This window comes from Dermacentor silvarum, chromosome 11 (genome assembly GCF_013339745.2).
Source record: "Dermacentor silvarum isolate Dsil-2018 chromosome 11, BIME_Dsil_1.4, whole genome shotgun sequence".
NCBI classification, from domain to species: Eukaryota; Metazoa; Arthropoda; class Arachnida; order Ixodida; family Ixodidae; genus Dermacentor; species Dermacentor silvarum.
Window position 1 is genome coordinate 61,022,921 of NC_051164.1, and position 144,179 is coordinate 61,167,099.

The 144,179-nt window shown below is 46.4% G+C and overlaps 3 protein-coding genes across 4 annotated transcripts in view; 2 read left to right on the top strand and 1 right to left on the bottom strand.

Annotated features, from left to right (window-relative positions):
* Positions 1-12,360: 12,360 nt before the first annotated feature.
* On the bottom strand, positions 12,361-50,594 carry LOC119433562 (serine palmitoyltransferase 1-like). 2 transcript variants are annotated; one of them, XR_007464210.1, is made up of 13 exons: positions 50,262-50,594; positions 49,740-49,850; positions 42,482-42,576; positions 41,322-41,488; positions 33,485-33,617; positions 28,412-28,552; positions 26,621-26,807; positions 24,564-24,659; positions 22,885-22,981; positions 22,352-22,406; positions 20,011-20,125; positions 15,639-19,145; positions 12,361-15,575 (listed from the first exon to the last, which is right to left on the bottom strand). XR_007464210.1 is itself a non-coding variant. In XM_037700814.2 (12 exons), the coding sequence occupies exons 1-12, from the start codon at positions 50,316-50,318 to the stop codon at positions 18,978-18,980; spliced, it is 1,422 nt and encodes a 473-aa protein (XP_037556742.1). In that variant the 5' UTR covers positions 50,319-50,594; the 3' UTR covers positions 12,361-18,977. The 2 variants fall into 2 exon arrangements, 1 of the variants encoding a protein (XP_037556742.1); XM_037700814.2 differs by having other exon boundaries at positions 12,361-19,145.
* An 813-nt stretch (positions 50,595-51,407) lies between these two features.
* On the top strand, positions 51,408-85,424 carry LOC119433804 (NSFL1 cofactor p47). The gene is made up of 9 exons (XM_037701065.2): positions 51,408-51,564; positions 60,672-60,811; positions 64,887-64,973; positions 65,796-65,876; positions 71,050-71,319; positions 78,795-78,935; positions 80,354-80,491; positions 81,119-81,178; positions 85,055-85,424. Exons 1-9 carry the CDS (start codon positions 51,454-51,456, stop codon positions 85,185-85,187), a joined length of 1,161 nt encoding a protein of 386 aa, XP_037556993.1. The 5' UTR covers positions 51,408-51,453; the 3' UTR covers positions 85,188-85,424.
* Positions 85,425-122,984: 37,560 nt separating this feature from the next.
* LOC119433404 (ceramide glucosyltransferase-like) overlaps positions 122,985-144,179 on the top strand; it is a 69,536-nt gene continuing 48,341 nt past the window's right edge. Inside the window, exon 1 of the mRNA XM_037700594.2 lies at positions 122,985-123,940. Within this exon, the coding sequence (XP_037556522.1) occupies positions 123,057-123,940 (884 nt within the window). The 5' untranslated portion in view covers positions 122,985-123,056. The remainder of the gene's footprint in view (positions 123,941-144,179) is intronic.

A 144,179-nucleotide genomic window follows, 5' to 3' on the forward strand; every position in this document is an offset into this window, starting at 1 on the left:
TTGCAAGACCCGCTCTCTCTGTAGTTGTAAATGAAGTTTACATCTCAGTTTTTCATAACCTTTAACTGAAAGAGAGCAGTCTAAATTACAGCTATATAATAGCATGCGCTATTGCCTCCTCTGAAGCATGAAACTCGTACACAATAAAATAAATTCCGCCGTAATAGGGGTGTGCGAATATCCGAATATGAATCAAATTTGCTATTCCATCCGAGAATTCACTACTCTACATATATTTTTAGGAATTACGGAATATGTTTACTATACTAGCGGACAACCTTCTGCGGCAATGAAAGGAAAGCTACTGGGGTGGAGCTTCTGCACGTACGTGTTACCGCACCAAGTAGTCCGGCAGTGTTTGACAGCTCTTTTCGTTTCTCTGATCAGACGCGCTCTATCGACGCTGCTTCCACGTGCCACGGTTTCGCGTTTGCCCAGACGCGGAAGGGAAAAAGCTGCAAAATAGGTCAAGTTCATGCACTCGGTGGTGTGTTTTGTCTTACTTTGGTGTTGTAGATAAGGTGTTTATGTCAACGCGCCTCAAAATGTATGACTTTTTTTCATAAGCGAGCTCTCATTTGTGCGCGATTTACCTCCGTAGCTTTCCCTTCATTGCCAGAGAAAACTGCCCGCAAGCATATGTTGTCCGCGAGCACGGTTTTGCTTACTTTGGGAAAGGACACAGACGCTGCTCGACGCCGTCAGCAACTCAGAATCTGATTGGCGTGGCAACAGCAGCGAGCGAATTGACCTTCATGCTGCGTCTCGCTTCAACGCGAACTAAGCGTTGAAAGCACAGCGCATACGAAGCTACTAGCACTCGACGCACTTTGTACACATCGCAGATCGCTTTCAAGATATGGGCGCCCACGCGGCGTACGCATCAGCCACCGGTAGTGGCAGGATAAGTCCCATTTTGACCTTGGCTGAGCTTGAAGGTTAGGTTTGCGGAACCAAGCGTTTTTTGGGTTTGTAACTGGAGTAGTAGAGCCATCGCTCTATATGTTTACACCCTTTGGGGCGTATCTTGTCTCCAAACGATAATAACCTCATCTGTCTTGTTTGCGTTTCCTTTCTTGAAAACTGTGCGCTCGCTACTTTCTATAGTGAAGAATGCTCTCACACTGATAACCCGCATGTCGTTCGTGGCCTGGAAGATACCGGGTGCACACCGTTACAGAAAGGCACGTAAAATTGGCGATTATTGGAGAGGGACAAAAATAGGCCTTAAATGGTGAAACCTTTCTTACTGCTATGCAACAGACAACACCTATTGGATTCTCGAGCAGGGGCGGATCCAGGTTTTTTCTGAGGGGGGGGTCAGCTTCTGTCGATGATGATGATGATGATGATGATGATGATGATGATGATAGTAGCCTTTATCATTTACCGAAATTCACCGTTTCTGCTCACGATAAACCCGCGTTTTATACGGCTAGAGCAGCACCTGTAGCCTACAAGGCTTGAGAGGGCAAATCACTTTTTTTTCTTCTTTTTTTGTATTTATTGCCAAGAAGTTCGCGCTGTTTTTATTCCCCGGCCGCCACTGTCATCATGAAAACGAGTGTTACCTCGCGCCATCTAGCCCGCCGTGGTGGCTCAGTCAGTTCAGGCATTGCGCTGCTGAGCACGAGATCGCGCGATCGCATCCTGGCCGCGGCGGCCGCATTTCTATGTAGGCGAAATGCAAAAACGCCCGTGTGCTTGCGTTGTAGTGCGCGTTAAAGAACCCCAGGTGGTCAAAATTAATCCGGGGCCCTCCACTACGGCGTGTCTCATAATCAGAACTGGTTTTGGCACGTAAAACCCCAGAAAGAGGAAGAAGACCTGTAGCGAAGCCAGGTACGGTTTCTCCGTGCTTATAGGAAAAGGACGTTACCCAATACAGCCATGTGCTTGGCGGCTGTGCCTGATCATGCAGGTTGTTCAAAACTAAGCTTTATGGTTTTCTTAAAATTAGGCACTGGGAGGCACGCGAAGATCACCTGTGCAAATAAGTTATGTGGCCAGGGGGGCACAAAGTGAGATGATAATTATCGCTGTGAGCAGCCCAATTAACTAAAATTGAACAATTATTTTTGTCGACTGCAGTAAGTGGGTATGTTTGTATTGTGAGACGTTGACCAATGCGATGCCTTTATTTCCGAGCAGTCGCCCGAGTCAGAGACGAAGCACCGCACGAGACAAAAGATGATGATGAGTCGTATGTATACAGATGACGACGACGATTTGCACAAATAGCGCTCACACAAGATGATGAGTCGTTTGTACAGATGACGACGACGATATGCGCAAAATGCGCTCACAGTATTGAAAACCTAGAGGCAGTCGTGTTTCTACACAGTATCAGTCGGAAGAATTATTCTAGCGTGTTCGTGCTCCGAGATATCCGACTCCAAATTTCAATTGCACTGCGCAGAGTTATCGACTCGACGCGAGAGCGGTTTATGCTTTGCGTTGCTGTGGAAGGGAGGCATTTTGGACATTTTTAGGGCATTGACATCTTGATGGGTGAAGTGTTGTCATGAGATTTGTGCATGACAACACCAAAGTTAAAGCGGCAGTATGAAATATTCGTTAGCATAGCTAAAAAGGTTTCTGCTGTTGATGGTGCAGTTGTTGCTTTTGATTTCAATAAAGCTTACAATACTTGTAAATCAGCAGTCACTTTATTTGCGTAGCCCAAACAAGGACCATGCCCGGTCGTCTAGTCACCATTACGCACGCGCACTGGCCTCCGGCTTCTCCGCTCGCGCCATTATCTCGGCATGGCAGCTGCCGCCATCTTTACAGGCTGCGCGGTCGCGTGTTACGACAGCGGTTACGGGTTCTTCGGTTTTTTTTTTTCGCCAGCCGTGAGGGGAAGGGGGGCAGTTATTATCTTTGCCAATGCCTCCGCCGCGTTGTCAGACTAAACGCTGCACCCAACAGCCGCGTCACATCAGGGAGGAGCTTTGCGCTGATCCTCACTCTCTTGCATGCGTAATCATGCGAACGACAATAAAACGGTTCTACTGGGGAGTGATGAGTTGTGGGTTCGCACGCCTCATGCGTGATACGTGCCACGCCCTTTTTTTTAAATTTGGAGTTGGATATATCGGAGCATAGACATGCTAGACGAATTCTTCCAAGTGAAACTGTGCAGAAACACGACTGCCTCTAACTTTTGAATACAAACATACACACTTACTGCAGTCAATAAAAAGTTAATTATTCAATTTTAGTTAATTCGGTTGCTGACAGCGATAATTATCTCACTTTGTGTCCCCCTGGCCACACAACTTATTTGCGCAGGTGGTCTTCACGTGCCTCCCAGTGCCTAATTTTAAGAAAACCATAAAGCTTAATTTTGAACACCCGGTATATCAGCCTGTATTGTTTCTTAAAATAAAATTTGGGATGGTCTGTCGCAGGTTCGTTATAAATGCGTAAGCACGGGTCCGGCTTTGGAGTTCTGTTGGGACACCTTGATTTCCTTAAGAAGATTCTTTGTGTTCGGCTGAGACACCTTCGTTTCAACGCGGCAACCACTACGCTAGTTGTTTACGATATGCGAATCACCGCGTGTGAAGACTCACGACGCCACCTACAAGAAGAACGATGTAGCGTAGTAGCCGTGAGCGCGAGCCAGCGTCTTCATGTTTTGTTTCCCACGCGACGTCATCCTTTTACACAAGGCGCGCATCTGCTCCCATTTCTCTAACCACGCGACGCCATCCTAGGCCCGCGCGCTGGCGTTGGCCGCTGACGTCACGCTCCCCCATTTCGCAGCCCATGCTCGAGGCTTCGCCCCGCTCCGCGAGAACGCCCACTCAGATAAACGGATCCGGTGGGCTTGAGCCTCCTATGCTTAATGTACGACAATAAAAAATGTCACCGTTTCGCCCTAAGGGCGAAGCAATGAATGCGATAGCAACACAGCAATGTCATACGAAGTAAGGTGAGCGGCTTTGGTAGCAATATGAATTGTAGTAAACATGAGCTGATTAAGTAAGCAGGTGTGCTGCGGCGTAAGTAGACCGACATGAAGAGAGACTCGATGACCACGAGAAGGCGCGTGTGAAACGGTGGTGTTCATGAGAAGCGCTTCCCGTGGGCAGCGCGCGTGCGAAGGGACACACCTGTAGCGCTGCACTGCCGATCCGGGCAGCATTGCGTGTGTAGCGTGCGTTGGAAAATGTGGCCCGACTATTACGAACTGAATGAACAAGCGTGGTGTGAGCGCGCACAAACACGAAGAGATCACACTGAATGACAGCAGACGACTGTCAAAACGCTGGCAGCAAGCATACGCCGCAGCGGTAGAAGGTACGAGCGGTCTATCGCTTCAACGGAAACTGAGCGGCGAATGCACTTAAAGGTCAGAGCCGTGTGGAGATAAGAGACGGTGCGAGCGAGCGACGAGCGCGGTTGTTGGCAGAGAAGTGCGCCCCCCCCCCCCCCCCCTGCTCCCTCCGGCGCTGGCTTCCTGCTTCCTTGCTTGCGCGTGGGAGATTGAGTGCGTTCGCTCTCCGTGATAGCGCGCGTCTCCGCACGCTTCCTCTCGGGCATACGGCGCGCGGCGAAGATTTTATCTATAGGGAACCTCACGGCGACGGCGACGGCGACGCCGACGGCAGAAATCCGGTTCAAGTGTCCATATAATTGCTATCGCAATAAAACTGCGAAGTTACAATGAAAAACTTGTAGCGTACGAACGGTACTGTGCTCGTACTGGATATTGTCAACGTGTAACTGTGATCACAATGAGTGCTACAGTTAAAAAAAAAGTTGTCTATGCGTAGTTCTTAGTTAGGCTGTTAGTTGTTATATATATATATGAACACTTCAGCGAGAGATCTCTTTCATTAAGCAGGTTGGTCGCGGAACCGATGACAGCAAATGAGGCAACCGATGACACCCCAATGGGGAACTAAGTTGATCAGGCGCGAAGGCGCTCGCGCGGACATCGGCGTGCTTGGCAAAAGGGACGTCCCCTCGTTCATTCGACGCCACCGACGGGACGAGTAAGGCACGGCCGGCGCCAGGAGGTCCAAGGTGTTCATGAGAAACAATAACTACGGCAACTTCGCGACACCACACCCCTACGGAATATAACTAAGCTTGTGAGCGAGCTAGCTTTACTTCTACATGGCTGCTACCACTGGTATTCGCGAAAAATACTTTTGAAAAATGCTGGTGGCCATATTTTTTTGCGACAGGGCCGTCCCCGTGTCAGCAGGGGGGGGGGGGGGGGCGATGCAGAAATCTGAGGGGGGGGTCAGGACATCCGGACATCCCCCCTGGATCCGCGCCTGTTCTCGAGGGATGAGAGGCCGATGCCAGTGAGGACTGTTCCGAACCAGTCTGGTGCAGGAAAGTCTCGCGGTTGTTGCGCTTAGGCAGCAGTGCCTGAGCGAAGGCACGGGGCTGATAACTTCTGCTCGATAATCTCCAGCCACTTAACAAGAATGCCTCGCTTTCCTACGAATTTCTTCACTCGATTTAGGCTAAGGCTTTATATATTTGGCCACCATGCATGTTCGCTTCCCTTTAAAACAATTGATGTGCTACGCTGTAGCATTAGTTATATCCTTCAATGAACACACCTACATATAGTTTCCTTATTTCGTTACTGCTTCATTTTATTCCGATGTCAATTACATGGACACTCCAGGCGAATTTCCGCCGTCGACGTCGCCGTGAGGTTCCGCAAAGATCGCAGCCGCGCGCTGCAGAGGTAGGGAAAACATGCTAGAGTGAGCCGAGAAGAATGGTGGCTTGATGCCCAAGTGTCTTCTCGCGTGCGAGATTGGGGGGGGGGGGGGGGGGGGACGAGGCAGCTAAATAAGCGCGCATCTCCTTTCTACTCTGGCCGCGACCGCCAGCGCGCGGCTGAGCGCGTCCGCACGCTCCCTTTCTTGGGTGCAAAGGCTATGCACTCGAAAAGCTTCGGCTTCGTGTGCGCTGTATTCTTGCGCGCCTATAGTCCGCGTTGAAGCCCGAGGCAGCACGTAGGGAAATTTGCTCGCCGCTGCTGCCGCTCTTCGTCACGCGCCAGCCTTCTGACAGCGAGTGTCCGCGGTGATCGAGAGGGATGCATATATAGGTTTGCCTGTGCGCGCGTGATAACATGCTTGCACAAAAACGAGTAAAACCAAACCACGTATGCTTGCAGGTGCGTTTTGCGTTTGCCGCGCCTCGCGAGGAATGGCGGTTTGAACACGCAGGACGCGCGCCCACTTAGCTCACTATTTTCGCTTAAACATCGTTTCGTATTTTTGCGAGGCAGCCGGAGCACCTATTTTTGTCTAGAGAAGATACCTGCGCTCGCGCCGCGCTTCGACGCATACGATCTGCCCGCACCATCTGCACATGCGCATAGGCGCGCGCCGGCAAGCTTACGTGTAGTTTGGCATTTACTAGTTTTAAAGCGCAGCTCTCAGGCGCCCGTTCCTGCGTTGAGCGTCGGCGTAACCGAGCGAAAGAGCACAGCGAAGGATGAAAGAGCGAACGCGGAGCGCAATGGGGGATGAAAGACGGCGAGAGTGAAGAGAGCGCGAGGAGGAAAGTGGAGCGGAAGTGGAGAAGAAAGTGGAGCGTGCAGCGGAAGCATGAGGAGGAAGGCGGAGTATGGCAAAAGGTTGTGAGGAGGAAAGTGGAGTGCCGCACGAGACGTGTCCATGGCGGTGACCAAGCGTGCGGCGAGCGCGTCCAAACAAAGCGCTGGCGTAGGCTTCGGACCAACTGCGCGTGCGCTACTTCGCTTATGCCGCTGCAGCTAGAGAATTGCGCTCCGCTCGAGCCACGCGCTTCCATTGACCGAACTCACAGTCAAATCAGTATGGCCGAATACTGCCGTACCGCCAACCGCCCATGTGCAGGTGTTCGGCGAATACGAAATGTCTGGAACGCCTATCGTATTATAAAGGGCGGACAGACATAGTCGGCAATGCAAGCAAAGGTACAAAGCCACGTGCTGCAGTGCTGAACTGCGCAGGAAAATTAACTAGATTATTTCCGTCATACACATGACGAAGGACTCAACTCGGTCCCTGCACGTTAGTCAGTTCTGCGTCCGCCTGTCAGAAACAATGAGTGAAAGTTAGTAATCCGAGTACAGACGCTTTGGAGTTCTTTTTTTTTTTGCGTGTGTGTGCTCTTGCCTCGGGTAGCGCGCACAGTTGACGAGCGAGAATTGTCCAAAGACGTGAACAGGTGCGATATATCGCGTTAAAAAAAAAAAAAAAAAAAAAAAAAACGGGCGACAACTTCTGCCAAATGCTTCGTGCATTGCCTTAAATGCGATACATTCTTACAGCGAAGCTTTCTTGCCGAGTTCCAGGCACTTTTTCGTGCGTTTATAGTGTTGCTATGTGACACACATTACATAACGCACATAACACATATTAAGTAAATGCTGGACGTTTTCATTCAAGGTGGGCTGCCTTAAAGCTGCGCTATACTCATTTTCCTTTGTAACACGACTTGAAAAGTATCTTTATTAAGTCTTGAGCTAGACCAAAGTTTCTGTGGTTCTAGCAGAAATTTATACCACCCTCCCCCCCCCCCCCCCCAGGAGGATCCCGACACCCCCCTTCAAAAAAAAATTATTCCAGACAAACACCCCCCCTCCCCTCTTACAGACAGCCACTCATACTGGAAAAAAATTACATTAATCCCAAGTATCCCCAATATTAGCAATGCAACAAAGAAAAGGAGGATTATTTGCGGTTTGTGGACCGAGCCAACATGATGTGGGCCCAGAAATCACGTCGGATATTGTAAATACCTGCGAGGTGACACGGTACAACTATATGACACGGTATAGTTTGTGTAGTCCCAGTTTTTATAATTGATATTTCGTGAATGTGGCAGCCACAATGGGCCTAGTAGTTTTTTGGATATTGTATGTGCCGGATTGTAGCGTACATGATGCCCATATATACTTTTTGCTCTTAGTTATATTTTAATTGTGTTGTTTAGGGTATATGGCTGTTCCGCGTCTATTGTGCTAGTTTTTTTTCTCGCGCAAAATGATATTGTACTTCGTTTTGAAAACGTCTGCATTTTTTATCAAGACTTGCAGATTAAGAACTTGTTTCACTTTATCCTGCATAGAAAAAAATCACCGCCCCTTCCACTTCATCGAACAGCGAAGCTGTGAACGGCGCCCCTTGCCGGGGATGGGACTCGTCGGCGCCCACAGACGACGGCGTTCCTTATGCTTTTTCTACGACGTTCCCAGACAGAGTCCTTGACCAAAGCTCTATATAAACAACCAGCGCTAACGCGAACTCCTCTCACACCCCACTACTCCGGTGACCTACTTTTTTCCTACACCGCCATTGGTTGGCGCGCCTCACGCTCTCCCACTCCAACGCGAGTATTGGGCGGCACGACTTACGTCAACCCCCTCCCCGTTCTCATTTTCTACTGTACCCTCTCACAGAATTGAGCTCCTTTTCCTCTCCCGCTAGGTCACGTGGTTTTTTAGCGAACCGACAACGACGGCACAGCAGAAACAGCTTCGCTGTAATAAACTTCGTGTAATCAAATGAAAACTCTAAACGCTGATACTTATGTCGCAATTTTCAAACGCGCCAGAATGGCATGGGTGCTTAAATATAGTATTGAATTTATAATCCCACAAAACGAGGTGCATATTTTGGCCTTCTATACAGCGTTCGTTCGTGTCCGCCTGTCTCCACCTTCGTTGTTTTTGCGCAACATCCGCTCGACATGCACCAACAAGGATGAACTCCCTTGTAACATATGGTTTAATATGCTTGCTTAAAAGGTTAATTAGTGTACTTCAGCTAATTAGCAGCTTTTCCATATGCAACCATATGTCAGCGTTGGAAAAGAAGCATTCAGCGTTAATTAAATAAAACAACGTGGTAAAAAGAGCGCTACAGTAGGATACAACTTAAAAAAGAAAACAGCAGTTGGCAACAAAGGCACACGGACCGTGCGAGGTTGTGTTATTCCGCCAGCCAATAACAGAAGCAAACAAAATCGTCGTCATGCGAGCTTTTCAAAATGGCGTCGTACTTGATACGACTGTACTAACCACCAGGGGCTCCGGAAGTATATCTGATGTGTGGGGGCGACGTCTGGGGGTTCATGTCTGACATGTCGCATCGTGTAGTTCAACCCTCTCTCTCTCTCTCTATATATATATATATATATGTGTGTGTGTGTGTGTGTGTGTGTGTGTGTGTGTGTGTGTGTGTGTGTGTGTGTGTGTGTGTGTGTGTGTGTGTGTGTGTAGCAACGACCACTGACGCAGCGCAGAGAAATGGAGGCTGCAGTCTGATAGAATCTTCCAAGATTTATTAGTGAGAACGCACATATTGGACATCTAAAGTTCGCAATTAAAATTAAATTAAATTATGGGGTTTTACGAGCCAAAACCAGTACTGATTATGAGGCACGCCGTAGTGGGGGACTCCGGAAATTTGGACCACCTGGGGTTCTTTAACGTGCACCTAAATCTAAGTACACGGGTGTTTTCGCATTTCGCCCCCATCGAAATGCGGCCGCCGTGGCCAGGATTCGATCCAACCCAACACCATAGCCACTGAGCAACCACGGCGGGTCTAAAGTTCGCAAGGCGCAGTACACATGATTAAACCGCTGAACGCGTTCTGCATGAATCATTTTATTGCGATAGCAATTATATGGACACTCAAAAGCAGATTTCTGCCGTCGCCGTGAGGTTCCGTATGACGTCAATGGAGATGAAATCGTCGCCGCGCGCCGAACGCTGTATGTGCGAGTGAAAGGGCGCGAGGGGCGCGCGCTTTCACGGGGAGTGAACGCACGACGGAGAACAAACGCGCGTTCTGCGCCGTGCTCCCAGCTGCAGAAGTAGGCGTCTCTGTCTCTTTCCTCCTTTACAATCACCATATATGTAGAGCAAACGCGCCTTCTTCTGATGCGCGAGAGGCCGTGGGGGAGGGGCGGAGGAGGGGGAGGAAAGGGAGGCGACGTTTAGCTGCGGCACCAAGTGCCTATTTATATCAGAGGCTCCGGCAACAGTCACCAACGCCGCACTGAGCGAACGCGAGCAAAACGCCGACGGCGTCGACAACAGTTCTGCGTGTTGCCGGTGCTGCTGCATGTCCAAGTTTATACAGCTGATAAAGCTAATATCATTACTCCGTATAGCTCTCTACCAATTTGCTATCGCAATTGATGCTTCGCCTTTCAGGTGAAACTGCGACTTTTTATATCCGGCCGGAATTACTCTTCTCACATAGCTGTGATCATTTGTCGTTTTGCACTGCCTTTGAGTGTGGGGGCGACTACTCCCACTGCCCCCCCCCCCCCCCCGGTTCCGGAGCCCCTGCTAACCACCCTACCTGTACTTGCACGTTCCACTATAATAGACGAGTGAAACCGTACAAAATTACGCGCTTATAATTTAATTTTTATAGTTACCTCCTTATTTAAGTAACAGGGAAAGTACGAACTACTTGCAACCTCGCGGAGTAACAGCGGCTGGCGGTTGAGGGTGTGGGCGGGGCTTCACTGCAGACAATTAAGCTGTATCCGACTATAGCCCCTTGAACCCCGCCCCCCGCCTTTCGCTCAAATAAAATATATCCAATAACTTCGTATCCACCCCCCCCCTTAAAAAAGTCGAAATTCTGGGTAAACCCCTGGGCACGCGCCGTATTCCCCTGCGCGCTATCACGGAGAGCGAACGCACGGCGGAAAGCAAACGCGACCGTCGCGCGAATTGCCGTGGGGGTATGGGAAGGAGGGAGGCCGCTGTGCTGCGGCACGAAATGCTTATCTTGCAACCGGGCGCAAGGGGAACTGGCCACTCAATCTCCCCCGCGAAAGCAAGAAAGAGGGAAGGCTGCGCGGGGGGGGGGGGGGGCGCAGCTTCTACTCTGCTACAACTGTGCTCGTACTTTGACCGCGGCTATGGCGGTCGCCCGCACCGTCTATTATCTGCACACGGCTCTGACCTTTGTATGCGCTGTGCATTCGCCGCTCAGTTTCCGCTGAAGCGATAGACCGCACGAGCCTTCGCCCGCTGCAGCGGCTGCGCTTGCTGCCAGCGTTTTGACAGTCGTCTGCGGTCATTCAGTGTGATCTATTCATATTTGCTTGTGCGCGCTGACACCACGCTTGTTAATTCAGTTAGTAAGCGAATGTGTCCAAGTTTATGCAGCCGATAAAACTACTATCCCTACTCCGAATAGCTCTCTACTAATTTGCTATCGCAATTGATGCTTCGCCTTTCGGGCGAAACTGCGACTTTTTTTGTGTGACATATATTGCTCCGTTTTCGTTTCTAGTGATCGCAGCGCAGCACCCGACGTCAAGTCCACCCCACAGTAAACTTAACGAAACACCAGACGCCCTGTGCTACTATGAATTCAATAGTGCCGGGCGCAAGGGCTCTCCGAGGCCATAGTGTTGCCGCTCCCGTATTGTACTGCGCCACTCCTACGTTATCTGCTACGAGATCCGTATTTGATTCTTTTATTAATGCGATTAGCATTCATCGGCAAATTCACCCATATTAATGTATGTATGTCTGTCCATATGTATTCGGTAGGTGTGCGAACGCGCACACACCGGCGCACTACGCATCTCGGAGGCCACAGAGGACTTCACAGCGGCGGCGCTAAAAGCACACCGTAAAGGGCTTTAACCGTATCCAGAGGGAAGTGCGAGAGGCGCCAAGCTGCAGTACACGCCTCGTACACGTGTTTCATTGTTTTAACACTAATCGCATTAACATTGACATTCGCCGTGAGATACGTTCTGCCAGAATTTTTCTAGCTCGCTGAAGTTCTGGCAAAGGCACTGCTAAGCCTTCTCACGTTAGAAAAAAATCCCATATATTTCAGATAAAAACGTAAGATTTCGTGCTTACCAATTGTTTCACTTCGTTCTAATTTCTCAGCAAGACAGCTTTTTATGGTCTGCCTTACTTGGTAATGTTACTAGCCTGGTATATGTGGTAAAAAGATGCAAAGTTGCATTCGTCTCAACTCCCCGCCATTAGTAGGGTTCAAAATATGCCAATGTCACCTGGTCACTTCCGGCATATGCTGTAGGACAAAGTGTGGCCTTCAGGGTCTGTTTCTCTAAGTAAAAGGATGGAAGAGGGACTGCGATGTGGAATATTGAGGGGCAGATGAAGGCAAATTCATGTTTCTTTCTTTAGAAATGAGCCAAGTAACAGTGCCAAGTGTTGCTGAACGATTGGGACGATAATATCCGACGTTGTTACAAAATTTGACAAAACAAACCAACTGTAAGCGCAAAATCTTCTTTTAGAAATGTTTAGAAGAAAAGCCAGGTCTCTGCACACATGAGAACAAACAAATGGCTCAGGTATTCACGACAGCACAGTCCAGGAAATAAACAGCTTCATTTACCATGCTCAAATAGTGTTTCAAGGCCCCTGTGTAGGCACAAATACAAATAGGCTTGATCTGGGAGTAAGAAAGACATTTCACATTCCTAGTCAAACTGACCAACTCAATATAAAATATGCACGCACACAATAAATCACACTGCAAATATTACTGACTTTACTCTAAAAAAAATTGTATAAAGCTCCAGCAGTAACACAAACTGTGAAGCTTTCAACACTATAAGTAAACAACCCTGGGCTGCGATTCTGTAGCGATGCCTTAAGACTTATTCTACTCTAGTCTTATCATCCACCGCTCATGGCCGCCTGATCCCGTTGATAATGCGAGCGGATCGTCGCTCCAACCACTGGCAAAGCGCGATAAGCGCGAAAAGGCATTATTACAGGAAAGGCAACGCTACAAAATCCCGGCCCTGTTTGCAAAAGTAATCCTAATGTCACATGACCAAATCAATGTTGAAGAAGAGAACATCTTGTCCTGTGATCTTGCACAATGAACAATTCGGTGTTATTTCTACATAATATATATATATATGGCATTACAGCGCACAAAGCAGAACACCCTTAGATCTTGAGTTTTGGAAGCAAACAACTTTGCACACAATCACGAAAGAAAGTTTTATCAAAGATATAAAAATAAAGTGTGGTCCCTTGATGATACGCACTTGAGACTTATACAAGTGCAAACATTTTTGGACAAATGTGCCAGAAATGATCCCACATACAAGCAACTCAACCATGCAAGAGGCCTTGGTAACGATGTTGCATAAACAGCACAATTCTTCAGTTAATGTAGCTAAAAGAAAATGTTTTACTCAAACATGTGCAGCACATGTGAATACACATCAGTATAAGCCAGCATTGCAGAGCAGACTCCCATTCAACAACTTTCGTGCAGAACTAAGTCCAGGTAGTCAAGCGAAGTCTGGTAAATCAGCCAACCTGCTGAGAATGTGACCAACAACAAATAGAAACATCCACTCCCAAATGCCTTCAACAAGGACAAGCAAGTTTTGTCTAGTAGCTGTAAAACTTTCACATGTTCAATCTGAACTCTTTGTCTCAAAGACAACCAGTTAACACTTTCAGAAAAGAAAAAGCAAGAAAAAGGACACAAACAAAACATAGCCTGCTTTTAATGGGACAACCACTTCTTGACCACTTCTTTGATAGAAGTTATTCCAGTCTGACATTATATATTTTTTTGTACAATGAAATGTGACCACCATGAATTAGAACGGCGTGTTAGATAACCGAAATGCTGAAAAATAATAAAAAAAACATAAATAGGCACAACTGTACTATAATTCTTCCTGTTTACAACACAATTAACACTGCTAGCCCACAAAGAAACCTTTCAATGCGAGAAATCAAACAGCACTACAATGTCTTAAAAGGTGCTTCATGCTTATCTTGCAATGTGCCCAACACTACTTTGCTTGCCTATGGCAAATCTACAATAAAGTGACAGCATACACATCTTGCAGGCGTCATTCAAGATGCAAGTGGGATGTTCACAACCGCTCTGCTTACTTGCACCAAGGAGATATCTTACCTCAATCTAGATTAGTATCGTCCACTGTTATAATTGCAAGTAGGTTGGCCTCACTCCAAGCAAAAAAGATATGGAAATGGCCACCTTGAAATTCTCACACATTGCCATCTGGCTGAGGATGGTTGTTAGTTAACAAAAATGAAACAGATTGTACTTAATTCGATAAGTGAAAACCCAGCCTCTTGTGAGCTTCTACCTGCACAACAACATTGCCCACAAACAAATAAAAATGAAGGTAAAATTCGTTATGAACCCTGGTGTCACGAGTGCTGAAGTTTAGGCCTGAAATTAAAAATAGTAAGACGTTTCGTTTTTTTTTCTTTAATAATAATACAAGCACAGTTTCTTTGTTGCGGGGACACACTTTGCCATGCAATATTTGACAGTGCGAAAAAAAAAAGGGGGGGGGGGGGTCCATATTTGCAATATTTCTACAGCACAAAAGCATTCTTTTCCGACTGTGCAACGTTCAGGTAACCACCACTTATGGTAATGATTTGCATTATAGTAAGATGATCCCTGCCGAAGAGGCCAATAGCGGATGGCTTTTACAAAAGAGAAGTGTCGAGAACATGGGACCACGTCTTTTAAAAGCTGCGACGTTTCCCAAAGCCAATGCATTTCACGTAAAAGCACTTTGTAGCCGACACTAGACTGTGAAGTCAATAAGTTTAAAGGCGCACTAAAGAGAAACTAAATTCCTTGACTGATAAAGTATTCTTTCAAACATCTTATTTTAGCTCGTTTGGCTGTAATAGATTCATTACTAAGAAGTTCATAGTTAAATCTTTAGACTTTCATGCCACGACTCATATGCCAGTACAATGGTGTGACGCCATGAAGTAATTTTTTGTATGTGGGTAGTTGTGACTCGGTAGTTCTCAAAACTTGCTAGTCTTTTGCTACTTTAGATTAGATTCTAGAGAATCTCTATCAACAAAAAAAGTTAACTAGGCCCTAGCAGATTCCGTCAAAATACGGGATGCCACAGCAAGCTGGTGCGGGAACTTCAAAGCGGTGGTGCCACTTGTCTTCGGTTTATGCATCTCTTCTGAGTTACACAGCCTCTTTCCACGGCAAGAGTGACTTTCTTGCATTACAGAAGGCTAAGTTACTAGTATATCTCAATTAATATTTTTATCTACAGTGTCCCTTTAAAACTGCAGTGCCCCTCAGTCAATGTACACATACTTCCCTTATTGTGGACCCGTAAAACATTTTTGGTCAAAGCAAAATACTGCTGCTGCTGCTAATGAGACAAGCTCAAGTCAAGCCCATTATTAACAGTGCTTGCAATTAACATGCATCAACATGCCTGGCAGTGATGCTCAAAAACAAGTGAAACAAATCAATGTTAAACACTACAGGACCCCCTCACTACATAGCTATGAATGTTTACCATGCTTTCCCAGATAAAACACAACTACAATAATGCGAGGAGAGACTCGATGACCCAGAGATTGTATGGGTGTCTTTTCTTTTCATATTACCTGAACAATATTTTCAAATATTGCATGTGGCACACAGCATAATTCTACTCTTTGAGCTGGATCACTCCACAAGGGGTGAAATTTACCTGCACGAGAAATTGAAATGCATAATTGAATAACCAATAAAACCTCATAAAGCATTTAACTACATTGCGGCAAATATCGCAATTTAAAAATTGTATCCAGTGAGCTTGCAAGAAGTATCCACTAAATATGAATGTTGAGGATGAGGCCCGTTTCAAGATAATCATTTCCAAAGTGTGCCACAAAATACATTGGTGTTTCACTTTTGTGCTTCAATGCATAAAATGCCGTTTGTAGAAAAAAAATCAAGTGGAACAGCAGTGCACTTTCACTAAAAATTTCACAATGTATAGCTCAAAGCCACTGCTATCCTCAGAATTCATTCCAAGCAGATATGCCAAGCAAATTCACCGGCTACAAATCATAAATTGCAATATGCGCCGAAAGCAAACAGTAAAGTATAGTTAATTGTGCATTTCAATTTACCTATTGAGCAAGTAATGTAGGCAAGTAGGTAATTCAGTTGAAGGATTAGAATTGTCTGCCTGTGAAATTTGTCCAGTAAATGACAAATAAATTAAATAAATAAGAACATAACCTGGTATATAGTACTGTATATTACAATTCCAATGAATTCCAATGTGAACCATAAGCCGTCGTACATTTTGACAGAGCATAACCCACTACAGAGATGCATCAATCCATCCATAGCTTACAATGTGATGAGCAAAGACTTCCCTAGCAGGTACACTCCCTTCTATGTATCCCTGTCCACGTTTAGCACACGGCACCAAGGCCGCCTTCTCTGCACAGCTCAGTCGTACGACAGTCGAACTCGCCATTTTTTTAAGGGTGAAAAAGAAATAGAAAATGAAATATTGCATTATATTCGGACCATCGTTCCTACTCACTCACTGACTCTCTCACACACACACACACACACACACACACACACACACACACATATGGAAAAGCATACAATCTTGCCCCATGTTTTTGCAAAACACAGTATAGTGTACTTTTACACTAAACAATGACTGACATGGGCTTGCCTTCCAGCCAGTAGGCGCTTCATTACATGCATTCACTCAGTTCCCACACTGACTAAATCAAAACATGTTTGAGAAATGAATGCAAAATCTAGTCGAGTAAAGCACCACCCATCCCTGGAACTCCTTGTATGAACTGAATGATAAACGTTTCCCCAAAAGAAATAAGATAGAGCGCAGTAAGAAATGATAGAAAACAAGTACACATGGACCACAGTGCCTGAATACTCAAGTAAGTCAGCAAAATAAGCAAGAAGAATTAGGCATTAAATTGCACAAGCCATCACAGAGACTCACTCGCATTTGGTTCATTGCAAGAACAAGCTGAAACAAAGAAGAGCTGGCTACCTCTGGACAAACTGAAATCTACGACTTCCAAGAATGAACTGCATTCTGAATTGGCTGCAAATTCAATGGGAGGCAAATTGAAACAGACCGACAGCAAAAAAACACATATGAAGGTGAAAGTCGGGCCCTAGACTCAAATACTTTTTTTTGTAATCTTTATTCTGCGAGTTATGGTGCTGAAAAACTATAAATACATCGTGATAGCACCTTGTATTAATTAAGTCGCATTTGATGCAAAAATATGTATATTGAATATTCATTATGCCTATATCGACAAGAATCAATTAAGGTTGCAACCAGCAACACTTTTTTTTCTTGACCTAAAACTAAAGCTCCTGACTATGCAATATCTGCTTCTATCTACCTATGAGAACCTATCATAACATGATGATAACATATGGAACCACAACAATCTTTCCATGGTTACTGAACAGATAATATTCTCTCTATGCTCGCTGGATTTAACTTCCGAAAAGCCAGCAGCAATGCCAAGTTTGCCCATCCCTGGCTGATGGCTACTATCGTGCTGTGCGGAACGTGGGACATTCATAGAACAATTTCTAGAGGTCGGTTCGGAGTTGTGACAGCAGCTACAAGTGTGGTAAGAAGCACATCTATCTTAGGTGGCCTGACAAAACAATAATTTTATCACTCATTTTGCGATGGCTCTGCTTGTGCTTAAGTTACGAGTGTTGCGCATAAGTTGGCAAATGCCGATATGATTTACACAGTTATGATCACAATGGCCACGCTAAGTATTCCCAAAGATTTGTGTCCTTGGGTCTGCAGTCCCGTCAGAGGTAAAAATTAACTAATTACTTCAGGCACAGAGTACCTGACGATGACTCATTCACGTTATGAGGGTTAAAGTTTGAGGTCACATTTACATTAGAGGCCAGCTCCAACACGAGCTCTTGTCCCTCCAACCATTTCAGTGCTGGTTCAACCATAACGCCGGCACTGACACTAATGAATCAGCCATCGTTCGAAATTGCCACGAAAGAATGAGAACTGTCTATATAAAGTGGATGCCTTTTGCATTGGACATGAGGCGGTCATGCATTTTCGCGCTCATATTCAGAGATGCAAAAACTATAATGCCCCATCAGAAAGCACTTAGGTTGACAGGAAGCGAGATCTCTCGGACAGAAAACAACAAGAAAAGAGAATGCACAGGCTGCCTAACGCAGGATTTCTTGTGTACAAAGGGATAACAAGAAACATCCTATGTGAAATATATCGTGGTGCACTGGCTTATCCTCAAGGTGCTGTCAGAGCTAAAGGCCCAACAAAAAGTGCAACTGAGGAACGGTAGCATCACTCCGCACACCAGGCACATGTTTGTGCTGAAAAAGCAACGTCAGCCATGTTGGTTGTACCAACAGAGACCCAAATTGAATGCCACTTGCCCAATGATGGCTACACACAGGACATCAAAGATGTCGAAACTTGATTTATAGAGGCTATGTTTCTGAACAAGATATCAAAAGGAAAGAAAAACAATCCATCTACTGCAACAATACAGCACTCCAACGACAATATTAGATAATGTCTAATCTTGCACTTTTTTTGCAAGCTTAAGCTTCCTAGTGGCAATGGCATAGTACGAAAGGTTTCTGAACGTTTTGAGAACATTACTATTCTTTGTTCCAATTTGTCGATTTGACAACACAACAGCACAGCAGTTGCAAGGCAAGAGTACTCTACCACTTCACCTCACATGATCGCAGCCTTACAGCGAAGCTCTGCTGACATAACGTGATCTAGGACTACCACAAGCACCTCCACGAGGTCCCGCAAAAAACTATGTGGCTGGCCGCCTGACTAAAGAAAAATGAGCAGTCATGCAACTGCCCTCGAAACAGCAGAATCTTGCGCAATGTCCACGTGACAGACTGGCGGCCATTAAGCCCCAGAATCCTGCATGTAAAATGTCGTCGCCAGAAGTGCTTGGGGTTCGTCATTGCTGGACTCCCACATGGGTCGAGTAGCATGGACAATGAGGTGCAGCAGTTACTGGAAGCCGGCCAGTCTGATGCGTGCGCAACTGGGACACAATAACCACGAAGAAAATTAAAAAAAAACAGAACAAACAAACAACAAAAAGCTTCTGCCCCTTTTCATCATCAAACCAGCACGGCTTCAGCCACTTGTCGGATGACACTGTAGGCACGCTCAATGTCCTCTTCGGTCAGAGAGGCCGAAACAGCGATGCGAATGCTCGCCTCTTTGGGACTGTGCTCCCGGTCTTCGAGGTACCGGGCACGGGTCAGCGCTACGCCTGCCTCCCACGCCTGCAGGTAGAGAGAACAGAAGTGACAGAACGATTTGAAGACCAATTGCAACGAAATTTCACTTTTGCTAAATTGGTTAGAAATGAGTAACAATAACATGAAAGCAATCTTCGCAAAACTGTAGCGTGGGTGAATTGTCACATCTTTTTTATTAGCAGCCTTTGAGTAGCACGTAAGAGGATGATGCATGCACCTGGTTCTTCATGACTGCAACATTTCAGTAAGGATTTCAACCACTCCATTATGATTCATAACACTTTATTCTCACTGCCACTCTATTTGCTTTCTAGTTTTGTTTTTGTTGGCTAGCTTTTAAAAATTTTATTCCAACGAAGGCTTGCCAGAAGACCGTATTTTACTACACACGTTCTGTCAGGCCTGCATAGTTTTCAATTCAGGGAGGTCTTGCGGCATCTGCTATCGTGTGTTCAATGTTGCACTGGTAGATGAAATATGTTTGCTCAATGAATCTCATGACTGCTAGTAAACAATTGCAGAAAAACATCAAAGTGTAATTAATTATTTACTAAAGATATAAGGATGTAAATCTTTGCATGTAACAAACTACTTGCGACTTGTTACCATCTAAGTATCTGAAAAAAGACTCGGAGACCTTGGGCCGGTATATCTTAAAACTATTCCAATCTGTTTAACGATAGGTCAGAATGGCCTAACCCTCCGCGATAGGTCAAAATGTCTCGGGCCCAGCCGGGATTGGCTGGCCCCCAAGACATTTTGACCTATCGCAGGAGGGCTAATGGTGGATGCGGGATAAAAACATATTGGAGTAGTTTTATTTTATACCGGCCTTGAACACAAAAGGTCATCAGACACTGACCAGAACAGGGCGACTCTCAGCATTCACCTTATGAACAATATTGTCGAGAAGTTGCGCACACTCGTCCTTCGGGCGGCTGCCAGCGACGTACAGGTGCTTGACAGGTGATTCAGCATTGCCACCTAGGCGCAACTGTGCAATACTGTTTGTAAAAAAAGCAAACAAAACAGACAAAGTCAAAATGCAGAGGCAAGAGTTCCAGAACTCAATACGATGGATGAATGCCACCACCACAGATTGGTGGCGATGCCACTCATGGTCTCAATTGCACAGTATTGTGAATTGGCATTAATGTAATACATTGTAGACTGCTTATAACGTAAGTCGCCAGAGTCGCGAATATCCGCAATATAAGCAGCACCGCACTATAACCAAAGCAACAATTTTCAAGAACCGCACATATGCAAAACATGTGCACCGAGCCGCCTTGCGTATGCGACAGTCGAGGAATGCGGCTACAACGTTTGCATTCAATTTACATTCGAATCTTGTCGATTCGAACCAAATCACGCGGCGGCGCCTCCGAGCGGCATTGCTCCGGCACCGCCATAGAGTAAAAGCTTAGGAGAGACCCCTCAATGTCGCGCGCGAACAAAAAAAAAAAAAAAAAAAAAAAAAAAACAGTGGCGGAAATTTCACCCTCTCTCAAATGGCAAGGTCGCCGATTACGCGTTGCGCCAGAACATGCGTGTACGTGTCGACGTCTCAGCCACGCGTAGAAAATGGCAGTGAACCCTTCTTTCTCCTTTATGCTTCCTCTACTTTCTAGTCATGTGTTGACCTTGCACGCTGCGGCTACGGCGCAGAGGGAAGCAGCGACGCTGTTCCAGGCAGGCCAACGAAACTGCCCACGCTGGCAAACGCCCGCTTCCCGATAACGGCAGAAAACGAAACTTCGAGGAGCTGGCGCCGGGCCGGCTGGAGTGGCGGCGCCTGCACGGCGGCGGGCGCGCACGGTGACAGTGGAAAGTGAGGGAGCTACGAGAGAGGTCGAGGGGAGCCACCGAAGCGGCAGAGTTGCCGAGGCGAAATCCGCTTCCCTGCCGTCCTCCTCCCTCACATTCCACGTTCTCCGCATGCGCCCTTCGCCGTGCCTTGCCGGCGCCGCCAGCTCGCTGAAGTTTCGTTTACTGCCGTTATAGTGAAGCGAGCGTTGGCCGGCGCTGGCAGTTTCTTGGCCCTCGCTCGCTATGCGCGCTTGTGATATTTCACGACTCGCACTCAAGATTCTGGTTTCAGCCTCACTGGCTGTTCGTTCGCACCACGTGCCCTTCTCCTCCACTTCGTCTCTCTTTCTTTCTCGAGCACCCCTTGGGGCACCCGTTTGAGGGGATCGTTCGCCGTCTCTGCCGACTTCCATACTCCCAGACAGCCGCACCCTAAGCGGTATTTTGTTTCCCACAACTGCACTATAAGCGATACGTGTATACATGGAGTGCTATGGGAAAATTAACGGGAGTCTGAAAAGACCGCACTATATCCGGTCCTGCACTATAAGCGTTTACGTTATAAGTGGTCTATACTGTATACTGCAGTTTGGTAGTGTAAACGTAGCCTCAACTATTTTCTCACACAAGGAAAAGCTGATTTTAAGGACTGAACCAATGGCATCTAACTTTATATGACAGTTTATCCCACTGGCCTTGTGTCCTGGTACTGCGCTTGGATGAGGGTGTAAAACTCGCTAAGCATGTTTCTCCATTTAAAGAATTGACAGCATATGAAATTAGAAAACTTGTGTAAGTTTGCAGATCTTATAGACTTTAAAGTTTTAACGAATACACTTGAACATCATTATATGAAGTCGGACCAGATATGAAAATACCTTCATTATATCCGATATCCCTTACAAGCAAATATTTGATACCCACTGATACAGGCGAGGAACAATTTATATTTAGTTTGTCATATCCGATAATGTGTTACAGTCAAACCTCGACATAACGAAGTTGTACTTGCAGTGAAAAACTTTGCCATATCGCGAATTTCGTTAATTCAATGGAACTAAGATCGGGAAATAAAAATAGTTCGTTACATCGCGAATTTCGTTAAATTGAGGTTCGTTATATCGAGGTTCGACAGCATATCTATGTTCATTATATCGAGGTTTGACTTGTTTATTAAAGTTTCCACCAGTCATGCAACTGGAATGGGCACTGCCTCAAGATGTCGCTGCCGACATGACATGAAGGTACATCCTCAAAAAAGAACAAGGCATCGTGGAAACCCCTTTTCGCAGCATGTGTGAAGCACACACACTTGTCTGGACGATTCTCTACACAAGAAATGCAAGTAGGAAACGGTAGCACCACGGATGACCAACATTGGTAAATGCACAAGTAGCACAGCGCCTAACGTGAGCACTCACCCAGCCAACTTTTCGTGAACTCGCAGGCAGTTCTGCCTCAGCCGGCTCAGTAACTCTGCAAGGCGCAAAACAAAGAAAGGCACAGTGCTCAGTGAGTGGACAACTTTAGCAGCCATGTAAATTTTTCCAAAATATTGGTAATATGCTGGAAATTCTAAGGCGTTATACCGCAAGAATTTTACAATTCTTCGGCCGTTGTGGTTCAGTAAAAGTTTGTGACACTTGCTAAGCTCAGCCTTTGGCTTTTTTAGAGTACAATGTAGTCCACCTTCACTGGTGAAAAGTTAATTAGGTCTGTGGAGATGCTGTCAAGATCCATGACGTCACAGCGAGCTAGGGTGGGAACTTTAATTTTTGTGTCTTTTCTGACGTACTGAACCTCATCTCCCTATAAAAATGTTTATGCTATTGTATGAGTATAATGTGCAAATACAGCTCAAGTTATTTTTCGGTTTCGTGTCCAATTAATGCTACATTACGCTGCAGAATATACTGCATAAACAAAAAAAAAAGTTTCCCACTAAGGCTCTCACCTGGATGAGATGCCAGGTGATTGATGGCCTGTAGGGAGACGGATGCCTGCAGGGGTGGCAGGGATGCTGAGAAACAGTATCCAAGGCCAGACAGACGCTATGGCACGAACAGGGAGAGAAGAAATAATATAAAAGGGTAACTTAAGAACGAGGTCCTTCAGCACTTTGTAATAAAGGTTTACTGGTCAGCAACAGAAGATGATGAAGGTAGAAAAAAAAAAAAAGAGAGAGAGAGCTGAGAACTGCTTGACATAGTGGCAGGCAGTTTTTTCTTTGCCCTATGTTAAGGATGAGGAGGCAGGCAGACCACAACGGCAAGATGATTCACCATCTTCACTCTGTGAAGATGGCTAACCAGTAAACTGAAACGTGTGGCCCCGGCGTTTATCACTGGGTCAATCCCGAGGGTTCATTAAAGTACTTCTCAATTATGAGGTTACACACACGTTCAGCTGCGACGGAGAGAACGACGGCACTGAGGTATGCCCGCAGTCCGCCGTTGTCGCTTGCATTCGATGCCTCGAGTTTGCTCGGCAGCGTGGTTAGCAGCACTCGGCCGCCATTGCCGCTTGCGATTCTTCGAAAGTAAATGCTTCGAAATTAAATCTGTCCGTTACAACGTAAGACATTAGATGGCTCATACCCCCTTAAGCAATGGCTCATACCCCCGTAAACGCGGCCTCCACAATATGACGACAAAAGACAAGTGAAATTATACGCTGGAATGATCAGTGGCAACACAGCCAGCTGTGGAAGAAGACAACGACGACGAACGCGGGAGCAGTGGCACGAGCGCAACCCGAGGGGCACCAATGAGTCAGCTGCGGAAGACGACGACGATTGAGCCAATGCTGATGATGACAATTTTCTGCACACAGGCGATTTCGCCTAGCCAAATACGATTTCGCCTAAGCATATAAAGCTTCGCTTTAAAAATAAGTCAAGCAGAGCTGGTTTAACTAAGCGGACGTCGGCTTACACAGCTGAAAACCTTGACTTGCTGCAAGAACAACCTACAAAAACCAGCAGACTTCAGTGATTTCTCCAGCTTTGGAGTCACTGAATGCAATAGATAACTGCCAATGCCCTCAACTTTGTGCAATACTCCTGCTATCATACAATGAGGACAACACAATAACAACAACAGCCTGACAATGCTTCAATGCCCAAAACCTCTTGGCTGGTTAATCATGAAAAGCAAACAAAAAACGATGAACAGGACACGAAATAGATTCTTTGAATAGCCTAATTATTTTTATTGAACATTTATATCACCAGTACCAGCCCATGTACTGCCATCACAAATTCGGCTAGCATGCATTAGTGTATGAAAGGTGCAATAAATGCCCTTTTGGTTGTTTGCATTACTGTGTTGGCGTTCCTTTGTCCCAAGAGCACATGTGAGACCCCACAGCATTGGTCTGCGGCCATAAAGGCAGCCTCTATATTACCATTTTGCCGATGTTAAGATATCGCCGACAAGGCATGAAACATCAACACGGCATTTTTCGTTGCCAATTCTCAAATTCAACAAAATAAAAAATTTTTTCTTATCCAAATTCCCCCCCCCCGATTTCTCAGCCCATAAACGCACACAGCGCAGCCAGAATCCATATATTGTAGGCTAATCTGGGAGATTCTGCTGGTGTGCTGATAGCAGATCTTGGCAAACAGCTCACCTGATGGTCGACAACAAAGCTAGTGCCGCAGCAGAAGCCACCGTAGGAGCCCACGGCGTGCTCCAGAGTGGCACACATCAGGTCAATCTCGTTGTTCTGCAACCAGCCAAAGAAAACGGCGTGTCAACATCAACCGTAGACAGTACTACCTTAACCACTTAAGGGCTTATTTTTTATTTATTTATTCAATCAATTAATTTGTAGAAATAGTGCAAGCCACAATGCCCAAGCAGAAGGGGCAATACAAAGCCCCACGATAAGAATAAGCAACAATTATGAAAACAATGATAATGACAACAGAAGTCAAAATGAGAAATTGCAACAAGAGCCAAAAACCAATGCAACAGGAAAAGAATACATGTCATTGGAACTACCTGCAAGTGGAAATATATAAACAATGTATGCACCAAAATAATTTAGTGAAATTGAATACAGAAATGAACTAATTAACAAAAAAATTTAAAAGAAGAAAGAAAGCTAAAAAAAAAAACAGTAGAAAGTAATTTAAGCAGTAGCATTCAAGTGTCCAACAGACAACAGGCACTCAGGTGACAGATTATTCCAGTCACTAATAGTTTGCGGAAAGAATGATAATTTAAGTATTCTTGCAAAATAAGGAGTTATAGAAAGCGGGTGTGTATGACGAGTGCAGTGAGACACAAGTTGGGATAATTATGATGTAGGGTGGAGCCTGAGCCTTATGATTAAAGAATACAAATAAAAACTTTAAACACTCAACCTTCAGTCGGAAGTGTAATGAAGTAACCTGGTTAGATTGCATAACTGACAAAACAGAAAAGTGCCAACCATATATAAAGAAAATAAATTGCATAGCCCTTCTTTGACTTCTTTCAAATGAATTCCGTATAATGCAAGCGTACTCAAGTTAAGGCCTGTTAAAATACTCATCGGCAACCGGCTTTACTTGTAGGAGTGCAATTGCAAGTTTGTGACAAAAAACAAAAACAAAACAGAGTTAGCGAAGAGCGGGAATGTATTAGCAATGTGGCTGTTTCAGTTAGTTGCTTGTCAAACCCCTAGGTACTTCTACTCACCGACCTCAGTGAGTGGTACAGTCAATGATATAAGAAAACTTTTGACATGACTTACGTTAATTACATGGTTAGAACAGAGAAATATGTCAGTAAATATCACAGGAAATCTAATTCAATAAATTTGCCAATGATACAATGCATACCCCCATATACGTTGTGAAGAGGGCTTGACCACTAAGTTAACTAAAAAGTGACAATTACTCAAGACGAGCTAAGGTTTTCAAGATCCCTTACAAGGACACTAAGGAGAAAAATAATTAGAGCGGTATTAATAGACAGATTATTAATAATAGTAAAGGCCCTCTTACTGTGATAGGAGGCTCGTTAAGCCAGAAAAGACACAAAAACAAAAGACGGGTAGCAACGCCAAGTTGAAATTTCCGCACCAGCCTGCCGTGATGTCATGGATTCTAATGTTGTTTTGATAAAGATAGACTGCAACATACTCTAAAAGAAACAAAGACTGAACCCCCCTTGGCAAGTTTCAAAATATTTTCACTGAGCTGCAGCGGCTCAAATACGGAAAAATACTTCGAAATCTGTGACATTACTTTGAAAATTAGGTTGTGTAAGGTGTGTCCTTTTCTTTTCTTCCCACCGCATTCCTTTTACGCTTCACATTGTCACATTGTAGTGACAGTGAAGAAACCAAGCACAGTCGAACGTTGAGCAACAAATCAATATCAGTGACAACCAGGCAAAAAATGGTCAAATGAATGGTCACCGTCAAAAAGCAAAAGAATGTACAAGTGATACGAGTATGAATAAGTATGTTTGGCTACCTGCTTGGTTTTTAAATGTACTGCAAAATTTGTAAATACAATTTCTAAGTTTCTTCCGTATCCTCCTAGTTTTAGCCCCATAGGTTAGCACTGGCAGAATGCACTGGTTACATACTTTCCTTTTCAAGGTTAGCGGCAACCTGCCATTCACGTCCTGGGAATTCCTGTCACCTGTAAACCACCAGCAACAGCAAAACACTGTGCAGAGTCGCATACTCACGGGGACGTCGAAGTGCTCGCGCACGCCACGCCCCGTACGGCCCAGCACGGCAAACGAGCAGGTCTCGTCGAGGAAGAGCCGCAGCTCGAAGCGCCGGCGCAGCTTCACCAGCTCCGGCAGAGGGCAGATGTCGCCCGTGCTGGCGTAGATGCCTTCGACGACGAGGAAGCGGCGTGTCACACTCGCCCTGGCCAAAACGAGCATGCCTCAGATGAGAGATTCACTTTATGTCTCTACGACTCTACGTGCAAGAAAATTGGGGAACTGACTTGAGACATGCAATGACATGGGGACAAAATTAAGTTACACTATAGTTAAGGTTTTGAGTTTTCCCCTAAAATTCAACACAAATGTTTTGGTTTACATTTACACCCGAGCTCTGTGGCATCTGATGGTTTAGATGGTATTGATGGAGAGCTTAGGAAGGGCAGCCCTCCTTTTCTCGCACCACCCTCCAACACTGAGGTGGCAGCGGAAGAAAGGCTCCGGCGAGAGAGAGGGATGGCAGTCGTGCGTATGATAAACTGGCTTACATGGAGGGGTGTGCGAATATTCGAAATTTCGAATACGAATAGAATACCGTCCTTATTCGAAGCATATTCAATTCAAGAAATGCAGAAATGCATGTGCGAAAATTCCCAAATATTCGGGGAAGGCCAAATAACGGTAGAAATGGCGAACATTCGAGCAAGCAACGAATTATATGCTTGCGCCGCATTCTCCTAAGAATATGTTTATTCATTGAAAAGTTCGCATGATGCGCTCATTATCCGTCTGCCCTGTTTCAGTCTATCTGCATTACGCCCGTGAGAGAGAATCAGTTTCGGGTTTCTTTTGTACCAAGCTTTATTCTGTGGCTCTTTCATATTAATATATGATTTACAGTATATACCTGTCTGAGAGCACCATCTGAGTGCATTACCTGTAATTAGTGACTCTTTAACCTGCAGCAGCCTTGTAAAATGCAGTGCCTACATTTTTTTAAAGGGTAATAAAAGCTATTTTTACCTCTGGTTTTGCAACATTTTAATAGTACACACTTATTCGATTCAATATTCGAAGACAGTTTTTTGCCTTATTCGTATTCGATTCGTGTTCAAAAATTTCAATATTCGTACACTCCTACTTACATGTATTGCCACTTATGCAACCAGATGTGATGGGCTGGTCAGCTATTCTATTCTCTACATAAATACAACAAGGATCACCTTAATAACAAACGCATCATTCCTTAAGTAAGAAAAATAGCTTTCTAGAAGCATTCAGCTATTTGCTTACATCGACAATCATCGTAAATGTAGTATTTTTTCCTAAAAATGTTCTCTACATACAGTGTGTACACTTGTGTATACACACTGTATGCTGTAATATCCAATCACACATCCTCTGCACATGTGTGATTGAATAGATGATGGCATAAAGTATGTGTGTGCGTACATATATTTATCTATGTAGCACCCTTTTTATTGCAAGTACAGCGCTGTGTTGTCCAACTCCTTCTCTCTTTCCGCACCTCCTCATTCCCTTCCTTGCCTGCTCTAGACTATTTCTGTGATGAAAAGCAGAAGCTGGCTAGGGTCTCTGTTTGTAAACAACAAAAGTGGTCTATTATGGCCACGTGCCAGAGTTCTCTACTGCACATATATCCAGAGGGCAGACGTTCCGCAATCTCCGAGAGCCACGAAAAAGGTTTGAGAGCCGCTGCGTTAACGTCCAGCGGTTGCGCAAAACCTGCGCTTGAGACAGGGCAGGCCAAGAGCTACTCGGCAAAGCGTGTCAAGCCTCACTCACTTCTTGGGGTCGGCCACGTCCCGCTCCTGCTGCTCCAGAAGCAGACGTTCGAGGTCGCCCACATCGTTGTGGCGGAAGTAGTAGATCGTGCTGCGCGACGCCAGCAGGCCCATCTGGATGGCGTAGTTCACCTCTTCGTCCCTGCGGCAGGCATCGCTCATATTCATGCATCCATAGTGCTTCTCACAATTAATCTAGAAGGAAAAGTGGCCTTGCGGTGCTGTAATATGCTTGGCAATTGCCGGGGAACATGGGTACAGTGTACTAGAATTGGGCAATGGAACGACCGTGCTCCTTGGGCGACTATCGCGGCGGCGCTGTGATCGGCGACTACGGGGACGCGCGCATCGAAGCCTACGCGGCATGTGGACTCTAAAGGCTACTTCCGCAACTTCTTTCATTCAGTTGCACCCAGTATGCGTCCGTTAAGTGAAATGAAATTTTCTAGCCTTTGAAATTTACTCTTTCTCTATTTTAGCCAAAACCACGATGCAAAGATGCTTTCTTGCACCTATTGGAAATGACGGTGCATGCCGTGTGCAGTGTTTACTGGTATGAATAGATGAGACGAAATACATTAAAAAAAACTGTAACAGATAATGATTACCTTCAAAGTTTTATTGCACGCTGCCGTGGTATAAGGATGCCAAGAATTCACATACTATTAGAATGCACAACACAAATATACAAGATGTTCCAGGTCAAGAAAATGCAGAAGTCATTAACATACGCAAATGTACAACTGATTTAGAAACACATTAAAAGGTTTTCCATGGTATGACAAAATTGAGAACCTAATACAGAAATGCACAAAAGAAATAACTATGTTTAGCAATGCCATGGTTAAATAACGCAAAAATGACTTCACACGAAAAGCACCAGAGCTATCTTCTGTGCAAAATACGGCGCTTTAGACACTCACTTCACCTGTGACGGCGTCAAAGGTGCACGAAGTTAAACAAATTCCTTCCGCGTCTTGCATCTCATGCAGAACCCAGCGCTTATTAGGCGGGGTTACATTCTTAAGCGCGGCGACACTCAAGGCAGAATTTACATCGCCACTTTCATGCTCGTACACACAAACTGCCTCACAAACATCAGTAGGCTCATCTACAGTCTGAAGCTCTTCAGCACTCGAAAACAGTACCTTTTTAGCTGGTCTGTTGATCTCTTCAGCCTTGCGTTCTATCGCGTTCCTTCTCGGCACCACGCACTTGCCGCGGCGTTTGGTAAGATTGTTGGCAAGGCGTCTGAGGAAAGCGTACGCTTTCCTCGCGGTAGACGAACTTATTCGCCGTTGATTACGTCCACATAGTCCCTCACAACACAGTGCGGCTCAAGTGTAGTTCGCAAACTGCACACTCCTCCGTAAGTGGTTTATCCGCTCTGTGCAAGCTGCCATAGGCTCCGTCGTTCAGTGTCCTGCGTGCCTTGAAAAGCGAGGGCTTCTTTGTAGCGTCCGCTCGAGTGTATCCAGTGCTACATCCAGGGGCGTAGCAATGGTTCAAGTGTTGCTTACCCATTGCTAAAGCAAGGAGTCACCGTTCATACACAAACTGTGTCGTAAAACACCCACTAAATAAAGGAGCACGTAGCTGAAACAGCGTGCCCACGCCAAATCTGGCACACGTGTTGTCAATGGGAACAGCGTAGTCGGCGACTGGAGTGCCACCGCTACGTTTGCCACCTACCGTGACAGCTCTGTCAAGGCGCAGCCCCCGACGGTCGCTTCACTGCCCTATTCTAGTACGCTGTAACATGGGGGTAGGGGTCTTTGAATTTTATCTTCCTCAAAAAGCCAGGTCGCCTTGAAAAATCATCCGGCAACCGATGTTCCGTCTGTCATGCTTAGCCTGTACTAAAGTAACACCATGGCTGTGAGTGGCTCTGGCTAACGCTCCCGGGGTTACATCTACGCCTGGTGACAATTTTCTGTGGCAGCAGAGCCTAAGCTGCGGAGCTGAAGCGCATTTTAAATACTATGCACTTGAATCCAGTTTGCCAAAGTAATAAATAATAAATTATGGCGTATTACGTGCCAAAACCACGATCTGATTATGAGGCACACTGTAGTGGGGAAGGGGACTCCGGAATAATTTAAACCACCTGGGGTTAACGTGCAACTAAATCTAAGTACACAGATTTTTCGCATTTCGTCCCCCATCGAAATGCGGCCACCGTGGCCGGGATTTGATCCCGCGACCTCGTGCTTGGCAGCCCAACTAGTCCCTAAGCTACCACGGCGGGTGCCAATGTAAACAAGTGCAGACTTCGTAGTGTACAACAAAACATATCAATTATAGTTTTTTTTTTTTCTTAAAGGTTTCCTTTTTGTAATCAATAAAAAATCTTGCTGCAAAGTGGATTTTCTTTTCTTGCTGTTTCTCATCTGCCACCTGTCTAGTGTCCACATCTGGTTTTCCTGTCCCTGTAAACAAAGCTGGCGTCGCTGAATTGCAGCAAGCATGAGCGACTGTTCATAAGCTGATCTCAATTCATCTATCAGCAGAAAATCAAAACAGCGGTGTGTTGCGAAATGTTTCATTGCCAGCATACGATTATGCAGAAAGGTGCTGTGTACCCTGTATCTGAAACCACCAAAACAAGTGCATGTGCGACTGGTTCCAACAGGAAGATGGTTCTGAAACCCAACACAATAGTCTGCCTGGCTTTCAATGGAGGCGAAGTGCAAAAACGCCCGAGTGCTTGCGTTGTAGTGCACGTTAAAGAACCCCAGGTGGTCAAAATTAATCCGGAGCTCTCCACTACGACGTGCCTCATAATCAGAACTGGTTTTGGCACGTAAAACCCCAGAAAGAAGAAAGCTTGTTGGCCACGTATGAGGATCAGTCGTTTTAACTCTTTCTGTACCGCACCCATTGGGAATCGTTAGCCTGCTATCGATGGTTTGAAACGCCACTTTCGAAACCTCCTGCGCTGCTCACGGACACACGGTGCCACGGACACACCCGCTTACAGAGAAAAATATATTGTAAACGGGGATCTAAGAAAAAGTTGTCACCTTTGTTACGCGATAGCATTAATTATAATCGCTGGACGAATCTAGCCTGGGGAATGTGCACGCTACCCACCGTAGGAGCAAGGAAGCAAAGGGTTACGCTGAGCCGACTAACATGCAGAGGCGAGCTACGTCACGGTGGAAGTAATCCATTCTAATGAAAAATTATGCGAAGGTCAGTACTGCAGCATAAGACTACGTAATTTTGTTTTGCTCACTTATTTTGTGCGCCCTTGTATTGGGCATTCCAGGCTACATTTTGCTGCAACGCCTCTAGAGCAATGCATCGCAGTGACTACCTAGTTTCTTGAGAATGGCACCAAACGTCTTTCACGATATGCTCAACGCATTGGGCAGCAACAAAATGGGAATGTATGCAGCAAACGAAGTGGGCGAACGAACGCGTAGCACGCGTTGAACAAACACACTATTACAGCACAGACACCGTAGCTGAAGGCCAATTCCCGCATTTCATTGTAAAAAAATGGCCAACAAATCATTATGAGTGCGCCATGAAAACGGAACAGCAGTGGTGAGAAGCCAACAACGTACACGCACGTATACACACGGAGACTAGCAAACGACGCCAGGAGCAATCCACACCCGAGCGTGGTGACGACTGCTTGGCTTGATTTTCCAGGGAATCATGCCCTGGAACATTCCGTACATAGTGATAGAAAAACTTGCAGACTCGCTTTTCAAAAACTCGAGCAGAGCAGGACTGCCGACTGCTTCAAGTTGCCTTCACGTAGCCAGCGCGCGCACGGCAGCGGAGCCCCTCCATTGACGTCACACGCGAGATGGCGTCATTCAAAGATCTCGAAGGGAAGAGACGCTGTTGTTCTCGCCAATGTGACGTAGTGTGTGCAGACAAGTGCGCACGCTTACGCTACACTGGACTATAACTGCGCCTTAAGAGGCAACCGATGACACCCCCGAGGGAGAACTCAGTTAATCACGCGCAACGGTGCTCGCGCGGATGTCAGCATACTTGACAAAAGGGACATCTCCTCGTTCGCAAGATGCCGCCAACGGAACGAGTAAGGCATGGCCGGTGCCAGGAGGTCCAAGGTGTTCATGAGGAAAAATAACTATGCCAACTTCGAGACACCACACCCCTACGGAAAACAGCTAGGCTTGTGAATGAGCTAGCTTTACTTCAACATGGTTGCTACCACTGGTACTCGCAAATTTTAAGACTGTTGTTGGCCAAATTTTTGCGACAGGGCCATCACCCTGTTGGCGAGGGGGGATGCAGAAATCTGAGGGGGGGGAGTCAGGACATCAGGACATCCCCCTTGGATCCGCGCCTGCCTTCCACACTCATTTTACAGACACGAGACAGAGTAGACAGTGAGTAACAAGAAGTGTGATTGGTCATGAGTATGAAGGAGTGAGTGCTGGTTAACGTTAAAATCAGCGACAGTGAGTGTAAGTGGATGCAAGTACAATATAGCCTCAAAAAATATTGGTACGTGAGTTCAAATGAGCATCCACTTGTTACGCTGACCTATGCTAATGACGAAAGGGAACCTGATGTACAGTCGCAAACAAAAATTTGGAGACCATGGCATCAGCCAAAAATTTAAATATATTCAAGCGCAGCTCCATGGCTTCGAATTGGCTTAATACGTTGTATTGGTCAAACACGGGCACGTAGGCGTGCACTCTTGATTTCAGCCCGAATGCCCAGGCTGCGAAGAAAATAAATATGAGGCACGCCGTAGTGGGGGACTCCGGAAATTTGGACCACCTGGGGTTCTTTAACGTGCACCGAAATCTAAGTACACGGGTGTTTTCGCATTTCGCCCCCATCGAAAAGCGGCCGCCGTGGCCGGGATTTGATCCCGCGACCTCGTGCTCAGCAGCCCAAAGAAAAAAAAAGGCTTCTCAGCCTTTTGGCTAAGATCAAATGTCGAAAAAAAATAAAATCGTGGCACCTTTGGACCACAAACTTTTGCTCACGACTGTACATCATGAAACGAGCATGCACTGACAGTCAAGCGGTAACACGAAAAAGTGCAAGCGTGCTATTTCAACCAACTGAGACTCACGCAAATATGATGTCTCCCTGCTTGGCGTAGGACGGGATGGCGCTCGAGATGGTCGAAAAGCCGTACGAGTAGAGGCACGCTTCCTCGACACCCATGAATTCGGCCAGGCGGCTCTCCAGCTCCAGGTGAATGTCTGCGCAGCAGAGACAAAGCCTTGGTCAAGCACAGCCAGATCAAGCAGATTCCATGTTTACCCAATTAGAACACGCACCTAACTTTTAAAGGGACAACAAAGAGAATACTAAAGTAAGCTGTACCTTGTAAGTTATCCTTCAACAATGCCAAGGAAGCCCCTTTTGATGTGACAGGAGGATCGGTGAGCCATAAAAGGTGCAAACATGAAAGACTGGTGCAGCCTTGAAATTCCCACACCAGCCACCAGGTCACCGTTATATCGTTAGTGTTTCCCTTCAGTGCCTCATCAAAGATGCAAATAAAGGGTGTCAGTATCAGCCATGTCTTGTTACCATACAATAAATCCTGCCTTCCAGAGAAACAGAGCAGGCACACGGCAGAAGGTGACTGGGTTACCATATGGCTGGCATGAAAATGCAGAAGAGCTACAACTCCTTTGATCATGTGGGCACAAATCTGATACTAACTGAATCCATCAGGGGGGGAAAAAAAAGAAGTGACATGCCCTCAATTTGGACTACGACAAATATAATTTAAATGTGCATAATTTGCATTCACAAAATGGAAATTTTTCAAACTTAAAGGGGCACTATAAAGCAACATAAAATCAAATTCAACTTGTAAGGTATCCTTTAAAACTCCCTTTTCACTCATTTATTAAGAGGGGAAAGAAGAGTTGGTTACCATTTAGGAAACTGAAGGCCGAAATGCCTTCTGCCCGAATTTCACACCAAAATCTCAGAGCTGGTATGTAAGTATGATGACCGGGATTTCAAAGCATTTCTCATATTTGGAATGTTATACCACAGCAACAAAAATTTCCTAATTTAGTCTCTCACTTCTTTAGAATTGAATGTGATCCTTCCTTCACAAAGTCAGCTGTCCAACCAGCTACAGTCCAACCTCAAAATAACAAAGTTGCTCCCGACACAAAAATAGCTTTGTTATATCCGATATTCATTATAAACATGTATCGGTTACACTGTAATAGCAATGATGATGATGATGAAATAAACTTTATTCAAAAGATAGAGCCAGTGATCTCTTGTATGTTGCCGTCAGGTGAGTGACTTCCTTAGTCCAGGATGTCATGGTCCTCGGCAGTCCACTTTGCTCAGCAGGTCAGCAAGTCCACCCACAGCTCTAACAGCAGTGAGAATTCTTTTTGTATACTTCGTTATATTCGATAATTTATTATATCGAGATTTGACTGTATGGTTTGAAGTATCCATTAAAAAAACGTAATGAAGGTGTTTTCAAACAATCAAATAGGGAATTTCTTTTTAATGAGGTTAGCAATCTTTGGGAACTTCACCCAGTTTGCGGTATGTATCTAACCTCTTTCGCACAGCCCTTGACCCAAGTTGCCTACTAGCTTAGGCCACTAGGCATGCGGTGGTTGCTGTCTTGCCAAGCTGACAACATGGGCCACCTGGGCAGGTGCCCGAATAGAAAAAAGTTGTCGCAGTTTCACCTGAAAGGCGAAGCATCAATTGCGATAGCAAATTTATAGAGAGCTATACGGAGTAATGATAGTAGCTTTATCAGGTGTATACCCTTGGACATGCAGCAGCACCGGCAACACGCAGAACTGTTGTCGACACCGTCGGCGTTTTGCCCGCTGTCACATGTAAGAGGCCGCCTGTGGCGCGAAAAAGAAGAGGAGCACGCGATGCCCGGTGTTCGGAGCGGCGCGAGCGCGCGGGGCGCGTGAGCCGAGGCATAATTGAGGGATGAACGGCGCTGTCCGTGGAGTTTCAACGTGGTACCGGGTCAGGAAGGTCGCATCTCCAGCTATGTTCTGGCGACGGGAGACTTGGGGGTCTGGCTGAGTCCGCGACGCTGGCCGTCCAAGGTGTGGCCGTCGACCTCGGCAAGTTCGGGCGAGGCTCCTGGACGGGCTGCAACTTCTCACGGCAGAACCAGGCACCCCAGAGAGGATCCCCCTTCTGCGGCAGACCGGCACGTTTGATTCTCCTCGGGACGCCACGTCGGCACTCCTGAAGAAGTTGCGACGCATCCCGACGCTAGGCCTAGGCAGGTGGGCCTAAGCTACGGCGAACGCCATAGCTGACGGGCTGACGAGCTCATCACCAACGAAGTACCGACGAGCTCACCACCGACAAAAGAGAACGCGAGTCGTCGGCATTTACGGCAGCATCGACACCCGAAGGAATACGACTTGGACCCGACGTAAGGAACTTCAAGTCAGCGGTCCGTAAGAGCCTACGTTTTTGATTGCGACGCAGTTAGGCCGGGGCCAGGGTGGTCAGACTTGGACGAGTCAGGGATAGGACTGACTTAGAGACATTAAGGCGGAGTTAGGCTCCGAGATAGATTATTTTCTGGGAGTTTTGGTATTCAGTCAGAGTTTTGTATTTTGTATTGAGTAAGCATTTTCGTTGAGTTATGTCTTTAGTTTTGAGTGCCTTTAGTTTTGACTTTCGGTTTTAGTGTTGTGTGTCGCGTGTGTTCACCGTCCCTGTACATATTAAATCCTTGTTTGCCGTGCCGCCAGTCGTCTCTCTCTTCCATCGAGAGTAGCGCATGCTCGCAGCTCTCCACACTCCCAAGTAAAGGTGACAAATATTGGCGAGCCTGCCAAGATATCCATTCCAGGATAGATACGGCCCAGTCACCGATACTCGGGAGTAGCAAAGATGGAGTGGGAACGTTTGGCGGCGGTAGCGAAGGATTTAAATATGTCAAAGGAGGAGACGATGGCGTTTTTTGAATACACGCAACAAGAGAAGGAAAAACATCAGAAAAGCGAAAAAGAAATTTTGGAACTTAAGTTAAAACTAGCGGAGATGGGCGCGGGCTCTCGTGACGGCGCGAGTTCGACGGGGTCAGCGTCATCCAACTCTACTTCGCCCAGGCCAAAGCAGATTTGCCCCAGGAAGTTAATGGCTCCATTTGACGAGCGTAGGGACGATTTAGATGCGTATTTGCATCGCTTTGAAAGAATAGCGGTCGGGCAAGGCCGGGCAAAGAATGAGTGGGCTAGCGCCTTAAGCCTGTGTCTAGTTGGTGAGGCTTTGAGTGTGTTCGGACGGATGCCCGCCGAAGAGAGCCTAGACTACGACAAAGTAAAAAACACTTTATTGCAAAGATTTCGGCTAACCGCTGAGGGTTTCCGCGAAAAGTTCAGGTCATGCAAGCCAGAAGACGCGGAAACTGGAAAACAGTTTGCATGTAGATTGACAAACTACTTTGAAAGATGGATGGAGTTGTCAGAGGCGAACAAGACATATTGAGGGGTGCGGGACAAGGTCGTAGGAGAACAATTCCTCGCCAGGTGCAGCGACAGTCTGGCGATATTCCTCAAGGAGAGGAAATTAAAAACAGTAGAGGAAATGGCAGCGCATTCAGATCAGTTCGTAGAGGCGCAGGGTCTAAGAAATTTACGAAAGAGTGGCAAGGACGAGCCGATGGCAGCTGCAGGTGAGACGAGGAATCGGGGTCCAATGAACAGGCAAGGGACGCCCCAAAGATGTTTTCTTTGTAACCGGCTGGGACATATAGCAGTGAACTGTCGGGCGAAGGATAGTAGACGTGGTCCGCCAGTGGTTTGCCATCTATGTCAAAAGAGAGGGCATGGAGCGCTCGAATGCAGATCAGGATACGTGGACAAAGCTGCATGTATGATGAAAGGTAAAGAGGATGGGCCGAAAGAAAAGAACATGCCCGTGGTAGAGGGAAAAGTTCAAGGACGCAGGGTCACAGTATTGAGAGACACGGGGGCGAACACAGTCTTAGTCAGGGAGAGTCTGGTACCGTCAGAGAACATGACCGGCTATTTCAAACCAGTCATGTTGGCGGACAGGGCTGTTAAGTATTTACCAGAGGCGCGAGTTCAAGTATCAACACCATATTTCACAGGAGTAATCACAGCTAGGTGTGTAGAAGATCCTCTGTTTGACTTGATTTTGGGAAATGTACAAGGGGTGAGAAGGGCCGAAGACCCAGACCCTAACTGGAGGAGGACAGAGGATTTAGAGGAGAGGAATAAGCCAGAAGCGCCAGAAGAGGAGACAACTGAAGTAGAGGTAGCGGCGGAAGTACAAACGCGAACTATGAGTAAGAGTACTAAACCCTTAACACCATTACCGGTCACGAACATTAAGGGGTTGAGCATAACGGCGGCTGAATTAAAGGAATTACAGGAGAAAGACGAGTCGTTGCAGAAGTGCGTACAGAAGATAGGAGAAGTAGTACAAAGGAAAAGGAGTCGGACAGTAGCAGAGTTTATAAAGAATAATAATTTATTGTACCGGAGATGTATATTTAGTTCAGGTAGGGAAGTATTACAGTTGATGGTCCCGAAGGAACTGAGGAATAAAGTACTGAAGTTAGGGCATGATAGTGTAACGGCAGGTCACCAGGGAATCAAAGACACGTTACAAAAAATAACAGAAAAGTTCTTTTGGCTGGGAGTGCAGAGCGACGTGAAACGATATGTAAAATCATGTGACGTATGCCAAAAGACGATGGCTAAGGGGAAAAACGAGAAGAAGACTGGTGTTTGTTTGGCGATGGCCGATGACAAGGACATAGGGTTGACGATAAAGCCAACCAAGTGTGAGATAGGCTACAAGGCCAGGGCATTTGTGGTGCACAAATTGGGAACGGGACGAGTCGAGCCCGAGGAGGATACACGGGATAAGATGCAAACAGTGGGCAGGCCCCAGGCAGAGAAACAAGGTCGAGGAAGGATTTTCAGACCTACCCGAGCAAATAGAAGTTGGGCGGAGAGAGATGCAGTGTTTAACAGAGGAGCCCGTGCATATAAAGCTAAGCCGACGTATAACAGATATAATGAAAGGGAGCCTTACTTTCCACATAGAGTACATTAAGGGACGACAGAATGTGGGAGCGGACTTCATGAGTAGGGCGATTGACAATTGAGACTGTGAAATATAACGCGGACGGGACTAAGGTGAATACATAGGTGAAATGTGCACAAAGTGAACTCTTAAACGTGGTGAACAGTGCAACTGGTGAATTGTGCGGTGAAGTGTGTGGTGGTGTTGTGTAGTGTATCGAGTCTTCACACGAACCAGCGTCAATGTCACTACGAGGAGTCACAGTCATCACCTGAAGGCCAAGAGTGAGCAGTTTTTTTAGAAAAAACTCTTGAAGAGGGGGCCCATGTCACATGTAAGAGGCCGCCTGTGGCGCGAAAAAGAAGAGGAGCACGCGATGCCCGGTGTTCGGAGAGGCGCGAGCGCGCGAGGCGCGTGAGCCGAGGCATAATCGAGGGATGAACGGCGCTGTCCGTGGAATTTCAACGTGGTACCGGGTCAGGAAGGTCGCATCTCCAGCTATGTTCTGGCGACGGGAGACTTGGGGGTCTGGCTGAGTCCGCGACGCTGGCCGTCCAAGGTGTGGCCGTCGACCTCGGCAAGTTCGGGCGAGGCTCCTGGACGGGCTGCAACTTCTCCCGGCAGGACCAGGCACCCCAGAGAGGATCCCCCTTCTGCGGCAGACCGGCACGTTTGATTCTCCTCGGGACGCCACGTCGGCACTCCTGAAGAAGTTGCGACGCATCCCGACGCTAGGCCTAGGCAGGTGGGCCTAAGCTACGGCGAACGCCATAGCTGACGGGCTGACGAGCTCATCACCAACGAAGTACCGACGAGCTCACCACCGACAAAAGAGAACGCGAGTCGTCGGCATTTACGGCAGCATCGACACCCGAAGGAATACGACTTGGACCCGACGTAAGGAACTTCAAGTCAGCGGTCCGTAAGAGCCTACGTTTTTGATTGCGACGCAGTTAGGCCGGGGCCAGGGTGGTCAGACTTGGACGAGTCAGGGATAGGACTGACTTAGAGACATTAAGGCGGAGTTAGGCTCCGAGATAGATTATTTTCTGGGAGTTTTGGTATTTAGTCAGAGTTTTGTATTTTGTATTGAGTAAGCATTTTCGTTGAGTTATGTCTTTAGTTTTGAGTGCCTTTAGTTTTGACTTTCGGTTTTAGTGTTGTGTGTCGCGTGTGTTCACCGTCCCTGTACATATTAAATCCTCGTTTGCCGTGCCGCCAGTCGTCTCTCTCCTCCATCGAGAGTAGCGCATGCTCGCAGCTCTCCACACTCCTAAGTAAAGGTGACACCCGCGTTCGTACAAAATGCGTACGGCGTTGGTGACTGTTGCCGGAGCCTGTGATATAAATAGGCACTTGATGCCGCAGCTAAACATCGCCTCCCGTCCCCCCCCCTCCCCGCCACGGCCTTTCGCGCGTCGGAAGAAGGAGCGTTTGTTCTACATATATGGTGATTGTAAAGGAGGAAAGAGACGCCTACTTCTGCAGCCCTTAAGGGAGCACGGCCCAGAACGCGAGTTTTTTCTTCGCCGTGCGTTCACTCCCCATGAAAGCGCGCGTCCCTCGCGCCCTTTCACTCGCACATACAGCGTTCGGCGCGCTGCGACGATTTCATCTCCACTGACGTCATACGGAACCTCACGGCAACGGCGACGCCGACGGCAGAAATCTGCTTTGGAGTGTTTATATAATTGCTATCGCAATAAAACGTACTGCTGTCTGGGCTAGTAGAACACTTGCAAAACCACTGCAGATAACCACTGCAGCCTGGATACCAGGGATAGTGGGGGTTGCCACAGACTTTCAGCTGGGATGCAGTGGTTACAACCGGATATGCTGTGCCATGGTATGGTTCAGCAATGTGGCTGGCAGCAAGATGACCATTTTGTGTGTGCGCTGATGTGACCATAAGGTTCTGTGAATCCCAAATGGCAAGGGGATCCGCCATGACGATACAATAATCGTCATAACATATAAATCATATCAATCGCCAATTACACACACATATATCATAAGATTTCTAATCGCATAACGTTGTCAATCATCTCCAAAAAATGGATGCGCTGCCAATTTTTTGCCCAAGTTAGCAGAAATCAGCCTTAAGAGGGTAGCAGTGCTGCTACCTGCACCAGAACTGACACCAGCACTGTTCCATGTCATTGCAGGGTGTCTACTACGTTGGCACTTCCAAATTCTTTGATGTTTCCCGAGTTTTGCCTGACTGTTTTAATGAAAATTCCAAACTTGAGGTTCGGCACGAGAAAAAAAGTGGAGGTTTATAGCTAGCCAAGTCCCTATGCCAGCCCATAATTTTCAACTGCTACCAGCAAGCTGAAAATCAGGAACGGTGCACTATCAGATTTAGCAAATCATGTGCTTCACTATATTCCAACCACCCGGCCAGGCTCACACTTTCAAAATCATTAAGGCACTATTATCTGCGGACTGCATAGTCATAGCTGAAAAAAATTTTTTACCTTCTTGCACACCAGCAGGTTTCCCACAAACACTTTAGGTACCAATTTCCCAGATTCAACGCATCTGGGTGGCAATTCTCCGTTTTATCCCTGAATTTCCCAGAACTTACGAGTTCCCTGAAAATACCAGGGGAGGTATTCTGTAAGAGTCCACCTAGTGGACATGTCCGTTTCGTCTGCTGTTGAAGTTCTGACTGGCTGGGCTGGGGAGTGCTTCAGCAGGAGCCAGGTGCCACAGCCAATCAGCGCTTCAGCAGCAGACGAAATGGAGATGTTCACTAGGTGGACTCCGTTACAGAATACCTCCCCAGGTTTTCCCTGATGGTGAACGCCCCGACGAAGTTATGGCCCACAACGTTATGGTGGGAACATTGCTTCATAAAACAGTTGTCTTCTCACCAACAGTGCCAAAGAACCCTCGGGGTCCGCACGAGCCAACGCCGTATCGCCTCAGGCCGCCAATGGCAGCCTCCTGGGTGCCCTCCAGCTCGGTTAGGCCCAGGTAGTTGTGACTGGCCAGGTTGAGGCACGACCGACCGTCCACCACCACCGTCCGGCCAACTTTGCTGCAACATGCCGGGTGAAACGCGGTAAAACGCTGCCCAGACGTCGTTTAACAACTTCCAGTGTATAACGAAAATTTGTTATGGGGCCTGGTGAGGGGCCCTTTAAACCTCACGTTATAGAACTTCTGCCATATACATAAAAGCTTAATTTGAAATGTTTGATAATTAGAAGTAGCTGCCGCAAGTCCATCCAACAATGTATTGAAAGCAATGTGTAACGTATCCCGCTAATTCACCAATTTCGAGCACTTGCCGTCTTCTTTTCTCCGGAAAATCTTAAAAAAAGATGCCTTGGAGCAGGCTCAAAGCAAATTAGGCAATTTTTGCCCAAATGTAGCAGGATGTAGCAGCTTTCACCTCTTGGTGCAGTATGGCGCAATTGACGACGCAATCATATCATTTAGTTGTCACTGATCACAGTTAGATGCAGCACTTGCAACACTGAGGTCTAAACGTAACATCTGATGATGATGATGACAGTAATAATTAGTGAATTACCCTCTCCAACGGGTTAGTGGCACATGCCACCATTTAAGTTCATATCCAACTTTATTGCCATTAAAAACACTTTAATTTCCACTCCTTTTTGTTTACTATAATAAGCGCATTATTACACAAACCTGCAGCAATACAAGAAAATTTATTCATTATTACGGTTCTCTCTCCCCATTATACACTACCATGAAACTTCCAAAAGTCTTTGCTTATCTCCACTATGTCCATGTTTACCCTCTTATTATTACTGCCTTTAAACCCAAGGGCTTCATGGAGACTTGACCACATTTTTATCAAATTTGGGATGTATGTTAAGGCATCCTAACAAAATGTGTAAGATTGTTGTCGCAGCGTTTTTGCAAGCTACGCACAGGCCGTATTCTTGGGCAATCCTCCTCTTATAACTTTGCATTTCTAGGCGGCCTGGCATTACGAAAGTGGCCCTCATTAAAACGACTGCACTATCGCCATTTCTTAACAGTTTACTGCTGGGCTTACCTGGTGATTATCCTTGGGTTAAGCACATAATCAGTAGGTGGGGTGCTGGATACCAGGGGCTCTGGCTGCCATTCAGCAATGAGCTCCTCCTTTTCCTGTTAGGACAACACAGAACGAAAGCTCAATTTCCTACTTGAACAGATGTGCCCCAAATCCATCATCTGTTCAGAAAGAGAAGTGTTAATTCTTGCTTAGTGGTGTACTGGCATGACATTTTCGACTTTTGCTTTAAATGAGGGTCTTCGACCTCGAGACTCTAGAAAAAATGCTGACGAGCGTCGGAGCCACCTAAATAATTTACTGTAACAGTGTTTCTACGGCAGTTGGGGTTTCGTTCCCATAATGTGTATGTGTCATGACGCAAGCACATGACGAGACATGGTAGTTGCCCTGGCTTGCTCAGTCGTCTGTTATGCTGCTACTTCTGGTATGGCCCAATGTAGCAGCATAAGATGACCGAGCAAGCTGGAGCTAACACCAGAACGGCACAATGTTCTGCTCCCATAAGACCACCTTCTGCGTCATGACATCACGACACATTATTGGAAACAATACTGAAACCGGGCGAAACTGGGTGTACAACTGTTGTAGTAAATTATTTAGGACACTTTGAGGGTTGCCAGTACTTTTTTTCTAGAGTTTCAAAGGTCAAGGACCTTCATTTAAAGCACAAAAATAAGAAGTTGGAAATTTCATGCCAGTATTCCTATAAAGGACAACTGCACTAAAATTTTAGACACATAAAAAGCCTAGTACTAGGTCAGATAGGGTAAATATATAACATCAACCATGCAAAATTTTACGTTTGCAATATGAAAAGACATGTCATGAAAAGCTACAAAAATAGGACTTTCTCATACTGAAACTGAAAAGAAAAAAAGAGTGACATTACCACCCACTAGAAATGACGCAGAACCAAAAACATCGAAAAGCAGCACGGCTCCTCCACACGACCATTGCGATTCCATGGTGTGCCGAAGGTCTCGGAGGTGACGTGCCGAGAGTCGTGCCATATCTGCTAAATTTTGTCCGCTTAGGCTATTAATAAAAAAATTAGACACCTCTTCAGCAGCTTTGCCAAGATTGATTCGATAAACACATTCGAGTGAGTGCAGTGCCTTTCAATCAATACATATACTGAAAATTAATCTTTTTTAAGGTTACCTACCGTAAGATACCGCAGAAGTGCCCACCCGACTTTCACTGTAAATTGGGTTAATCTAGGTATGAGCGCTTGTCCAGTCGAAGCAATAAAAACCACGGTGGTGGCCAATGAAAAGCGGCTAGCATCTCGTTCCGTTAGAAGGTAATCAAAGAGGGCGTCGTCCAACTCTTCATTGAAGACGGGCCCCGCTATCCATGACTTGGCGCTTCATCTTCTGCTTGCCGTAGATGAGGTGCTTTAGGGTGTCATACTTGTGGAGTCCTACTCGCGGATTCTTTTCCTGTCTATCTTGAAATGCCAAGAGGTGCAGCTCACATTCTTTCCCGACGCACCGGTGCCACTCGACGACTTCGATCTTCCTGGCGACGGTGTAGGAGTGCATCGTGCAGCTAGCGGATTGCACGAGAAGTGTGGAAACAGCAGCTGCGTGCACGCTTTATCAAGATGTGTCTCACAAAAGCCTTGCAACCACTGGGATTTCTTTCAAGGACTGTTCATTGTCACTCTGCATTATCTTCACCCCCATCGGTCTTTCCCTTTCCACTGCAAGGAATCTAATATCTCCGTCATCGCCCCTAGCAGTCTCATAACGACCACAGTGGGGTGAATAGTTTGGCTGATGCTGGCGCTTAACATAAATTTCCAGAATTCTGAAGTTTTGGAAATGTTAATGCCGGGCGCTTGTGCAAAACTGGGCACTTCCGCAGTATTTTACGGTAATAATAATAGAGATATAATTTGCGCAATGTTTACTTTCCCCTTTCCGGCTCAATGCATTTCCTTATGGCTGGGGTAGCGCCGATAGTAATGCCCTGCCTGTAGCTTACCTTTTCATCTTTCCACTGCACACTTATGGTAACGTTTAAAAGTTAGCGTCTGACAAAGGTGCCCAAGAGCGAGAAAGAAGTGACGACAGGGCGAGTGGGACCCCTTCCCCGTTTGCTGATTGGAAGGGTGTGCACGCATGCACAATCTTTCGCTCAGGGGAAACCGCCAAATGGCTGGCATCTAGCTACGGTGTCACTGATGGCGGCAAGAGAGAGGTAGCCAAGAAAGCTGCAGAAGAAAGCAAACAACCTCGTGGCAATTCACTGTCGCTATCACTGCCACATAGATTTGCTGAAGCACTCGCCATGTCACCATTTTGTACGGCGAGGCACCACTTCTACGCCTGCGCACGACGTCGGCCTCGATGGGCGTCTTGCACTGGAGTTTGAGGTATAGTAGCGGCGCCTGGTGGCGGCGAAAAACGTCATCTGGGTAGTACCAGCTTGGATAGTATTGAGCCCTGGCTGTGGCGAAGCACGTTTCTAGCCCGCGTTTTGCGTCGATTCGCACTTTTTTCTGCCCTGTTTCGAGTGCGAAAAGGCTCGTCACTTCTCACAGACCATGGCGACCAGGCTGCGAGCTGGCCGCAGCCTATAGTTTTACAAAAACGGACTCTCCGTGTGCCGTGGGACGTAATGCTGGAAGCAGAAGACATCGGCGACGCCGATCCGGAGAGACCTAGCTCAGCCTCGAAAAAGCGTCACCGTCGTTATTGCTGCGTCGTGGGCTGCCATGAACAAGACGGCCTGAATCCCAACATCAGATTCTACCGTTTTCCTTCAAGGCCTCACGCTGCGGAGCGTCGGGCGCGCTGGATATATCTGCTGTTCGTCGCGCTGGGTAAGCGAAATGGGAGACCGACATAGCAGCAGGCATGGCTGGTGATTCACGATCCGAGACCCGGCCACAGGGACAATTAACAATTCGACCGGTGTGAAGTGGTTTAAGTGACCAAGTGTGTGCAAATGACCACAAATGGTCGGGCTGATTCGGTGACAATTCACTACCACAGGTTAGAGAGTTGAATGTGCTCATCCTTGACCTCAAGCCAGCATGTTGAGGCAGCACAGCAAGGTAGTATTGATTACAGCACATCGATGTTCGAGCGCTGTCATTAAAAGCTACATCAAGCGAGCAGTGCACGAGCGCGCGCTGCAGCGCGATCCGCACGTACGTACGTTAGTGCGAGCTTATATGCATTGCATCAGTTATTTATCAATTGCTAGACAGATGGCCACTACTACAGCGCAGGCATAACTATACTTGTCTAGCGGCAAGCAGTCAACAAAGATTGCAGGAGACCTGCCGTTTCGCGGCATGTCGAAAGACCGCTGCCGTCGCGGCGCGTACGATCGTGCGCTCGAGCAGTTCGTACACCGTGGCATGCTGAAAGACCGCTGCCGTCGCGGCGCGTACCGTCGTGCGCTTGAGCAGTTCCGTACACATGTCTGCTTATCGCTGCTGTGAATTCATTTATAGAAAGCATTTCCTCGCGTTTGTGCGCCTGAATCTAGCAGCGTGCAAACCTTACCTGAAGTTCAACTTTCGCAGGAGGGTGACTCGCTTCACTTGCGATTGACACCGCGCGAAAACTTCGCCGCTTATTTCTTGAACGGCGTACACGTATTCGGGTTGCATAATTTCTTGCCTTTACGCAGCATGCCACCCATGGAAAAATCTTCGGCGCCCGATATTCGCTGCAAGCCGTGGTACAACACAACCGAAAGTGGCGGATCCATATTGTAAACGTGCTTGCCGAAGCAGACGACCCGAGCTTGGTACTACCCAGTTTCGGATTGAGGGCGCTTTTTAGCACCATTTTTGCAGCGCCCCCTGGGCAACGCAAGAGCCCCATAATAGTGACCAATAGAGGACTTTCCCAGTGCTTCTTCATCAGCGTGGAACACACATATAAGAGGGCTGCGTGCCCCCATGAAGCATTGCTTGCCATACGAACCACTAGGTCTACGATCGCGACTGCACTCATTTGCGTAATGTAATTTCAATTGAATTAAACTTTAATTTCCCACGCAATGTTTGGATTCAGTACCCTATCATGCTTGAATCCTACAATCTTTTATGTGAGACTATGGGATCCTGCATGCAGTGGAATAATATTTGTCTCGCATATTCATGACAGCGTTGCCTACATATCCCAAACGTTTTCATATTATGTTCAAAAAGTGTTGCACCACCCTTTTAAACGAACATGCTTTTACCGATTCTTTGTCCCTCAGAGAAATAAGCTTCAATTGCTACTTCGACAGGCATTCTGTCAATGTATTTAAACAATCCTAAGGCACCCTTGATTGTAAAAAGTGCCACGCCCTCAAATGTAACTTGTGTGCACAGGCTAATCTAGAGACTTATTTTGCCATGATCCACCTTAGCGATACCATCATCTTGGCCATCAGGCACGAGCCAATTGGCTGGTTAAGCAATATCGGATAAGCTGATTGAGCATTACGTCATCCGATTTTGCTCAACCAGTCAATCAGCGCACGCCTGACGGCGATACATCACCGAGGCGACTCTGTCGCCGAAAGTGATCATCACAGAATACATCCCCTGGATGCCGTCGAATTCTGTCACGTTGGTGTGTCGAGCCAATCAGAGATGACATGATGGTGAATCTGACAACATTGTGGCGTTTCTGACAGTGTTCAGAACAGCACCCCTGCTAGGCCACCCTGTCCTCGCAGCGATGGATGGACTGAATCATAAATATTTAATGCCAAAGATGATAGCTTGTTTTCGTTTCGTAAACGAATCGACACACATGTTGAAAAAACAACCAACGTGTTAAATTAATTTGATTTAATTAAGTAAACTAGGTAACATTTAAAGTAATTACAAATTTATTGGGTAAACATTTCAAGAAAAAATCACGTTAGAATCAAGCAAATACAATACTCATTTGTATGTTGAAGAAGGAAGCTGTAAAACAAAGGAGTCTTCGCAGTAGAAGGGCAGGAAAGGGGAAGTTTATTGCCTGAAGGACAGTAGCAACACGCCCACACTGGCCGTTCGAATCAGTCCAAAAGCGCGAGATCTGGAGCGAGCCGCTTGCGCTGAGCGCACTAGTCCCCGTCGTCGTCCTCTTCCTTTAATATTTAACAGAAGCCTCAATTCCTGCTTTTACAGACACGATGTTACCAAGACAAGTTTGTTTAGGGTGCACTGATATAAATGCAAAACTAATTACAGTGCATGACTGTCTCACTGGTCAATAAATCGCAGCAGGTGCACAAGTCACAGTGAGGCATGCCACATTGCCTGCGCAAGAACTAATTAGGCGAATCAAAAGTTGCATCATTTGCTGCCATCACTGCTCAACTTTTGAAATTGTTCATATCATCTTATGTAGCTTTACATAAAATTTCATGCACCACACCTTTCATAATGTGCACTCATCCATGAAAGCCAATAGCACACCAAATTTACGAAAAAAGTTGGGACTGTCGCGAGCCCTGGGCTCATAGCCTCTAATTGCTCAAAGTTTCAATATATAGTCGTTCATGCGAACTAAAGAGTGATACATTATATTACAAGTCCTATGCCTTAACAGGGCCCTTACCAATTATCGTAACACCAGTGTCCGGTAAACTTCTGTGACTGACTGTGTCTCATGCACTCATGCTAAAGCATGGTTAATGTGTTATTACACTTATTGTGCTCATATACTCACTAATATATCAGCATCCGCTGCACATCACAGATGTTTACAATATGAAACCTGCATTTTGTGTACTACAAATTCATGTCTATCGGTTCGCTATACCATGTGTTTCTGTTCAGTACGAATACATTTTTGAAAAATTGCACAGCGCATATAGAAAAAGAGATTTTCCCGGAAAGATGGAGATATGAAGTGATCAATAGTGGTAGAGCAAAGAATGTCAATGGAGGCCAACGTTTCGACAAGGCCTTCATCAGGGCAGCAACTATAAATCAATTCGGCCTGTTGAAGTGGATGCCTGAAGAGGTAGACATTCCTTGGGCAATAAATTACGGTGTCGAGGTGACTAATTAAAAAGATTAACGAATGAAATTTTTAAGTTACTTGTGTATAGATGCAGTACAGATTACGAGTCTTCAATTCTGCAGCGGACTCTCGTAAAGTTTGCAGAATGTGTAGACTCCCTCCGATAACTGTTGACAGGAATGTCAGATATAAGAACGCCAGCCATATAATGTCTAGCATATCAGAAGAGCATTTATCTAGCCACTTGAAAAATATGCCTGGTGTAAAACATTGCGAAAAACAATGAAAGATGTGAATCCACTACATGATGACATACTCAGACCGAGAACAAACACTCTGCCGTCTACTATATACATACATTAATCAAATTTTCCTCGCAGGTCCAATCAAAAGTGCTACAAGATGTATCTTTAAATGTCATTACTTTTATCGGTAGTATTGCTTTTGAAGAACTATCTTGATGTGCACAATAGTGCCCACAGCATCTACGAAGGGGATAACATGTCAAAAATGAGAAGTCAGTAGACATTTAAGAAAATAAGTTGCGCAGAAATCTGCAAGGTGATTGAAGTTTCATAACAGAAAGGTTTGGCATCCATCTGAATGTAGCACGAACCTACAAAGAAAACCCACATATAAGTTCCTCAGAAATTTTCGCAGTTCAAAAAACTAAATTTGTGTCGACGTACAGATTATAACCAGCACAACAAATTTCGATCTACCTTCCATTTGTATGCTAGCTTTGCCTTGCTGAAGATTGATAACCAAGTACTTCCCATGTTTTCAGCTTGTTAGACTGTTATACAAGTCACACTTTCAACGTTTCAGTGTACACCCACAATATGGGCGAAAGAAGTCTCGACATCCCAGAGTAGAATCTGTTCTCCACAAACCTAATTTGCTCGGTCACTTTTGTCAGTGACAAGTGGCAGATCTGGGCCGCCAACACACTTTACAATCTGGACCGACCGTCGCGCGCATTTGAAAGCAATGACCTTTCACTTGTCGCGTTACGCCGCGAAACAAAACAAACAAAATCGGGTCACGCACGAACTGCGTTGGCGAGCCGGCCACGGTTGCACGTCCAATCGATGTAGGTGCAGCTTACGAAAACATTGTCGAGCTCCTATGTAGTTGCTCAACTCTCTGAACCCAGCACAAAGGACAGCCGACGGGGTGACAAAGTATGTTATCAGACGATCCACGTTAAAGGAGGCGACACGATAAACCACGTCTTTTCGTGTCGCGCGGATCTTTTTTAGCACGCTGCACGTACTTACCTTCTCAGTGAGCCTCGACTTCCCGGCATCAGCGGGCGTGCTCTTACGCAGCAGCAACCAGAGGACCCACACGAACAAGAGGGCTTCCAGGGCCAAATGATATGCGGGGGCCTGCGACAAGAAACCGCGCAAAGTTTCAATCACACACAGTGTCGACTCTCGCACACAGCAGTTCACTAATGATATCAACGGGAAAAAAGTTCAGATGCCGTGTCATAATTGAGTGACGATGTCAACTTCCGATCCTCTAATGTCAGAAAACCCACAGCTTTTGCTTCCGCTGATCACGCGCATCGTCTACATCCGATCGGCATGTGAATGCTAAAGGCGCACGCGTTTTTAAAAACGAGCGCCGATTCATTTCTTTTCATTTTTTCCCTCACCACCGACGACAACGCGATTGCACATGAGACGTCAGAGATCGCGAATCACACGAGACGAAGCACGTTTCGCCGACGCGGGCAAGTCGACAACCGACACAGCGCACGAACACCGGCGCAGGGGCGGCGACGCTACACTTACCCGGAGGAACGCTTCAAACATTTCGTAAAGTTCCCAAGATACTGCTGCCACGGCCATTCTTTTCTTCTCTTTTTAACGCCCGCTTCGCCGAGTGGGAAGGTTCTCCTTTGACGATAGGTTGACGGCCGGTCGAGAGCTACAACGGGGTGATCCAGGCGTTAACCGTCACGATTGTTGGGACGGTGCGCGCCACAAATGCACAGCGTAGTTACGGCAGTAACGGCAAGCGATCTCAGTTACGACCTTCCGTGCTAAATCGTGTTCTAGAGGACCGCGTGCCGCGCAGCACAACGCCCGCCAACCCGACGACGTCGTCGGCCGGCGAATGAGTGACGAGTGGGCGAGGAGGAAACGGCGTGGTGGAAAGGGGTGAGCGAAGAAGGGTGTACGATACGAATGCGATTGGAGCGCGCTTCACTTGATCCGAGGATATCGTATGGCCAGATTCTTTTGCAGGGATACGAGCACAAGAACTCAAGCACTGAGAAAGCTTTTGCGTCATAAAGGAGCGCGCCTAAAATGTGTTATTTCGGGGCATTTGGAGGAAGTTAATAGCCACTGTCGGCACGAGTTCCTTGCGGGCCAATGTAGTGACACAGTGGCTAGAATTCTATCCACTGTAGTAGTGATTCGATATCGAATGAAGTCATTTCATAAAATTTGGACAGTCTCCTCGAGGGAACAGCAGGAACCCAGCAGGAAAAGTGGCTAATGGGCATGGAGGCTAATGGGCATAGAGTTTATTACAGTGATTGTTGAAACTTTATAGTCATGGTTATGCGTGCCCTTCGAGTTGAGCCGCCCGATCCGAGTGCAACAGGCAGCAAAATAATACACAGGTGCTATTAGTTTATTAGTATCATTTTATCCTTTAAGTTTGCCAAAGATTCTTGCAGTAGCTACCGCGTCATGCTGCGGCCTTGGCCAGATGCAAAAAGTGTAATTCTCTGTGACATTCATTGCAGTTTTTGTATCACTAAGCTAAATAAATTGTGTGCACGTCGCGAAAAAAAAGGCATATCTCTAAATGTTTATTTTTACTTCATTAACACCAATTACCATAGCACATGCCATAGCATCTCTAGCGATGCGAGCGCTTAATTTGCACACCGCGTGAAAATGTTTCGTACATAAATTTCCGTTTCGTTGCAGTTCCGTTGGTTGCGTATCCTCTAAGGCAGAATCGGGCAGCATGGCGGACAGCAATGAGCATTCAGATTTGATCGCTCAATTTTGCGGTGTCACCGGCGCTGAGAGCTCCCGGGCCAAGCTATGTCTCGAGTCCGCGTCGTGGAATCTCCAGGTGAGAATACTGTTCCATAGAAAGTAAAGTCGAAAGGGAGCGACTTTGTCGCCCGCGAAGTCTGTTTTGCCGCCCGCGCTCCTAGGTTTCGAGTCGCGCTGGTACGCCGGTGCGCCCAGCTCAGTTTCCTTGCAGTTTTGAACAATTTGAATTAATCGCGCACTGACCACAGGTAGAGAGCAAAGCCTCGCCTAAATGTATTCTAGTTTCGAGGAATGTGTTGGTCGTTGCCGTCGGCGCGCTACGTTCAGGAAGAAAAACATTGCATTGTTGACACGACGGGAGCATTTTGCTTACAGGTAGGCCGCTGTGAGCCTGCCCGCCTGTGTCGCTCACTTTGTTTATAGAAGGACAAACACGGCTTTGCGTTTTCTATTACGCGAAGCCGCCCTTCTGTTTGCCGCTGAGCTTATATATTTACTGCACATTCCACCCGAGGACGTTGTGGAAAGCGGCGATATTTTGGAGCAGCTGACACGTCTTGATGCCAGCCACCGCTTGAAATTAGGGAGCTCTTTTGCATCACTTGCGAACGCCTACGATCTGCACAGACAGTGTCAGTGGCGAGTCGGTCGTAGCCGTCAAATTGTCGGCGGATTCCTGTATTCCAGCTTACGTGTGCCCAATCCCTTGGTACTTTAAAGGGACCCTGAAATTATTTTGACGATTTTGTACAAACGTACTGTGTCGTTAGGGTGGACTCTTCTGATCATTAATTGACGCATATAAGTGCTCTGCGTAAAGTGTGTAATTTATTATAAGGTTTTAAAACGGTACATCGCTACCCATCGCAGCCTGCCTTTCGGCTGAGTTTTCAGTCACCCCTGATCGGGTGACGCGATTTGACCATATGACGTCAGTAGGGCGAGCTATCCAATTGGCTGCCCAGGGTGAGCCATTGATAAATTTTCCAATGTTATGCGTGATAGTTGAAATGTTAGTTAATTTGTTTCATAAAAAAGAAAGTAACAGAAAGAGAATACACAAGCACAATTTATTGCTACACTCAAGCACTTAGGCACACAGCAAGTGTCAGCAAGTGACACAGCACACAGCAAGTGACGCGAGCTGAGCTGCGCAATTTGTCTTCTCGCAAGCACCTTGATTCGCCCTTGCGTTGTGGGCTGCAAACTTTGTGATCAGCGTCATGTCAAGCTGCGACATCATGTCCCTCTGCAAGGCAAATATGCAAACTGAGTGGCTGCAGCGCTGGTTGTCGGTATCCGATCGGCACCAGCATCTATGCATTTGCAGCCATCACTTCACACCGAAAGATTACTATATACCACAATAGTGTTTCGCGGGTCCGGTATTCGGGTAAACGCAAGTGCAAGCGAATTGGGCCTGGACGGTGCAGCCACCTGGTGGCACAGAGCTCAACCAAACATGCAACTAATATAGCAGTAACCAAGTGTTCTACTTTGCTGCTGGTGTAAATTTTTGGCAGGAGCATAATCGTGAGCATGTTCTAAATGTTTAAAATGTTTTACACTTGGTTACAGCAATAGTAGCTATTTGTTTGGCTGGTTAAGCTCTGTGCCACCAGGTAGCTGAATCGTGCAGACCGATCGGGCCGCTCACATACGTCTACGCTAAAGCTCCTGCATCACAGCAATAGTAGTATGGAGGGGCTTTAGTTTACGCCTCCACCCATCCGTCAAAACACCCACCTCACCTGTGGTTACCGGACACGTGTGGCACTGCGACAGAATGCCTGCAATGCGCGCTGCATCAATAGTTCTCACTTGGGATCGACTGCCAGGCGGCTGGCGAAGAGGTTGGAGAGGCATCGCGCGCAGCCTCCAAGACAACTGGAAGTAGACGACACGACGTCTTATCATGACACAGAGCCAGTGAAAACGATTTGAGGGGAAAAGGCATGGCTATGGAGAAGAGTAACTTGTAACCGTCCATAGGGCTCTTATAGTGAGATGCTTCACATAAATGTTTCAGAAACCCTTCAACAACTTCAGAAGATGTTGTGCTTGCCAATGTTTTTTTCACGTTCATATTTCGCTAAATGATTGAATTTGTTTGGCCTGCACACTTAGTATCGTTACTTGGCTAGTGCGTCGGGAAAAAAAAAATAAAAAGCCGCTGTCGGGGGGGGGGGTATCAGCGTAAGCAAGCTGCTGTATGGACGTGGACTGGTTTCGCCACCTGCTGGCCACTAAAAGAAACGCCTTGGATCACGGGGGCTCACTGCTGCTGGTCAGGGTACTTTGGACAGGCTACAGCGACCCGATACAAAGGCCAAGACCACCATCAGGCCAACTTCATGGTTTATGTGAATATTTACTTTCTCCTTATCGCCTTGACTGAGTGGTCTTGCATTGCTAAAACAGGGACATAGGAGTTGTATCCATTGTCGCAACACTTGCTATCACCTATTGATCTATTCTGGATCACTGAATGGATAGCACCCCATCCTCTAAGTGCCAATTGATGCGCGCCTTGCTGACATTACAGTATGCTCAAATGAACGTGCACCATTTAAAAATCTTATTGTCTATTAAGTTGGGCGTCGTCCTCGTGAACAGGTGCTATACATGGTGCACGTGTTACCAGGCTATTCCCATAGCAATAGCTTGTTCGCTGCGTCTTTGCGCTAGAAAACTTAAATACGCGCAAAAACGAGTAATGCTTTTTTTTACGAAGCTTTCGTCGCCTTGCATTTCCTGCGGCAAGTATGGGCCGCTGTGTCTTCCTTGTGTGCGAGCGTGCATTTGCCTTTACGTAGATTCAGAATTGTACAGAAATTTCACCGCACTGCAGGGAACATTTTAAGTAGTGCGTGGAGTTGACTTAGGCCGGTGCAAACAGGAAGTGGCCTTGTACCTCACAGAATCTCTGATTGGTGTACTAGTGATGCAGGAATGAACTCCGGTCTTGTTCAGTGCATAGTGCACATAATCAATTTCTGAACTCCGACAAGAACTGTCAGCGCCTGCAACAAGAGTTTACTTACGCTGTAACACACTGTCTCTTTTGCATTCTGTTGCGAGCGGTGGAATTTCATGGCTACAGCGACCCGATACAAAGGGCAAGACCACCATCAGGGCTACTTCACGGTTTCTGTGAATATTTACTTTCTCCTTATCGCCGTGACTGAGTGGTCTTGCATTGCTAAAACAGGGAACATAGGAGTTGTAATCCATTGTCGCAACACATTGCATATCAAACGTATTGAATCTATTCTGGGATCTACTGAAATGGGATAGCACCCCATCCTTCTAAGTTGGCGCACCCCTATCGTTGAATGACAGGGCGGCACCTTGCTGACATTACAGTTGCTCAAATGTAGCACGGCCATTTGCAAGATTTAAAAATTTTTCTCTAGTCAAGTTAGGCCAAACAGTGTACGAATTGCAACCACCGTGTTCACTTCCACAGCCTTGTCCGCAACCACATCCTTGCGGAAGTTGTTCGACGAGATTCAGCTCAACAGTAGAGTGCAAACCTTGGGGTGAGCGCTTCATCATATGTCCAAATGCTATGTGAAATGCTCCTGAAAGCTATACCTCAAGATATGGTAGTGGACTATTACAAGCGTGAGGGCATCGATTGCACTACGCCATCTGCAGGTACACGGAATAGTGAGCACTCTTCTGAACAGGAGCTAGAGCGTGTGCTGAAATTTCTTCAGGTAGAAATCGAGTGTAGAGAGACGTGCACTCAGACTAGAACACCAAGGCTGAACGAAACGCGTCTTAAACATAGTCCGAGCTTCAATATGTCATCGACTCCTGCTGCAAGGGCGCTTCACAACAAGGCAGAAGTCTTAACAGAATCGTGCTTCTTTTGTGCTGCCTAGGACTATAGACCAAATGATGCACCACTGACGTTAGCCTCGAAGGAAAACGCAGTATGCTCAGCAAAGATGGCCGATGCTTCAAGTGCATGACAAAGGGACATCTCGTGCGCGACTGCCATCGCAGGATCCAGTGTACAGCACTGCAAGCGTCGCCATGCTTCCACGATGTGCAATATTGATGTTATCAAGAGCTAAATTTACGCAGCATCGAAAAAGACACCGAATGTTGCCATGCACATTGCAACGAATGGTACAAAGCCTCGACTCGCTATATATATTGTCCTCCAGACGTTCTGTGCCTGGCTGACAACTTCGACCCACTGCTGTTACTTTCATGGTGTTTTGGGCAATGGCAGTTGGAGAACATTTCTGCGGGAAGATGTCTGTAAGAAGCTCAGTTTACCTCCCATTTGAGATATGGATCTGGTGATTACCACATTCGGACGAGCTCGGTCACAGCATGCTTAGCGGGCTAAGGTAGTGAGCATTCCACTTCGGAGCCAGCATGAGAACATATCAGTACAGATAGAAACAATCATCGTGCCTTTCATCTGTGAAGAAATGATCGAAGTTCCGCAAGATAACAAGTTGTTCCATGCCATCGTTACAGAGGGCAAGCCACTAGCAGACACAGGGGTTTTCCTTGTTGTAACAGGTGAACCTGGAGTGAGTCATTTGATTGGTTCTGGCCAGATGTGGAAGCTCATGCCGAATTCGAGTGAGGTGAAATGGGATACCGAAAACAGATCTCTGGTACCAATCAACACGAACATTGGATGGACTCTTCACTTGGCATCCTTGGCATTCACAGATAAAGTCAGAAAACGAGCAGTCAGATATGTGGTTTACATTGGATGGACTCTTCAAGGATCCTTGGCATTCACAGATAAAGTCAGAAAACGAGCAGTCAGATATGTGGTTTACACATAGACTCGTATGAGAATGAAGAGATCTCCTTCCCATTGCAACGATGCTGGGAAATAAAAGCCATTGGTATTGTGGATATGCCATCATCCAAGCAAGATGACGATGTTTGGATGAAGTTTAATGAAACCATCAAATTTCATGATGGTCGCTATTAAGTATCACTCCCGTGGAAATCTGCTGTACCTGATATGATGGACAATTGCAAAGTTGCGCTTTTGCAACTGTATTTGTTTGTTTGAAGGCTTTCATCGAATGAAGCCTTGGAAGCATATGACAAAGCTATTAGACAGTACAAGAAGGTAGGCCATGCAGAGAAGGTCAAAGACATCCAAACATCACGAGACAATGTGTTATTACATGCCCCATCATGAAGTCATTCGCGAGACATCCAATACTACAAGACTGTATGTTCCGTGCGACGATGCGTCGCACGGAACAGGATCATGCAGATGAATGAAAGACTTGAAAAGGGACCGAACTTGAACGCTGACCACCTAAAGATGATAACAAGGTTTCGTTTGTACGTATTTGGACTTTCAGCGGATGAGCAGAAGGCGTTCCTTCAGATATCCATCAAGGAAGAAGAAGGACGCGCTTCGCTTCTTGTGGTTTGAGGAAGTACTGACCAAGAACAAACCGCTTCCACAGCTCAAGGAGATCAAGATGACTCGGGTGCCTTTCGGAACCACTTCGAGTCTGTTTCTCCTATTAGCTACGCTTCGGTATCACTTCAACGATGTAGATTCAAAATACCAAGAAACAGCTACACAGCTCAAGGAAAGCTTCTACGTGGACGCGTTGGTATTTGGCGCTTCAACAACAGAGGAGATATCCCACTTGTACGAACAAACAATCCAGATCATGAAACTAGCGGGGATAGATATGCAGAAATGGTCAACTGACGACGATATGCTGAGACAGACACTGCAGAAAAAAGAAGAAACAAGAATGACGGAGCATATACTAGCGAAGGTACTCAGCTCATACTGGAATACAGAAGAAGACGCACTTTATGGGAACCCTGACCCCCTTCTAGAGATTGTCAATAAAGGAAAGGGTACAAAGCGAACAGTGCTCCAAGCAACATCAAGAATTTTCGACCCGTTGGCTTTTTTTGTCTCTATTCGCAATCGGAGCCAAAATACTCTCAAGAGATATGAAAGCAAGGACTAGATTTGGATGTGTCACTCCCGAAGGCTCTCGAAGATGATTGGAACAAGTTTTCGGTGGAGGTTGAAGGCACAAGAGGTTTGTCTTTAAAGAGGAGTTTATTCACCGAAGTCAACACGGACGGAGCTCACTTACAGCTACATGCCTTCACTGATGCGAGCCCTTAGGCATACGGTGTCGTCACATACCTAATGGTTGAAGATAGATCGGGCAGCATCTATGTCCAGTCCAACAGCTGCTCGCGAAAGCTCGGGTCGCTTCCATCAAGAGACCGACGTTACCGCGTCTAGAACTTGTCGGGGCTTGCCTGGGTGCGCGGATCACGACGAATACTTCTGCTGGACCGATTCGAACATCTGCCTATGCTGGATTCGGTCAGCACCCACTAAGTGGAAATCCTGTGTTTGCAACCAACTGAGTAATGGAAATTCAAGAGCGCACCGGTCCAAGTCGCTGGGGTCACTGCGCTGGGAAAACCAACCCAGCCGATCTTCTAACAAGAGGTGTGTCAGCCCAGAGCCTTTGCACAAATTCTTTATGGTGGCTCAGCCCCGAATGGCTCGCTAAGCCTCAAGAAACCTGGCCAAAGCAAGAAGACATGTTCGAGAACTCACCTGAGGTGTTACTCGACGAACGAAAACCAGCAGATAATGTGGTTCTGGTGGTGGTTCTGGTGGTGGTGGGAGTGGGATGCCTGAACCTATATTAGGTGTCATCAAATATAGTTGCTGGAAGATGGTCCTTAGGCTTGGGTGAAGAGGCTCCTTCACAATTGCCAAGCATGCCCTAATACTAGAAGAGAAGGCCCTCTTTTCGCTCAGATCTCTGAAAGCAAGGACAAGCGGCTCAGGACATTACCAGCACAAAGCTTTGGAAATGAGATTGCTGCATTAACCACGGACAAAGCTCTTCACAAGACATCGACCATATGAGACCTTCACACGTTTGTGGATGCCAAGGGCATAATCAGGATCAAGACTCACCTTGACAATGTAGCAGCTTCGGAAAATATAATATGTCCCGCACTTCTACCAGGAGGTCATCGTTGTACACACCTCATTGTGGATAGCAAACATCAATGCCGCCTTCACAGTGGTGTTGGCGTTACACTCACTGAGTTGCGTGAGACGTTTTGGATAGTGCGTGGACCAGTGCGTTAATGAAGTCGCAGTTTTGCAAAAAAGTCAATCTTAACCGCAAAAACACAGGGAGGCCGGACTCTGCCCCCGCCACAGATATTTTTCAAGATACGGCCGTGCGGGGGGATGCTCACAGCGCAGAAGGCGCTCCCCCTGGAGCCTTCCATCCCGGCGAGACCGCGCGGCTGCAATAAAGCGTGGCCCCTCCACCTGCCCACGCTCCCCCCGGAGACTTTCGGCCCGATGGGAGCGCATGGCTGCAGTATAGCACGGCTCCCCTCCACCTCCATACTCTCCCTCCAGTGTGTTGTTCGTTACTGGAAAACTGCACACTTCCTTCCCACTTCCCGCCTTTGTGTGCGTAAGCCGCGATTGCTGGCTCACCGTTGCGTGCTTTTACTCACACATACAGTGTACGGTGCGCAGTAACGACTTTATCGCCCATGGACTTTTTACGGAACCTCACAGCGGCAGCATAAATTCGCCTAGAGTCTCCATATAATTGCTAACGCAATAAAAAGTTCCTTGCCCAGTGGGGTGTCTGTGCGAGGTCTTGTCTTAAAGCTCCTACAGCCCTGCTTCTGATCCACAGTCTCTCGTGGTATCATCCATTTCAAGTCACGGGCGTCGACTTCGCTGGTCCAGTGTTTGTGAAGGCAAAACGGCTTGTGAAGGCATTCATTGTAGTGTTTACCTGTGCTGTAGTGCACAGGTAAACACTACAGCACAGGTAGGCAGGTGTAGTGTAGTGCAAGCTGTGAATTTTTTATAGGCCTTTTGTTGTTTTATTTCGTGCCGTGGTTTCCCAAGTGTAATTTATTCTGACAATGGTTTAACGATTAAGGCAGCCAGTCGCAAACTTAAGCGGACTTATGGACTTCTACGCGATGTTCAGGTACAGAACTTTTGTGCATCTAGTAACATCACGTGGAAGTTCATTGCTGAGTGCGCTTCATGGGGGGGAGGTTTTTGGGAGAGAATTATTCGAACAGTTAGAACTGCCTGAGGAAAACACTAGGAAAGGATACTTCAGCTTCGAACAGCTGGACACTTACTAACAGAGGTAGAGGCAGTGATAAATTCTAGACTGCTCACATATATTTCTGATGATGCTGCCGAAGCTGAAGTACTGACTCCTTCGCACTTTTTGGCGAGTAGATGTCTTACTGCCCTTCCTCAATTGCTAGTTTGCGAGAACTTGAGAGGTCACACAGACACACTGTGCGCCTGGAGATGTAGACAACAAAAACTAAATGACTTTTGGCAGCGCTGTTATAAAGAATACATCTTGAGACTAAGGAGCGCACACAGCAGGTCACAGAAGCTCAACAACAGTTTAAAAGAGTGATGACTTTGTCATTATTAGAGATGACAAAGTACCCATTACATTTTGGAAATTAGCTAAAGTTGTTCAAATCATTTAAGGGGAATGATGGGTACGTCAGAGCATGCAAAGTCCGACTAGCAGACAGCATGGAGCTCACAAGACCGGTTCAACTTCTTTGTCCTGTGGAACCGTGCAAGTGACATTGTCGGCCATGGAGGATGTTGGAAATTGTGCTCGTGCGGCACATCGAAGAGGGCAATGGATATGCAACCGGAACATTGTGGACGTTAGGCTTGTAATGTTGAGTTAGCCAGGCAAATTTGGACGGCTTGGCGCCCTGCACCACTAAACCCGGCAGAAGTGTCTTTTCCCACAGCACAATCATAATGGTGTGAAATGTGTGTGTTGGGCTGCAGGCTCCGAAAGTAGAGCGCAGAGGCCTAACCTGAGCGTAATGCTATGCACAAACATTTGTGAAATTTCGGGGAGAGCCGTATATATCTGCGGCACAAGGTCGACATGCAATTAGCATTGCATTGTGGCACCCTCTAATTCCTGAAAAAAGTTTTGTCTGTTTTTCTATATGTTGGATATTTTCTGCAAAACATTACGATTTCTACAGGAATCAGGGGACCAGAAAGTGTTAAGGTGTCTGTACATTTTAGAGATACCTTGCTCACTCACTTTAAATTTTTGCTTTAAATATTGCTACAAAACACTGCTCCTGCAGCTGGCGCTTGCCTCATTCTACGAGGATCCCGAAGAGAGCATGGACCAGCAGAGCTCCCCGGAGCTGCCATCCGAGCAGAACAAAAGTCCTAAGCACGTCTCCATAGCAGCCAACAAGCCAACAGCCAGGTCATCTGCCAGGTGAGCTTCTTGTTAACTTGAACACAGTGTGACCCGTTCCACTTAGTAAAGCAACCTGCCCTTTTGTTCTTATAACTTTGAAGCAGCATTGGCACGAAAAATTTATCCATCCTTTTTCCACTTTTTTAGGTAGCCATTGACTCTATAATTACGATACGAAGCCCAAATTATTTGAGAAGCTCCACAAATAATTAATTGCACCACTTTTCATACAACCCTTCAAAACCCACGCCAAGTGCAGCGCGGTTTCAGACGTGGAAAGGGAGACTATTCACGTCGCCGAAAGTGGAGGTGTGGGGTCTCTTGATATTACAAACAACTCGAGAGCGCGACAGTCAATTCGGTGCAGTGGCTTAGGGGTATATAATGGCACGTCACCGAAAGCTGCCCAATGGCCCTTGTGAACTTCTCTTGGAAATACAGGGGGACACGCTCTCCCTTCCTAACGTGTTGTGTGCTTCATGAATGGACTCGACTTTCAGCGTCATGACTGTAGTGTGTGCCTCAGTAGTGTCTGGTATTAACTGCAGCAATGGCCATAGTGCGTGTGCATGTGAGTGGTCTCTGGTATGAACTGCAGCAGTGAGCAAGTGTCGGGCTTGTTGGTATTGCATGCTTTTGTAGTCGGAAACAGCGCAACGAGGTGAGGACTAAACAAAAAGCGCCTGTGGTGTCACCTTTCTGCGAGTCCTTGTCTTGCCGCACCGTTTCCCACTTTCAAAAGTGTCTGGTATGCACGAGATTGACGCATGAGGTTTCGGTGACGTGAATAGTCTCCTTTTTCACGCCTGTGACTGCGTTGCACTTGGCACACGTTTTGAAATGGTTGCATGAAAAAATGTTGCAATTTCGCCCGAAAGGCGAAGCATCAATTGCAATAGCAAATTAGTAGAGAGCTATTCGGAGTAGGGATAGTAGCTTTATCGGCCGCATAAACTTGGACACATTTGGACTAACTGAATTAACAAGCGTGGTGTCAGCACGCACAAGCAAACAAGAATAGATCACACCGAATGACCGCAGACGACGACTGTCAAAACGCTGGCAGCAAGCGCAACCGCCGCAGCGGGCGAATTGTTCGCGCGGTCAATCGCTTCAACGGAAACTGAGCGGCGAATGCACAGCAAATACAAAGGTCAGAGCCGTGTGGAGATAAGAGACGTTGCGGGCGACCGCCAGTGCCGGGCAAAGTGCAGAGTTGTGCAGAGAAGTTGTTGGCAGAGAAGCTGCCCCCCCCCCCCCCCCTCTTGTGCTGCCTTCCCGCTTTCTTGCTTTCGCGTGGGATATTGAGTGGCCAGTTCTCCTTGTGCCCGGTTGCAAGATAAGCATTTGGTGAAGCAGCACAGCGTCACCCCGCCTCCCTCCCTCCCATACCCCCACGGCCTTTCGCGCGACGGTCGCGTTTGCTTTTCGCCGTGCGTTCGCTCTCCGTGATAGCGCGCGTCCCCCGCGCGCTTTCACTCGCGCATATGGCGTGCGGCGACGCCCTTGGAATCTATACGGAACCTCACGGCGATGGCGACGCCAACGGCAGAAATCCGGTTGAAGTGTCCATATAATTGCTATCGTATTAAAAGGGTTACACAATTAATTAGTTCTAGTGCTCTCAAGTAATTGATGAGCTCCTTAGTGTAATTATAGCGTCAACAGCTATCCAATAAAGAAATAAAAACGAAACAACAATTCTCTGTCAGTACTATACTACCCTGTAATGCCCAGAGTTCCACGTCAAGGAAAGTTAGAACAGTTTCACCTTTATTTCTGGCCATACAAAAGAACAGCAGTAATATTTCATTTCAGTAAAAAACTAAATAAAGCAATTAACTAGTTATTCGTTTGTAGGGCTACCCCACTTGGGTGTGTGTAGGCTATGTGTTAAAAAAATCTAAATTTTGAGGTTTAGGACTAGGTGTAGCATGATGATATAATTGTTGCATCAAATACACAATAGCGAAACTGGCATTGATAAAGATCTCAATTTAATATCGCCTCAGTATGTTTGAGTAAGAAAAGGTCGTGCTAAAGGGTTGTGCCAATGCCACATTAACATTATTACTTTTTTTTTTTTAATGCAATTAAAGGCTGAAATAAGCTTCCACAAGAGCTTGTTCATTCCAACTTTGCCATTGAAGAACAACTTCTATCATAACAGAATCAAAAAGAAGGAAGACCCTACAAATTCGCCTGGAATCTATGTCCTCTCTAGTAATGAAATACATAGCAACTTTAGCACTGGAAATGTTGAGTTATTTTTCCTTTAAAAAATTATGGCAGCAGCTCGTTGTACAGTGTGCAAAAAAGTTCATAAACAGGTTATTTACACAATTTATACACTTGAAATCAGTATGCAAAAATATTGGGGCGTTTATTTAAAATACTCTTTATTAGCCTACTGTGATGTTTCGATTGAGAAATACATTCGGGTAGTTCTGTGAGGCAAGCTTAATTGCTGTATCATGTACAATACTGTATGCAGTTATGGGTTGTTTTATGGAGGACAGTAGAGATATGTTTCTTCACGAAAGAACAAATTTTGCAGCAAAAATGTATAGTTTGCACGAGTTATACTTTTTTTCTATGAATCGAAAAGCAAGAACTATTCAATTCGTATTCGATTCAAGAGTTCACTATTTGAATTTGTTGAATATTCAGTTCATTTCGAATTCTAATTGAGGGACAGGAAGAGTTTTTCAAGTGTACAGGAGTAGACTTATGTAAGCGGAGAGTCCTCCTAATGAGTCTTCGGCAGGAGAACCGCGGTTCTTGCACAGACGCACAAGTTCGTGAGTGGATGGAGGAAATCAATTTATGCACGATAGTTTCCAGTTGTTAAACAGACATCTCTTGCCTTAGGCAGCCTATGAATTTCCTGTCCAGATTTAGGCTAATCTACTTATTATTTGGGCCATGTCGCCATGCTTGGATCCCTTCAAAATGATGTGCGGTACTGTATATGGCAACAATCGTTCCTTCGATAAGTACTACAGTTCTACGTGCATCTGCTGATGTGCTTTTTACTTGTTGAATTAGTGTCATTTTTATACTGCACCAAATACAGCCACATTTCCTTTCTAATTTACAAGCTTTTCGAATGAGCTAAAATCTACTTGATAGTGGCATTAGATGTATCGGATAACACAAAGAAGTCTTTTGTTGCCAAGCAGATTATGCTGGAGTTTTTATATTTTATTTTTGCTTAGAAGGGATAAAATATTCTTTATTTGACTTGATATTCGAAGCCAGTCTTTTCCCGAATATGCATATTCAATTTGATTAAACATTTTCACTGTTCGCACACCCATACTTTATTGTCATCCTACACACTGTGCAGTCTCATGCGATGTTTAAGTACCGCATAGGTCCCAACTTTAATGTCATGCAATGTCTGCTTTTATGCACTACATTGTTCTCAGTATGTGGCGAAATGCAAAAAGCAGTTCATTGGACTCCGTGAGATGTCTGCATAGTGATGTCATAACATTGAAGCAAATGTATGATTCTTGTGGAAGGGTGCTGAGGACGGAGATCTGAGCTTCTGTAGCCAGGGAATCCACCAACAGGGGAAAACCTGGAATTATTGTGTAATTAAAAATTTTTCAAAGTTACAGGAATGAACAGGGAATTTTCACTCCATTTGCTTTTAAGTGAGAAAATGGGTACCTACAGTGGTTTTGGCGAAGCTAGTAGTATGCCAGAAGGCAGCAAAGTTTTCAGCTGAAACTAAGCAATCTGCAAATAATGACGTCTTTTGCTGGTTTTGTGAGCGAGAGCCTGGCAGGGTAGTTCGAATATCATGAGACGCGGGATTCAGTCAAATCTGGTAGTGCCCGTCGCATGACTTGCAGTTTACTGTAGTGGTTGAATGTTACGGGCTGGCATAGTAACTCAGCAAGCTAGAAAACACCATTTCTTCGTTGCACATGAACCTCAAGTGTCATAAACTGCCAGGAAATTTTCATATTGACAAAGTCAGGGAAAGCCTGGAAAAATGAAGAGTTTGAAAGTGCTGTTGGTGGTAGACAACCTTGGTAGCTGATCATGCGTCGTTATCTCCTTTTTCGAACCATCTTTTCAGGATTCGGGGCTTATCGGATCTCGCCAACGACGACAGCGCCAATGAGGAAGAAGGGCAGGCATTCTATGCCGGTGGCTCAGAGCGCAGGTGGGCAGTCCGGCTCTTTCAACTCTTGGCGTGTTTGTTGAAGGGAAAAGGAAAAGCTACGTGGCTTTCGGTGGGAGTCAAAGTTGCAACCTCTGCACATTAGTTGTGTTGACTACTTCAGTCTTCAGAAAGGGAAATTTTTGTGTAGACCATTTACAAACCCTGGTAAGCTTCCAGCTTTGCCACAGAAAGATCCCGCTGGGAAAGAAAGACAATGTCGAGCAGTCATAATGCGCCCGGACAGAAGCCAGGAGATTTTCAACAGTTTTCCTCTGTAGCTATCAAAATTTTATAGATTGGCATTGTTGTAAATTACACGAAAAATGATACATATTCACACTTGAGGCATGTGGCACATCACTTTTATTTGAAAACTTAAAACAAAACGTCCCTTAAATTGAAGCAACTTTGTTGGTTCAATTGTTGTGGTTACATGTTTTTTTTTTTTTTTCTTTTTTCTGGCATAGTAGACTAATAGAGCATGTGATAAGAAGGTTCTTGGAGCGCAGATTTGCTGGTGCCATGGCATTCGCGAAACTGCTTATAAAATGAAGGTACCATGAAAAAGAAAAGTTCAGAGAATGTGCTTAACTTACCAAGAGCATTTGGCGACATCTGCCTCCAAGTAGCCAGTGCAACAGTGACAGATCAGTCTCAGTGCAGTAATAAAGTGCATAAACACCCTTGTAATCACTGTAGAACCTCGTTCATACGTTTTTAGGAATAAGTGCGAGAATAACATACTAACGGGGAAAACATACAGTTCAAAGTCACTATAATTGCCTAGATTTGAAATTTGCCCGCTGTCCTTCTTGCTTGCAGTGGCCAGCAGGTCCTCGGGCCAGGCAAGAAACCTGAAGGCAAGGATAACTTCGTGGTCGAGATGTTCAAGGCAGCGAAGAGGTTGGTACAGCGCAGAGGCCTCATTGCATGCCTCCCTGTGTGACATGCAGTTTGCTAAGGACTTGCCTGGCTGCCATGCTGCAACTTCACGAACCTGTTCTGTAGTCGCTGTCATCTCCCTCAAACCACTTTATTCTTTTTTACTTCGAATAGCTGTGGATGCCATGCGTAAGCTGTCGGGCCGTTTCCCATCCAGAGAAAGACCTAATGATCGTCACATTGAAGTGACAAAGGAATTCATTGCAAGGCTATGAAGACAAGTAAGAATGGTTCCGAACTGTGGGATCATTCCTTTTAAAAATTGACTCTCTAGCGAACTGCTGTGCTACATTGGTGCTTAACACCACACTGCTCACAGCAACTGTAAACGGGTAACAAGGTGATCAGAGAAAATTGAAAGAAAAAATGGCAGCGTTGCTGCAGTTTACCTGCAGTTGACAAGGCACTTTCCTTCTTTGCTGAATACAAAGTACAGCTATTGCTCTTGTTTTTTGAGCACGAAAGTACTTGATTGAACGTCGGACTAAAGCTGTCTGCTCTGCAGTGTCCCAGAGAGAGAAAAAGCAAGGAAGGAAAGGGCAGGGAGGATAACTATGTATGTCCAGTTTGCTACCTTACAAGCGGGGATTGGGATGGGGGAAGGAAAGGGGGAGAGAGAGTCCAGATCATTTGCATACACTATGTGAGGTACTGCGTATCTTCAGTCGGGCACTGAAGTCTGTCGCCTTCAGATACTGCAGAAGAACTCGTGTGGCTTACTGGGCTGAAGAGCTGCGAGGCTATTCAGGCTACCAGTAGCTGGGCTTTATTTATAAGTAAAAGGTCGATCATCCAGTACACTCAAGGTGGCCCACCTCTTTGCATCAGCTATGGGCTGTTTTCCCATCCTCCATTTTCTAGCTCTGGGGCCTACCGGTGCTAACATTGATCAGCTCCAGGCCTGCACAGCTGCCAACCATGGGAAGTTCCTCTAGACTTCCCTAGTTCGAGCATTGCTTAAGGGAAATGATTCAAATCTAGGGAAGTTCCAAGGTTTTAGGCCGGGGTTTAATACTGTACTCGCATACCTTGGTTAATGATCACATGGGGGAAGTTAATGCTGGCATCGAGATCTTTGATTTTCGATTTCGGTATATTTTAGGCAATACTGCTATTCTGAGTCTATATTGTGAAAGCTTTTAAAAAAAGAAAAAGGTTGCATACTATGTGCAGGAAAGCCTCGCTTAAAATTTGAGCTTTCATTTCATCATAGGGCATTGCTTGAACTTGGTGCATATCAATGCTGTTGGAAGAATGACAACACTTATACCCCTGTCAAGCGGGCAAGTTAAGTGCACTTACGGAGAGTGTCACTCGGTTTAAGTGCACTTTGCCAAATCTAAACGGCGCAAGCGGAGTGTCACTCGCAGAAGAGTGCACTCCGGTCGGAGTGCGTTCACGAAACGCACTTTGCTGGTTGAGTGCGTAGCCTCGCCGCCAGCGGTTTGAATGGTACAGAATGCAATGCATAAAAAAGTACACAGAAGTTCGTTTTAGTTGTTGAACAGCTAAACACAAAATAATTTGTGTTTAGCGAGAAGCGAAACAGCACACTAATGAAGAAAATTATCGTATACGCAGCTTCGTCGCAGGCCGCCATGTTGTTCTGGATTGGCTAGGTATTCGTCTTGGCCGGCAATGACTTTCCAACACCTAATAGTAAAAGAAATGACGTTTTTATTGAGAAAAAATAGATTAAGTTTGTTTTTATTTATAATACCACGTAAAACAATCACTTTTTTAGAAGTTTTTTTTTTTCTTTTTTATCTACATATTCAAAAAACGCACTCGTGTCTGTCGCCATGTTTCTTTACGGCGAGTGCACTCCGTTTTCCCGTTTAGCACCGCGTAGCCTAAAGTGTCACTCAAGATCCCGAAGTGCACTCTCCCCGTAAGTGCACTTAACTTGCCCGCTTGACAGGGGTATTAGGCAGCATAGTCGCACTAGTGCAGTTAATGCTTCACTTAAAAGTTAGAAAACAAAAACAAGATAAAACTTTGCACCTATCTTAATACTTTTCAGGCATTCATTATGAACACATCACTTTTAGGTAGCCGATATGCTAACTGGTTGCCTTGATTTAGGCAAAGGAATTTATCATTTAGCCATTTGCACCATGTTTCCATCTCTTCAAAACAAACTGCAATACCGTAGTATCACGCCTCTCCTTGAACAAACTCAAGACTCGTGCATGTAATGACATGCCGCTCCCTTTTTTCATTGCTAGTGCCAGTGTCCTTGTGTACCAGAGAGCTGTAAGCAGTTGTTTCCCCTTTACAAGCTCCTTAGTGTTCCCAATGTCCCTTTGCGAACACCATTACATGCGTAATCATCATCATCATCAGCCTATATTTATGTCCACCGCAGGAAGAAGGCCTCTCCCCTTTCTCTCCAATTGCCCCTGTTTTGCGCTTGCTGATGCAAACTTGCACCTGCACTTTTCCTAACTTCATCACCCCACCTAGTTTTCTGCCATCCTCGACTGCACTTCCCTTCTCTTAGTATCCATTCCGTAACTCTAATGGTCCACCAGTTATCCATCCTACGCATTACATGACCTGCACAGCTCCATTTTTTTTTCTCTTAATGTCAATTAGAATATCGGCTATTCCCCGTTTGCTCTCTGATCCACATCGCTCTCTTCCTGTCTCTTAACGTTAGGCCTAACATTTTTTGTTCCGTCGCTCTTTGTGCAGTCCTTAACTTGTTCTCGAGCTTCTTCATTAACCTCCAAGTTTCTGCCTCATATGTTAGCACCGGTAGAATTGTACACTTTCCTTTCATCGACAGTGGTATGCTCCAGTCAGGATTTGGCAATGCCTGCCACATGCATTCTAACCCAATTTTATTCTTCTGTAAATGTATTTCTCATGATCAGGGTCCCCTGTGAGTAATTGACCTTGAAAAACAGTACTCCTTTACAGACTCTAGAGGCTGATTGGCGATACTGAATTCTTGTTGCCCTTGCCAGGCTATCAAACATTATCTTTGTCTTCTGCATATTAATCTTCAACCCCACTCTTACACACTTTCTTGGTTAAGGGCCTCAATCAATTGCTCTAATTCGTCCCCATTGTTGCTGAATAGGACAATGTCATCTGCAAACCGAAGGTTGTTGAGATATTCGCTGTTGATCCTCACTCCTAAGCCTTCCCAGTCTAAGAGTTCGAATACTTCTTCTAAACATGCAGTGAATAGCATAGGAGAGATTGTGTCTCCTTGCCTGACCCCTTTCTTGATAGGTAACTTTCTACTTTTCTTATGGAGAACCAAGGTAGCTGTGGAATCCTTGTAGATATTTGCCAAGATATTCACGTATGCCTCCTGTACTCCTTGATTACGCAATGCCTCTATGACTGCTGGTATCTCTACTGAATCAAATTCCTTTTCATAATCTATGAAAGCCATATAGAGAGGTTGATTGTACTCTGCAGATTTCTCGATTACCTGATTGATGACATGAATATGATCCATTGTAAAATATTCTATCCTGAAGCCATCCTGTTCTCTTGATTGATTGAAGTCAAATGTTACGCTAATTCTGTTGGAAATTATCTTGGTGAATATTTTATACAATACTGAAAGCAAAAGTAATGGGTCTATAATTCTTCAGTTCCTTTACTTCTTCCGCCTTATGGATTAGTTTAACGTTGGCATTCTTCCAGTTCTCTAGTACACTTGAAGTCATGAGGCATTGCATTTAAAGGGCCGCAAGCTTGTCAAGCACGATATCTCCTCCACCTTTGATTAAATCGAGCGTTATTCCATCTTCTCCAGGCATTTTTTCCCGGGTCATGTCTTGCAAAGCCCTTCCAACTTCATCGCTAGTTATACGAGCAGCAATTATATACACGAGATATATGCCTGTAAATAAGCCGTGTCAATAATGCCGGCAAGCCTCCTTTCCTTTTTTTTCCACGAGGAGTCCGTGAGAAGTATATTTCACTGGGTTTAGAGATAAAATATTTTGCTTTCGGAGGTCGTTGTCTAAAGTATTTGTACTCGATTCAGTTAAAAAAATTCACTATTCGAAATTCATTAATTAAAGTATACAGTTTCTAGTTATTCGACACAATGGTAAACATAAGTTGATAATTATGAAAAACAGAGTGGCACATGAAAAAAACCACATGGTGCCAGCAAAAATCTACAGATATTTAGGGAACCATTCAAATCAGGCGGAGGGGAATTGTGGACTGTGAATCGATTAGGAAGAATGATGCAGCATAGTTTTTTTTTTTCAAAAGTCCTTCTTTCCACACACTCATGGAATAGAACGAGCTAACGAAGGGCATTGAAAAGTGTTAATGAGAAATGTTCCAGTCGTTGTTGAAAGTGTTGTTTCCTTTCAACTAATTCAGTTTTTTTCTTCTACGTTTATTCTGCCTTTATCGCTATTACCTTGCCCGTTCGTGCATGCGTATGGTTTATTATGAAATACTCTTCGTTGTACTCCCTGCAATGATTCCTTCTAAAATCCAATTCAGGGTATTTGTGCAAAATTATAAGATAATGTTAAACAAATATTTTGTATCATATACTTCATTTCACTCATATGTGGCAATGCAACGAAGGCTAGGGAAACATCTCTTGCTGCTCGTATTCATGACCAAAAAATGGTGCGCTAATTTAAGAAAGATACAGGTATGCGTCACGTACTTTGATGTAACGTTAAGTCTCGTACTTTTAAAAATGCTGCGATATATACTGTGACTATTACATGGAAGGTATTGCGGATCTAAACCTTTTTTACACGAGAGTGAACTAAGTGGTACATATCTGCTATTGGCAGCCATAGCACACGACTTGTGGTTGCTACTAAAACATAGTATACGTCGTGTACCAGAAGCACGAAGGTGCACGAGTAATACGCGATTCGACGTAACTTTACGTTCGCAAGTTGTAGTTGTATTTGTTTATCATGCGTCTGGGTATTCCACATGTATGTGTATGGTTGTTCCGTAGTAAGCATTGCAAATCGGATAACAACTGCACTACTTCTACTTCCTCAGCATCCGCAGAGTGGTCTGCCTGGTATGAAACGTAGTATAGCAAGGAAAAGATTGACTCCCAGTGTTTGGCGGCACCAAACGGTTGTGTGTCACCCTGGTGCTCTCGTTCGGTGCTCTGCAGGCACGGTGCCCAGGTGCTGGAGCCGGGAATGGATGACGGGTCCGGTCAGGACCGGGGCGCCGGTGCCAGTTGGTTCCAGGGAATGGGTCATCGGCTGGGCGACACCACGACAGGCAGCGAGGCAGTGGCCAGCCCAACAGCAATGCCACGCCGGTCGTCCGTCTCGCGGGTGCTCAAGATGTGGCAGGACGGCTTCAGCATCGACGATGGGCCGCTGCACGCCTACGACGACCCGGGCAGCCAGGCGTTTCTCCAGGCAATCCGTCAGGGGTGAGCGCTCGCAGACATAGTTATGGAAATTACTACTAGGGGAAGATCTGGGGCTAGCGATCTACAGGAGCTGCAGATATGTTCCCAACAATGTGTATTGCTGACTATCAAGCCACGAGAAATTGTAGCGAGTGAACTATCTCTATGACCCCCAAGGCAAATGCTCTAAGATGTAGTCATTGTGACCACTTTCGAAGGAGCACAAGAATTATGAATGGTATTTGCCATATTTACTCAGTTCTAAACGGCATTTTTTTTTTCAAGAAGAATTTAATAAAATATGACATGCACGTTATCGAGTACGAAACTAAACATACAGTAGTGTCAAGCTATCATCATTGGTATTGAAAATTTGTGTAATCCAGTCCAATCCACACTTCACTGCATCTATGTGAGCTGTGGTTTTGTACCCACTCCATAAATGTATTAGGCAATGTTATAACTTGGGCACTCTAGTTAGGCTGTCATGGTCTGTAGAGGTGTTTGGTCCGCCATTGGCTCCGACGGTAGGCTGTTACGAACGCAGTTTTGGTTTTGGACTCGTACGAGATTGCAATGTCCAAGAAATTTTTTAGTGTTCTTAGAAAACAAGGTGCGCGTTAGAATCTAGCAAATACTTCAAAAATTCACTGTGAGCTATCGTTTTCACTTCAAGTTCTTCCTAGGGTTGGCCCAAAATAGGTGTTTTCGAAGGGAGATTTTTGATGTGTGTTAGAAACATTTCGGTACCCAAATTGTCGCCAAGACGGACGCTGCCCGACCCTTAAGGTCACCACTGCGGTCACCTTGGGGCCGGGCACATGCGTCATGAGCAGCCAAGTTAGAATTATCTGGTAAAGTAAATTTCAGGATTCAAATAACAAAGGTTTGGTCCCATAGAAATGTATGGGTGCCAGATGGAATCTGCAGTCGCGATTGAATTCACAGAAGACTGGTATACTTCACTAAAATGGACATTCAGTCTAAGTGGTCTCGCATGATGGGAAAGTCGCGGTGCATGAGACAAGGAACGACCGCAGAAACAAGACTTACTGATGACTGATGCCCGGTCCACTACCGTGTTTTCCAGTGTATAAGTTGTGGTTTTTTTGTGAATTTGTCATCAGTGCGTCTTGGACTTTATACGAAACATTGTGGCTACCACGACTGCAGAAATGCGCCTGGAGTGTCCATATCATTGCTATCGCAATTATATAGGAATGGCACCCTGCTTGCACGTGACTTGCGATCACGGAGTGAAATGTCACTAATTTTTTTTTTAATCGCTAACCGAACGAACATCGGCGTCTTACACACCGGTGCAACTTGTATATGTGTTATTGTTTTTTCGGAAAAACTGCCGTTTTGAGGGGGGTGCAACTTGTACAAAGATACAACTTATAGCCCACAACAAAAGGTATATCTTGCATGGAATAAATGTTGTTTTCGCTAGTGAAAACAAATCGCTGTTATGCTCTATCTTACCTTTAGAGACTGGTACAGTTGTGTGAAAACTCTTGAGACCTACCACAAAAATGACAGTTTACAAGGACAAAAGACATTTTGGTATTTGTAGAGGAGCCTTGTTCAGTATGATGACAGGTGATGTTTACAACCAACAGAAATCTAAAATAGGTATCATAGATAGCACGCGTAAGCAGTCCATGGGATGCCGTCATTGCGATTCAGTTCCTGCACATCCATTCGATTATGTAATGATTCTATACATGGTGACCGCAGCGATGGCCTAGCGGTAGAGCATTCGCCTCGTATGCGGGAGGTACCGAGTTCAAATCCCGGTGCCGCCGGGAACCCACCGGTTTTTCTAATGGGTAGAGATGTCCCTTGGCCTGGTGCTCGGCTGTCGTGGGGGTCCACATCTCGAAAGAGGGCCCAATAGAGATTTCAGCTGTTGTCTCTGGGCGCCTCTTGTCCAACCACAGACGGCCTTGTAGACGAGCATCCGCCGCGGCTGTGGGAGGCAAGTGCTGCCGCCGGGTACCTACCGCTAAAATAGGTACAAGCGCGCTCCCGGCCTGGTGCTCGGCCATTATGGGACCTCAACGCTTGGAAAGGGGTGTTTGACCTCAACCCGAAGGTGCCCCCACCTCAATAGGTGCTTGGGGTGCCACATGGGAAATGACCGCCATGGGAGCGGCCCAGACATCACTTGATTTCCGTGCTCACGTTGGTTTCGACGGGAATTCAGGGCGCAGGCTCCTTTCCCAAGCGTATCACCCCTGAAGGAAGCCGAACGCCAGGCCGGGGTATGCTTGTACCCTTCTGAACCAGTGGGTGCCCGGCGGCGGTGGGAATCGAACCCACAGCCTCGGCTGTGGGTACGATGAAGGCAGGCCATCCGATTGCACTCAATGCCGATGATGTTTCCATTATCCCATTCAGTATCATGGCCAGTCATTTCAGCGTGCTCTGCAATAGAATTTGTCTATGAATTTTCTTATTTGACATTACAGCAATGTTTTTTGTCTTCTATCAAAGTCGCCAGTATCGCCTATGTAAACCTGGCTGCAGTCAGCGCAGGGAAGCCAGTACACCACAACTGGAACGTTATTCTTTCGTAGTGCACATACTCACGTCCACCAGACTGTGTCTTAGTGTCTTGTGCACACACCCCATGTGCACATTGTATGTGCTTGGGACCTCAGGCCAACAATCCACTAATTCCAAGTGTGCATGATATGGCCGCATGTTTTGGGGGCTTTGGGGCTGTTGACAGTGCACAGGCATGCGGAGGGTGAGTCGGCTGGTGCTGCACCGATGTCACGAAAGAAATGGGGCACCCATTGGTTTTTGGGTCACGATGCACGCACTTTTAAGTCAGCTATAAAGTCACTTGATGACGGGCAAATCGTTCGTGCTTGCTGAATCTGTGTAGAAACAGCGGAGCGCTTGTTTGAGACAAAGGGTGAACAGACCTGTAGGTACAGTAGTGGCTCATGGGCCTGTGGCTTCCGACCGACACTAGAAGACAACTTTGCTCCCTTGCACGTTACTAAGACCTCAAGAAGAGGCAAAAGATAATTTTACTCTCCTCATTTATGGAACTGATGGCTTCCTCTATGAAAAAATATAAATGTGATGAAAACGAAGTCGGAACGTCCTTTCAGATCGCACAGAAGCAGTTGTCGATATACCGGACAAAATATTTCGGCCTAGGAGAGAATGTAGCAAGTGTACGCCATTCCAAATACTCCATGTTGACTTCAAGTTAGCTGTAGTATACCAAACACCGAAGCTCTCATTGCAATTCCGTGGAATATCTATAGAAAGCACAGTGGGAAACGGAAGTAGGTTTTCTTGAGACAACTTTTAAAGTTGTCTCAAGAAAACCTACTTCCGTTTCCCTTACAAAGATTAAGAAGCTTACAAAGATTCCTGTGCTTCAATGGGAGTCCTCTGCAGCAGTGAATCATCGCGTTCAAGAGCACTGGCACACACTTGCGCAGCCAAGTCAATCAGGAAGCTGGTGAAAATTGATTTCACATCAAATTACACAATAATGAATCGTCATCTAATGAAATGTCGGACTTTTTCATAGAAATCACACGAGTTGCTTGCATGCGTTAAAGAGTGGCCTACTAAAGGCGACGGTGTTCGGTGTAGGTGGCCAGAAAGATTCTGAACACAAGAATGACTATGATCAACAATAGGACAATATGGACTCCCATAGATACAATTGTGTATAGTCCATAGAGTGGCTGGGGCTGAACTGTTGTGGCATAAGAATTTATTGCGCCAGGGACCGAGAGGCTTCCGAGTAAGCTGCTGTGTGCATCTACGCTTGTGTTACCATTTGAGACCCATGTTTCAGCAAATTGCAGGTACCAAATCTGTCGTACGCCTGCCAACTTTCTACGAAGCTTTCATTTGGTTCATTTGGGTTCAAAAAACAAATCCATTCACCTGCCTCCGGTTGAAAAACACGCTTGCTTTTAGAGAAACATAGTTAGTTCCCTTGGCTACTAGCTGTGTAAGACCGTTTTCTGGAGATAGTTTGTCTGGAGATAGTTTACAATTTCAGTAAAAGGTAAGTTCAAATAAAAAAAAAATGTCGAGGATTTTAATTTTTTGTTGGAATATGAGTGTGACGTTACCTAAAGGAACAGTGGGGTTGCAAATTTGGGTAGAAGTATTGGTGTGGATTTTGGGGTAGTATAGGAAGCATGATTTTTTTGTGCTGATGGTGACTTCTGCACGACATGCCCAGCAAGAGACAGCATGAATGCCTTACGTGCCCTTGCTTCTTGACCCGAGCGGTTGGTTGCGGAAATGCCAACCACCTGCTGTCGGCGTATGCCTGTTCGGACACATTGGCCGATAAGGGGTGACTTAAAATTCTACAAATAATAATGTTCCATTACAGAGGACTTAGTGGCGAGCCCTCAGAACTTCCAGTCAAAGGTGTGGTGGTTTACGCCTCACTGGCGCTGGAGCAGTAAACGACAGTTTGGTGTTTATAAAATATTTTTTTTAACTGATGGCAAACGTTCTTGGAGCTGTGTAAAAACTGTAATACTGTGGGATGCAAAACGGTGTCAAAGGCACCTTTGAAATCGAGAGAGATGAGTGAGGGCGTGTAGCTTATTACCTTTAATTTCACCGAGTGCTTTACGGAGCACATGTAGGGCTTCGGCGCACTCTTCCCATGTGTGAAACCAAATAGTTTAGAATGGAGTAAGTTATTACAGTGTAGGAAATAGTATCTGTGGTAATTTAGAAGTTGTTCCAAAGTTCTACCAGAAATGGAATTAATTAGATTAGGCCGCCAGTGTGATGAAAGTGAATTATTGGGTGGTCGGTTAGGTTTAGCTACAAAAGTAATGCTACTTTTTCTCCGACAAATAGGGAAGTACATTAGTTTTAAAGAAAAATGAAATATGAAAAAATGAAAATGTCATTTGCTTATGAAAACGAATTTGCAGCATGGGAAACATTGCAGCATGGATAACGCCCGTCCCGCCCCTGAGCAGAACGGGTGTTACCAAAGGTTGTTCGATTTCTCCAATGGTGAAAGGCACGTTGTTAGTTGGATTGTGGTCAGCCAATAATTGCTGGAGCTGTGTGTAATAATCATTGTCAGAGAATCTACAGAAATGTTTGTGGTTAACAACTTAGTGGGGAGTGTAAAACACTTGTTACGAAACCACCCTCCAGAAGTGGAACGATGGAAGTTTGGCGTGCTGTTTTCCAAGTGAGATTTTAATGGGAGGCCGAATGTATTTTGCTGTCTTAACGATGTGCAAAGCCGCTTCGAGGCCGATGTTTTAGCAACATCGATGTGCACTTTATATAATAGGCAAAAGTGTTGTAGTATTGAGATTTCTGAAAATCCCCAAGTTGGGGTTCTGGTATTTTTCCAAAATGCCTGCTCATTGGTCTGATGCGCTTGCATTCAATATTCAAATCTGGCATCCCCCAGGAATTTGCTTCCACCTGATCTTGGAACAACTGGTCGTAAATGAGTTTTGCGCAAGCATTTGAAATTAATGTAAAATTTATTAATGAAGAACTCTTAATTTCTTCTGAATGAAGGGGAGTTTGTTGAACCAATTAGAAGCCATTAAAATTATAGAGCAACACCAGAATTTTTTGTTTTCCAAATCTTGTTAGGAATTTTAGTTGTCTTGTTTTGACAGAAAAAACAAAACTGAATGTTTTGATGATAAGAGTTTCATAATCGCTAATGAACCAGTCGTAACCGTATGAGGCAAGAGCAAGAGATGCTAACGTGCCATCCATCCAGCTATGAGCAATGTGTGATTTAAATGTAGGTTGCGATCAAGGGTTATTGAGTACTATGAGATCATTGGCAGGTGCGAATTGTGATGACTATGCACCACACGTATCTCCATCAATTGAGTCTCAAGGTTAGTGTTTTACGTTGAAGTCACCGGCAATAGTTCGAGTGGAGCAGGGGGTGTTGTATGAACTGCGTTGATGACAAATGTAAAACCTTCTGCACTTCGTCGCTACTACTAATTCTGAGGTGTGAAATATAAATGTCGTATCCATCAACTGGTGCTAATAGGTCTGGACAGTACACGCCGACGTAGCATACTGGCGACTCGGCCAATAAAACCACAGTGGCAAGCAACATGACTGTTACCTAGGTGACACTCCGTGTGCTGTGATGAATCGACAAAAGAGACATTGTCTACTCTCGTCGGCGCAGCCGCCTGCACACTTGTAGAATTTCGGCAGAAATGACCCTTGGCTAGACCTGTGGTCGAACCGGTTTGGAAAAGTTCCTCCAAAAACTTACCATTTGGGTTTAGTTCCAAGATGGCAGAAAACGTATCGGTACGGCTGAAAATAGTGGTTCAGCTCCGGTTTTTGGTTCAGTTCCGGTTTGGTTCGACACCCTGGCTGCAACGTTCATTGGGGTGGATGGCTAAGGTGGAATAGGCATTATGCTGCCTGATGATATTGTGTGACAAAATTTGCAACAATAGAAAATATTAGAAAGTTGTTCAACACCTTTATCACTGTTTAAAGAAGCACTGACTTATTTTTTTTTTTCCATAAATTTAGATACTCTGCCACATGCTTCTCCCACATAAAAGGATGAAGATAGGGAAAAACTTGATAAGATACTACTAATACTAAAATTGGTCTCAAATGCTGCAAGTGCCATTATTAACATTATCGACATGTTAAATGCTAAATGTAATGGGCACCTGATTTTGTAAGAAGTAAATGTAGCATGTCTTGGATTTCCACAGTCAGCGAAAAATAGCAGTGTTTAATTTCACTGTATGGTAATTTATTCACTTAAAGGCTAACTGATACGAAATTTGACTTTGGCTAAATTGGTAATAAATGAGTAGTATAGATCACTGAAGCAATCTTGGCAAATTAGCAGAACTGTTAATGGTCTAATTTTGTTATTAGCAGCCTTTAAATAGATCTTAAGCAGTCAATGCGTGCATCTGGTGGTTAGCGGACGTGATGAACGTCACAGCACATCGCCTCAGATTTTCAGCATGCATCGAGCAGCCATGTGCGGCTCCTAATCATGTACGTTATGCCGACGAGTTGCACATTCAGAGTCATGCGTCACTTTCGGCGAGCTGTAACGATGGAATTTTTTACAGTTTCGGTATCAAAAACAAACTTTTGTGAGCCTTTTGGGACTCATCCACTCTTTTTGGAAACCTAAAATTTTGCACGATGGCTGCTCTATGTATGTACTATCGGATTCTTGCGCTGCCCAAAATTTCATTGCAGTTCGCTTTTAATGTCCATTGTTGTCACTCTCGGATGACTCGCCAAACAAGAGCACTTAAAACGAGGGATGTGATGCAAGTGCTATATGCTACATTCCTGAAGTTTAGGAGAAGGGGTGACTGAGCATCGTTGGTAGAGGTCATGAATCGGCTGATGATATGACAGTAAGCAGTAAAGAAAGCTACAGTGCAAGCAAGTTACTGCAGTCTGCTTCATATTTGTCGATGCTTTCCTGCCACTGCATACAGGGAGATCCCGAGGGAGTTGCTGCAGGACGCAGATGGCGCCGAGGTGAACCTGAACATGGAGGACCACCGGCACGAGCAGTTCGTGGTGCCCCCACGTGCCAGGGTGATGGCCTTTGAAGGCACAGGACACCGGCTTGGCACGTGAGTCTACATGTTAAACTAGTTGGTTCTTGATCATGGATCTAAAGTTGTGCTGCATAGCTCAAACAAAACTTACAAATGAAGAAACGCGATAATGCACACAGGATGATGCGCAAACTGACAGCTGTGTTATTTAGAATAATGATTTCATTAATGAAAGAATAATGAAGCGCCAGTGACTGCTGGATTGCATAAGCCAGAAGCGTAACACCTTTTGGCTACTTTCGATGCCAAGAAGCTGCTGGCACTGCATGAAGAAGTTCTTTTTGCTGTGTCTCAGTGTTTTGCCTAGGCAACCCATGTGCACTGTACCGTAGAGCGCATACATACAATGGGCTGCTGCCTCTGGAATCCTGCTTCGTTCAAGGCATCCATCATACTCGCTAGTAGCAACAAAAGGCTTGGTAAAATTCGTGTGAACCCGTGCTTTTGTATGTGTGTGTGCGTGCGTGCATGCGTGCACATACTGGTGTTTGGACTCTTTATGCACTCGCACAAAGCTTCGCTGTATATAGATTCGGACACGTTGGATCTTCTGCAATCTTTTTTTTTTTTTTTTTCTCGTTCCTTGTTTGTCGCTTTGCCTCTGCTTCTCCTCCTCCTTCTCCCCTTGGCCCGCGCACCTCATTGAGGAGTGCGCTCGCTGGCTCGCTTGTCCGAAAGATTTTCTGGCAGCCGCATTATCGTCGGTATTGATCGTCTCGCACGGCTGCACTATAAGTGGGATGCGTATACATGGAGATCTATGGGATGGTAAGCAGGAGTCGCAAGAGATTGTGCGTTATAGTCAGCCTTGCGCTATAAGCGGTTATGTAATAAGTGGTCTGGGCTGTATATATGCCACTTTGGAAAATAAAAATAAAACATCTGGTTGTAGGTCAGTGCTCTGTTATGTGCCTCTTCGTCCTGTGTCTTGCTGTTGAAAAATCTGTTGTTTGACATCGGTAATAAAGTGCGTGTATCCCACCAAAGGTGTGTGCGGAGACAAAGCTAAATTAAAAAAAAAACAATTGCATGCATGTTCTTATATATACTACTTGGATGACTCCTCCTATATGTACTTCTCAGAGTACGGATTATGACCGAAAGTTTTTTTTTTTTTTTTCTGTACTTGCCACGCCAAATTGCAGCTTGCGGTGGGAGGCATGACGTAACGAGTACAGATGAATTGAGACTGTGTACAAATAAGAAAGAAAACAAAGCACATATATGCGTCCCAAAGAGCAAACTGAAAAAGAAAAGGTTATTGGTGCTCGCAGTCATGTAGGTGCACAGCACACAGAACTTTACATTTTGGAAACGAAAAGAGAATGAGACGTAACTGTCGCAACTTTCCTGGTGAAACTGGTGGTAGTGTTTCCACAACTTTGAAAATCAGTGTCGGCACTCCTATAAGCGTCATGCACGCTTGCCCACAGTGTGACCCCAACGTTGACCCGACCAGCGGTTCCAGAGCTGCCGCGGGAACATGCAGAGGCAAACGCCAAGGAGGCAATCAACTTGGACGAATCCCAGCCCACGACCAACATCCAGATTCGTCTCTCGGATGGCACAAGGTATAGTGTGCTGGAATTTCAGCGTTTCATTTTACTCTATGCTGTACGCAGTGCAGAGCCTTATGTCGTTGAGGCCTGTTAAGCATTGCAGTCGTGTTTTTCTCCATTCCCCCTCATGCGTGGCAGGTGGACAGAGTGGCAAGTTGCAGATTGAGTGTTTGAATATGCTGCTGTTGCATAATGTGCGTAACTTGCGCTGTGTTCTAGCAACGTGCTGGTGTTGTTTACATTATAGTGCTGCCAGAGGCAGAAGCACTCCTTTAGTTGATCAGCATTTTGGCTTTAGCATCTTCAACGAGCCTTTCCTAATTATTAGTGCTCAGATTCAAGCAGGCGTGTAGAAGTGCAGCTAAATTTCAGCTGAGTTCTTTGTGACAAGCTCAACTTGTCGTCAATAATGACTTCCCCTGTGCTTCACAATGGGGTCTGCAGTGATCACGTTGTCCTTGCTTTTGAGGAGATGAAAGGATGTTTGGAACAAAAAGTCCTCAAGCTATTTTGCCATCCTCGTTAACAGCTAAATGATTTACGTTCTTATGCATTGCTTTCTGTCTTCGTCATTGCTTTCATTTTCTGCGCTAGGAAAAGCAAGTTTCTTTTTCTTTTTTTGTCTTGTCACCCTTACAGGCTGGTGGCCCACATGAACCACACCCACACGGTTGGGGACATCCGCAAATACATCGTGGTGTATCCTTTCTTGGTGGCTAGCCTGTGCAGACCAGAAGCGCTTGGCGATCAGTGTGCGGATTGAAGACAGGATATGTGAAACCTGGAAGTGCCCTTCTCCACGCACCTAGTTTGAACCTTAACCAAGATGGCGGACCTCGGGCTAGAATCGTAAGGAAGGTGTCAACACACGGACTGGTGGCACCATTGCTGCCGCCATTCGTTCCCCACATCGTCCGAGCTTTCAGAACTTGTGGATCAGCTTTTGCAGCGCTACTGGCAGCGGTGCAGCCATCTTGGTTGAAGCAAGTTAGGTGTGTAGGAAAGTCTGCTGGGAGAATTTTTCATACCATGGAAACTGTTTGTTTGGATGAGGCAAAGACATTTCGGATGCAGTGTGCGAGCAGTCATGCGCAGTAGTTCATAAACGGTTGTTTTGAATATTCGCAGGACACATAGAGATGCTTTAAGGTACACTAAAGAAGGAATATTCTAGCACCTTTATTAAAGGGGCATTACAGCACTTCTTGAACACAGCAAGAAAATGTTCACAATTTGTACATAATGCTGCTGGGAACAAGTCGGTCAAATACAGTGCAACCTACTTATAACTGTCTTTATCAATCGTTATCGTCATATATCACTGCGTTGTAGCAATGTTCTGGTGTTATGTACAGTGCCACCAGAGGCAGAACTCTTTTTGTTGATCAGGATGTTGGCATTAGCATCCTCAATGAGCTTTTCTTAACTATACCTCATTTCATTGTATTTTTTTATTTTCCGGCTCCACCTATTAAAACTGTGTCCTGATGTAACAAATATTTTTTAAATGTGCTGTACTGTTGTAACAGACACTTTCAAACCCAGTTGCAGTAAAAAAGAGGGCGCACACAAAGTTCTGAAGCACAACACAGCAACCGAACGAGGCACACAACAGTTCAGTCCTCAGTCCAGTCCAACGGGGACGAAGATATGACCTCCGAGATGAGCGAGCGAGCACTGCGCCAAATTTAGAAATCTGAGAGGCAGGTTGCTCGCTTTTCAGGCATGTCTCCAGAGGCAGTACGGTGCAAAGGATGGGTGGTTACAAGGCAGTTATTAAATGATGACGGCTCGTCGATGCTTCATTTACTTCATGTCCTGATTGCTGACAGCAGCTCAAGAGGATGTTTTAACTTTTAAACTTTGTACGCTGCGACAGCCTGCGTGAAGCGCATTCCATTACGGGCACGCCACATATCGAGCGTGTTCGTGGCGTGCAAAAGACCAGTGCCTCCACTTCTCTCTCACTGCGGCTCACTGCGCAGGCTGGAGCAGCTAGGCTTGGCCTGCGGCATCGCGAGATTGCGCCACTGCAACTTGCGAGGCAACAAGCAGGCCAATCCAAGCCGGCAGCGCGCTCACACAGAGAGGCCGTGTGATAGCTGTGTGACGTGTTGTGTTAAGTGCTGCTCGAATGCAACGAACTTCGTATCGCAGCGTGTTAGCTGTTCTCTATGATCGCGTCGCTGTTTCGCTGGTTTCACAGCAATGTGAATGAGCCGAGTGGAAAGCGGGAGTGAAAGTCTATCACATTGGAACAGAAGGAAGCTAGTGTAAAGGTTGTCGCGTCAGGTGCTAAAATGTTGCACACGTTTGAGATTCTTTTGATGTTGTTTTAAAACTTCATTGCATATATGGCCACATAGTGGTTCAGGGGGCCGCGGAACTGTCTTCTGCTTTGCATATTTAAAGTTGTGTGCACTAATTGGGCATTTACTGCAGTAAAGGGCAATACGTAATCAATTTAACAAAGTAATGGACATAACAAAGTAATTTCGGCTCCCCCTTAAACTTTGTGATAATGAGTTTTGACTGTAGTCCACTACATACAGTGGGTGCCCATAGTTTCTCATTAACACTTTCGGGACCGCGCCTATTCCCATCGATAGTATGTTATCAATGGTAGAAATTTGAATTTTGGCGCTCTCCGAGCGCTTCTGGACAGCTATCGCCACCGAAGGGGTTAAAGAGAAACATTTTTAGCACTTTCGCTTTTGTGTTTCGTTTTTCCACTGCGTGGGGATTTTTAAAGCGCCTTCGTAGTTGGGGAGATGAGTGCTCATAGTTTCGAAGATGGCGTCGACGTCACGCGCCGCTGCTTCATGGAAACAGCGAATTTCGACGGATCCCGATGCATCTGGGCTCGAATTTCTGGATTATGGTAGCAGCACAGACTTGGAAGACGGCTTCGATTTGTCACAAGTGTGTCAAACCACCCCAGAACGTAAACAGGCATCTGTGGGTGATTTTCGCTTTCTTCTCGGACAGTTTCATCGCAGCCGCGCATTGATCTAAGTATATCCGGCGTGTTCTAAAGGTCACAGTTCTTATCGGCAGGGTGTCAACGTCGACAGAAATTAACGGCCGGCGGCCGCGCAGAGAGTAGAGTTTTGTGCATGGAGACAGCCGGGAGTGGACATTGGCACCGCGCTCCACAATGCCGCGCGGCTGTTTACTAGGGCTGATGTTTTCCTGTGTATCTAAAGCAATTTTGTACATACAGAGCTCATATTTGCAATATTATTGCAAATGGCCCTTGTTTTCGTATCGTATGTTTCGTATCGTATCGTTTTGTTTCGTATGTTTATCGTATGCAAAGCAGCAATGATGTTTTTGTTACAATTCTTTCTTTATATAATTCTTTTCATAGTATTTTTAATAAATATGTTGTTTGAAATTAATGCCGTTGGAAAAATAATTTCATACTGTACAGCATCTTCTGTAGTGGGAAAAAATATTTCCTAGACTACCCGAAACGATTTTCCCGTGGTCATGAAAGTGTTAAAGATCCCTCTCACCTGCGACTTCTGACACCCCCTTTTTTAGCCTGGGGCAATTGTTCATGAGCATGAGTATTCTCGTGCACATGCTGCCCATCTTGTTGCTCCTTCGTTGTTCTGCGGCACCTTTGTCAGATGCCAACATTGTAAACTTGCCATAACTGGACTGAGGGAAAGAAGGAAATGAAAAGGAGCAATAAGCTGGGCATGCTGCCAGTACTGCCCCAGCTGAGGACAAACAGGGCCAACAGACACTGCTTTCTTTATATCTTCATTGTCATTAGGTCCTTTTCAAAAATTTCTTTGGGAATACAGTCATTGAAAAGCATTGCATCTACTCTAGTGTGTTCTTGGTTTTGAAGGAAACTTCTTACGGGGCCCCTAGGGCTGCAAACTACCTCCAACATTTCCTTAACACATTTCAAGTAAATGTGCATTGTGTACAGATTGCTGTGACGATCATCTTTTGCAAACACACTAGCACTACGAGCCCCGAGGAAGCCACAAATTGCATGCCCCTCTCCAGGTTTTTCAGGATTTCCCAGTTCCTTTTTCATACGTCATATGCCAGCATCCTCGTGGCATCACCAGGGTAAAAGCTGCCGAATGGCCCATTTATAAGCGACATCAGTTCCAATCCGTCTGCTAACGAGCCTTTACCATCCGGTCGCATTCCTGCTCTTTCTTGTCCGTCTCGCTTGCCTGTTGTCCGCGATCAGTTGATTTCACCTTTTGTAGCACGTTTTGCACTGCGTGTGTGGCGGCAACCGTGTGTAGCCAAAAAGCATGGTGTCCTGGTGCCCCAAGGTTGATGGCGTTTTCAAACAAGAAAAGAGCACCAACATGACGCTTGGCCTTCATTTTCCTTTCTAGTAAACACTATATTATCGTGAAATTTAATGGCAATAGTTGAAAGAGTCGTTTAAACCAATATAACATTTCTCTTGAAAATCCCTTTGTGACTGAAATTTTGCTTCTGTGCTCTTTCATGCATATCTATTGATAAAAGAAAACTGAGAAGTACGCCGGCTTTATTTCACAAGCTGTTTCTCCTTGACATGCACTTGCAACCCAGTGCTCGGCCTGAGTACGAAGCATCGACATTCATCCTGCTGACAACGTTCCCACACCAGGAACTGATGGATGAAAAGGCGACGCTGAAGGATGCGAACCTGCTGAACGCCGTCATCGTGCAGCGCCTGAAGTGACCACCGAGTCTGGCACTGTAGACGGAAGCAGGTGTACAGCCAGGTCTCTGCTCACTCGTGGGGGCCACAAGGAAACAACCAAAAAGACAACAGAGACCGAAACTGTGGCTCGCACAGCCACTGCCGCCTTTAGGTTGCTTTAATAAAGGTGTCGCGTTTCCACACGTTTCTAAACCCGGTTGCTACTTGCAAGCACATGTTGACTTTCTGTAATGTATAATAAAAATAAAGATTTCATTTGTGCTCTTTCTCAGAAGACCTGTCAAAGAATAGCAGTGACAAAAAAAAAAAAAACTGCGACCGCAAAAAGTTTTTCCGAGCGTGAAAGAAGCCCGGCGAATACACGCAAAATTGCCGCGCGACTGGCCGCTCGATGCACTTTGCGTGCGTGTATTCGCGGGCTTCTTTCACGCTCGGAAAAACACTTTTGTGTAGCTCGTATTGAGCATCAGAAAGCTGTATCGGGAGTTTTTCATGTTGCTCTACAATTTTATTATTGACACTTGTCATCTTATAATATTATTGCGATAGCAATTATATGGACACTTCAGACTCATTTCTGCCGTCGCCGTGAGGTTCCGTGTAAAGTCCAAGGGCGATAAAATCGTCGCTGCGCGCCATGTGCTGTTTGTGGGAAAGCGTTCGAGGATGAGCTGGCGTTCGCGGCTTAATCTCGCGCACGCAAGGGAGAGAAGCGCGAAGGAAGCGCTCTGTTGCAGTAGCGCTGTTCTCCGTCTCGCGCAGCGCTCCGGGGGTAGGACAGGGATGGGGAGGAGCGGAAGGGCGCGTTCTACTCCGGGCGGCCGCGCGCGCCTGCCCGCCCACTGTATCTTGAAAGTCATCTGCAACGGGGTCCGCCGTGCGCTGTGTTTTCGCGGCTTAGTTCGCGTTGATGCGAGACGCAGCACGAAGGTCAATTCGCTCGCTGCTGCTGCTGCTGATGCACTTACTCTCTCCAGCGTTTTGACAGCGAGTTTCCGTGGTCATCGAGTGAGATGTGTTCATGTTTGCTTGTGCGTGCGTGACACAATGCTTGTTCATTTAGTATATGCATATGTTTACAAGTTTACATGGCCGATAACACTGCTATCCGTACTTTGTATAGCTGTCCACTAATTTGCTATCGCAATCGATGCTTTGCTTTTCGGGCGAAGCTATGGATGGATGGATGGATGTAAAACTTTAATGAACGTCCTGAGGTACGCGACTCAGCGCGCAGCGGGCCGCTCCCACGTTGGGACAGTCAGGCCATGCCCGACCGCCGCATCGTGGGCGAAGCTATGACTTTTTTGATTAAGACTGATTATGTAATTAGGCGGAATGCAAAAAATAATCTGCGTATCTCCAACTGACGGCAAACAACATTACCTTGGTTCTGTCCAGCTACGTGGCATTCGCATATTTTTAAATCTTGGTGCATGATATTTGGGACACTCTGTATGTATATACATACAGAGTGTCCAGAGTATGTATACATACAGAGCTAACGTTACATATGTATGTACCGTTAGCTCGAACTCGCATATCTCGAATTATCGGATTAGTCAAATTTTTTTCCCTGGCACGGTGTCAACTCCATGTGCTTTTCACCCCTTATCTCCAAACGCCACTGTGCCGAACTCCGGATATCTCGAAACCTAGACTGCGAAAATTCTGAAGAAAAAAAAAAAGACGACCGAAACTTTTTTTTTTTTGTACCTCTTTGCGAAGCTGTAGTATCGCCAAAATGTGGAACCAGGGCCGCTATTTTGTTGCGATGCCTTTCCGTGCTTTTTGCACTTGGTCAGCGGTCAGAGCGATGGTCCACTGACGTTATCAACGGGATCAGCCGGCCGTAGGCGGTGGATGATAAGACTAGCTTAGAATAAGGCATAACGCGTCGGTACAAAATACCGGCCCACGCCTGCAATTTTGTCTCAATGCCTTTTGCTTTATTCTACTTCCCCCTCATCTACAGTTATCGGCCGCCTGATCGCATTGATTACGCGGGCGGAGCGTCGCTACGACCGCTGACGCGTGCGAGGAGCCGCGAGACGACCCGAGAGGAGGCGCTGTCCCGACGTTAGCCGACGTCAGTGGTTCACAGGGTGGCGATGCATATTATAAAGGACAGACTGCAGGCATGGGTGGATGGCGAGGAGGTGCTGGTGGAACTACAGAATGGGTTCCGGAAACAAAGGAGGTTAGAAGATTATCTGTTCTCATTGACGCAGTGTATTGAAATAGCAGAAAAGGAACACAGGCCGATATGGCTCGCATTTCTGGATATCGAGGGAGGCTATGACAGTGTACCCAAACGAATTTGTGGGACATACTGGGCACTCCAGATGTAGAAGATGAAGTAAGTAATCTTTTAAAAGATCTCTATAAAAGTAATAAGGTGCTTATAAATGGGAGAAAACGGTATCTGAGCCTATCTGATCGTCTGGGAGCGCTGAAATAGTGGCGGTATCACGTGGTTGTTTTTGCATTTCGCGGTCTTTCTTTAAAGGCAATTACAAGAAGCTCCATCAATGGTACTTAGCTGCAAACACTTCAGTCGGCAATTTTTAAATCTGATCTACAACTTTCGTATTGGCACTTTCTTTGAGAAGCGAATATTTTAAATGTTAGGCAATTAATTTATACCAATTAATTGACTTCGCAAAACGAAAAAAAAATTGGAGGACGCTTCAGCTTCGCCTTTAAGAGTGGAGCGCGATAGCGTTATCGGGACCCGTATCGCATTTTTCTTTGAGTAGGCTTCACTGCAACACAAAACGTGGGAAAGCCGGCTTTTAAAGACTAAGCTTACAACGATCCCCCTTAAGTCGGCTTCACTTTTAAACAGAAATACATTGCTGGGAAGACATTTTTCCCGGGGCAATATAAGTCGTCTTATATTAAAATGTGAAGACTCTAGGACCTTTTTTTATTATTTTATTAATTGTTCGTTATTGCACCGACGCGCGCGTGTCCAAAACGCATTAGGCAGGCCAAGTCCCAAATTTGACCTGCCGAGGATTTGAGCGCCATCTGGATAAGATTTTCGCAAGTAGCCTACCCGAGCGCGCCGCTGTTGGTGTGGTAAAAATGCTGGCAAAAGGGGTTTGTGTTTGAGTTTCCTCGTAACAGAATTATGTTTTCTCGTACATTTAAAAACAGTCCGACGCCATCATGTGCATCATGTGTGTAGGTTGTGGTTAAGTCATACTTTACCATTTTTCTGACAGATTTTACTGTGAGAAATTCAATTTTCGTTACCTTGCGCCACGCGGAGGGCCTGCGCGGTCGACGTGGTTCGGGATGATTTCTCCGCCACGGACACCGACGCCGGATTTTCAGCGACACGGGGCCCCTAACGCCATCGCGTTAATATCGCAGACTAAAACACGCGACCCTCAACACCACTGAGTTGGTTTGAGCCTCCTAGCACACTCCGTCGTTTTTTAAAACATTGGCTACTTTTAATTGGGACATCCTGTATGTATATATATATATATATATATATATATATATATTAGCGCGACAACGACGCGGTTCTCGTGACGTCTTTCGAAAACTTTCGAAGCCACTCCACGAGTGACGGGTTGCACCGTCGGGCCCATGCGCAGGCTTCCTCTTGCAAGTCATGGCGTTCAGAATATCTGAGAAGAGTAAGGAGCAACGCGTCTAATTTTCCGTATTTGGAGTGACTGAAGGCGCTTTACAGGGTCACTAAAGATAAAAGTAAACTGAGCTATATAGTATTACTTAAGTTACCTTTCTGCGATATGAAAGCGGCCACTGATATTTTGAGATAAGGCCTAATAAGCCAGAAAAGACGCGGGAACGAAATACTGGTCGTGTGACGCCTTGTTGAAGTTCCCGCGCAACCTGACCTTGACCTCACGATTTTTGACATGCGTGCGCGCGCGCCCAATCAATATCTCATCGGTAAAGGTGGAACTACATCGTATTGCGAATAACTCGAAGACATAACGTTGCAAGTTTCGAGAACATTTACTGAAGCGCAACGGACGAGAAAACACATTTACGTCCATGACGCCACAATGGCGTATACCGAAACTATAGGATTCTGACGCAAAATCCGGAGACTATACTTTGACCTTCGTTCACTCTTCTCATAAATGGCCCGCTACATCAAAATTAAGAAAGAAACTGATCGAGTGTTACCCTTTATTAATACCTTTAATTGAAAATGTCCGTAATGTGGCTGACGAGTTCGGTTGCACGCGCTGTGGCAAAATTTTCGACGGCTGTTTGTACAAGGTGCAAACGTATACATTGTGTACAGTACGTTTGACGACCTGACATTAGAGTTCTTCGATCCTTGTCATTTCTTATAAATCATCGCAGAGAGTGGCCGATATACCGGCGTTAACACGCCGTAGCGTCCTGCCAGCCAATCAAGAAGGTCCTGCCATCCTGCCAGCCCCTGTCGGCCAATCAACTAACCATGAAACGTGTGTAAACCATTTGCTGTTTTTTTTGCACGTGGCAATTGTTTCAAGCACTCATTTTCCCACCCTTAGGTTTGTACAAAGTTGTAATAGCTAGCATACGAGTGTATATTTCATGCTGAATCTCGGCACGTATTTGTTCGCATGTTGGATAAATATTTTGATTACTCAGCATTGCAGGGATGATTTAGCTGAATGGTGCTGTGTCTTCTCTACATATGGGCGCACGTGTAACTCTCGTATTTTATTTTCTTGCGCATATATCGTGTTCATATTTTCTTTTTCTCGTCAACGAAGGACCATTATCGGACCCGTTTCTTACGCAGTCGTTTATATCATTGCAACTTTTCTATTGTACTCCTATTGCGCTCACGCCTGGATGAAACTGCGAAAGGTGTGCAATATACTATAAATAAATAAAAATGAATATGAATCGTTACATGCTACGACCCGCTGTCGTCTTACGTTCTTCTTTAACGTGGCAAACATTCAACCAGTTTTGTAAAGAAAAGATTCAAACGCACCACGGAAGAATGGCACGCAGGGATCGGGAGGGCCGGAGGCAACAACTCTATACCAGCAACAAGCGAATCGCGCGTTTGTCTCATCGCCAACAACAGCCACGCCGGCCGGCGTTTCCTAACGGCTCCCCTCCCTCTTAAATGCGCAAACACAGAAAACGTAAATGTAAAGAAAAACTGTTGTGGCAGAGCGCGTGCTCGGAGACACTTTTTCTCGGGCATGGGCGAAACTCCCGTGCCTATGGAACTGCCGGTGAACCTTCGAGCGAGTCACGCCATATAGCCTCTGCTTTTTATTTTGATGTTTTTTTTTCTTTATTTTTTTGTCGGCGTCTCTGCACAACAGCGCTTCGGCCACTGTCCTTTGCAAGCGCGGTCATCACGCGACGACCACCCGACCGATCGGTGAACGGCAGTCACGCCAAGGCGATGCCCGTTGTTCCAGCTTGTGGTCTCAACCGCGATCATTTCGCATATTTAAGAGGAAGCTTTAGCTCGGGGCCAAACTCCGACTTTTCCTGTTGGAATACACGTGAAAAGACTATACCGCAGGACTGATTTGAATGAAATCAATGCATTTGAGAGAGAAGGTAAATTCTAGCAACTGTAAGAAGCGGAATTATGATTTGGGACCTCATAATTTAAAAAGAAAAAGTGCCGATAATCGGCACGTTAAAAAAAGAAAGAAAATTGAAGGATGATGTTTACGAAACCGTAATTTTGCACCAAAAATAGATATCATAGTTTTGTAAACTGCATCTGACATATCACTGCAAGGATAAGGAGTTTACAGCTCGTATGAAAGTCTTACAGCGTTGGCGAGGGCTTTGCAGCATACAAATTAGGGGTATATTTCAGAGCACTTTATAATACATCAATTTTGTGCGTTTCAGAGGTTACGTTTACAGAATTGTGATATCGTTATTTTATCATAATTTTAGGCATATATATCGACGATGAAAGTGCTCCGATATAAAGCATGAAATGCTTTTAGCTGCCGTTGTCGTCTACCTTCGAGTGACCTTGAGCCAAAAGCCATAGCCGCTATCCGCGCACTAAAGCGAGAACATCCGGGCATCGTTGCGAGAACGAAACGAGATCATCCGTGCAACTAGTCAAAAGCTGAGAAAATGCGGTCTCTGGCCCCCAACCCTTTGTTCAGGACCGCATTACACACGCTAGTTACTGCCCAAACAAGTTAGAAAAGATATTGCTTGCGAGTTCTTCCTAATCTTTATTCACAATATCACTGAAGCTCTAACTTCTAGTACGCTGAAGTTTTATTTGTCATTTCCAATAGCGACGTTCAAAATGTAGATACAGTGCACCATGCTCTTGATTGTCATCTTTTGGCGCTGAGACAGGGTTGCCCGTGCTCTTTTCAACGCCAGCGGTCTGTGAGTTCCGCGGCGCGGGTTTTGCGCCACCTCTTTCGAGAGATGGCGCCACGCTGCGTGACCAGGCCGGCATAAAGCCCCAGGCCGGCAGCATCCGATGCGCCGCGGATGATTGTGTGATGTGGTGTGTCGTTGCGAACATGCACTATACCCATTTAAAGATTGTGGCTGGTACCATCTAATCTGCTTTGCCGGTAGCCATTTCATGCTTACATCTACTCTCTATTACGGGAGAGCCAGCGTTCTTTTTTCTCCTGCTTTTTTCATAAAATACATTTTGACGCTTATATTACTTGTTTTTAATACAATAGGGTCTATTTAAACTGGGTAACTGCAATGTGTGTTTATATTTCATGTTTCGTATGCAGCCAATGTTTTGTATCGTTTTTCGCGGCATTGGGTATGACTTGCGTGAGTTGATGCATGAGTATATAGTATATAACGTATTTTATATGTAACTACACAATGTATATATTGGTAAAGGGGGGTCCAGGCCTCGTTAGGCAAGTTAGCCTTTAGGATCGAGTTAGTCTCGACTTTAGGCTCGAGGTAGTCACTGTAACCAAATGAACGAAACAGGAAATTTTCCAATTGTTTTTTTTTTTTTTTCATGGAAGGCGTTGTGAAGTAAAAACCAAGCTAACGTTGGATGATCAAACAGCGTTGACGGTAATAGTCGGTGCTAACCTAAGAAAGCAGACAACAAATACACCGCTGTCCAACTCAAAGAGAACTGCATATATGCACCAGCAATTACGTTAGCTCATTTCCGGGACGTCATGGCGGAGGCTAACTTTTTTCAATGTCGGGGCTTCTCGGAAAATTCGTATTGCAGCGCGGAGGCCTGCAGTGAGAAATAACAGTGCGGTTTTGTGGGCGGATTGTGTACTGAATTCTTGCACAGTGACAAATTTTGCTGCAGAAGGGGCATTTTTTTTCGGGGGGGGGGGGGGGGGGGGTCACCGCATACTGCCGCTTCATGGCAGCCGCGTCATCGCCCGACATGGATCAATAATTAAAAGACAGAACATGTTATATAACGAGTCGGCGTATACATACATAAAGAAATAAAACAAGAGGTGGAAGGTAGAAGGTTCATACGTATACATGTATAGCCACCTGTACTATACCGCTGTACAGATGTGTGCCGTTTGCTGGTTCTGTTGCTTACGGAATTGCGAAACGGAACAACATACGCTATACCTAAATATCCTTGCTGCAGCAAATATGCGCTATCAATCGCATCATTTCTTTAACAAACCGACTGGATTTATTCGTCTCTTTCTCCCGACTTAAAATAATAGTTTGTTCAGTCGCCCATTTTCGCAATGGCACTTTCTCCGCGAGGTCCTCTCCAAACACTAACCAGCTCTTTGAGACACGCGTGCTGTAGCGCGAGAGCTGTGTACGTGGCGTGTGTAGACGTCGGCCAGGCGGCGTTGCTGCGCCTTGCTAAGAGCGCCCCCGTGTTGGGAAAAAAGAATTCCCAGGTGTCCTTAGCTATTGCCTGAGAGACGCAAAGGCGAAAGCCTTGTAAAGCCTACTGTACGTAATTCACCTTAATACTCCTAATCCACCTTAATCGACATTAACCCACCGTGACCGGCCCTTGTTCTCCGTAATCCTCCTTAATCCACCCTATAGTCCTCCTTAATCGACCTTAATCTACCCTAATGCACCTTAATCCACCCTAATCCACCTCAATCCTCCTTAATACACCTTCATCATCAATCAATCATTAATTAACTTTGCTAATCATTAATAATCTCTTATACACGGCTGGACATGCTTTGGTTCGCTTCTGGGCTTTGTTGGGTCGCGTGACTTTCTGTATCTCACAATGCGACCTTGAAACATCGAGATCTAAGGCCTCGGCGGCAGCAGACGGCGCTCCGTCGGCGGTTTGTTTACATATTGCGGCTGCCAAGAAGGTATACGTATATGGCGGCTGCGTGCTCTCTCTCCCGTTGATCGTGGCGCTCGCGCTGTAGGTTGAACGGCAGCGCGTTGACTTGTTGGGAAACGGCAATGTGCAGACTATACACAGTGCCGTTTTCCAGAAACTATACGACGAAGGGTACCCTTTTTATTTCGCGGCGGGAACACAAAGAAAGCCGAGCGTCTGCTGTGGCTGCCATTTTAGGGCGTCAGACAAAATTTGCACATTTGAGGCAATTACAAAGGCCAAGCAGGTTTCCCACATCAGCGACAAAAGCTTCCGCAACATCGAGTTTGAGGTACACGCGAATTAAGTGCAGCAGAAGGGCCGCGTACCGCGGTTAGAGTGTTTAATAAACGTTAGCTGGGATGTGGGCGGCAGGTGTTTTTGTTGCCAATCTTCAGACGTCTAAGCTCGCCGCGAATCGCTTGGACGTCTGAAGGTCCCGCTTATACTTCTGTGACATTTAAATGTAAATGATGTTTTACACCCATTCGCGTTTAAACTACTACGCTCCGCTGTGGTACTCGAGCACTCGCCGGCTTTCCAAGCATATACAATGGCGCAGCCGAAGGTGCTGTGACGATCGACGACGGCAAGACGACCATGGGATCACGATTCTGAAGGGATGAAGATAGTATAAAGGCGACAGGTGACGAGGGTGGCATGAAGCCAATGGGACGACGAACGTTCTATGACGTATAGAGTGACGAAGATTAGCATGTCAACGTGTGTATGATGACGATGACGTGACGACGATGGTAAGACGAGAATCAGCCAGATGACGAAGATGAAATGACGACGATGGAACAACCGCGCACGATGGCATCATGTGCACGACGGAAGTTATGACAACGAATGCCCGACGACGACTGCATATGTGACGACGATGACATATATGACAACGGCGTCATAATTACAATTGAATGTCGGCAGCATGATATACGATGAAAATACAAAGAAGGCACGACGACAGCGGCGTGATGGTTAGGTTAAGTTAAAAAATTAAATTATGGGGTTTTACGTGCCAAAACCACGATCTGATTATGAGGCACGCCGTAGTGAGGGACTCCGGAAATTTGGACCACCTGGGCTTCTTTAACGTGCACCTAAATCAAAGTACACGGATGTTTTCGCACTTCGCCCCATCGAAATGCGGCCGCCGTGGCCGGGATTCGAGCCCGCGACCTTGTGCTCAGCAGTCCAACACCATAGCCACTGAGCAACCACTGCGGGTTAGGTTAGGTTAGGTTAGGTTAGGTAGGGTTGGGTTGGGTCGAGTCGAGTGTATGACGACGATGACGTAATGATCGACGGCTGTATGACGAGAATTGGATTACGACGACGACGTCTAGATGACGATGACGCATACCTATAATGGCATGATGACATACACAGTGTCACCTACCCAGCGGCATGTGTACCCGGGAATTGTATAGACTGCACATTATCCGGGATCGGCTCACCACTGCGGTCGGCGCCAAGGGCGCAAAAACTGAGCAACGAGCTAAGAAAAGCTAACGCTTAAAAAAATCGAGTGCTGGGAAAGAACAAGTGAATGGCAAAAGAAGACACGACAGGTGTTAAGTAACACACACCGACAAGTTTCTAGAATTTCGTATGGACGTAGTATGTATAAAGTTAAGTGCATTATAAGAATTTTCAGTGAAAAAACACTAATGAAGCAAGCAAGTGCACAGAATTAAAGACGCTGGACTATCCCGAGCCAGCGTCTTTAATTCTGTGCACTCGCTTCCTTCCTTAAAGTTATTTCGCTGAAAATTATTATGGTGCACTTTACGCAGAACCAAGTAGCTCAACGTTCAGCTCTATGTACCGGGTGTTCAAAATGAAGCTTTACGGAGTTTTTAATAATCGCCTGTGGCAGGTAGCATAATTCTTATCGTTGAGCTGGGTTGTTCGATGCGGCGGACATTAGTATCACGAGAAATCGAAACAGATATTCGACTAATTAACAAAAATTGACTAATGAACTTCTTAGTTATTTACCTTTACGACACATATTGGAATTTATGAATTGTAGCTGGTGAGCTTGTCAGGCGTATCCACTCGGAATGAATTTCCAGAATGACACCAGTTTGGAGATATGCGCCATCAAACTCGCCGTTAAAATGCACTGTTTCACTTATTTATTAATTTTTTTTTACCAAAATGCTGTTTTATACATTGAAGCACAAAAGTAACTGGAACGCCCATGTATTTCGTGCCACACTTTGGGAAATCATATCTCGAAACTGGTGTCATCCTGGAAATTCATTTCAAGTGCATGCATCGTCTGCATACTCACCGGCTACAATTGGTAAATTGCAATATGTGTCGTAAAGTAATAACTAAGTTCATTAGTCCATTTTTGTTAATTAGTTGAATATGTGTTTCGATTTCTCGTGCTACTAATGTCCGCCTCTTCGAATGACCTAGCTCAACGATAGGAATTACGCTACCTGCCACAGGCCATTTTAAGAAATTCCGTAAAGCTTAATTTTGAACACCCGGTACGTAAAGTTCCTTTTAGCTGCGGTCGCTTTTATATAGGGCCGGCAGACCGCTGTATCAAGAAGACATTAATTGAGCATAAAAGGGCATTAACCGGAGGAACACCGTCTAACCTTTCGTTGCACCGTTGCGATTGTAAATGCGCTCCAAAATGTGATGACACTATAGTTTTGTTCAGACCTAGGAACGAGGAGAGAGGGAGAAACGAAGAGGGAAAGGTAGGGAAGTTAACCAGGAAAGTGTCCGGTTGGCTACCCTACACTTGGAGAAGGGAGAAAGGGGAAAGAGTATAGATAAGAAACGAGGAAGCGCGGGTCTTTATGGTGAAGGCTTGGCATATCAATAAGAGCCAGAGTGTACTGTTTATTTATTGCCTATGCCAATAAATCAAAGCAGCAGAAGCCACGTCTCTCAGAAATGTGTGAAACAAAAAGGAGTACTCTTTCTTTCTTTCCGACGTGAAGTACGCTAGCAACATTCCTGGAGTGCTGAGTGCCATTAATTTTTTTTTGCGCATATACGTATATGCAAACGATCACTTTACACACACACACACACACACACACACACACATATATATATATATATATATATATATATATATATATATATATATATATTCTGCCTTAGATATACACGGGTGTGATGTTTTGGGCAATCGATCTCAATGACTTTGTGCACATCTAGTAGCGTGTCTCACCGTGCCCAAGCACTTTCAGAAGGAGACTACATCACAGACACTCTTGTGAGATTAAACGTCGTTGCACGTTTTGAAAGAAAATGAAACGTTAAACAGCTCGTACTCCCGATCTTGCGTAGTTTAGAAATGCTTAGCATTCATCACCTATAATAGCGCAGGTGAAGGGCATATTTGAAAGGAAGATAAATTATCATTGCTTGGTGACGGCTACGTGCAATTATTAGTGCAGAGAATTACGAAGACTTGCAATGGGTTAAACAAGGGCTAATGATAAACGGTGCTCAATTGGCAATTGCGTAAACCACTGTACAGCTGACGTTCTGTCACACGGCCGCCTCACAAGCTTGCAGACCGCGGGTGGAATTGCAGGAAAACAAACAAGAGATCTGCCCTTTCCGTTGCTACCAAAATAATCTATTCGCCATTACAGCGTTTCGAAAAGTCCGCATTGGGCACTTAACCACGCGGCAATGCTTCTAATCGACTGCTCCTGCAGCGCGCTCCTTCCTGAAAGGGGCTAGCACTGAGTGAACGCTCCCGTGTGTATACGAAGCTTACTAAACTTTATCGATGTGTACTTAAGGGCCGCTAGATTTACCGTGCGACACGGGTCAAAAGAAGGCACGCAAACAGAAAAAAATGCGCGACTTGAGCCTGCGTATACAGCTAAGCGCTTGTCTCATCTGAGAACTTCCCCGAAACATGCCAAGGTTCGTGTTTTCGAGGCTGTTGTGGCACTGAAAGAATAAAAACAAAAACATCGACTCGGCATCCCGGTTCCTGCGAAAGCGGATGTCCAGCAAAGCTCTTGCAAAAACACTACACCTGCTGATGGCTGCATGAAATGTCTTATTATAGTTTATGGAGTAATGGTAGTGGTAATCGCTTTGTGGTCGCTGTGGTTCCTCGGGAGCCCTAACTCTGCGTGGCCTAACCATAAGCAGTGCTACGGCAGTTGCGATCGGTGCGGTTTCAGCCAGCATGGGGAATTATGGGAAGTACGTGGATTTGCCTAAACTTCTTCCTTCTGGCTTCAAACGACTTCGTGACTTTGTAAACTCGTCATTTTTTTCAGCTAAGTACTGTGCAATAAATAAACATTATTAAAAAAGCCGGCAGATCCCACGGCCTGTGGGAATCGATGTCATGCGAAGCAGTGTGAGGGGAGCCTACCAAGTTAGCGAAACGAGCGTGAGAGCACCAAGACGTAGGCGGCCTTTTCATGACCTATACATGACCCGCATGTCATGACATTCACGTCATGCGTCCTCAGGAGTCCCTTTAGCAACACCTGTAGGAGAAAAGCCTTAGCCATGCTCATGACTGTGACTTCAACCACTGACCTTTAGCCGTTTTTCTTCGCTTAGTACCACATCCGAACCCATTCTACTAACACTGGCATGGCGCTCTTTGGCCATACCTGGCCCTTGCGCCACTAAACCACACATATTCATTTCATTCATTCATTCCGAACCCATTCTATTAGTATTTGAGCGTTAATCTTTCTTCGCTGAGTCGTTGTCATTTTTGCTGAGCCATGGTAATGACTAGGGCTTCTACCACCATCCTTTAGTGTTTCCTTCACTTAATACGCACGTCAAAACCCATTTCAGTGGTTTCTGAGTGTTAATCTTTTTTTTCGCTGAGTCGTTGTCATTTTTGCTTAGTCATGCTCATGACTCTGACTTCTACTATTATCCTTTAGTGTTTCCTTCACTTTGTACCCACGTCCGAACCCATTCCAGTGGTTTTTGAGTGTTAATCTTTTTTCGCTGAGTCATTGTCATTTTTGCTGAGTCATGCTCATGACTATGACTTCTACCACCATCCTTTAGTGGTGCCTTCACTTAGTACCCAGGTCAGAACCCATTTCAGTGGTTTTTGAGTGTTAATGTTTTTTTGCTGGGTCATTTTCATTTTAGGTGGCTGTTTTATGACCTACATGACACGCATATGTCATGACTCATGACATTCACGTCATGATCGACCTATCATTTATGTTCGTCATGCGCTGTTGTCATACTATGCCAATTTTGGTATCTACCAAGTTAACGAAACGACCATGAGAGCACCAAGACGTAGGCGGCTAGATTAGATAGATAGATGGATAGATACTGTCAAAGTGGCAAATGTTCGCCAAGAAGTGCTTCGCATTTGAAATGTTTGACGGCAGCATTCGAACAGAGGACCTCTAGCAGAGAAGACCGATATTGAAACCATTACGCCATGGACGCATGCACCGAGAAGCGCTACAGAACGTCCCCTATATGAATTGCTTGCGGGTTAGTCACCAAATATGGGGCTAGGATGCTCGTCTTTTATTGAAACGAATGCTGTTCTGCACGTTGTATGCGGGATTCCAATGAATGTATGCACTTTTTCGTTTCACTTTGCTGATTTCCTGCTTCACCTCCGCTGCGGCCGGGTCGGCCCGCTATTGCAGGGCCTCCGGGATCGGCCCACATTTTTGCCCACAGACGCAAAAAAATGCCGACCAACCAGAGGCTATAACAGCCTCGCTGCAAAGTGTGTAGGCTGTGTCGGCGACGCAGCCGCAGTGGGGTACGTGAAACGTCTTGCGCGTGCTGCTGATAATGCATGGGCACTAAGGTACACAAAGGACGTAACCAAATACGCAAATGACATTTATCCACGCACTGTAGCAAGTTTACATGATTAACTTTCGACACAGCTAGCGGGCGGGGGTCCTATATACGGTCTAACCTTGGAAATCGTGCCCGCTCCCTAATCGTAGATATCGTAGACCCGCCGTGGTCAAAGGTGGTGGGTGCGAATTGGCATCCCTATATGTCTTACCGCTCGAGTCCTTTCACGCCATTTCTGGACCCTATGCGCGTAGAACGCGAGGGTGCCATAGCCGAGCAGCCGTCGAACTTCTGCAACAAATTGTACACTTGTAAGCGTTGTAACTCCTAATGAGCGCAAGTTTGTATTTGATAATTATTATATATTGTGTACGGCATAGTGAGTTATCTCGAACGCGACCACTATACCGTTCGAATCGATCATACGTACCGACGAGCTAAGCCTCTCTGGACGCCAATCAGTGAGAGGCTAAATTTAGCCCCGATTGCATCATGCGTGACGCGACAACGGCGCCATCTGTGTGCGTAACTCATGCATGATCGAGTAACGGCTTCTTTTTCTCTACACAGCGATACCAAAGTAAGGCGCCCGAGTAGTACGGCTGCAAGGATATAAGCGTTACTAATATTAGGTACATGTTCTCGTTACATTTCGTTACGTACATGTAACGTTTACATCCATGGGGTTTTAGCAAGTGACCCTCTATGCTTACCGATATGAACGACGTTTCACGTCAAAAAGGACACTCATCACGTCATCGGAAGGTGAGAGGGGCGGGGGGGGGGGGGGGGGGGGGCGGTCACGAGGTTTCACAAACAACTCGAGTCAGCTTCAATTGCGGTGGTTGAGGGCCATTCGGTGCATGGCTGTGTCGCCGTACTCCCCTCTTGTCCCTTCAAGTGCCGAATGGACTCGGCTTTCGGCGGCACCGTCATAGTGTGTCTGTACACGTACATCCGTGGCGTCTGGTACCACGAGACCGCCTCTTCAGGTATCGGTGACGAGAATAGCGTCCTGCTTCACGTCTGAAGCCCCGCTGCACTTGGCGTGCACTCTGAGCTGGTCGCATTCATTCATTCTTTGTATACCGTGCCCATGACGAGCCAGAGGCCTTGGTGCACTTCAGAAATGCTGAAAAATGAATAGTGCATAGGGGAAGCACTCAATTAAAAGTTATAATGTAATTAAATTCATTCATTCATTCATTTTTTCTATACCGTGCCCATGAAGAGCCAGAGGCCTTGGTGCACTTCGAAAATGCTGACAATGAACAGTGCATAGGAAACGCTTAAATAAAAGGTAATGTAATTAAATATTACTAGCGTTCTCGAGGAACTGAGGCTCCATAGCGTAATTACTGGGACGACCGCTATCAGATAAACAAATAAAAACGATACAAAGGTTTTCTGTCACTATACTCCTCTGCCATACACGATGTAAACGACGATAGTGGCTGTTGTACGCATCGGGCGGGCTTGTACGTACGTACGGCGGCAGCTTCCACGGAGGCGCACGCCACTGTCAGCAGGGTGCAATGGCCTCGGCGGCCGGATCTCTCTCTCTGGGCCCGAAACGCCGACAAGCGTCCGTGCCCCATCTCTCTCTTCATTCATGATTCAGCGCTCCTCGTTGGCGACCACGCCCCCCCTCGGGCCACGGCGCGTACCGCGGATGAATGGGTGCTCGGTCTTCGCTGCTCCACACGCAACTTCTTTCTGGCTTCGACACGGCGCATAGGCAGACTGTTTAACGTTCACGAAAGCAGCGCGAATGTTCGGATGGATGAGTTGTACAAAATGTGGCTGCCATGACATGCATCCGGCTCTGCGATCGCTTCCGGTGCATGCAGCCCGCAAAAGCGTAGCCTTCGAGATCCGTTTTCATTACTCAGAGGAAACCATCGCTGGGGCGCGGCTTCGGACAGCGCCTGTCGGTTGAACTTGATACATTGCAGGACAGCGCGGAAAGGGAGCAGTAAAGAGAGCGACAAGAATGAGGAGATCCGATAGGCTCCATTTTTTTTAGAACCTTATGGAGAAAAGAGACTATTATAAAGTAGCAGAATGTCAAGCTAAAAGCCAAGCGGAAACCTAAAGAGAAACGCGTCAGAACACACTATTATGAGTACTGGTACACTTGTGCAGTGCTGCCTTTTGCCGGGCTTGTTAGCCGACCTCGAACATTTTCAAGCCACATTTTGTAGTTTTTTTCTTTATGAGATCCCTTCCCCGGTATTTTCTTGGAAATAAACTTCGAACTCCGAAGGATATGGGAAATTGATTGTTATATTTAGTTTAAATGTAGAACTAATAAAAGCTTTCACTCGCACATACAGCATACGGCGCGCGGCGACGATTTTATCGCTCTTGGACTTTATATACGGAACCCCACGGCGACGGCGACGCCGACGACAGAAATGCGCCTGGAGTGTCCATACGATTGCTGTCGCAATAAAAGGAAGTGCAGAAAAAAGCTTGCCGCAGATGGGTGTCGATCCCGCATCTTCTGCATTACGTGTGTAGTGCCTTACCGATTGACCATTAAAAAAATATATATTCTGCGCATGAGCTAAATAGCTCTTTTCCAACCATAGGTGGAGAAGATGGCTAATTCTCCCGTGGCATATAAAATAATTTTGTATGCCACACTGAGCTTATCGCCTGGCGCGGTTGAACAGAATAACGTGTTTAAAGAATTAACCGCGACATAGCCGTAAAAATCACTCGACAATCATTTGACCAAATCTTCAAGCCCTAAAATGTAACCTTTTATTCGTAGGTTTTCAAGCGGGGTTAAAAAATATATCTGAGGCAGCTGGTTACAGGTTATTTATGCGAAAGAGTCCTATTTAATCACATTGTGCACTGTAAACCTATTTGCACCAGGAAGGGTTTTTTAGGCGAATAACACATAAAGGGCTATAAAGCGCGTAGGAGCCTCAATATATTCACAAAGAACAAGATATGAATCTAAATGGCACATAGGGCAGTGACAACATGCGGCAGCACTGATGCAAGGCACGAAGCACAATATACATGAGGTTTAAAAAGATTTAAGATAATTACGAAGGTTTCCAATTTTCGTCTTAGAACTACGTGGCCGCTGACTACAACGTACAAAATAAAAGTCACTGTACTATAAGAATTGCACCAATAGGAATGAATACAAAATCAATCAGTCAATCAATTTATTTCCAGTTTTGGAAATAAACTGAGGGTAGAAAGCAACACAACGAAGCAGAATCAGCTCATCAACTAAATATCAAAGGTGACAATCACGTCATTAAAATGTGGAGTAATATTCTCAGTAAAATATTAGAGGGCAGAAAACATGGACGTACTAGTTCTGAAATACTAGTTCACTGTACTCGTGTCACACAAGCAAATACTGCATTTACGCAAACACATTGGTCAACCTGATAACTTTGCGGAACCCCAAACAATGCTGCATAGCCAACTGCCTGCAGTACGCTTCGCATAACGTCGATTCCCACGGTGCGTGGAATCTGCACATCTATTCTTCTCTTCCCCGAGGTTAAAGAAACGAGAGAAACCTTTTCCGCAGCTCAGACTTCCGTTTGATACGTCACGTGAATCTACGAACTCAGCTTCCACCGCCTTCAGAAATTGATGGAGCTGGTAGTGATTGAGCCCTACGGCGTGATTAACACCTGAAACAAAAGTTTTCAGAATACACAGGATCGTGTCTACGTATTTCCCACGGAGAGCCTGCTCGTGAAATATGCAGTGCAAGAACATTGGCTTTGAGAATACGCCAACTTTGGCAACTTTCATTATTGCCCTGCGAGCCTTTTCTATTTAAACGCGGACGTGTTTTATAGCGCAGCTTTTAGGCGCCCGTTCTGCGGCGAGCGTCGGCGTTGTCCCTCGTAATGGAGCGAACGAGCGCAGCGAAGGATGACAGCGAACACGGAGCGCAGCGGGAGATGAAAGACGGCGAGAGCGAAGAGAGAGCGCGGCGGAACGCGGAGGAGGAGGGTATGGCGAAAGCGTGAGAAGAGCGTAGAGCCGCGCAAGACGGGCTTTGTGGCAACGATGGCTACGAGATGGCTCCAGAGTATAGCGCGCGTCGTCTGTATGGAAACAAAAGCGCTGCATGAGCGGAGGTCTGTCTGCGGCGGCTGCTGTGAATCGCGCAACCGCGCGCTGCCCTCTCGCGATCTCCAGATTAGCGAGGCAATCACGCCACACTTCGCTCCGTTTGCAACGTGCTGCGCCAAACAGATTGTCCGCTCGAGCCAATATATCGCGAAATGAAAACACGTACGGTGCTTCGCTCAACTTTCGCATTAGGGAATGGTAATCATGGGCGAATTTCTTCCCCTTCATTTGTAACAGGTTTTTGTTCGCCGCGCTGCAAGCTGTGCGCAGACACAGACTTTTCGAATTCGTTGAGGATGTCCTCGGGCCCCTGTTTCTGTGTTATACATGCTGTATATACTGAAACTTGATATATATATATATATATATATATATATATATGTGTGTGTGTGTGTGATATATATATATATATATATATATATATATATATATATATATATATATGTGTGTGTGTGTGTGTGTGTGTGTGTGTGTGTGTGTGTGTGTGTGTGTGTGTGTGTGTGTGTGTGTGTGTGTGTGTGTGTGTGTAGCTTTTTCCATGCTGTAGTTTCGCAGGCGAAAAGCTGGCGAAACCTATCTGGGCCCTGCGAACCTACGCTGGTCGTGCCAGATGGATCGCCATTGGCCGCGGGGTGGTTGTGAAGTCTCTGCGGGCCAGTTCCGACCCGCCAGCTGTAGTTTGGAGACCCCTGACATTACAGACGTGTACGTATAGGCGCCTTGGTTTTTCGAGACTTTGTGGGTGATCCTTGGAGGCGGTGGCCTGGTCCGTCTTCGTCGTAAACAAATTTCTGCAGGGAAATGTCTTCTTGATTACTGTGGTGCCGTTGAATCGAATCATTCAATGTGACTGGCTGGAATTGTTGCGGTATTCTGTCTATGTCTTAGCGTGTTGTCACATTGTATTGTACACCTTGGAAAATCCCATATCACATATGCTTCGTAGTAGCTTGTTTTATGATATGCCACGTATATCCGATTAGTATATGCTGGAGTGTGGTGGCAGCAGTGGCCGCCCCGTTTCACAGGGAAATTCGCTCTTAATTATCATCATAATGAAAATGAAACCATATAAAGCAGACAGACAACAAAGCCAGGGAATAAAAAAAATGTAAGAAATATGGGAAATTAAAGTGATGGATCATGAGTAATCAGCAGGATCATCACGCTCGAACCATCAGTAGAATCATTACGCGTGGTACAGCTGCAATCGAACCACAATGGCTCGAGCCATGCATGTGTACATGATCCAGGCCCAGGAGTGTTAGCCAGCGCTACTCAAGGCCACGTGGACGGATGTGGAACATCCTTTGAACAGCAGGCATCACGTAGTAAGATTTTGTTCGCTTGGGTTGCAAGGTTGGTATACATGGTATATTGCGTGAAAACACCGTGGCGACGGGACACAGAGCGGCAGAAAAAGACACTTCGTTGTGTACCGGTTTCTTGGTACACACATGCACACGCACACACAATCAGTGAAGCGTTGAATCACAGGATCCGGCAGTGAAACAGGTCAAAGAATATAGAAGCACGTAGGAAAATTTGCCAGGAGATTTGTGATGTTTCGGCCGGGTACCGGCCTTCACTCCGACGGAGGCTGGTCTGCTTTCCTGTTTTTGCTCACTCCGCATTCAGTGGTTTAATCGCGATCAAATCACTAATCGAAAAATTGGGAGAGTTACAACTGCCCCGCACAAGGCACTACTGGTAATAAAATCACCTCCAGCGCTTGTCGAATGGGTGTCGCAGTGTGGCAATTGACCTGCAGAGCGTGGGCAGCGATGTGGTGGGAGAAAAAAATTCGGTTGCTACCGAGATGTGGGCGTTGGCAGGGCACTGCCGCACACCTTCCTACACAGGTCGATTGAGGACTTCCTCAGCCACCGTGCGGATAATGTCGTCGTACCACGTGTCCGCTTTGCGACAGGTCCACTCAGCGATGTTTCGCATGTCGTTTAGGTAACTCTCCACAGCGAATTCCAGCTCGCTGACCATGCTCTCCAGGTAGCTCACTTGTTCAGTGCCGATGGGCAGGTCCCGGGCCCCCAGGAGGACTGTCGGGGAACTTTCTTGGTTCGAGGCATCTCCAGAAGTGAAGCTGCAACCACCTATAGGCGCGAGAATCGAGCCCAAGTGGTTGTTGTTGTTGTTGTTGTTGTTGTTGTGTTGTTGTTGTTGTTGTTGTTGTTGTTGTTGTTGTTGTTGTTGTTGCCTATCACGTATGTGGCTCCCACAGTGGGGGGTTGGCCAAGAAATGGGTTGATTGTTTCCAGCTGGAATCCGAGGCAGTCGGGGTCCGGCCCGGTGATGATGAAGATGATTCCTTGTATAATGGCGCAAACCCACTGCGAGGGATCGGCCATGAACCGGGTGGTAATACGATTAAAGAAATAACAATGGAAGCCCAGTCCGACAAAACGCGCGCGCCCGCCCCGCGGCAGGAGCCTCGTCGTCTTCTTTCTCAAGAAAGAACGCCGTCAATTCGACACACAGCAATGCGACGAGCAGGAATATTCATCTCTTCCTCCTTTCTTTTAACGAATAACAATAACAACCGATTCTCTCTCTCACTCTCTCTCGATGAACGTTGCCGATAACGGCTACACTGTAGTACTACGGTAAACGGCACTTTCTTTCCTCTTTGTTTTTCAGTGCTAAGCGGCAAGACTTTAACAGTTGAATGGTCTTCCTTGGGCCATTTTGCACGTATTGCAAGCTCGTCGCGTCGGCATTTTGCGATCTTGGAATGCTAGTAGTGTACAGGGCTTTAAGTATCCCTTCAGTGGAGAGGGGGGGGGGGGGGCTCAAAGGGCGGCGACCGGTAGCGCGCAAACGCTCACACAAACACACACACACACACGCACACACACAGCCGCACACACATATATGTGCAGCGTTCGCCGCCAGCGTTTCCCGGTAAACATTACGGCTACACAGACTGCAGTTTCCGGGAAGCGTGAGAAGCAGTCGGGGATCTTTGAATGCTATCGAGTTCCACTCTTAAAGGTGAAGCTTCAGCGTTCAAATGCACAGGGGGTTGAGAACTTTCACGCCGCCTCTTTACGGCTTTTTTCTCACCCTCCTCTATTGTTCAATGTGAAATAAAGATTCATTCATTCATTCATTCATTCATTCATTCATTCATTCATTCATTCATTCATTCATTCATTCATGTTTTTGTTTGCTGTTTGAAATAAACAAATTACAGGTGCTAATTAAGTGCGCCCATGGCTTGCGAATAAGCGGGGCCGACGACTTCCGTTCGCGGTCACACTTCTGGAACGTCACATTTTGTCGTATTATACGTTCACCGCACGTGCGTGCGCATGCGCCCTGCATGCCGCGTGAGCGACTGGTTGTTGCACACGTCGCGTGACGCGGAGTGCCCGCGTATCGAGCGGTCGTGCCGGCGGGCCCAGCGCCGGAACGCATGGCTGAATCCCCGCTCGACTCTGGGTCAAGGGCAATGAACAGAGGCTCCACCCGTGCGCGCACGCGAATTCGTTCCCGCGGCGAGGCGGTACTTTTCGCTCTACGGCAAAGCGCGCAGCGTCCAACACCGCTCCACTCATCAAATGCCCTAATTGTGCAACGCAACGTCATCGCCCGCGCTCTCCCTTTTTTATGAAAAAAAAAGAGGAGAGGTATATGTTGTCTACGCCGAGAAACCGTACACCCCTGCACATTAGAGGGCGTGGGGCGTAATTTTTTATTGCGACAGCAATTACATGGGAACTCCAAGCGGATTTCTGGCGTCGCCGTCGCCGTGAGGTTCCGTATAAAGTCTAAGGGCGATAAAATCGCCGCGCGCCGTATTTTAGTAAGATAAAAACTTATGCCTGTTGGTGTATCATTGCTTGTTTTCTTCTTTTTTATTTCCTTCTTTATTCCTTTCCCGTTAACGTTTTAATAGTCGTTTCAATACTTCAATAATAATACTTTCAATAGTGTATATAGCGGCTGTGGGTGGCTGCTGTGGGTAGAGTTTCCAGCTTAATTCTTATAACGCAGTAAGTCAAAACGATAGAGAAGTCTGTCGTTTTGTTTGTTTGTTTGTTTGTTTGTTTGTTTGTTTCTCGGCGTTTTTTTTTTTCACATTACACGCTTGCTCTCAGCTGCGTGCAGCTCAGCAAGTCCAGCGGGGTATAGCGGCAAAATGCGCAGTCGACGATTATCGGAGAAAATACTCGCATTGTTGGGAAAAGATGCGCACTCGCAACAGGCGTCAATCCGAAACAAATATAGTCGAACCCGGATGCATCGAATCTGAAGGGAATCTCAAAAAAGTTCGATACATAGGTAATTCGATATATAAAATAAACATTTTATACAAAAAATTCAAGGGGATTTTACTGCTGTTCGTTATACCCAATAATTCGTTATATGTGGGTTCGATATATCCGGGTTCGACTGGACACTCCAGCTTTTATGACCGGGTCGAGTCGGCACTCGGGATGTTTTGAGAAATTTCGGGACCGTCCCCTGAAATCCGGGACGAATGGCGATCGGGAAGTGAGACCAATCGAAGTGAAACCATCCTACAGGTTAGCCGATGACATGCAGGAGGATAACCGGGGAAGGAACGTACTGTATACAGTTGAACCCGGATATATCCGGGCTCAACTGTATATAGTACGTTATCGAACCCACATATAACGACTTATTGTGTATAACGAACAGCAGTAAGATCCCCTTGAAAATTTTTGCATAGAAGCTTTATTTTATATATTGAAACACCTATATATCGAACTTTTTTTTTGTTATAACCTTCAGATTCGACATATCCGGGTTCGACTGTATAGCTGTGTTTCTACGGAGCTTCTTGCGGCATCGCTGTGTGCATTCTTCGCTGGCAAATAACTATTGTTTTCTAAGATTGTATAGTCTTCGAACTGACACAGACAGTCACTCCATTTTTCTCAACAAGCTGTCACTTCTTCAATGTGTAATATTGTACGCAGCTGCATTCCATGTCATCATGATGCATACCCTATATTTATGTATAAGCTGACGACATTGTGTTTTTCGCGTCAGCAAGGTGGCGTTCGCTCCCGTTTGCAAACACAGCTACGTGCCGTTGAAAGCATGGTTAGATATTAGCTGTCGGCACCGTGATCTTGAAAGTGTTCAGCTTAATTTTCTCGAATACCCTTTAAAAGTGTCACTGTCTCGTTGTTGTTGAATTTACACAGCAATGAGAACTGATATAGCGTAATGTGGGATGGCTTGCTAGCGTAGCGTGCGCCCATTGATTATGCAGCAAAATAATGGAGTGTGAGCGGTTGGGGGGGGGGGGGGGGGGGGGGGGGGGGGGAAGGGCTCCGGTTTAATTTTGACCACCCGGGGCTCTGTTGCGTGGCCACTATTAATGCACGGCACACGGCTCCCTCAAAATGCGGCCGCGCCATGGCCGGGATTGGATGTCACGCACAATTTGGACGTATTTTATGGTCCACTGCTCCTGCTTGCGAGTTACGCCCGTTTGTTCTGCTGGAATTGTAGACTTTGTGCTTGTGCTTAGATTTTCGAAGTTACGGTGGTCAATAATGTGTCGCTCCAAGAAGCGCGGTTGCCTTTTACCTTGCGCGTATTTGTCCGAATGAATTAACTAACTTTCTTTCCACTCAGAAGACGTGGAGGGGGTATGAGGGGGAACGTCTCTACTTATATATAGCTTGGTGGGCTCCGATGGAGCCCTACATTTCTCGGAGAAAGATGCCTCAACAAGCCAGGGGCATGGTGTGCGCAAATGATACTACTTGTTCAATCAATCAAGCAAATTAATATATATATATATATATATATATATGTCAGAGAAACCATCGAAAATGACTGTCAAGGACAGCAATATTATTCTTGCGTAACCTGCTGCGCGTCCCCGTGTCATCCGGTGAATCACGAAACCTTACATGTGCACAGCAGCAGACACGCGAAGTGGCAATCTCGCTGCCAACCACAATGCCAAGTGATATCACGACGCAGTATATATCTTGTAATCACAACACCCCAGTTGTAACTCTGTAGCACCTTCCCCACCACTTTCTAGTGTCATGGCTCCAGCTTCGCTGCGATAGGTAATCCTTCAAGTGGCCGCGCTCGACAAACCCCCTCTAAACTCAACGCGGAGGCGTCTGCTCGGCAGCTTGCGCGTGACGTCTGCACCGCGCGCGCGCGCGCGTGTGCCAACCAATCAGGTGCCTTGCCCTCCTCCGCTTCTCCTCCCTCCTCCTCCGCACCTATGCTTTCTATGTTCGCTATTTACTCTCCAAAGCATTGTGAAAGGAGCGCGACGAAAGTTTCGTCGCGCTATTTTCACCATGCTTAACGTAAACAAACTATTGCCCAATTTTCCATTCTGGGTCATTTTCACACGCTAAACGTCCCAGACACTGCGCTCGGCCCTCTCCGATTCTACTAAAAAAAAAAAAAAAAACTGTAGTTACAGTCACATCCGGGTATATCGAATCTGAAGGGGATCATAAAATAAGTTCGATATATAGGTAATTCAATATACAGTTGAACCCGGATATATCGAGTCCACGTATAACGAATTATTGTGTATATAGACAACTATAAAATCCCCTTGAAAATTTCTGCATGATTTGATATATCGAATTACCTATATATCGAACTTTCTTTGTCATCCTCTCCAGATTCGATATATCCGGGGTCGACTATATAAAATAAAAATTTTATACAAAGTTTTTCGAGGGGAGTTTACTGATTTCGTTATACACAATAATTCGTTATATGTGGGTTCCATATATCTGGGTTCGACTGTAATCATTTTCGTGCACTATTTGAGCTCGTAGACCATTTTCCAAAGAAGAAAAAAAAAATATGACTCTCACAGCGATTTCAATGTTGCCGTGGTTGGCGAAACCTAGGTTGCAAAAAAAAAAAAAAAAAAAAGAAAGAAAGAAAACGCCCGCAAAAGTGCAATATTACACCGAGCGCCTTCAAAAGCTGCTGGTTTCTAGAAAAAGAATTGCGCCTCTGTTATACCCTCCCATTGACGACCGCTACGTTGTCTAACAATGTGCGTTCTGGCGAAGCAACAAAGCAATTCTGCGCAAATTTTGACTGTCTTTACAAAATTCTACAAGATTTACACACACAACACAACTGCATCGCGTGGATGGATAGTCGGCAGTAAGTGTGTCAAAAAAGTATTGAAGTCGATGGGCGAGTAGTTTCGAACCGGAGGAGACGCGAACATTGAAAAATGATCGAAATGCCTGACCTTCAGGCACGTGTAGATTGGTGACGCGGTCCAAGTAAAGAATGTCGCAGTTTCGCCTGAAAGGCGAAGCATCGATTGCGATAGCGAATTAGTAGACAACTATATGAACTAAGGGTAGTAGTTTTGTGGGCCGTATAAACTTGTAAACATTCGCTTATACTAACTAAATTAACAAGCACGGTATAACGCTTGCACAGGTTGTCGGAACACGACGTTTCGGAAATATGAACAAATCTCGTTCGATGACCGCGGAAACTCGCTGTCAAAACGCTGGAGTGAGGAAGCGCGGTAGCAGCAGCGAGCGAATTGACCTTCGTTGCGTCTCTCGTTTCAACGCTAACTAAACGTCGAAAGCAGAGCGCATACGAAGCTACCGGCACTACACTCCGTTCCATACATAGCAATCAACGCCGTGGAAGCTATAAAGAGACTTCTTGCAGTGGCTTCGTTCGCACTTGGATATAGATCGCTGTTTTTTGGCCGCAACTGTGCGCAACTGTTTTTCATATAAGCTCAGTATTGAATGAAACAAGTTTTAATCCTTAGAAACAAACGCTGTGGTATACGGCTGGTAATGCGTTGTTTTAGGTCATTTTTATTTTTGCTGTTCTTTTCGGGGTTTTTTTATTTGCAACCCGTCGCGAGGAGCCTCACGTGCATTATCGCGCGAGCGATCGCTGTTGGCGCGCAGCGAAGCATGGACAGAACGCCCAGCGAAGCATAGACGGAACGCGCGGACGATAACGTTTCTTGACAGAACTTCTTGCACAGCTTCCACAGCGTTGGCTGCTATAACAGTCAATGCTGCTGTATGGAATGTATGGAATATGTATATGTATAGAATGGTGCTTAGTTGTACTTTGTCCACAGCGCAGGTAGCTTTGAAGGTGAGGTCCGCGTGGGCCGCGCACTTTTTCCACGTCGCAGAACGCTTTCAAGACACGGCGGCCGCCGCTGGAGTAAACCTGGGGTTCTTTAAATTGCACTACAACTGCTAATTGCACTACAACTGCTACTACAACGCAAGCACAAAACAATCACATGGGCTTTTTTTTTACATTTCGCCTCCATCGAAATGCGGCCGCCGCGGCCATGGGATTTGATCCCGCGACCTCGTGCTCAGCAGCGCAACGCCTCAGCTAACCGAGCCACCGCGGTGGGTACACAGGTACACAGCTTTCGGGAGGCTGCAGTTTTATTGCGATAGTAATTTTATGGACACTCCAAGCGCATTTTTGCCGCCGTCGCCGTGAGGTTCCGTATAAAGTGCAACGGCGATTAAATCGTCGCCGTGCGCCGTACGCTGTGTCTGCGAGTGAAAGCGTACGAGGGTGAGCCGGCAATCGCGGCTCAATGTAGCGCACGCGACGGAGGAAAGTAGGCCGGAAGCGCGCGTTCTTTCGCGCGCAAAGCACGGGGGCGAGGCGACGGGGAGGGAGAGGGGCGGCTGCATTCCGCTCCGTCGGCTGCTGCCACGGTGTAATACCCATGTCAAGCGGGCAAGTTAAGTGGACTTACGGGGAGTGCACTTTGGGACCTTGAGTGACACTTTAGGCTACGCGGTTCTTAACTGAAAAACAGAGCGCACTCGCAGTAAAAAAAAATGGCGACAGACTACGAGAGCGTCTTGTGATGATGTAGATTAAAAAAAGAAAGGTATTTCTAAAAAGTGATTGTCTTACGTTGTATTATTCATAAAAACAAACTTAATCTATGTTTTTTCAACAAAAAACGAAAAGATTTCTTTTTATTATTATGAAAGCGTGGCAAGTCAATGCCGGCCAAGAAAAATGCCTAGCCAATCCAGAACGGCATAGCGGCGTGCGACGAGCCGGCATTTGATCCTGTTAGAACAGAATACTGAGCGCGTTTTAGGCTGTGATCTGTGCGCAAGAGCTGTTCAACCACTAAAATGAACTTCTGTGTCCTTTTTTTATGCATTACATTTTGTACCATTGAAACCGCTGGCGGCGAGGCTACGCACTCGGCCAGCAAAGGGCGTTCCGTGGACGCACTTCGACCTGAGTACACTCTTCTGCGAGTGACACTCCACTTGCGACGTTTAGATTTGGCAAAGTGCACTTAACTTGCCCGCTTCACAGGGGTATAAGAGTGGCTGCTGCTCGCAGCGTGGCCGCGCGGGCGCCGTATCTTGAAAACGATCTGCGATGTAGGCAAAGTGCGCGCCCGCGCGGGCCTCATCTTCAAAGTGACCTGCGCTGAGGATAAAGTGCATGCGCCGAGTGCCGGTAGCTTCGTATGCGCTGTGCTTTCGACGTTTAGTTCGCGTTGAAGTGAGACGAGAGACAGCGCGAAGGTCAATTTGCCCGCTGCTGCTGGCGCGCTTTCTCACTCCAGCATTTTCACAGCGAGTTTCCGCGGTCATCGAGCGAGATGTGTTCATGTTTACCTGTGCGTGTGACACCGTGCTTGTCTATTTAGTTAGTAAGAGAATGTTTACAACTTTATATATAAGGCCCATGAAACTACTATCCTTGCTTCGTATAGCTCTACTAATTTCCTATCGCAATCGATGCTTCGCCTTTCGGGCGCAACTGCGACTTTTTTACTGCCGTCACCGACGTATGGTCTTTGCCACTTGAAACACCTGTGGTCTGTCGAGTTGTTTGTTTGTGGTTTCTTTTTTAAGAACTCACACCTATTGCGGCCTGCGTTTTTACGTCTTCGTCCGCAATTTCCGGCTCACTCGAATCGGAGCGAGCTCCACTTTCCTAGAGAGCCGCGTCAGAGCTTGTATAGCTTTCGGCGTATAGTGCAGCACTTGCGCTTTCACTTCTGGGACAACCTATCCCCTGGAATGAGTCACATCGTATATAGATTGGAGGATCAGCCAAAATTGTAGTAAAACGCATGTCCCACGCGTATTCTTCCCATGCACGAGGAACTGGTTAGAACAGCATTTTGACGCCATGTGAGATGTGTACCGTTTCACAAACACATATGGTATGGTGAGGGTATAGCGTACGGTTGTAGTGGGTGTGCTTTACACCGCAGTTTCAGGAGACGATGGTCAGTTTCGCTGAGATCTTTCACGTTAAATATCTGCTGTTGTGAACACGCAGGCAGCTGACTTACTGAAATTCTGGAAATGGGACATAAATGAGTGGAGAAACTACCTGCTATAGCGTGATTTAAAGAAATATATATACTGCGCCATCGAAGTTACGCTAACTCCGCAAGTACTGCTTGAGCAGATGGTTTGGCGGACAGAACTTTCACTAAAAGGTGTAGTGAATAGATTCAAAAATAAAAAAAAGGTTAATTACATTTTTATATTTTCATCTCACCGTGACCTATATACGTATATCGGAAGCTTAAGGACAATTAAGCGTAATCAAAGACAACTTCATTTTACTTGATTGTTCTAAATCGGTGAGAAAAAAAAACATACACACACACAAAAACAAGCACATCCCGTGAAGGCGAAGGGATGAGATTTGCCTCACTATACTTCATTCGTAAAGCAAGAAATATACGTCCTTTAAAATTATTAATGCTTATAACTTCAGAGGTTATATTTCAACAATTCTTCAGTTGCAGAAGCATCGGCACGTCCACTACGACGTCTTTCTTCCATCATGTCGGCCACAGGAGAAGCAATACTATCGTCTTCTCGCCTCATTTTCCAGACGAGAACCTTCTTTGCACGCACGCAGTCAGATAGTTAATCGCACGTGCTCTCTGGCCATTCGCGCTGCACGCGTGTACGATGCCGTTAGCTCAGTAAATTGTCACGCGGCATCGTCCTTCTAGATATTCATCGCTTCCACTTCTTTCAGTTGCACAGAGCAGGCTGTTGTCAGTGTATATACGAGCAGAGGCACTTTGAGTCAAATATGACAGGGCAGCAGCATACTCACCGTTCTCAGCGTTTATGTTACGTGCTGCCGAGAGGCGCGTGCCAGCGACTATACTCGACGCGTACGCTTCGTGCGTGCACGTACGGACACTTTCCTAACAGTTTCCCAACGGAAGCAAACGTATACGCAACACATCCCGTCGTGAGCAAAACAACGAGAGCTTATGTTGCACGGCGAACGTTATATTACATGAACCGGGAGCGTCTACTTTACGTGACTCGTGCAGCCACGACCGACTGAGATGTTGCAATGCCCTCGGAAAGCATGCCGCAATCAGTTCGACACTGTTACGACTGTGCACTATAGCATTTAGCACGACGAACATGCCCCACGCTGAGATATACGGCGACGGTTCCTGTTCGGGCTTTTTTTTTCCCCTAGCAAGATGGCGGCAACCGGCTTCACTTTTGGAGAGCCACCTCCGCTCCAGAAGTCTAAGCATATAACCACCTTGGCATATACGCCCCTCCTTCTACTATCATAATTATCATCATCATCCCTTTCCGCCCCATCCCGCTTCCCCAGTGCAGAGTATATACATAGTGGGCTAGAGAAGGCTATTGACCCTTTTCGCGGAGCAGTTTTCTCTAGAAGAACGAGATGGCGCTTTCGGCGGTGCGCCATACGTTGCCTCAGCGAATGCACACGAATACGAAACCATTACTGCTTCTGCACTGCTACTGTGCGATCAACTGTCGGAAATGCAACTGGGTGTTCGCTAATGCACTCTGCCCAAGTCATGCTGCAAAATGTGTAACGATAAAGGGAAAGACGTGTGCGGCAGTTCGCTGCAAAAATAGTGATTCGCATATTTGGAATGGAATCAACCTGTGTCGCCACTGCTACATAAGGACTGCCTGTGTTGCCGCCCTTCGCGATGCACGGCTTTCCTCGATGAGAAAAAAAAAAAGATAATTAATCCGCCAGCGCTGTATAGCTAACCTCCAAAGAAAGGACTTCAACTCCAGAACGTCGGCGCTTAACAGTGAGTACCACGCTCACCCGCCGAGGTTGCTCAGTGGCTATGGTGTTGGGCTGCTGAGCACGAGGTCGCGGGATCGAATCCCGGCCACGGCGGCCGCATTTCGATGGGGGCGAAATGCGAAAACACCCGTGTACTTAGATTTAGGTGCACGTTAAAGAACCCCAGGTGGTCCAAATTTCCGGAGTCCCTCACTACGGCGTGCCTCATAATCAGAACTGGTTTTGGCACGTAAAACCCCATAATTTAATTTTTTTTTTTGAGTACCGCGCTCGTTACAAAAGGAAGTAGTGCCCTTACTGGCATAGTAAGTTTCTCGCACGTTATCTACACACACCCACCCCTACTCGCACGCAAACCTACGCCCACAATATCGCCAACGTATCAATAATAAGTGAATAGGCGCACACTTGAATCACTGTGCCGAAGCATGAGTGACGGCTACTACACCGACAAGACACGGATGTTGGAAGCTGAACGTTTCGTGACGGTCCACAGAGTAAGCGAGGGACTAGCGATAAATGCCTCTTTGCTAGCGAGCTACCGCAAAGTACAGAACATTTATATTCCAAGCTTTGTGCGCAGCCAGAACAAATCTATCGCAGCAGAGCACACTCGCGAGCGATTACTCTGAAAATAAATAATCAGATAGTGGCCGCACCGAGGAACATTACTGAGTCATAAACATGACAAGCCGCTGGTTCAAAATGTTTGCCAAATAAATAACGAAGAGCACACTGGTCCCGATTTAATTCATAAGCGGTAAGTTTGGACAGCTTGGAATACATTTCTAGTTCTGCTTTTAGTACAAGTACCGTATACGCTGCTCGCGCCGTTTGGACAAGGCGTAATCGCGTAATGAGCTCTGAAAGCACTTACATATATGTCCTCTAAAGCTGTGGCCAAAGCTTAGTGTCGCCCACACAGTCACCGCGTATACGATATGCGTCGAAACAGAGGTTTGCTGCGCTGCACCGGTGTCACGCGCTTTCATTCAAAACACGGAGGCAGCTGAGGCAAGCAATGGACGCGTCACCACGTGATCAAACATGGCAGCGCCCACGGGAGCTCCGCGAAAAGGGTCAATAGCTTAGGCCGACCTCTCTGCCTTTCTGTAAATAAGTCTTTCTTCCTTTCGCCACCATTGCTAAAGTTGCGCGACAATGCATGAACGTGAAGAATCACCTAAACTGAGTGATTTTTTTTTTTTTTTTTTTACCATGATTCACTCATTATTCTTCTTCCGTATGCGTTTTGACTTCTCGACGCTGCTCTCGCACTTCTGTTGCTCTTGCACTCAAAATTCCGGCTTTTGAACTTCGCGCCAGAACCACAGCTCCGGTCACTCCGGTAGACATAAGCTTGACGTCACGAGTTTAAAAAGTATTTTCTTTTTCTGGAATTTCAGCGAATGTATAACGTTAAAGCTGGGCAGGCTATGCAACGTACGTGTAAAGCGTGCAACTAGTGGTCTATTATCTTGGCAGAACGGGTGCCAAGAGAAGAGAAACGTAGTTGAGGACGGCCAAGGATCAGGTGGCGGAATGAAATTTGCACTCGTAGGATGTGGAGTCCGCGCCTGTCCTTGACTTTTCTTTTGTGCCGTGTACCAGCGAATACATAAGGACGCGTGCACAAGGACGCGCAGTCGACGCGAGAGAGGGGTAATTGGAGGTCGCTGGGAGAGGCTATAAATGTATAAGTATTGCTGCTGCCGTTACGTTGCTCTGCGTTTACATTATGTGGAGAGAGTGGCGACCCGCAAAAAAAAAAAAAATAACGTAATTATGCACGTGACTGGAGTTGGCGGCGGCTACGGCAACACATAATTCCGCAGCCGCGCTCCGACGTAAACATTGAAAGGTCGTGTGGTATATCGTTCACACCCACGGTGTTGTTATATAAACGCGTACGCGATGCAGCCTTTCCGCAGCTTATACGTGTGTGGCTTTTGGGTTCCCAACACTGATGACGATAGTGGACGGATTGTGATGTGCATTACTGCGGCCTCGTCCTGTGCCTCTGCGGCGCTTTCCATATACGCGTACGCCAGCCACAAAAATACCCGAAGGCTTGTCGATCGCTTACTGTTCTTGCTTCTGGAAGTAAGTGATCTCTGTACAGCGCGCGCGCGCGTGTGTGCGTACGTGAGTGTGTGTGTGTGCGTACGTGAGTGTGTGTGTGTGAGTGTGTGTGAGTGTGTGTGTGTGTGTGTGTGTGTGTGTGTGTGTGTGTGTGTGTGTGTGTGTGTGTGTGTGTGTGTGTGTGTGTGTGTGTGTGTGTGTGTGTGTGTGTGTGTGTGTGTGTGTGTGTGTGTGTGTGTGTGTGTGTGTGTGTGTGTGTGTGTGTGTGTGTGTGTGGTTTCTTAGTATGATGAAAAAAAATACCTTGGAGTACATAGCGCCATTCGGTCTGTTCAGACAGATTACCTGAATAGGCGTACCATACTTGCGGCACAAATCAAATGTCCAGGTGGCTAATTAAAAAAAAAAGATTCACTGAGTACCTCTTTTTAATGACTTACCTGAGGGCACATGTGCCAGTTGCGAAATTGAAGCCGAGCTGCACTCAAGTCGCGCGTGCTTAGCAACAATCCTAATACGAGAGCCATTGTTTTACATATCAGCCACCAAAACTTACTACAGTCGAACTCGGATATATCGAACTCGAAGGGGATCGCGAAATAGTTCGATATATCAATAATTCGATATATAAAATAAAAATTTTAAACAAAAATTTTCAAGGTGATCTCACAGCTGTTCGTTATACACGATAATTCGTTATACACGGGTTCGACTGTATAGAAAATCTATAGGTGTTACACTTCATAGCATCCTTAACTGCTTGACGCACGCTTTTGGGTAGCCGTGACGTATGACGTAACTGACGAGCATGTGATGTTGTAGCGCCACCAACGCCGCAGCGCGGAGCGCTATATGGTCGGCGCTGCGAAGAGAAGAAAAATAAAGAAGCGCAGCGCGTGCTCGAAGCGCAAGCTCGGCACGCGCAATGTCGTTCTAGAAGCCAGCCACGCTGGTCGTCGCAGCCGCCGCTCGGCTCGCCGCCTCTGCTCTTCTGAGTAGGGACGATGGCACGGCTCCTACAGCCGCCGTCACGACCATCCTACAACGTCATTGATGTCATGACCTATCAGTCATATTAGTCATACATTCGTACCCTTCCATGCCAATTTGGGTATATACCAAGTGAACGAGACGCGAGTTTTCGATAGGTTTTCGATAGGTTTATTTCTGCCGGAGGGTTTCTGTGGTCGGACCGCGAGTGTTTCAGCCTGGGCATATACAGCTTCGTTGTAAAACGAATTAAACTATCAAGTTTACAACTCGATCCGTAGATCAGCAATCAAATAGGATATCACTATTATGCCAGCTGCACCTAATAATACATCTAAAGCGGATAAAGGTGATGTAACATACACCACTTTGAAATGCTATACCATTTTTATGCTAGTATTACTATTGCAAAAGTCTCATAAACATTGAAAGAAATTCCCGTAAGCTGTATAAGTTCACACATCAAGTTTGTCCGCTTTATGGATGCTCTAACGGATGCAGTTAACAAAAACTGCGACACATGTTTTTGGTGCAGAGTTAGGAATTTTAAAACTTCGTGCTTCTATTATTCTATTATCTATTAGCTATTGATTGGCTATCGCAAGGTATTGGCCACGTATTTGGGCTAGGCTGAGCACTATACCAAGTCATCCCCAGCATTTTCCGGAACTTATTGATTATTGATCGATTAGCTATTGATTGACTATCGATTGGCTATCGATGACTGACTAAGCTTAAGTAGAGCCAGCTATATGCTTAGCTAGACTTAGCCAGGCTCAGCTTCGCTAGTTCACATGGGTATGTGCCATTGCGCTTGGACCCTTTCTGCACTACCGCCAGGATCGGCCCACATTTCCTGTTCGCGGTTGACACATTACGCCCGGCTAAAAACTGCCCTCTCGAGATGCCGCTAGCGGCGCACCGTGCGACTTATGGGGCTCGCAAAACCCAGTGCGCGAGAACCGCCGCTTTGCAGGCGCTCTCGGGAAGCGGCTCGGGTGCGAGCAAGCAGCACAACATTGCAAGGCAACAAATCCACAAACACAGAGAAAACCACAGAAAAGACGAACGACCACGCATTCCAACTAAACATGCATACATGAGTCTACTAAGGAGCACATTCACAACGACCTTACACCGGTTTATTTTTACTTGCGGAAGGCGACCACGCTCTTCTCTATAATTGGGCACGTGCGATGAAAAATCGCGGCAGCGGCTAATTTTCTTAAAAGTTTCTATATGCAACGCGTTTATTGTGCACTGTACGGAGTGTACGACGAAACAAAGCGGCGATATGGCGCGGCAGATGGGCAGTAACGTCACACTCACACCTGCAGTGACGTCACACTTGACGTGAGCGGTCCGAGTCGGTTTGAACCAGTCCTACACGAAAGCGTCAAGATATGCATTTTGTCGAGAGGGTCGAACGATTCAAACCTCTCCTCACAAACCTAACTTTTGATTTTACCTGTTGTTGCCCATCGATGATGTGGCGCATATACTATATACATGGGGGATTGGCCAAGACATGGGTGGATTATTCCAAGTCCGAATCAAAAATAAATTTTAGGAATGCTATAATGTCATCATCAACATATATTTATGTCCACTGCAGGACGAAGGCCTCTCCCTGTGATCTCCAATTGCCCCTGTCTTGCGCTAGCTGATTCCCCAGCTTGCGCCTGCTAATTTCCTAACTTCATCACCCCACCTATAGTTTTCTGCCGTCCCCGACTGCGCTTCCCTTCTCTTGGTATCCATTCTGTAACTCTAATGGTCCAGCAGTTATCCGTCCTACGCATTACATTGCCTGCCCAGCTCCATTTCCCCCCATTAATATCAGCTGGAATATCGGCCCCTATCCGCGTTTGCTCTCTCATCCACACCGCTCTCATCCTGTCTCTAACGTTAGGCCTAAAATGTTTCGTTCCATCGCTCTTTGTGCGGTCCTTAACTTGTTCTCGAGCTTCTTTGTTAACCTCCAAGTTTCTGCCCCATATGTTAGTACCGGTAGAATGCAATGATTGTACACTTTTCTTTTCAACGACAGTGGTAAGCTCCCAGTCATGACTTGGCAATGCCTGCCGTATGCACTCCAACCCAATTTTATTCTTCTGTAAATTTCTTTCACATGATCAGTGTCCGCTGTGAGTAATTGAACTATATAAACGTACTCCTGTACAGACTCTAGAGGCTGACCGTTTGATGACATTATGATGACACTGATTGATGACATCGATATGATCCATCGTAGAATATCCCTTCCTGAAGTCAGCCTGTTCTCTTGGTTGGCTGAAGTCAAGTGTTGCCCTGATTCTATTCGAAATTATCTTGGTGAATACTTTATACAATACTGAAAGCAAGCTAATGGTCTATAATTCTTCAATTCTTTAACGTCTCCCTTTTATGGATGAGTATAATGTTGGCGTTCTTCCAGCTTTCTGGTACACTTGAAGTCGTGAGGCATTGCGTACAAAGGGCAGCAAGCTTTTCAAGCATGATATATCCTCCATCTTTGATTAAATCGACTGTTATTTTATCTTCTCCGGCAGCTTTTCCTCTGTTCATGTCTTTCAAGGCCCTTCTAACTTCATCGCTAGTTATAAAAAGAGCCTCTGTATCCTGTTCATCACTACTTCGAATGAATTAAAGTAGCTTGGCTGCTCTGGTAACTGAACAGGTCAGTATAGAATTCTTCTGCTGCCTTTACTATATGTCATCGAAATTGCTGATGATATTACCCTGCTTATCTTTCAGTGCATACATTTTGGCTTGTCCTATGCCAAGTTTTCTTCTCACTGATTTCATGCTGCATCCATATTTTACGGCTTCCTCAATCTTTTCCACGTTATAATTTCGGATATCCCTTATTTTCTTCTTGTTGATCAGTTTCGACAGTTCAGCGAATTCTATCTGATCTCTCGAGTTTGACACTTTCATGTTTTGCCGTTTTTTTATAGGTTCATTGTTACTTGGGAGAGCTTACCTACTGGTTGCCTTGGTGCCTTACCTCCCACTTCAATTACTGCTTATGAGACCAGCCTAGTTACGGTTTCATTCATTGCCTCTATGTTGTCTTCATCTTCCTGTTCTAAAGCTGCATATTTGTTTGCAAGCACCAGCCTGAATTGGTCTGCTTTTACCCTTACTGCGTCTAGGTTGACCTGTTTCTCCTTGACTAATTTTATTCTTTCTCTCTTCAAATTGAGAGAAATCCTAGACCTCAGTAACCTATGGTCACTGCACTTTATCCTACCTAACACTCTTACGTAAGTGGTGTTGAAAGGTGAAATTACAAGTTCAAATGAAAGCAATAATGTCTTTAGTGCAAATTAAAAAAGGAAAGAAAGAAAAATTCAGAGCCCTTCCACTCCATGAAGATGGTCGAACAGTGAAGCTGTGTTAGTTACACCGAGTGTTACGTGTGCATGTGTTGCACGTGATGTAATTGTGTAAACACAAGTAAACACATATCTACAACACGAACTTATATTGAAACGTTGCGAAGCGAGAAGAGGCAGCGACTTCCCGACGGTACTCGACGAGTGCCCAGTTCTCTGGCGCGCCCCAGCGCGCCTCTCCTCCTCTTCTGGTCACATGACCTGCCCTTCCCCGGCGCGTCTCTAATCCCACGGAACAGAAAAATATAGGAGGGAGCATTACGTAACGCAGCCAGACTTAGCAAGCGTACGCTTCGTGTAGCCAGCAGTGGTGGCCCAACACGTGACCTCTTGCGTCGAGATCACGGAGAATCGAGATTTGCCGAGACGTTTGGTTACCGGTAGTTTTTATTCGGTACGCGCTCGATCGGCAGCTGCTCACACGCAGGAAGGAAAAGATTGTTCCTTTATTTTTTTTTTTCGCTTGGTTTTGTTTTTGCTTATTTCAAGAGTTTCAAATGGTTTCGAAAAAAAAAATCAACCTGAAATCAAACGTACCACGCGCTCTGACGTATCCACCGTGCTGTGACGTTTTTATCACGTGTTGGGCCACCACAGTCGGCGACAATCGCGTTGCGGTATGCTTCCTCCTATATTTTCCTCCCTCCATGTCTCATCCTCTCCTGTTCACATGACCTGCGTGACACCGCCGGACAGACAGAGGGCGAAGGCTCGACTTAGAACAGCTCCGCTGTTAAAAGGCATGCAACACGACAATCTCTAAACGGCACTCTCACGCACACACAGTCTACTCAATGTGACAGATTATTCGCAGCCCGTACGCGCGTAGCTAAAGACGGCACCTGTATGCCACAAAAATGACAACGAAGCAGCATTGCCCGAGTGTAGCTGACTGTAATCCACCCATTTCATGGCCAATCCCCCATAGCGGGTAGTAAGTAGCCACGTGTTCGATAGGCCACAACAACAACAAGCTTCTTCGTCTTCTGCGCGGAGTTAGCGGTTACAGAGTAGCGGCCCAGAGAGGGCGTTCACACATCATTTATGTTTCGAACGCCGCAACACGTGAGCTACAGTGGCGTGTTTCTCCGAACCCGTGCCTCGGCCAGCGACGCAAACGAGTTCCCAGCCGGCAGAAGCGACGATCGCCGCGCCAACGGAGCACGATGCTACGCCGAGGCTGAAATATCCGACAGGAGCTGCCGCGACCGTCCCGGCCCGGGATCGGGGCGCTCAGCCTACGGGGCGCCCAACGGTGACCGCAGTTGCGACCGCTCGCGTTCGGTCGTCCGCTTAGGGCGCCGCACCACGCGCGCGCTGCGTCGCGTTCATGCTGCCGGACGATGCGCAACGGTGAGACGACGAGGATCCAGCAGCTACACGATGCTCTACATCGAGCTCGCCTCTGCCGGCAGCGTTAGGTGGTGGCTCCCGACGAGCGGGCCGGAGGCCCGTCACCCATTGGACGTCGCGCGCGGACTTATCTCGGCAAACCCGATAGCGCTGTCCATAAAACGGAGGCTGCACCCGGTCGCGGGTCAGCGCTATGCCGGCAACACCGCGGCCGCCGCTCCCGGCCAACCCGTCGTCAGCTGCGGTCCGCCGCCCATCGCCAGCTCCGAAGAAGCCGCTCGACAACGGGACGGCGTTGCGGCGCTGCTCGCCTCCCCGACGCCCGGCGGAAGTGACGTGCTACATCGACTCCGTCCTCCACGCGTAGCGGATCCGGAATACGCGCCGGCGACGACGTCACAGAGCCGTGGTGACGCCACCAGCGCCCGCCGCCGCCGCCGAGCTTCTGCTGCTGCTGCCCGCGGCGGCGTCTCAAAGATGGCTCTCCTGTTTTACACGCTCTACGGGTTTGCCATCATCTTCTTCGCCGGCTGGTGGTTCGTCTGGCTGCTTCATCTACTGGCCATCTTCAACGGGTGAGTCTTGGCGGTGCCCGAGTCTCTCGGGCGTCTTCGCCGAACACGGCTCGACCATCCATCCGTGCGTGCGAAGTGTGATCGCCCCCACCGTGCGCGCCCGGTCCCTGCTTTTAGAAGTGGTGGTCACTTTTCCTTCACCGAGACCGGCGTCCTTGGCTGGCGAGCCGTCGTCGCGCGAATTCCACGCCCCGTCGTGTTGTGTGCGATCGGGCACACGCCCGAGTACGGCTGCGGGAGCAACGGCTGTCCGCGTAGCGTCGTCGTCGTCTTCGTCGTGCCATACCCACACGACCGCCGCCGCCTCTTTGCTTCTTCGCAGAGCTCCCGCCGAAGTTAGTGGGACAGCCACGCATGCGACGCTAGCCGGCTTCGCGAAGAGGCGTGGAAGGGGGTGAAAGTGGGTTTCTGTCGGGGGACCAGGCCTAGGTTGTTGAGCCGGCGTCGACGTCGTCACGCTAGCGCGCCGCACTTCGAGAAACCGATCTCTGGTCGCTCCGGCGAGTGGCGCTCCCGAGCCAATCGCGCCCGCCACTCTCATAACAGACGGGCGGTGCACCCTTGGATTGTCGCCGTGATTTTGGCAGCCGCCGGCGCCGCGCGGGATGGGCGTGGTTTCTTTTTTTGTTTTTTATTCTCGGTGCCTCGGGAAAGGCAGTCGACGACGCATCGGCGACCGCCGAAAGGACGTTGGTGTCCTGGGCGCCTGCTTGTTTTTCTTTCTTTTCAATCCCTGCACACTGCCCTTCAGTACGGCCAAATGGGAGGAGGGTGGGGTTGCTGCCAACTTCCTTTCGGAGCATTTAAACTGGCACCACGCGCTTTCGCCCGCCTTGTCCAGCGGTCAGCGATCGCTGCGGCGCGCCAATTTTTCGTCCGCTTCGCTTTCTCGAATCTAGATGGTCGCCGGCACGCCTGAAGAAAGTTCGAAGTGTGATGAGTCTGATGACTGCCCCCTCAAAAGTGGCGTCCCATGAAAGCGTGCTGTCAAATGCTTGCGAGCGGGGTCGGCCCCGTCAAGCTTACCCCGTGTCCTGAGTCATGCGTCTGGAATGTCGCGTCATATCAGTAGGCCGATTGATGGTCGCGTGCTTTGGGAGTTACCGCCGCGAGTAGAAATCGTGGCTTGGACGTGCGGCTCTGGGGCGCATTGACCCGCTGCTTCGGGAGGGGGTTCGCGCCACAGGTCGCCTTTCTGTGTAGTCGTCTCTTCATTTTTTTTTTTTTTTCTTTCGCCCGCAGTTCTCGGAGCCGCTTTCTCGCGTTTTGGCGCCCGCAGTTGTCGGAGCCGCTTTCTCGCGTTTGGCGATGCAAATTTCGTTCTCGTCCGGCACAACTGGACCTTTCGAACGAAGTTGCACCGCGAGTAACCGGATTACTCGCCAATGCAAGCCCGTATTCCATCCTATTAGCCCGGCCCTCGCCAAACGTCGTTCCTGTAGTTCTGCCTGTCTTTTTCTTTCTTTCGCGTCGAGATTTCGAGGTCGCAGACGTTGCCGTGTCGTCTTCGGCGTGGCTTACCACGCGAGCCCACTTTGATTTCGGGGACGATACGGGGCAACGTTGTATCGAGGACGGACGCACACGACGATGTCTTCGAAACCGTTTCATCCGGCGGTGACCCTTTTTAGCTTTTTTTTTTTTTTTTTTTTTTTTTTTCGCTGGGCTTCGGTATCGTGAAATTCTACCGCGATGGCGTTTGCGAGTTTTCTTTTAGCACCCCTCACTGTGCAGTGGCGTGTTTGTGTCGAAACGTGGTGAAATGTGGCTGGAGTGGTGGGGTACACGGCGCTATTGTGGCGGCCCTCGTATGAGGAAAGAGTGTTTTCCGCCTGTGCTCTCACGCCCTGCGCGGTTTGGCGCGTGGAATGTGTCATTTGCGCTTCTTTCGTATACCGCGCATGTTTGGGAAAGCGGACGCGGAAGACGGCGACAGAAAATATACGCTGTGTCGTGCTTGCGTGGAGACATCTGTGAGAGCTTCTGCGGCAGTTCGTTAGGATCGAGACACCGTAGCGTAGGTCAGTTTTATAATTGTAGAACACCTTCCATAAATCAAAACCATTGGGCAAGTATTTTTCCTGCTGGTGAACTTGAATACGTTACTTTCGTCACCGTAACTCATTTTTCTGAAAGTAATGTTCCTACAGTTAATTCCGTGCGATTTTTTTTTTTGTCTTTATTTGTGCGTGTGTTGAGAGATAAAAATCAGAACACGTCTACAACTAACGAGACCAAAAGACGAGTTTTTTTTTATATTTGTTGATTTAGTCTATGCTGAAAGTTTAGAACAGACACCACTGTTTTGACGAAAGTGATCTCACACTTTTTTTTTTTCTTTCGCCCACTAAAGTCTCACAGGTCGTCCACTTTCACGCCTCTCATAACCTAGATACTATATCCGTGCTGCCTAAACCCCATTGATAGCGCGCATGAGTGCCTTGTAAACAATCTGATGATGCTCTCTGTACTTCTTTTGACTTAACATTCTCACCGCCGAGATTAACATATTTCTATTGTTGCAATTGCAATTATACCGGATGCATTAACCGGGCACTAGGTGGCGTCCACCACGCATGACGTCACTATGCGGGGTGTGCTTGGTGGGCAAATGCGTTTGGGGCTCGCTCGTGCTCGGCGGCAAATTTAGTAGCACCGAAAATTTTATGCTAGGAAACAAACCGTCTGCTTTTGCTATGACACTTCAGCTCGTGAATAACATGTTCAACCAATGGCCTCCGTGATTGCCGTGTTGTGGCAACCGGGGAGTTTGTACTATCTAGTTCACTATAGTTTGAACAGACGACGATGTCCATGATCTCGTTAGCCGTTACACGGCAGTTGTTTTGACGGAGTGTGGCGAAGTTAGGAAGCGCTTGTTAATGGGTCTCCCTGCATCGTCGCTTCCTAGCATGGTGTATTACCTTGAGGGCATCAGGTCGCAACTCACAGCGGAGAATTATCATTAATTGCAGCGCAGTTATGCACATTTACAGAATTTTTTTTTCTTTCCTATCTGAACAAGTGGACGTGTAACTGAACGTAACCTTTCTTTCCTTGGAGTCCACTCCTTCTGTTTGAAATTATGTGTGCCCTAGCTGGGTGTTAAAACATGCTTTCAGCTGGTGTTGATATTGCAATGAAAAAAAAAAAATGAAAAAAACGCGCCGGTGTGCTTTACAGCCACTCCAGAGATTGGCGTTGTGGAGTTTCGGCTTGGCGCCCGGTTTTCTAAACATTTTCTATTATTTGGCTGTGGTTTTTGCTCCAGGAATTGGTGAACGATGTTGCGTGACCTCACACTAAAACTCCACTGTTCACTGTAAAATAACTTACTCCCTTAAAAGTCAATAAAGGGGTAAATAAGTATGATTTACATTCTTACACCCGTTTTGTGCGCTTAACGCACAAAACGATTTACAGCCCTGTTCACTTTTAACGGTGTAAATTATTTTACAGTTTATGGTGCGGATGGGTACGATAACACTACGATAACTCGGGGCACTGTATGTATAATCTTTGCCGCAGTCTCGCATAGCGCGTGACACCAGGATATGCATGGAAAACGTCGCCGAGTTTATGATAACTACAGCGACTGCGTGCTGTACGTCGTGTGGTTTTGTGATATCGGTGACATTATCGATAGTAATGCGAACCCATCTCGATATTATAGCTTGATAGTGATTCTGCTATTAATATAATTCTGCATCAATCGGTGCGCGCCCGTGCGCATCGCTCGCTTCTCTATTTACTTACGCGGGCCGCAGTACCTCGTTTTAAAGCGTTGTCGGGTACATTTTGTCGCCGTCGATTGTAACCCGTCGTTGTCAGTCTGCAGTCGATATATGAGGTTCTGCTGCCGATCATCAGTATTGGGGGTCGCGACCTCCCCCTCCGACTGGGGAAGGGACGGAAAAAACGTTCGTGTAACGTTTATTAAGAACCCTGGGTGGCCGAAATTGATTATCACCACCACCAATCACAGAGAAGTGCGTTAACGCTGACGAAGTCTCTTGTTAGCACAAATCCAAAGAGAGACAGTGAGGTTTCCATTTCAGATATTTTCTGTATCCGCGTACTTTTCGCGGACAACTTATGCAACGAAATGAAATACTCGAAGTACGAAGAAAAAAGAAAAAAAGAACACTGCGGTTCCTGCGTGTGCTTATTATATAATACCATTTCTGTCACCATTAACGATCAGCGACGCTATATCGGGATAACGTCCTATAAGACCTTATATTTACGCGAACGGACACATCTTTTTTTAATTTTTCGTTTCAACGTACGATACAAGACTGAAATCGCCCACTGCGAACATTTTTCGAAAAAGTTGCTTGTCATTGTGTACACGCCGACTTCGTGGTATCTGTTCCAATAAGATACCCGCGTCCTGTTTGGATCTTGAGCCCGCAGTATGTAATAATTTTTTTTTTAGTAACTGCGACGCTGACGGCGGCGGAAATGCGTCTGGAGTGTTTAATATAATTGCTATCGCAATAAATGTTGCATACTCCCCACGCACTGTGCGATAAGAAATGTGCTGTTGACTTTAACGTCTAACGCGCCCCGCCACCTCGCACACGTGCCAATTGTCTCTGCTATATATATATATATATATATATATATATATATATATATATATATATATATATAGTTGTGCTTACGCTTTGATTAAAGGACGAGCCAGGTCACCGGCAGTAGCAGCCCGAGCTTAGAACGATGGTGTGCGCCTCTTCTCCTCTGGGACAATCATAAGTCTTAAAGCATAGTTAACTTAGTGTTTGCACAAGAGAAATGTGTGCGCGCGATCGTGACCTGACAGGTTGACCGTGGTATTTTCATAGAGGTTCGATTTCACAATCGGACGCGTATAATTATTTTAAGACGATCGAATGCCTTTCTTTGGCCCTTTCGTCCGTTTTCGTGGTGGTCGCGGTGGTACTATGTCCTCCTGAGACCCGAACACAACTATGGGACATGTTCGCTCTTCGAGGTGGTTTTTATTGTCTGCTGTTATGTTATGAACTTGAAAAAAAAATATTTCTTTTTTTTAATTTAAATACCACGGTTAGGTGCCAAAAGCTGCGTCACTCCATGTACGGGAACTATCTCCATCATCTCCTCATGTTTGCTACGGATAAACTTGCGTTTTGTTGCTTAAATTAACGCAGTGATGTAGATTTAACTAGGTGTAGCGCATTGCCATGTTGCTGCCGCGTCCGTTATTTTTCACTCACCTCAAGGTTACTTTCACACCTCAAGGTTACTTTCGGCCGTCTGGGACGACCCGGAGGTCTATAGATCAATTTAGTGTCTAATTTCCTCGAAAGCGGATTACAAGAATGTGAGTAAAGCACGTCATTACAGTTACACATGCCCCGTACTTCATATATCCCAGAGTGAATCTTTTGCGTAGCCACTTCCGAGTGAGTTTCTAAAAATAGTTGAAGGCAACGTGCAATGTATTTGTACAAAGGGGTCTTAGGAGGATATAGATCGGACTTTTCACCGCATATATTATGCTAAGCAGTGCAAAGGCGCCGGTGCAAAGGACACGTACGTTTCTCGCGCGCAATTCCGAGTTGCGGGGTGCGTTCTTATTTGAAACGCCGGCCAATGTAAGCTATAGTAGTAGTGATTTTATCGAAGAAGAAAATTAGGCTTATTTCTGCTGCCCAATAGGGAGGAGCACGGCGCAGCGTCCAATTATTAACTGGGGGTATACTGCATAAGGGGTGGGGTTTACAAATCTCGATTGTTAGCTAATTAGTGGCCACGTGCGTTCAATGAAGAATGTCAGTGTTAAGCTTCTTAATACTGTGGCACCTAGTAGACGGCCACCTCTAAGTGTCCTCGCCGCAATAACGTATGTATTTCAAGCTCGCGGTTCGCTCAATTAAGCGAATACATTTCCAGAAGCGTTCGCACCTTCGCTCGCATCGACAAGCATCGTGGACGGGTTTCTGTTAAATTTTTAAGCAGCGTCCACGGTCGGCTAATTAGCGTTTTGACGAATCGGCGCGCATTCGAGAATGTGCGTGTCTCGCAGCACAACGCCACGTGCGTGGCAGCGTGTTTGTTGTGCTGAGAAAGCTTGTTTTCCCTTGGCAGGTGCTCAAGGAGTCGTCTTATCTCGGGCGGACGACGGGGTTGGGATGCTGCGTATACGCATGTCAGATACAGGCCGTGTATACATGGGCCTTTTTTTATGTATAGTGTGTCCCAGCTAACGTTAGCCAAGGTGCGTGTTCAACGAAGAAAAAAAATAATTAGAAGGACACGGTGCAAGGCAGTATTTTAAGACCTATTGGTGTTCGGTAGTCTAACCTTTGGTGACCGAACACCATAGTTCTAATAACTGTACTTTGAACTGTTTTTTTTTTTTTTTAGCACCTTGGCCATCGTGCCAGACGACGGCGAAAGCGTCGTCTGCTACGTGAATACTAAACGCCTCCTGCCTAATCAATATCGATGTTGCATCGACGGGAGGCTATCGACGTGAAACAAACAATTGTTCGCGATACCACCGCGGTGGCATATGTCGCGTCCCATTCGTTGTGGGCGATTCTGTTGCATTTGTTTTACGTTCCAATTTATATATATAAGTGGTTAAGCTGAAGGCAACCCGTGCAACTGCATACGTGGAGCGAACGTCAAACGTGGAGCTAACAAAACCTCTCAACTCCGCAGTGTCACTGAACGCCTTAAGTCGTCGTCTTTCGAATTCGTTGTTCGTCTCCTTCGCTGTATTTGTGTCTCCGGCTGCGATCGTAACCCCTCTCGCGAAGTTTCTTGTTTTGTTGTCAGTTTCGCTTTTTAAGTATACTTTTTTTTTTTCTGGGACGGGAAAATATGTGAGCAGGCAGCAATGCTGTCGTCGGGTCTCGTTTCGTTTTTCCCTTCGCTGACAATGCACAAATGACTGCCAAGGCGAAAACGTGCCACTCGAGACACCTGGCGTGTGGCCTCGTGAGGCGTTGCCGAAGCCAACACAATGCAAAGCGGTCAACGCCGCAAGGCGTTGCAGGCCTTGCGCTATGTCGCGCACGTAGTGTGTATTACCCACTTCTCTGCGCTCTCCGGAGCAAAAATTCGTCGTATAGTTCGAGCTCCCGTTTCAGACTTTTTTTTTTTTTTTTTTTTTTTTTTTTTTTTTAGTGGCAGGAGCATCCAGTGGGGTTCAAGATAGGTACGATATCGGAGCATAAGTTTAGTTACAAGATGAGTTACTGAAGTGTCTGGAATAATTAGAATTAATTAGGAATCCCTCGTGATATGGATATCAGAGCATAAGCTTAGCTACAAGTTGTGTAACTGAAGTGTCTGGAATAATTACAATTATAAATCACTCATTGTGATAATGATATCAGAGCATAAGTTTAATTACGAGTTGAGCCTAACTGAAGTGTCTGGAATAATTGGAATATAATTAGAAATCATTGATTGCCGCACACCAAAGCACAGAACACCAACGCCGAGGTGCGAGCGCCACTAAGAGACACCTAAGTCAAAGATTAAGGTCGCCTACTGTTTCTTTTTTCTTTTTTTTTCCTGTATATTTCTTCGATGATTGCGAAGAGGAGCGCAGGTAGCGTGCAGCAAAAAGCGCTTTCTAGTCTGCGTTTGCAGTTGTGCTGGTACAAGTTGCCAATAGCTACGAGACGAAATTTTGCGCCGAAAAAAAAAAAAAACTTTAGTTCTGACGCGCTCTTCTACGAACATGATCGGCATTGGGTCCATATTTTATTAGCGAGTCCTTCTTTTTTCTCTTCTTCTTCTTTAGATCCACACTCTTCACCCCTCGTCAGTTTTATTCGTGGCCGTAGGTCAGAGTTCTTCACTTCGCAAATGCAGCAGCTATACGAGGGAGAAGATTATCATATGCGATTAGCTTAGTTATTTTTTTTTGTGCGATGATATCGGTTGGCCAAAAATCTCCGATTCGGATTATCCGTACGTTCGCATTATCCGCACGAACCCTCCTCACCACCGGGGTCGACCACTCTGTGCGAAGGGCTATAGAAAAGAAATTCATTGAATCCAAGGAAATGCGTTGGGGGGGGGGGGGGGGGTAAAGGAGCATATGTGTGCCTATATACCACGTGTAACTTCCGACCCCCCCCCCCCCTCTTTTTTCGGTGAATGACGTCCCAATTACAACTTTTGATAAACATTAGAAAAAGAAATACTAGCAAATGCCAAAGAGCCCTGAATTTTTCTAATAACACACTCGAGACCTTGCAGGCGATCGAATGTGCTCCGAGCACTCGATTTCTGCCAGCGAGAGCGACCTGTAGAGCGCTCGAAAGCGACCAGTATAGAATGCACCATAAAAGGCACTTCTTTCTGCTAACCAGTTCCGGTACCCAAGCAGAGGATGCGTCGTGACGTTATATGACAACCTTGGTGGGACGTCATATGACACCTTGGCGCGCTTCACTGTCTTCTCTTTTCTGTCCCCTTTTCACGAAATGTATCTCGCGCCACAATCGAGTATACCTGGGAAATCTAAGCACCAACTTGCCCAAGAAGTTAATATATATATATATATATATATATATATATATATATATATTAGCTCATACCTTGAGCACAGTCAGACGAAACGCGCGCACCGCTCTCATTCTGTAATCCTCGACTGCGATTCCTTTCTCATGGCACCTGTTCTGCAACTGTTCTGCACCTGTTCTGCAACAACAGAACGAGCGCTAACTTTCAGCTTGCGCTATTCGACGTGCGGCAACTATCTTAACAGCAAGTACTACTAGAGTGTACTTCTAATAGACCACCCGATATCTGTTGTACGTCATTACATAACACAACCCAACTCCACTCGGACGACAAAGGATGTCTCGCGCAAGTATAGTGGGTTACGCAAGGGGTATTTTTTGGGACCGAATTGAATACGAATCGAATGCAGTCGACTCTCGTTCATTCGGTACTTTCGGGACCGCGAGATTTAGTCGAATTATCCTAAAGGTCGATATAACAGACGGCGTCAAAAGAACGAATAAAATCTATCTAATGGCTTGAAGTAGTCTGTCGACAGATTACTTACATTACATAACCACGTATATGTGGTTGTCGGTCAGTGCGCCCACAGACCTCCACACTGTCGTCGGCTGCGATGACGAAATCCTCAAAAGAGAGATTGGCCATGGCACAGCGCAAGTTTTCGTCACCACTGCAGGGCAGGTTAATTGCTGCCCTCACGTGCGTCGCCTAGGGAAGCCGTATCGCCGTTCGCTAAACTTGTTGTGATTCAGAGTTTTTTTGTACTGACCGCTAGGTGCATGGCGAGTGATGATCGTATCAACCGAAGCGGCATGCTTTCGTGTTCGGAAATAAACGGGTTTTTCGTCCGTAGCAACGTATGGTTTCTCGCCGGCACTTCCCCAGTGCGCTTGAATTAAGCGAGACGTCGAATTAACGGAGGTCGACATTGCCAGAGGCTAGTCGAATCGAATGCCATATACTTCTTGAATAGTTTTCTAATAACGAACAGCCGTTTATCAAAATTACTTATAAAAGAAACGTTCACTTACTAGTGTTCACAACGGTAGCGAGTTTTTCTGTCATTATACCGCTGCACGGTCATGAAGCGTTGTTTGTTATAGGAGCGCAACTGTAGCACCGAAGCCAAAATAAGCAGCTTGTTCGAAGACTCGCGACTGCATGTCCTATGAGACCGAATGCTCGCGGTTTTTAGTCGGGCTCCCTGAGCGACGTAGTGAGTTACCGTAATTGCTCGCGTTTTAGGCATACTGTGGCTGCGTCGAGGTGAAATTTATTGCGTTATTGCTGCTGCGCAATATTGTTTGATCGCGCATAGTTGAAAATTGGAAATACTCGTAAAATATTTGTGTTTACGCGTAGAGACTATTCAATTCGAAGTCCGAGTCGAATAGGGCTGTGTTCAATTCGTTACTCGATAGTTTTGAGCGTTCGCGCAGCCCTGCTCTCCATTGGTGAGCATGCAGTTGCGCCGGGACTGCATTCAGTCTGTCCTGATCTCAGCCAATCAGATTAAGCCCCTTCAGCAAGACGCGCGCACAAAAGCCAGATTAAAGTTTTTGAGCACGCATTCATTAGTGAACCGTACGTTCGGAATTTTGGCTTGACCTTTTACCCGCACTTAATTAACCCTTTCAGACGCCACTTTATCCTGTTGACTGAAAACCTACTTTCACCACATTTCTTAAATCTTCAGGATCATAGAAAGTGTTCAGCTGCAGGAATGATTAAGAACTTTTAATTCTTTAGTGAGTTTTGTCAATTAAGTTTACAGAATGTGGACTCCACGCGAAAACTCTCTACAGGAACATCAAATATGAGAACGTGAACTATTTTGTGTATTGAAAAGCTTGAAAAGCACTTATGCAGCAGCTTGAAAATTATGCCTGGTGCATGGCATTGTGAAAAAAAAAAAAAAAAAAAAGTGAACCCGCTATACGTACAACATACTGACACCAAGCAAAAACACCCCAACCGTCTGCCTTCCCACTCATTTTACTAAACCATATCGCACATTTTATCCAAAATTGTAGCACAATTCCAGTCATAAGTGTTTCAAGATATGCGACACATTAAAAAAAACTCGAGGAGTGAGCGACTCATCCAACACCATCACAATTGGAGGACGCTTAAGCTTCGCCTTTTAAGAGTGGAACGCGATATCATTCAAAGATCCGTGGCTGCTTATCGGGCTTTTTTTTTTCTCGTATATTCAAATTACAATCCGACGCTATCACGTCTGTAGGTTGTATAGTTAAGTCGGACTTTACGATTTTTCTGGCGGAGTTTACTTTGAGAAATTCAAATTTGTGTTCACTAACCCCTTGCGCCTCGCGGAGGGCCGGTGTGATCGGGGTGGTTCGGGATGAATTTCTCCGCCACGGATGCCTCGGACGCCGATGTTTACGCCGACACCGATGCCGACACCGATGCCGACGCCGACACCGACGCCGTATTTTCAGCGACACGGGGCCCTTAACGCTATCGAGTTAATAGAGTCTTAGATTAGGGGGACGCAAGCGTTGGGGCCCGCTAGCGCTTGGGGCCACGGTACTGCGCATGTGCAGACCCTTCTGCGCATGCATAGTACTGTATCCCCTAGCGCTAGGAGGCCCCAACGCTTGCGTCCCCCTAATCTAAAGCTCTCTAATATCATTCCTTTCATCAGTGCTTTTGCTGTAGATGCACTACCTTGGTGCACACAATTGTGCATACATAGCGTCTGAAAGGGTTAAACACTATATATATATATATATATATATATATATATATATATATATATATATATATATATATAAGCTGCATAAGCTGTCCCTCAATACTCGGGGAGTTCCTGCCGTACGTATGCGCTTCCGTGCTTATGTGTACGTGCAGCCGCATATACGTACTACATGCATACGCGCATACACGCAAACATACATGCCGGGCAGCCGTTGCTCGTGTTGTGGGGATAAACAATGAGTCCGGGTGCCGCTTGCGCAAAACCACAGCGCGTGTAAGCGCGTTTCACGTGCGCGGACGTTTTACTAAGCGCGCGCGTCCGCCGGTGTGTTGCGTGTATACCGAACGTATGTATGTGTACGCGTGACGTTTCTTCGCTTCTGTAAACGGCGCGCGCACATCTGTGAATGCGAAGGTTGTCCCTGCGTTCCTTTGCACGGTCCGCGCTCTGTGTATACGATGCAGGTGAGAGTGCGGAAAGCTCGTTGGCCTTCTATGTACGCACACAAAAGACGCGACACAAGAGGGAGAGAGTGGCTGAAACACGTATGCGCAGACTCGCAACTACGAAATTTCTTGGCTCTGCACGCGATATATATATATATATATATATATATATATATATATATATATATAACGTGTGCGTGTAAATACCTGAAGGCATATGTAACAAAAATATTGTACAATAACTTTCAAGGGGATTTTACTGCTGTTCGTTATACACAATATTTCGTTATATGTGGTTTTGGTATATCCGGGTTCCTCCGTATTACCCAAGGCCTGCCACTGCCAAGGCGTCGAGCTGCACAGCACGGGGCCGTGCAGACTCTAAAATATTTGTCCACGGTCTTATTATTATTATTGTTTTTATTACTTTTTTTTTTAAGCGAGGCTTTCTTAGCGAGCCTTCGCGAACTTTGGCAGGCCGTGACTGTCGCTGTCCTGCCAAGTAGCTCTCCAACAGAGAAGGCTGAAATTAGTCGTCTGATGGCGAAATCGAACCTTCATTTCCCAGCACGAGAGACCGCGACGCTCTCTAACCGTTATAGGCCGCATCCGCATGCACATAACACGTCTCTCGTGCCAACGCCATGTTCTCATCAACCTGTCAGACGAATGGTGCGCGCGTCACACCACGTGCATGCGCGTGACGCCCTTGTGCACCCCTGGATACTCGTGCGCTCATCGATGCTCGTAAGGAGAGGTTTACGAGCTCACCTGGAAATCCAGTAAACGCGTCGCTTTCATAAGCGTGCCTCCCGCCCGCTCTCATTTAACGAAAACATGTTAGGCGTAACGTTAAGAGACAGGAAGAGAGCGGTGTGGATTCAGAGAGCGAACGGGGATTATAGCCGATATTCTGGTTGACATTAAGAGGAAGAAATGGAGCTGGGCAGGCCACGTAATGCTTTGGGCAGATAACCGATGGACCATTAGAGAGTTACAGAATGGGCGCCAAGTGAAGGAAAATGCAATCGAGGACGGCAGACTACTAGCTGGGGTGATGAAGTTCGGAAATTTGCATGCGGAAGGTTGGAGTCAACTAGCGCAAGACAGGGGTAACTGGAGGTCGCAGGGCGAGGAGGCTTTCGTCCTGCATGCAGTGGGCATAAGATTGGCTGATGATGATGATGATAACCTCGAAACCTTAGAACACATTCCGGAAAGCCTCGGAGCTCCCTAAATAATTTAATCTATGATAGCTTTTTACGCAGTCACATTCAGTTTCATTTGTAAGCGTCATGACGTGATGGCGCAGAAGGTGGCCACGTGGGAGTAGGGCACTGTGACGGTTTGGTACTCGCTCTAGTTCGCTCGGTCGTCTTTGTGTGCTGCTACATCATGTCGTATCGATGTTCTGGTTCCACGTGACCACCCTCCCCCCGTCACGACGTCACGAACTTTACAACCGAAACTGAAACGTGTTACGTAAAAAAAAAATAATAATATACTTAATTCTTTAGGACGTTTTGACGCTTGCCAGTATTTATTGGGTTTCGAGGTCCAGAACTTTTCGTATGAGAAAGAAGATAAATCGAAAAACTATAATGTCAGTATATTCGTCCAATGAGCTGTGTTATTCGCAACGCTCTCGCCTCTCTCCACTTAAAACACTCGCTCGCATCCGTTTCGGATAAAAAAAAAAAAGTCCTTCTGCGCACATTACGTGTTCGGCCTCTGTTGACTCGTATGTATGCGTCATGCAAGAGGACGACGCTGAGTATGCAAGCGCAGCGAAAGCATCGTGACGAGACGAGGCACTGACGGTGCGCCTCAGGTCTGCGTCTTTGTATAAGTAGCCCGCGGGCCGACGTTTGCTGCCGTAAGTAGCCGGCAAGGTGGTGTTTGATCGTTAGCCGCCACTTCGTATAACACAGTTTCCTTCCTTCCCTCTAGGTTCTTTCTTTCTTTCGTTCAGGATAGTTTCAGTGTGGGCTTGTTCGTGTGGCATCGTAAGGTATTATCTAGCAGCGCAAGCAAGGAACACGGCCACAAACAAGACACAAATAGACACACACGGCGGTAACCTCCAGCGACAGTCTGTTTTCGGAAAGCAGCCCGCACTTATCCCTTTTCGCCGAGGAGTTTGCTCTAGAGGAACGAGATGATGGCATTTTCGCGGCGGCGCGCCGCACGTTGCCTTAGACGTAAGTGCTCGAATACGAAACTATAATCGCTTCTACCCTGCGACTGTGCGATCAGCCGTCGGAAATGCGACTGACTGGGTGTTCTTAACGAACCGTGTTCCATTCATGCTGCGAAGTGCGGAACGGTATAGAGGCAAGATGTGCAGTAGTTGGCTGCAAAAACATAGTGACTGCTGACATATTAATGAATGGAATGAATCTGCGTGACCAGGTCCACGGACCTCTGCTACATAAGCAGACTGCCTCTCTTGCCAGCCCTTCGCAATTGACGGTTTTGGTCGAGGATTGAAAAAAAAAGTCGCAGTTTTCCCTGAAAGGCGAAGCATCAATTGCGATAGCAAATTAGTAAAGAGCTATACGGAGCAGGGACAGTAGTTTTATCGGTTGCATAAACTTGCACGCATTCGCTTACTAACTGAATTAACAAGCGTGGTGTCAGCACGCACAAGCGAACATCAATAGATCACACTCCGATGACCGCAGACAACCACTGTCAAAACGCTGGCAGCAAGCGCAGCCGCCGCATGCAGCGAGCGCAGGTTTGTGCGGTCTATCGCTTCAACGGAAACTGAGCGGCGAAAGCACTGCGCGTACAAAGGCGAGGTCTGTGTGGAGATCGCTTTCAAGATACGGTGCGCGCGAAGTACGCAGTTGCTCGCATAGTAGAAGCCGCACCCGCTCCCTCCCGCGCTGCCTTACCGCTTTCCTCCTTTCGCGTAGGAGATTGAATCGCCGATCCCCTTGCGGCCGGGTCGCAAGATACGCATACCGCAGCACAGCGCCGCCCCCTTTCCCTCCCTCCCATCCCCCCACGGCGAAAGCGCGCCTCCCTCGCGCGCTTTCACTCGCACATACGGCATACGGCGCGCGGCGGCGATTTTATCGCCCTTGAATCCGCTTGGAGTGTCCGTATAATTCCTATTGCAATAAAAAAAATGCACTCATCCGCCAGCGCTCATTTCAGGTCGCAAGAAAGTTGTCGCTTTAAACTGATGCTGACGTCACGTTCACCCGACACGTTGTCTGCAAATCACTGCGTCCGGTTTCTGAAGAACACGAGACACACATAGGGAGTTGAGCAGCAGTTGTGACTAAACCGGGCTCTGGTATAAACTGCGCGTATTGTTTTCTGTCTCTTTCTTTCTTTTTGTCGTTCCTCCATGTGTGTAACTCGGCATGAATCACGTGTCCCTGCAGTCGTGGGCCTGGCAACCGTGTTTCGGCTACGCGGTGTGCGCGCCGACGGGTCCGATGCACCTGCGACCCGACGCGTCGTTTCGGTGGAAGCGCCTTTTGATGTACGCACGCTGCGTCATTGCGCTGCTATAGTTACGCATTCGGAGGAGTCGTATTATAGTCGTATCCCGTAGGCCGTGGCAGTCCCGCCGCGCTCATTCGTGGAACGTTGCAGTGGCCGTTCATACTGTACCGCTCAATTCTGTCTCGACTTTCGCGCTCAATCCCCCGAGTCAGGTTGAAAAGGACGCTGAAGAGAGACACTCGATCAGTTAAAGGGACAGGCAACCGCTCAGTCATGCGCGACTTCAATGCAAAAGTGGGGGAAAAGCAGGGTGGTGAGCAAGCAATTGGCAACTACGGCATCGATTCTAGGAACGCTAGAGGAGAGATGTTGGTAGAATTCGCGGAAAGGAATATAGGCTCCGAATAATGAATACCTTCTTCAGAAAGCGCAGCAACAGGAAGTGGACCTGGAAGAGCCCTAATGGAGAAACAAGAAATGAAATATATTTCATACTCTCTGCCGATTCCAGCAGAGTGCAGGATGTAGAAGGGTTAGGTAGGGTAAAGTGCAGTGACCATAGGTTAGTGAGGTCTAGGGTTTCTCTCAATTTGAAGAGAGAAAGAGTAAAATTAGGCAAGAAGAAACAGGCCAACCTAGACGCAGTAAGGGTAAAAGCCGACCAATTCAGGCTGGTGCTCGCAAACAAATATGCAGCTTTAGAACAGAAAGATGAAGATAACATAGAGGTAATGAATGAAACCGTAACTAGGCTGATCTCAGAAGCAGCAATTGAAGTGGGAGGTAAGGCACCAAGGCAACCAGTAGGTAAGCTCTCCCAAGTAACAAAGGACCTAATAAAGAAACTGACAAAACATGAAAGTGGCAAACTCGAGAGATCAGATAGAATTCGCTGAACTGTCAAAACTGATCAACAAGAAGAAAGTAAGGCATATTCGAAATTATAACGTGGGAAAGATTGAGGAAGCCGTAAAATATGGATGCAACATGAAATAGAAGAAAACTTGGCATAGGACAAGGCAAGTGGTATACACTGAAAGATAAGTAGGGTAATATCATCAGCAATTTCGATGACATAGTAAAAACAGCGGAATAATTCTATACTGACCTGTACAGTGCCCAGAGCAGCCAAGCTACTTTCATTCTAAGTAGTGATGAACAGGATACAGAGGCTCCTTCTATAACTAGCGATGAAGTTAGAAGGGCCTTGCAAGAAATTACCAGGGGTAAAGCTGCCGGAGAACGTGGAATAACAGTCGATTTAATCAAAGATGGAGGAGATATGCTTTAAAAACTTGCTGCCCTTTATACGCAATGCCTCACGACTTCCAGTGTACCAGAGAGCTGGAAGAACGCCAACATTATATTAATCCATAAGAAGGGAGACGTTAAAGAATTATAGACGCATTAGCTTGCCTTCGGTATTGTACAAAATATTCACTAAGATAATTTCCAATAGAATGGGGGCAACACGACTTCAGTCAACCAAGAGAACAGGCTGGCTTCAGGAAGAGATATTCTATGATGGATCCTATCCATTTCATCAATCAGGTAATCGAGGAATCTGCGGAGTACAATCAACCTCTCTATATGGCTTTCATAGATTATGAAAAAGCATTTGACTCAGTAGAGATACCAGCAGTCATAGCGGCATTGCGTAATCAAGGAGAACAGGAGACATACGAGAATATCTTGGCAAATATCTACAAGGAGGCCACAACTACCTTGGTTATCCACAAGAATAAGTGAAAGTTACTTATTAAGAAAGCGGACAGGCAAGGAGACACAATCTCTCCAATGCTATTCACTGCATGCTTCGAAGTATTCAAGCTCTTACTTAGACTGGGAAGGCTTAGGAGTGAGGATCGACGGCGAATATCTCGGCAACCTTCGGTTTGCGCATGATATTGTCCTATTCAGCAACAATGGGGACGAATTACAACAAGCGATTGAGGACCTTAACCGAGAACGTGTAAGAGTGGGGTTGAAGATGAATATGTAGAAGACAAAGATAATGTTCAATAGCCTAGATCGCCAGTCAGCCTCTACAGTCTGTAAAGGAGTACATTTATGTAGGTCAATTACTCAGGGGACCCTGATCATGCGAAGAAAATTTACACAAGAATAAAAATTGGTTGATGTGCATACGGCAGGCATTGCCAAATCCCGACTGGGAGCTTGCCACTGTTCTTGAAAAGAAAAGTGTGCAATCATTGCATTCTACCAGTTCTAACATATGGGCAGAGGTGAACAAAGAAGCTCGAGAATGTAGGTTTAGGACAGCACAAAGAACGATGGAACGACAAATGTTAGGCCTAACGTTAAGAGACGGGAAGAGAGCGGTGTGGATCAGAGCAAATGGGTATAGTCGATATTCTAGTTAACGTTAAGAAGAAGAAATGGAGCTGGGGCAGGCCATGTAATGCGTAGGATGGATAACCGGTGGACCATTACGGTTACAGAATGGATACCAAGAGAAGGTAAGCGCAGTCGAGGACGACAGAAAACTAGGTGGGGTGATGGAGTTAGGAAATTTGCAGGCACAAAGTGGAATCAGCGAGCGCAAGACAGGGGTAATCGGAGATCGCAGGGAGAGGCCTTCATCCTGCAGTGGACATAAATATAGACTGATGATGATCCGCTCAGAACATGAATCGAGATAACCCCGCTGGTGGAAAGATTGCCTATCGTATACGGGTTAAAACGAGCCACGTGTCTCTCATTAATTGTGAACTCACATTTTTAATTCACTAAAAGTCGCGAAAAGTGACCTACCGTCACGTGACCTTCGATTAGTGTACGTGGATCCTGGTCTTTTCATTAGTATTGAAATGCAGTACACTTTTTTTTTTGTTACAAGCTTTTTCTGACTTATAATGTGCTTCGTTTGTAGTTAGTAGAAAAGTGGCGCTGCCTGGCGCCTTCGTTTTCACTGTTTTCGCATGTGTGCCCTGCACTGGGTGATCGTTAAAGATCCCCGGATGGGGTAAAAGAAATTGATCCGGCGCAGCCGAATTGCAGGGGGTGTTCGTTGTCGGACGCCCATGCACCAAACCATATAGTATAAACTTGTACGGAGTGCGAAGAAAGCGCTTGTTTTGCTCCACTATAAGCTGTGATGCTTGTTCCTGCTCAACATTAGATGACCGTTGCCCGGCTTCACTTTCGGAACATTATCTCCACTACAGCAATAATACACCTATAAGCACTTCTTATGAGTTGTGAACGTGAAAGCATTAATGTCCAGTTGAACGCCGCTGAGCGGTTCTTCGAGCGAGCGCGCTCAGAAGCTTGGCACGTTTTGATTTCGCCTATTACCGAGGCGCAATTAAACCCAGACGAGAGCTCGCGCGTACGAGGAACGCACGGATAACGCCGGCTTGCGAGAGCGAGGGTGACGTGGCGTCGCGGCTATGTCCTCTCTCCCCTCACGCAATACCGCGGCAGCATGTGTTCCCTTTCGCCCGCTCTGCTCGCCATCATGGTACACACAGCGGCACGCGGGCTGCTCAAAGTAGGGTTCCTCGATGTCCTACTCGCCGGCCGCTACGGAGCGGGGGAGGAGGTTCGCATTGAGATACCCTAGCTACAGTGAACTAATGCTGGTTCACTGTACCCTAGCTCAAAGGGTGTCGCCACCCTGAACGGTGCCGTTGCTTTCGAGACACATACCCTATTTCTCCGCCGCCTGTGCTGACGGTGTGCAGCGGAAGACTGCTACGCATCCCTTGTCGCGAGACGCGCTTGTGTTGTCGCCGAAATGTCGTGACCTCCTTCCTTGGGTCATACACATGTCAGTGTCATATATACTTGCAAACCTATTTGTAACAACATTCACTGTTCTTAATGGCGTTCAGCGGCAAACTTAGTTCGATTCAGAAACCGAATAGCCCTAATTTTTTTTTATTTCGCGCATTAACCCCAGCGCCGGTACGTCATTGTGACGTCATTGATTTCAGAGTATCTTCCCGTACTTGGGATGTTGTGGCGCAACAAGTGTTCTCGAAACACATTCTAAGCGCACCCTTTGGCTCCCGCAGAATGCAGTGGAACCTCGTTGATACGATCTTCGCGGGAACCGGAAAATGAAACGTATCATCCGAAAATCGTATTATCCGAAATACATTGCTCCCATAAGCTATTGGCCGGAAAAGAACAAAAAAATCGGATTATAGCCGAAAAACGTATTATGCAGAATCGCGTCAACGACGTTACACAGCCCATTTTAGCGGATGAGAAGTTAACAAGGCGGAGGCAGACGCTCTCGAATCGTGACGGTCTCACGATTCGAGAGCGTCTGCCCCCGCCCGGTCTCGGTAGATCCTGGGCCAATCAGAGCTGACAGCATGGTGACTTTGAGTTTATGGCGGAATTTGACAGTTACCGAGGGGGGTGCAATTCTGGACATCGCGAAATTCCGCCATATTGTCGAATTTAGACATCTCGGCTGTGACCCAGCGGGGCTGCTACGGCCCCCCCCTCTGATTGGGAGGCGAGTGCGTGCCACCTGGGCTCGCTCTGCGTATGCTCAGCCCAGCCATCAACATGAACTTTAGTGTAACCTCCAAATGGATATTTTGCAATAAAATGAATTGGCAGTAGAAGGTGTCATTACTCATTGTATTCGGCCACTAAAGCGGCGTCTCCGTGGCTATAGGCGTACTGCTGAATTCGAAGGGTGAAAGTGATAGGCAGTTTTTCGGCGCGGCTCCGTGGCTATACGCGACACTTGGCTGGGCGGAGCAGCGTACGCAAAGCGGGCCCCACGTGACGCGTATACCGTAAAGCTCGCTTCCCCTCCCCCCCCCTCCCTCCGATTGGCTCAAAATGCCGCCATTACGGAATTGGACGGTATGGCGGAGTTTGAGGAATGTTCAGAATGAATAGCACTCCCAAAATGGCGCTACTGTATGTCCGGTAGCCGCAGGGCGGACGGCTCCGTGGTATCACCCCCCTCTCTCCGCCTCCTCCCCCCCCACACCCCTGCCCCTCCCCCCGCTGGAATCGGGGGTTGAGCTCGCTTGCCTAGAGGCCTCTTCCTGTTTACGCGTGCGCGTCGTGCGCTTGGGACTCGTGTGTGCGTGACACGGGG

What these genes read in the sequence shown, in the direction of transcription:
- LOC119433562 (XM_037700814.2), bottom strand. Translation starts at nt 50,318, where the DNA reads ATGGCCGTGGCAGCAGTATCTTGGGAACTTTACGAAATGTTTGAAGCG. An exon ending in AGTCGAGGCTCACTGAGAAG is followed by an intron (nt 42,577 to 49,739) that starts GTAAGTACGTGC and finishes TTGTCCTAACAG; the next exon opens with GAAAAGGAGGAGCTCATTGC. An exon ending in GTTCACGAAAAGTTGGCTGG is followed by an intron (nt 20,126 to 22,351) that starts GTGAGTGCTCAC and finishes TTTTACAAACAG; the next exon opens with TATTGCACAGTTGCGCCTAG.
- LOC119433804 (XM_037701065.2), top strand. Translation starts at nt 51,454, where the DNA reads ATGGCGGACAGCAATGAGCATTCAGATTTGATCGCTCAATTTTGCGGT. An exon ending in ATGTTCAAGGCAGCGAAGAG is followed by an intron (nt 65,877 to 71,049) that starts GTTGGTACAGCG and finishes GGTGCTCTGCAG; the next exon opens with GCACGGTGCCCAGGTGCTGG. An exon ending in CGTCTCTCGGATGGCACAAG is followed by an intron (nt 80,492 to 81,118) that starts GTATAGTGTGCT and finishes TCACCCTTACAG; the next exon opens with GCTGGTGGCCCACATGAACC.